This window comes from Bubalus kerabau, chromosome 2 (assembly GCF_029407905.1).
Source record: "Bubalus kerabau isolate K-KA32 ecotype Philippines breed swamp buffalo chromosome 2, PCC_UOA_SB_1v2, whole genome shotgun sequence".
NCBI classification, from domain to species: Eukaryota; Metazoa; Chordata; class Mammalia; order Artiodactyla; family Bovidae; genus Bubalus; species Bubalus kerabau.
Window position 1 is genome coordinate 24,890,709 of NC_073625.1, and position 142,243 is coordinate 25,032,951.

The following is a 142,243-nucleotide window of genomic DNA, read 5'->3' on the forward strand; positions in this document are numbered from 1 at the left end:
CAGGCAATAGGAAATGCTTTACTTTTTGAATCTTTATAAGGAAAAAAAGGTATCTTCACAGTTTCCTCCCCATATTTTATTCTATAATTCCTAACTAGCCTAGAAAACAAAGATGGCTGACTGACTTTCCATTTTAAAAAGGCTTCTATGAGGTAGTGGCTATTTTGCATATGCTATTATTTTATTTAATAACATGTTTGCTGTTATGTTGGAATTCTTCTATTTATAATGATGTTGATATATAACCACTTGCTGCTGCTGCTGCTAAGTCGCTTCAGTCGTGTCCGATTCTGTGTGACCCCAGAGACGGCAGCCCACCAGGCTTCCCCGTCTCTGGGCTTCTCCAGGCAAGAACACTGGAGTGGGGTGCCATTTCCTTCTCCAATGCATGAAAGTGAAAAGTGGAAGTGAAGTCGCTCAGTCGTGTCCGACTCTAGCGACCCCATGGACTGCAGCCCACCAGGCTCCTCCATCCATGGGATTTTCCAGGCAAAAGTACTGGAGTGGGGTGCCATTGCCTTCTCCGATATAACCATTTAGAGAAGTATAATCTATGCTATCCAAAGTAACTTGAAACAAGAGAGTTTCATGTTTGAAAAGCTCTCAGTGTATCTTTGTGTCATAGAACACACTATGCCTGGCAAAGGATGAATCCCAAGAACCAAGAAATCTTTCTTGGCTAACTGAAGAAAAGCTGAAGTTCTACCAGTATTGAGTCAGAAGACAAAAACAACACTTTGAAGTTAAAGAAAATAAAACATACAGCCTCTTGAACTAACACTCATTTTCAAATTTGGCTATTCTCTAGAACTAACATGAATTCACACTTGTACCTCCTGTGTGTGTTCTTGAATTTAAGCCATATAAATGATGCACTGCAACAACATTACTTCACCATTTGGAATGTTAGAATAAGTAAGTAGAGTGGGGGAAAAAAAACCCCACTGGAGGAAGCAGCACAGCAGCTATGTCCATGCCTTGGACCTGTGTTTGTTTAGGAAGCCATACTGTGCATCATACTGGAGTCAGATTCTATTAGCACCAAAGGAACTAAGTAAATTATACAGAGTATGGTGCTGCTGCTGCTAAGTCGCTTCAGTCATGTATGACTCTGTGCGATCCCACAGACGGCAGTCCATCAGGCTCCTCTGTCCCTGGGATTCTCCAGGTAAGAACACTGGAGTGGGTTGCCATTTCCTTCTCCAATGCATGAAAGTGAAAAGTGAAAGTGAAGTCGCTGAGTCATGCCCGACTCTTAGCAACCCCATGGACTGCAGCCTACCAGGCTCTTCCGTCCATGGGATTTTCCAGGCAAGAGTACTGGAGTAGGGTGCCATTGTCTTCTCCGATACAGGGTATAGAGAAGCTTATTATTATAAAGTGTCAGAACTTAATGCTCCTGGAGAGTCATTACATTATAGAAGGACTAACTGAACAGGCATCCTAATTTCTTCACTTTAAAGGTCAAGTTCTCAAGGAAGTTGAAATACTAGTTCAGCATGTTGAACCACTTTTAAACTGGTAGTAGGGTAATTCCAACTATTAATACATGTTTAGCTCTTGTTTTCCAAATTTGAATCAATATCAGATTAACAGGTAGAAACAGGGAATCATTGTTGGGTGGGGAAAAAAATGCAACGTAGGACACTTTGGTGGGGGGTTGAGGGAAAGAGGAGGAAAAAAAGGAACACTTATTCAGCAGACAGCGACAAGGTCCTTGATCTGTCTTTTAAGTCACACTGGACATCCCTGGAGGTCCAGTGGTGAAGACTCCACACTTTCACTGCAGGGACACAGGTTTGATCCCTGGTCAAGGAAGATCCCATAGGCTGTGCAGCATGGCCAAATTTAAATGAAGTCACACTGATCCTAACTTATTTTCAGAACTAACATATTTAGCTGAAGGAGGGCATGGAAAACCTAGAGAAGGCTTCCAATATTGAATAAGATGAGTGATTTTTAATAAAGCAACAATAGCACAGAATTTTGAAGTCATTTCAGAAAAACAAATTCTACACATTGGACTTGGTGTTAAAGATTGTCATTTAGTCCAGAATTTATTTTATGTAGGAATGAAAAATAAGGCTTTTAGCCTTCCTTTTCTAAAAACAACACAAATGATTTCCCAACATAAGCATTCTGCCAGGAAGCTGACAAATAAATGTTGCCTTTGCTTCATTTTTGCAAATTTGGATCAGAATTAGGAGAATTTGGCCTTGAATTACCAACCTCTTTGTTTTGGCGCTATAAATAAATTGTTGAGAAGTGAGAAAGCAATTACAAATACAGCAAAGAAAACCAAGATTTAAACAAATATTGATTGCAAGTAGAGAAAAAAAAAGGTAAACCAACCAACATTATAATTTATCACTCACATAAAAATCCAAATATAGGAAAGGTAAAATTTAAGCTCTCAAATATTACACTCCAGGCAAAATTTCAAAAACTGCACGCAAAATACTCACTCTCCCAAAGTGGCCCCCTTCTCTCTTATTCACATATCCACTCCCACGATTCTTTCCTTTCATATTTTAGGGAAATGATTAAGCTTTAAAATGTCTAATTTTCTTGGGAATAGCCAGTTAAGTTAGCTCTGGTCATCAGTATTTGACTAGGTCTGTGTGACAGCTGACAACTGAAGTGACAGAGACACTTTTAATTTTCAAATTCTCTTAAGTTGTAAGAATAGGAAAATTGTTTCTCTAAAATTCTCAAAGTCCTTGTGGAAATTTACTTCTGATGCATGGAAGAAGCCCACTCTCTATAATCAAAGCCAGTGTCTGTCATCATAAAATTTTCCTGATTTACTGAGTCTTTCCTCCTATTCATAAACACAAATGCAGTTTTTTTAGATGCTTGAATATATTTATGATTATTATATTTTATCTCATTCATATTAGTATATTTTTGTTTTTTTTTTAACAAAGTATAGTTGATTTACAATGTCATGTTATGTTCAGATGTACAGCACAGTAATTCAGTTACATATATATGGGCTTCCCTGGTAGCTCAGACAGTAAAGAATCTCCCTGCAATGCAGGTGACCCAGGCTCGATCCCTCGGTTGGGAAGATCCCCTGGAGAAGGAAACAGCAACCCACTCAAGTACCCCTGCCTGGTAAATCCCATGGACAGGGGAGCCTGGCAAGCTACAGTCCATGGGTCACAAAGAGTCAGACACAACTGAGTGACTAAGCACACACATGCACGCGTGCATACACACACACACATGGCTTCAAACTTCATTTTCAGACTAACTATATATTTTGTACATATTACTCATCAGCCTGATTAGTACAGATAATCAAAATTCTTCACACTTTCTTTCTTTTTTTTTTAATTTTATTTTATTTTTAAACTTTACATAATTGTATTGGTTTTGCCATATATCGAAATGAATCTGCCACAGGTATACATGTGTTCCCCATCCTGAACCCTCCTCCCTCCTCCCTCCCCATTCCATCCCTCCGGGTCGTCCCAGTGCACCAGCCCCAAGCATCCAGTATCGTGCATCGAACCTGGACTGGCAACTCATTTCATATATGATATTATACATATTTCAATGCCATTCTCCCAAATCATCCCACCCTCTCCCTCTCACACAGAGTCCAAAAGACTGTTCTATACATCAGTGTCTCTTTTGCTGTCTCGTATACAGGGTTATTGTTACCATCTTTCTAAATTCCATATATATGCGTTAGTATACTGTATTGGTGTTTTTCTTTCTGGCTTACTTCACTCTGTATAATAGGCTCCACTTTCATCCACCTCATTAGAACTGATTCAAATGTATTCTTTTTAATGGCTGAGTAATACTCCATTGTGTATATGTACCACCGCTTTCTTATCCATTCATCTGCTGATGGACATCTAGGTTGCTTCCATGTCCTGGCTATTATAAACAGTGCTGCGATAAACATTGGGGTACACATGTCTCTTTCCCTTCTGGTTTCCTCAGTGTGTATGCCCAGCAGTGGGATTGCTGGATCATAAGGCAGGTCTATTTCCAGTTTTTTAAGGAATCTCCACACTGTTCTCCATAGTGGCTGTACTAGTTTGCATTCCCACCAACAGTGTAAGAGGGTTCCCTTTTCTCCACACCCTCTCCAGCATTTATTACTTGTAGACTTTTGGATCGCAGCCATTCTGACTGGTGTGAAATGGTACCTCATAGTGGTTTTGATTTGCATTTCTCTGATAATGAGTGATGTTGACCATCTTTTCATGTGTTTGTTAGCCATCTGTATGTCTTCTTTGGAGAAATGTCTGTTTAGTTCTTTGGCCCATTTTTTGACTGGGTCATTTATTTTTCTGGAATTGAGCTGTAGGAGTTGCTTGTATATTTTTGAGATTAGTTGTTTGTCAGTTGCTTCATTTGCTATTATTTTCTCCCATTTTGAAGGCTGTCTTTTCACCTTGCTAATAGTTTCCTTTGATGTGCAGAAGCTTTTAAGTTTAATTAGGTCCCATTTGTTTATTTTTGCTTTTATTTCCAATATTCTGGGAGGTGGGTCATAGAGGATCCTGCTGTGATGTATGTCGGAGAGTGTTTTGCCTATGTTCTCCTCTAGGAGTTTTATAGTTTCTGGTCTTACCTTTAGATCTTTAATCCATTTTGAGTTTATTTTTGTGTATGGTGTTAGAAAGTGGTCTAGTTTCATTCTTTTACAAGTGGTTGACCAGAGTTCCCAGCACCACTTGTTAAAGAGATTGTCTTTAATCCATTGTATATTCTTGCCTCCTTTGTCAAAGATAAGGTGTCCATATGTGCATGGATTAATCTCTGGGCTTTCTATTTTGTTCCATTGATCTATATTTCTGTCCTTGTGCCAGTACCATACTGTCTTGATGACTGGCTTTGTAGTAGAGCCTGAAGTCAGGTAGGTTGATTCCTCCAGTTCCATTCTTCTTTCTTAAGATAGCTTTGGCTATTCGAGGTTTTTTGTATTTCCATACAAATTGTGAAATTATTTGTTCTCGCTCTGTGAAGAATACCATTGGTAGCTTGATAGGGATTGCATTGAATCTATAAATTGCTTTGGGTAGTATACTCATTTTCACTATATTGATTCTTCCAATCCATGAACATGGTATATTTCTCCATCTGTTAGTGTCCTCTTTGATTTCTTTCACCAGTGTTTTATAGTTTTCTATATATAGGTCTTTAGTTTCTTTAGGTAGATATATTCCTAAGTATTTGATTCTTTCCGTTGCAATGGTGAATGGAATTGTTTCCTTAATTTCTCTTTCTGTTTTCTCATTATTAGTGTATAGGAATGCAAGGGATTTCTGTATGTTGATTTTATATCCTGCAACTTTACTATAATCATTTATTAGGTCTAGTAATTTTCTGGTGGAGTCTTTCAGGTTTTCTATGTAGAGGATCATGTCATCTGCAAACAGTGAGAGTTTTACTTCTTCTTTTCCAATTTGGATTCCTTTTATTTCTTTTTCTGCTCTGATTGCTGTGGCCAAAACTTCCAAAACTATGTTGAATAGTAAGGGTGAAAGTGGGCACCCTTGTCTTGTTCCTGACTTTAGAGGAAATGCTTTCAATTTTTCACCATTGAGGATAATGTTTGCTGTGGGTTTGTCATATATAGCTTTTATTATGTTGAGGTATGTTCCTTCTATTCCTGCTTTCTGGAGAGTTTTGATCATAAATGGATGTTGAATTTTGTCAAAGGCTTTCTCTGCATCTATTGAGATAATCATATGGTTTTTATTTTTCAATTTGTTAATGTGGTGTATTACATTGATTGATTTGTGGATATTGAAGAATCCTTGCATCCCTGGGATAAAGCCCACTTGGTCATGGTGTATGATCTTTTTAATGTGCTGTTGGATTCTGATTGCTAGAATTTTGTTAAGGATTTTTGCATCTATGTTCATCAGTGATATTGGCCTGTAGTTTTCTTTTTTTGTGGGATCTTTGTCAGGTTTTGGTATTAGGGTGATGGTGGCCTCATAGAATGAGTTTGGAAGTTTACCTTCCTCTGCAATTTTCTGGAAGAGTTTGAGTAGGTTAGGTGTTAGCTCTTCTCTAAATTTTTGGTAGAATTCAGCTGTGAAGCCGTCTGGACCTGGGCTTTTGTTTGCTGGAAGATTTTTGATTACAGTTTCAATTTCCGTGCTTGTGATGGGTCTGTTAAGATTTTCTATTTCTTCCTGGTCGAGTTTTTGAAAGTTGTACTTTTCTAAGACTTTGTCCATTTCTTCCACGTTGTCCATTTTCTTGGCATATAATTGTTGATAGTAGTCTCTTATGATCTTTTGTATTTCTGTGTTGTCTGTTGTGATCTCTCCATTTTCACTTTGAATTTTATTGATTTGATTTTTCTCCCTTTGTTTCTTGATGAGTCTGGCTAATGGTTTGTCAATTTTATTTATTCTTTCAAAGAACCAGCTTTTGGCTTTGTTGATTTTTGCTATGGTCTCTTTTGTTTCTTTTGCATTTATTTCTGCCCTAATTTTTAAGATTTCTTTCCTTCTACTAACTCTGGGGTTCTTCATTTCTTCATTTTCTAGTTGCTTTAGGTGTAGAGTTAGGTTATTTATTTGACTTTTTTCTTGTTTCTTGAGGTATGCCTGTATTGCTATGAACTTTCCCCTGAAGACTGCTTTTACAGTGTGCCACAGGTTTTGGGTTGTTGTGTTTTCATTTTCATTCATTTCTATGCAAATTTTGATTTCTTTTTTGATTTCTTCTGTGATTTGTTGGTTATTCAGCAGCATGTTGTTCAGCCTCCATATGTTGGAATTTTTAATAGTTTTTCTCCTGTAATTGAGATCTAATCTTACTGCATTGTGGTCAGAAAAGATGCTTGGAATGATTTCAATTTTTTTGAATTTACCAAGGCTAGATTTATGGCCTAGGATGTGATCTATCCTGGAGAAGGTTCCATGTGCACTTGAGAAAAAGGTGAAATTCATTGTTTTGGGATGAAATGTCCTATAGATATCAATTAGGTCTAACTGGTCTAGTGTATCGTTTAAAGTTTGTGTTTCCTTGTTACTTTTCTGTTTAGTTGATCTATCCATAGGTGTGAGTGGGGTATTAAAGTCTCCCACTGTTATTGTGTTATTGTTAATTTCTCCTTTCATACTTGTTAGCATTTGCCTTACATATTGCGGTGCTCCTGTGTTGGGTGCATATATATTTATAATTGTTATATCTTCTTCTTGGATTGATCCTTTGATCATTATGTAGTGACCATCTTTGTCTCTTTTCACAGCCTTTGTTTTAAAGTCTATTTTATCTGATATGAGTATTGCTACTCCTGCTTTCTTTTGGTCCCTATTTGCATGGAAAATCTTTTTCCAGCCCTTCACTTTCAGTCTGTATGTGTCCCCTGTTTTGAGGTGGGTCTCTTGTAGACAACATATGTAGGGGTCTTGTTTTTGTATCCATTCAGCCAGTCTTTGTCTTTTGGTTGGGGCATTCAACCCATTTATGTTTAAGGTAATTACTGATAAGTATGATCCCGTTGCCATTTACTTTATTGTTTTGGGTTCGAATTTATACACCGTTTTTGTGTTTCCTGTCTAGAGAATATCCTTTAGTATTTGTTGGAGAGCTGGTTTGGTGGTGCAGAATTCTCTCAGCTTTTGCTTCTCTGAAAAGCTTTTGATTTCTCCTTCATACTTGAATGAGATCCTTGCTGGGTACAATAATCTGGGCTGTAGGTTATTTTTTTTCATCACTTTAAGTATGTCTTGGCATTCCCTCCTGGCTTGAAGAGTTTCTATTGAAAGATCAGCTGTTATCCTTATGGGAATTCCCTTGTGTGTTATTTGTTGTTTTTCCCTTGCTGGTTTTAATATTTGTTCTTTGTGTTTGATCTTTGTTAATTTGATTAATATGTGTCTTGGGGTGTTTCGCCTTGGGTTTATCCTCTTTGGGACTCTCTGAGTTTCTTGGACTTGAGTGATTATTTCCTTCCCCATTTTAGGGAAGTTTTCAATTATTATCTCCTCAAGTATTTTCTCATGGTCTTTCTTTTTGTCTTCTTCTTCTGGGACCCCTATGATTCGAATGTTGTAGCGTTTAATATTGTCCTGGAGGTCTCTGAGATTGTCCTCATTTCTTTTAATTCGTTTTTCTTTTTTCCTCTCTGATTCATTTATTTCTACCATTCTATCTTCTAATTCACTAATCCTATCTTCTGCCTCTGTTATTCTACTATTTGTTGCCTCCAGAGTGTTTTTGATTTCATTTATTGCATTATTCATTATATATTGACTCTTTTTTATTTCTTCTAGGTCCTTGTTAAACCTTTCTTGCATCTTCTCAATCCTTGTCTCCAGGCTATTAATCTGCGATTCCATTTTGATTTCAAGATTTTGGATCAATTTCACTATCATTATTCAGAATTCTTTATCAGGTAGATTTCCTATCTCTTCCTCTTTTGTTTGGTTTGGTGGGCATTTATCTTGTTCCTTTACCTGCTGGGTATTCCTCTGTCTCTTCATCTTGTTTAAATTGCTGAGTTTGGGGTGTCCTTTCTGTATTCTGGCAGTTTGTGGAGTTCTCTTTATTGTGGTGTTTCCTTGCTGTGTGTGGGTTTGTACAGGTGGCTTGTCAAGGTTTCTTGGTTAGGGAAGCTTGTGTCAGTGTTCTGGTGGGTGGAGCTGTATTTCTTCTCTCTGGAGTGCAATGAAGTGTCCAGTAATGAGTCTATGGTTTTGGGGTGACTTTGGGCAGCCTGTATCTTGGAACTCAGGGCTGTGTTCCTGTGTTGCTGGAGAATTTGTTTGGTATGTCTTGCCCTGGAACTTATTGGCCCTTGTGTGGTGCTTGGTTACGGTGTAGGTATGGAGGCATTTGATGAGCTTCTGTCAATTAATGTTCCCTGGAGTCAGGAGTTCCCTGGAGTTAGGGTTTGCATTTAAGTCTCCTGCTTCCAGTTATCGGTCTTATTTTTACAGTAGTTTCAAAACTTCTCCTTCTATACAGCACCATTGATAAAACATCACAGGGTTTTAATCTATTGCCTGTAGCTTCCAAGGCGGTTCCCTCTGTTATAGCTTCTTCTGTTTGCTGGTCTCTTCAGTGTCTGGTTTCTGCCCTGACACAAAGCGGACGGTGGTGGACACTTTTTTTTTTTTTTTAGGCTCACTTGTTCAGTCGCGTTGTGGGGAGGGAGGGATGCTGCAAACAAATAACACTGGCGTGCGCTCGCAGTGCCTCAGCCACACTGGGCCTGCCCCCGCTCACGGCGCGTGTAGCCTCCCTGCCCACACTGCTCAGGCTCTAGGTTGCTCCGTCAGGAACCATCAGTGGCTGGCCCTGGGCTGCTTGCACCTCCCAGGTCTAAGCCACTCAGTTTCAGGCACTCTGGTAGTCCTCAGAGGCGCAGACTCAGTTGGGCCTGTGTTTTGTGCCCTTCCCAGGTCCGAGCAGCTCAGGTGATGAGGTGTTTGGCAAGCACGATTGCTGCGACTTATCGCCTCCCCACCGCTTGGTTATCTAGGTGTACAACTGGCGCACCTTCTCAGGCGTATGTTGACCATTCAGACCCCCAAGAAGTTTTAGTTAGCAAAGAAGCCTGCTTACAGTTTTGTAGATAATGTCTCTCTGGGGCTGCGATTGCCCCCTTCTGGTTCTGGCTGCCTGTCACCAGAGGGGGATGGTCTGCAGCCGGCTATCTCTGTTCAGTCCTTTGTTCCGTGCACAGGCCTGGCGGTGTCTTAGGTTAGAGCTGGCTTTTCATGTGGTAGATATCCCACAGTCTGGTTTGCTAGCCCAAATTATTTCGCTCAGATAGCACTTGGGGTATTCAGGCCAGATCCTTACCCTAAGCAATGCAGCCTGTGCCGCGCCTCCCTGCCCAGGCCCTGCTTGCTAGTGGCATGTGCAGGCATCTGCGCTGCTTCTCCACTGGGGGAATTACCATAGGGCTCGTAATCTCCTTTTGAAGACATGGGTTGCTTTTCTGGGTGCCTGATGTCCTCTGCCGGCATTCAGGAGTTGTTTTGTGGAATTTACTCAGCGTTTAAATGTTCTTTTGATGAATTTGTGGGGGAGAAAGTGTTCTCCCTGTCCTACTCCTCCACCATCTTAGCTCCTCCCTTCTTCACACTTTCAAATGAAAGAGAAAACTTGGAGCTGATAATTGTGGAAATTACAGCTGTTAATGGCACTTTCTTGAAGAAGGAAACTAAATTTCACAGTAACAAATGAATATTCACATGTGTTCTATTTCATTGGTAGGGAAGTGCCTATTTTTAAACTCACCAAAGAGACCTTCAATTCAGATTTAGTTTCATATTAATTCCCTGTAGTGTTTACTTGGCTCTATTCAATAAGACAAATTTATGCTTAGAGTATATCTTTAAAAATTGAGAACATGCCTAACTTTTAAGTTGCTTCATTAAGTTATTTAAGTATAGGTGTTTTGGACTTTATGGACTGGTTCTAGAAGTGAATATATCATCAGGTGTTGTCAGGAGCCACGTTAGGCATTACTGACAAAATGGAGGCACAGCCCTCCATTTGTTCCGTAGGCATGGACCCGGAATGAAGGAGTTACGCTTTGTGATTCTGACTTGTTTTTTCCTTTCCTCGGCTGAGTTGACTGAAGAGAATATTAAGGTGCTTATTGTCTTCGAGAGGAGCATTAGAAGGCATAAAGCCTTCTGCAGCTGTGCTCAAAGAATAATTCATAAAGTTAATCATTGACATTTGTTCAAGAACTTTTACAAAAGACTGTTCCAGGGTGAGCACGCAGGCCACAGCTTGAGGCCATGGGAGGGATTGCTAAGCCCATTTGTGAGAAAAGTGTTTATGGCAAAGGAGTTTGCTGAATTTAGGGCTTAGGAATAATTAAAATAGTTAGAAGCTAAAGATTTAAGGATTCCTGTAATGTTAACATATTCTACTATAGCTTATAGAAATTAGGGACTTTAGAGATATTATTAGCTAGAAGCCCTTTCTAAGAAATAGTGAGCTTAGGATACTAGGGGCAAACAGGACTTAGAAAGATAAGAATTAAACTGAGGAATGTGGTATGCAGCCCAGACATTAGCATGAGTTACAGTGTATTCACAGGACACATGAGAAAAAATAAATAAGAAAATCGCTGAGGAAGGAACTCCTTTTGAGGGGCAACAATGATTTTTGGAGAAAAATAAATCCGGGTGAATGGGAACTAAAAATATCAAACCTCTGACCTAATGCTTTTGTAAAAGTATAAGAGAATCATAAGCTTGGAATAAACAGGCAGTCCAAGAAAACTGAGAGGCTGCCTCAGTTTCTTGCTGACACCACTCACCCCTTCAGGTTGAATCCCTGGCTGCTGGAGTTGGACTCCGGCAAGGTGTAAAAACCTAAATCATCTTCCAGTGTTCAAACCGCCAACAGTCTTCAAAAATGTCCACCCAGTGTAGTGTGAATGAGTTTTACTTTTTATGCTATGTTTATGTTAGGTGACATAGGGCATCATAATGCAAAGAACTAGAGAGATGGACTCAGGACCTCTAATCTGGATCTTCGATCTGCACTTCCCTGAAGTAAGCAGTGGCTGCCCTGCTGTTGTACTGCTGACTTCCACTTCATCCCAGGACCTTAGATAACCTATGCATTTATGCTTCCAGTTTGCATCTAGTAATCATCTTTAATCAGCTTACTTCCCAGTGGGTGAGGATTTACTTCTGTTGCTGTCTTGCTGTTTTGAAACTTAAATTGTTCTTATCTTTAAGTTTTTTCCAAATTTTCTATTCCTTAACCTTAAAGGTATGCCAATATATAACAATGATTTTAAAAATCGAACCAACATATAACAATGATTTTTAAAAATTGAACCACCTATATGTGGAAAGGTCAAAAAGTTGCTATTTAAAAAAAAAAATCAAATGCTCTTCTGAAATTTTGTGCATATGCTCTGAATAATTTTGTAAATGATAGTATGTATCCATTTCAATAAATATAAGTTAATTTTCCTCTTAAAACTCTGAAAAACACTTAACTTTTAATGTTTGAAAATAGCTCCCAAGAGTCATTTCCCTTAGAATTGATGAGGAAACAGCAACGTAACCAAAATCAACACTAAGCAAAGGAAGCACCAAGGCCTGGACTGTGCTGGAAAGTCAAACTGATGGCCCCTAGCAATGCTCTACAACATGTCCTGCAACTTATCCTCTGTGTGGGCAAAGAGTGTATAGGCGTGTGCATCTTTGCATTATGAAAGTGTCTGACACAGGGTAAGATTTTATATTTATCTTTGAAGCTTCCATTTATGTTGAATTAACTGGTAAGCAACTTTACAGTGATTTTTTTATTTAAACAGTAATTATAAATAAATGTTATTTATTTATAGGAAATATCATTCGTAATACCTGTGACTTCATTGGTATTTTTGAGGATGTTGATGAAATATTATTCAATAATAGTTCTATATGACTGGTTGGTGAAAAATACCATAGATGATAAGAAGTATATCATTTCTTAGAGCTAGCAATTTTCTGTTGCAGATTATAAGTTTATTGTTTTGAAGAAATACTAACAGACATAGGATATTTTGATGCCTTCCATCGTCTTTGTGGGGAAAAAATATTTCATTATGACTTGTAATAAAATTATTATGTCAAATAACTGGAATTGTGGGACATAGGCCAGTTTCTCATGCAATGAACTCAACTTCTAAAAAAATATTTTATAAGGTCAAATGTATATTCAACTATATAGGACACTGAAGTAAGTATCCTCATGTGGGTAGTGTATAACATGACAAAAATATAATCAAATCAATGCTGAATAACAGAAATTATGAAATTAATATTTTTTACATTTGTAAGATGAAAGATGAAATCTCAACAAGTGATTTTTTTTTTCAGAATTACTTAGTCATCAAAATATAGGCAATGTATTAATTATATTACTATCTGTCAGCTTCTGGTTTTCACAGAAATAAATCAACATATGGAAACTTTTAGGCAACATTACTTTCAGCTTCTCTTTGAAAGAGGAATATTGAGAACTCAAAGAAGAGCCAGAGAGATAAAAAGTGATGAAATGATAATAAATTATACTAAATTTCTGAATTATTTAAAGAGGAAATAGGATGATTTTCAAATGAATTAAATATCCTATGTTTGAGTGTATTTATTTTCATTTTAGTAGAACAGCAATAAAAGGTGAAAGAAAGTGAAGTCACTCAGTTGTGTCCAACTCTTTGTGACCCCATGGACTGCAGCCTTCCAGGCTCCTCTGTCCCTGGGATTCTCCAGGCAAGAGGACTGGAGTGGGGTGCCACTGCCTACACTGGCTATGCAGATTTTGGATGGCCACCCTCCAAAATTTCTTGAGCCAGTTTCTTATAATAATTTCATGTGTCCCTCTCTGCTCTCACTCTCTCTCTTTCCTGAATGGATGGATGGATGGATGGATGGATGGATAGATAGATACAGAAGTCTTGCTACTTACATTTCAATCCCAAAAGCCCACATTCATCCTATGCATTTCATCCCCGCAAACAATACTGCCTCACTGGGAATAGCCTCTGGGTGGGAGATAGGAATGGCTGGAGTCAATGTATGAGATAGTTACTGCAAGCTTTCATCAGACATGACTCTAAAAATTATATCTTTAAGATTAGGAGATAAAGTACTCAATAGTCAACATGAACTAAAGCATAGTTCCTAATCCTTTTCTGCATTTCCAAAATTCAAAGATCCCTGAAAATAAGTTTGTTTTCTTTTCCCCCCTAGGCTTGGTGTTGAAAATCATTTGGAAACAAAACTGATCTGAACTGACAGCAGGATATTCCTCTTTTTAATCCCATTTAGTGAGACTGGACATGGAACAACAGACTGGTTCCAAATAGGAAAAGGAGTACGTCAAGCCTGTATATTGTCACCCTGCTTATTTAACTTCTATGCAGAGTACATCATGAGAAACGCTGGGCTGGAAGAAGCACAAGCTGGAATCAAGATTGCTGGGAGAAATATCAATAACCTCAGATATGTGGATGACACCACCCTTATGGCAGAAAGTGAAGAGGAACTAAAAAGCCTCTTGATGAAAGTGAAAGAGGAGAGTGAAAAAGTTGGCTTAAAGCTCAACATTCAGAAAACGAAGATCATGGCATCCGGTCCCATCACTTCATAGGAAATAGATGGGGAAACAGTGTCAGACTCTATTTTTTGGGACTCCAAAATCATCACAGATGGTGATTGCAGCCATGAAATTAAAAGATGCTTACTCCTTGGAAGAAAAATTATGATCAACCTAGATTGCATATTGAAAAGCAGAGACATTACTTTGCCAACAAAGGTCCATCTAGTCAAGGCTATGGTTTTTCCAGTGGTCATGTATGGATGTGAGAGTTGGACTGTGAAGAAAGCTGAGGACCGAAGAATTGATGCTTTTGAACTGTGGTGTTGAAGACTCTTGAGAGTCCCTTGGACTGCAAGGAGATCCAACCAGTCCATTCTAAAGGAGATCAGCCCTGGGTGTTCTTTGGAAGGAATGATGCTAAAGCTGAAACTCCAATACCTTGGCCACCTCATGCGAAGAGTTGACTCATTGGAAAAGACTCTGATGCTGGGAGGGATTGGGGGCAGGAGGAAAAGTGGATGACAGAGGATGAGATGGCTGGATGGCATCACCGACTCGATGGATGTGAGTTTGAGTGAACTCCAGGAGATGGTGATGTCAGGGAGGCCTGGAGTGCTGCAATTCATGGGGTCACAAAGAGTTCGACACGACTCAGCAACTGAACTGAACTGAACTGAGTGAGACTGTTCATTCATATCACTGTAGAAATCTTAATAAGTTTTTCTCTAGAGTGTTACCCTGACATCCTTGGAATTCTACACAACATATCTAAATTCCAAATTGTATCTGTATCTGCACCAAAGATTTAGAATAAAATATTGTGGACCTGTATTGTGGAAGATATGCAATAAGGTGATATTCTTATGTTTTAGGTTATAAAGAATTTAAGTTAAAAAGATGATTCATAGAAGGATACTTCAATTGCACATAGAAATGAAGAAAGATGCAAATTTTCAGTAGTTTCAGTTTAACATGCTTTCAATCAAGAAATTCATGCAGTCAAAGCAAATTGTTGGCTTCCTTCTCTGTGAGTTCTCTGCACGAAGGAAGACTAGGCCTTCTAGAACTGTGAGCTCAGATATTTATATCACAGAAGAAAGAGGCCTTTCTTTGCCTACTCTATACAGAAATACAGAAACTGGATAAAATATTCAATTACTTTGTTGGGTTCACATGTTAATTTTTAGGCCTCTCTTCTTGTTTATGGAAAGGGGAGCAGACCTTTGTCATGGGGCTCAACTGAGCAGTGGGTTAGGTTGTATCAGTAGCTAGCTCTAACATAATGACCTCATGGTTGGACTGGAGGGGAAAAGAAAGTCAAAGAAGGTTGGTTTTTAACTAGTAGATAAAAAACTGGATGTCCTTATAAGTTGACTAACCAACAAAAAGAAAGTCATACCTAGTCTTCATCACTCTGGTAAAAATAGGGGACAGAGACAACTATGTCTTCTTGAGATTTAAGATTCTTAAATGTAAACATAACATGTCATTACATTTCAGGCAAAATCAACATATTGAATCCCATATTTTACTTTGAATACTTCAAACCAGAAAAATTTATGGTATAAGAGACTCATGTTTTACTTTATATTACTGTGCTCTTTCTCCACGTATACTGATAAATCAATAAATATATAATCTACTACGCCCAAAGGGTTTCTTGAAAAACAAATCATTATCTGCCATGTCACCAGTATGGTATTTCATCAATCAATATCTTCAGTGGCTTTGAAGTGTTTCAAGGATATACATACAAAATGGGTTTAATAAAACTAAATATGAACATCAGTTCTCCAATGTGGTAATGAATACATTTTCAATGAAATAAAAATAAAAGGAAGAAATTCAAAAAACAGATGAAGGCACCTGGAATACATTTTAATCATAATTACTTCTGCTCTTTGTGAAATAAAGAAAATCTAACACAAGCATTTCATTTGTTAATAAATAATTCTGTATCAATAGGCTGCAAAAATATTTCTAAAAGTCATTTAGGAATAATGAAACAGTGATAATCATGAAGAAAGTAAAATGACATAAAACTATAGGAAAATCCTAAGATGTCTTTACTTTATGAAATTTTCTTCAATCAAATCACTCCATATTTGGTTCCTAATTATTTGAGCTTTTATGACATCTGCTGCCAGCCATTCAATTTCCCCTTCACTATATATAATCTACATTATCATTGAATCTAATATTTAATGCATATTATACCTTCCATTAACTTTTGAACTTATTAATGTAAACAATATACTTCATTTATATTTTCTCTTCAGTATCTATTATTATATGCACACACTAGTCATTAAACAACACTTGAAAATTGAATTGCTACATTTTTTTAAGAGTAAATGGGGGAATCTTTAGCTGATTAGCTTTAGACCTGGGGTTAATTTCCTCAACAATTTATATATGAGATTTTTGCCAACTATAATGAGCCATCAAATTTCCTAAATTTTCCATTTGTCTATATTCCAATGACATCCCTATTAGATCAAGTGAAGAAGTTATTAACCTAAAGACAACACAAATGTCTTCTCCAGAACTAAGCTGATTGCCTCTCAAACATTATTGCAAGTTTAAAGCATAATTAATAACTCATACATGTGATATAAATATACCGTAAAATTTCTATTTTTTGTTTTTAATGCAACCATTTTTTCCTCCACTATATTCCTTAATGCTTTCAGGGCAGTTGACCTAAAACACATATGTGACTGTGTCTCTTTCTAATTTAAAAACTTCTTAGAAGGGTCCAATGCAAACCAGGAAACTTAAAAAAAGTATAAAAATTCCTCTCCATTCTTACCTTGCTATCTTCTCATCCTTCTATGTAAACTGTGGCAGCAATATCCAATGTATTGTTTTTCTCCAAATATTCTTAATAATTTTCCCACTGTGAACTCCACTTTAAATACTTTTATTCCTTCTTTACCAATCTAAGTTTGAATACTAATTTCAATAATCAGCATTTGGAAGTTTCTTCAAGCTTACCTATAGTAAAAACAAGAAAAAAAATTAAATCATTCAGAAGTTCAACATTTAGAAATAAACACTTTTAGGCAAAAATAACGATCAACTTGAATATCTTTCTAAACAGATGTACCAGCCACTTGGATGTCTTTTCTGTCTTTCTTCTGGACATTCCGCCATCTTTGATCACTGGGTTCTGGCTAGGCTTTGCAGTTGTACAGAACTGACAGGATCCAGAACTGACAGTTGTAAAGAACTGACTGAGTAGCAGAAACAGAGTTGGTTCTCTTTTGTTTCTGCTTTGAGCTGCTTCTCTGGTGAAAGCTCTGTCTCTCCATAGCCTTGGCTCGTTCTGGACAGCCCCTTTGTCTGTGGTTCTGGGTCCTGTCATGCAGCTTTCACATACAGTCAGCCATCCCATTCCAATCTTGAAACCCTGGCTTTGGGACTGAGGTACCCTCGCATCCATCATCTCCAGCCATAATGTGATACTGACTTCTTGGTGTTGCTAATCTATAGATTACCTGAATGGTCCCTACTTGTCTTTCAGCTCTTTAAACAGTTTGCAATTAGTCTCCAATAATCAAGCCCTTCTATTGGGCTACCTGGCATAAACTCTGTTTTTTGGACTAGTTCCTGATTCAGACACAATATATGAAAGTAGAACTGATCAATCAGGAGATAAGGCAACTTCTAAAATGTGATCATACAGTTTATGCTAATTTAGTACCCAACATTAAATTGGGTTAGTTCAAATTTAGTAAAAGAACATCTCAAGTAAGACTGAAAACCTCAGTCAAACCCTGCTAAAAAAACAAATATAAATTTCTTTATCCTGAGAGAGACTGTTCTCTTAAAGATACTTCTGGGATTAGGAATAAAGCATAATTAAAGCAAAGAACTTCAGTCAGTATTATTTAACTGCATGTTTTAATTTTAGATATTACTAAATCCATAGACTCAAACTTGAAACTCACATAGTTCTCACTTTCACTCTGACCACTTCCTTATTTCTGTTAACAAAATGTATACTATTTCTCTCTTCTGCAACCCATTTCACACATTTTCTTACAGAAATTCTAGGTTTAGAAAAGTCATTGATAATCACTACTGGATCAAGTTTTGTTTTTGTTTTGTATTTTTTGGCCATTCCTAAGTTCTCTATAAGGATGAAGTACATAACTTGATGAATTATTTTGTCGATTATATCCCCCAAACAATACACAATATACTGGTGAAGTACTGCAAAACTTCTTTCATATGTGAGAAGCCTTGACTGTCACTTCTATACATGAAAGAATACTTGGTTAGAGACTAGGATGGGAAATACTGGGGGAAGCTTTCCATTACTATCTTAACCAGAAATTCTCACTTATATACTTTTAATGTGGATATTTTCCCATTTTGTTACAAGTTTAGCAAGACTCAAACTATTTATAATTCAGCACCATAGGTCCTTAACCCCTGGAGTATAATAGGTTATCAATACTTGCCTGATGCACAAAGATAAACACATGAATAAATACATAAATATATAGCCTCTAGAAAATTAGAAAGTTTCAGTTCATCCAAACAATCCTTATGCATAAATGACACAAGAACTCAGTCTGAAACTTGAAATATCTTTCCATGTAGTTGGATGAAATGAGTACCTACTTGCTCTTTGACAGACAGATGAGAAGAAACTTTGTACATCACTTACATTTTTTATACTGATTTTATGATGGTTACAATGAAAAAAATAAGATTTTTCTTCTCCAAAATAAAATGTAATTTCCCTTGGGAGAGATAAAATTTTAGCTTAATTTTGAGTGAGATCATAGCATCATTTTCTAAGATTCAGTTTTAATGATAAAAGAAAGATAATAAGCAAATAAGTATGTGTGATAAGGGCAAAATGTTGCTACTATACAATGAAAAAGATTACAGTATAAAAAGATGCTCCTTTGCTTCATAATATTACCACTATGACTGTTACTATTAATATTATCCATTCACAGGCTTTAGCCATTATTATTAAAATCTGTTCATATCACAAGTTCCCAGGACAACCTCCACATAGTGAATGAATATATGTGTATTTATTTCTTAAAATCCCCAAAACTTACTCCATGGGTTTATTTTGAAGATTAAAAACAATCTGTATAGCTTATAGAAAAGGGCTAAGTGGTAATAATTCAAGAAGTAGTATATATTTATACAACCATCATGACCATCAAATTATCTCCATTATTCCCAGAATAAAATTCAAAATTTTAAGTTTTCTGTGAATGCCTTCCAAGATTTTATGAATCTCCAGGACTATTCAGATAACATACTCCCTCAAGCCCAGTGAGAGTGAGTTACTTTGAGTTTTCCTAATAAGACAAGTGTTCTCTTACTTCTGGACTTTTGAATATACTATTATTTCACCCTGAATATATTATTTTCCTTTTTCACTCAAAAGGAAGACCAAAAAGAAGAAAAGTGCTTCCATATGGGATAGTTTCTTAACCGTCCAAAGCAGAGATCTCCATATAAAGTAAGCCTAAGAACAGGTATTAAATGGATGAGAAAGAACTTTCATTTCTGAAAGTATATAGACTAAACACTCTGACAGATGCTCATTTATAAAATAATCTTAAAATGCCATATAAAATATAGAAACAGTAATTTAAAATAAAACTCTATAAAAGTGAGAATTTGATTAAATAAATAGGCATCTAAAATTTAATCCTAAATGTAAAATATAATCAACATACTTCTACAGGGGAGTTTTATCAAACATTAAAGGCACAAATTTTAATTTTAAATAAATATTTCTGAGTAAAGGGAGAAACATTCCCCATGTAATTTTACAGGACTAGTAAATTTGATTTAATACTCACATCTGATATAGTACAAAAAATGGAAAACGCCATGTCAATCTCCCTCATAAACAGAAATTCAAACATCCTAAGCCAAATATGGAGCAAAGAGACTCAATCATTCATAAAACACTAATAACCCTATTCCAGAAATGAAAGGATGATTTTAACTTTATAAAGAATGAAGTTTACCACAATGAAAAAAGTTAAAGATCCTCGGTCACTTCAAAGATGAAAAAAATCTAAACTATGAACTGAATTAAACTTCCATAAATTAATAAACCTATAGCAAACAGAATACTTAGTAGAGAAAAAGCTGACAATCACTCAAATATCAGGGATAAGACAACGGGGCTACTATAACCAGCTTTTTTTTTGGACACTGTACTAAATGTCCTGGCCAGCTCAGTAAAAGCAAGAAAAATAAGTTCAGATTTGCAACAGTTGGGAAGGAATATAGTTCTCATTATTTGGTCATTCTCAGCTGATTACAATTGTTATAAATGTCCTTCTAGAGTTTGAAGAATCACTTTTTGTATAAAAATTACCGTATCAGTGACATAGTATTTCTGCCTTCTTTACTTTCAATGCCTTGCTTATGATTGATGCAGTGATTGAAATTCACTGGCGTTGTCCTCTACAGAATCCCTTTTAAAAACTTCTATTCACACTACTATATATAAAATAGCTAACTAATAAGGACCTACTATAGAGCACAGGAAACTCTACCCAGTACTCTGTAATGACCTATATGGGAAAAGAATTTAAAAAAGAGTGGATATATGTATATGTATAACCAATTCACTTTGCTACAGACCAGAAACTAACACAATATTGTAAATTAACTATACTCCAAAAATAATTTTAAACTTTTTTAAATAATTATTTAAAATTTCTGTTCAAAGCAGCTATCCCAATATTGGTTTTTTTCTGCCTCAAATACTGTCTTGTTTTTACTTATTAACTAGATATTTACTTTTGAAATAAAATATTTTTCAAAACACCTTTGTTTTAAAGGCTGGGGGAAAAAAACGACCTCAGTGTATTTTATTATTGAAATAGAATCTACAAATTCCCATTAATTTAAACTTGTTAGCAAGGCTACAGTTCTGTACAGGTGTACTGCAAGCAATTCATGCTGTGTGATTTCAGTACTAGTTTTTTCAAATCGTCAATATTTGCTGATAAAATGTTAGTTTTTCATCACACAGCTTCTGATATTATTTTAATAGGATGAATATGTTTCCCAAAGTGGCATTCTGCTTCTTCATCATTGAGCAGGAAACCTCAAAATGTATTTTAATATTTATCACAAAGTTTAGGGGAATTTTGTAGAGTACTGATCGAGTATTGAGTGACTTTAATTATCACTTTAAAATTACAGAAGTTTACCTTCATTTTGTGAATTCTGAGTCAAATGTCATTCTAATAATTGTAACTTCATACTTCACTGTTAATACTTCAAGGCATCATATAAGCTGATGTTCACTGTGGCTCAGATGGTAAAAGCCTCTGCCTACAAAGCGGGAGACCCGGGGTCGATCCCTGGGTATGGAAGATCCCCTGGAGAAGGAAATGGCAACCCACTCCAGTACTTTTGCCTGGAAAATCCCATGGATGGAGAAGCCCCGTAGGCTACAATCCATGGGGTTGCAAAGAGTTGGATATGACTAAGCGACTTCATTTCACTATGAATTATGTAGCTGCAAATAAATATTTTAAATAGTCTTCATTTGATATTTTATAAATTCCTCAATGTTTTCAAGTTTTGTGTTTTGGTTACTTCACAGGTCACTATTATGCTTGCCTCATATTTTGACTGATGCAGAACTCACATTTCATGGAAGTGAAATTAGAGCTCTGCCATTTTATTTTTATCCTTAACTTGTTTTCAAAAGATAAGTATTATCTTCAATCTGTCCACTGTTTGGAGCAGGGAACCTTTATAAAGCTTTTGTTCATTTTGTGTGAGTTAGTTGTCTTCCAACTAGACAGTATGATCTGTAAGTCTGCTTAACCAGGTATATGAAAACCGTAAAATGTCTCAATCCCCTGAAAACAAATGAATACATGAGGTTACCTTTCTTGAAGTTCCATTTTTCCCTCAGGATATGGGGGCACCATATGTGAAGTGCAACTAATATGAGATCATCAGATGGGAAGAGTGAGTGACAAAGCCAATCCACTCACTATAGAATGAGAAACACATAATTATTAATATATTAAAATAGTTACATACATGCTAATATTTTCCTCCCTTATCTTAAAGTCATATCTTGCAAACCTGACTTGAGATGCCAGCATTCTAAAATATTTTCAGAGTTAGAGGCAAAATCGAACAATTAAAGAAAGCATATCTTTCTATATATTAGACCACAAGTTATATTCCATCTCAAGTAAAACCATTCTCCCCTTAAAAAAAAAAAATAAGAGAGAGGGAGAGACTAGATCTCTTTTGGAGGAAGGTAGAGGATCTTAAATTTATGAAGAATTATTTAAGATATACTAATACATTTCAAATCCTGAAAGATGATGCTGTGAAAGTGCTGCACTCAATAGGCCAGCAAATTTGGAAAACTCAGCAGTGGCCACAGGACTGGAAAAGGTCAGTTTTGGTTCCAATCCCAAAGAAAGGCAATGCCAAAGAATGCTCAAACTACCACACAATTGCACTCATCTCACACGCTAGTAAAGTAATGCTCAAAATTCTCCAAGCCAGGCTTCAGCAATATGTGAACCATGAACTTCCTGATGTTCAAGCTGTTTTTAGAAAAGGCAGAGGAACCAGAGATCAAATTGCCAACATCCACTGGATTATGGAAAAAGCAAGAGAGTTCCAGAAAAACATCTATTTCTGCTTTATTGACTATGCCAAAGCCTTTGACGGTGTGGATCACAATAAACTGTGGTAAATTCTTCAAGAGATGGGAATACCAGACCACCTGATCTGCCTCTTGAGAAAGCTACATGCAGTTCTGGAAGCAAAAGTTAGAACTGTACATGGAACAACAGACTGGTTCCAAATAGGAAAAGGAGTTCGTCAAGGCTGTATATTGTCACCCTGTTTATTTAACTTATATGTAGAGTACATCATGAGAAACGCTGGGCTGGAAGAAACATAAGCTGGAATCAAGATTGCCGGGAGAAATATCAATAACCTCAGATATGCAGATGACACCACCCTTATGGCAGAACGTGAAGAGGACCTCAAAAGCCTCTTGATGAAAGTGAAAGAGGAGAGTGAAAAAGTTGGCTTAAAGCTCAACATTCAGAAAACGAAGATCATGGCATCCGGTCCCATCACTTCATGGGAAATAGATGGGGAAACAGTGGAAACAGTGTCAGACTTTATCTTTTGGGGCTCCAAAATCACTGCAGATGGTGACTGCAGCCATGAAATTAAAAGACGCTTACTCCTTGGAAGGAAAGTTATGACCAACCTAGATAGCATATTGAAAAGCAGAGACATTACTTTGCCAACAAAAGTCCGTCTAGTCAAGGCTATGGTTTTTCCTGTGGTCATGTATGGATGTGAGAGTTGGACTGTGAAGAAAGTTGAGTGCCAAAGAATTGATGCTTTGAACTGTGGTGTTGGAGAAGACTCTTGAGAGTCCCTTGGACTGCAAGGAGATCCAACCAGTCCATTCTGAAGGAGATCAGCCCTGGGATTTCTGTGGAAGGAATGATGCTAAAGCTGAAACTCCAGTACTTCGGCCACCTCATGCGAAGAGTTGACTCATTGGAAAAGACTCTGATGCTGGGAGGGATTGGGGGCAGGAGGAGAAGGGGACAACAGAGGATGAGATGGCTGGATGGCATCACTGACTCAATGGACGTGAGTCTGGGTGAACTCTGGGAGTTGGTGATGGACAGGGAGGCCTGGGGTGCTGCGGTTCATGGGGTCACAAAGAGTCGGACACGACTGAGTGACTGAACTGAAGTGAACTGAATACATTACTAAGATGTAAATATATTCAATATATTAATTTGGACTATTTGAAATTTCTAATTTGTAGGTTAAGGATGATTGAATATTAGAAAAATCATGGTGCAACCTAATATGTAATGATTTGGTGATATGAATCTTCCCTGGAAAATGAAGTTAAAATTATGTGTGAAAAGGATGAAAACATCTCCAATCTGCCCACTGTTTCAGATGAATGTTTTCAGATGAAAACATTCTGAAAAGGATGTTTCAACCATAATTCCTTCTCCTCAAAATACAGGTTATATTCTATAATTTGATATTTCATAATAATGAGTTGTATGTCCTTATTCAGATATGTTGTCAAAAATATTTTATGCTCCTTATCAAACTCTTGTTTATTTAAAACATTTTTTATCTTCTAAATATACATAATTTATCTTCTAAACATGTAATTTGCCTTCTAAAATCAAACAACATTGTAAATCAACTATACCTCAATAAAAAAAAAAAAAAAAAAAAACAGAACCAAAAATACAGAAAGTGTATATCCAGATTCTGATTACTTCTCATTCCCTCCAACCTACCACTCTGATCCCAAATGCTACTTTTTCTCCTCTAAATGATTGCAATAACTTTCTAATGATTTCTCAGTATGAAGAATACTATAAAAATTCAGTATCAATTCACTGGAGTTCAAACCCTTTCAAAAACTTCCGTACCTTTTAGAATAAAAGTCAAAATTTTCATGTGACTGTCAAGACTCTTTATGATCAGAACCTCCCTTTATGATCTTTATGATCAGAACCTCTGCTCTCACATCTTGACCTTGACCTTGATCTCTGGTATCTTCTGTTCCAGCCAGAAAAGTAGACCACCTCAGCTCCTTGAAATGTGAAACAACCCTCGCAGGACCTTGAACTTGCTGTTCCATTACCTGGAATGCTTTTCCCCCAGGTACATTCATTGCTCCTTCCAGAGCTTCTTCAGAAGCAACTTTTCAGTGAGGCATTTCCTGGCTGCCCTGTGAACAACTGCAGATCCTCACCACTGACCACCACCACCACTTCCTCACTTTATTTGAACTCCCTAGCTTTTACCCTTGTGCTGTAAAGGTTCATACATTTAGCAGATTGAGTGTCCTACCTCCCTCAAAATAAAACTCTGTGAAAGCACAGATTTTTATCTGTTGATCTCTAATATAAACATTATCTAACACATAGTGAGTGTTCAGTTCCTATTTTTTAGTTAATAATTGAACAGAAGTGTCTTTAGGAATATATTGCAATAGGGTTAGCAGTATTTAATGAGACCATGACAATTAATCATTAAATTTAGCAAAAATTGCTCACCCTTATAAGAAATAGTGTTTGGTTCCTATTTTTTATTGCTTCCCTGGTGGCTCAGATGGTAAAGAATCTGCCTGCAATGCAGGAGACCTGGATTTGATCCCTGGGTTGGGAAGATCCCCTGGAGAAGGGAACGGCTACCCACTCTAGTATTCTGGCCTGGAGAATTCCACGGACAGGGAAGCTTGGCTGGTTAGGGTCCATGGGGTCACAAAGACTTGGACATGACTGAGTGACTTTCGCTTTCACTTATAAGAAAACCATAATTTTAATTAAATATAAGTGCTGGTTTTTTAAATTCTGCTCTAAGTCACATCAAACATATCTGAATGCCATTCATTAATTTATTCTGTACTTGACAATCTTGCTGCTATAGCAGAGTCAGCAGATGAGAGCTGATTATAGATTTGGTTGAAGTTCATTTCCAATTTCTTGCTAACTTGCTTTTACTGGACTAGATTGTAACATGGCCAAAACCAATTAAAAATTAGCCCTTAAGAAGCTCATACAAAATATAAACTGTACAGACTCAAAGTTTGTACATTAAGATTAACATTAGATAAAAAATTATTCTTGCACAGTTTTAATTGAGGATTAATTTAATACAGCTCTAAGATACATTATGGTGGAGGTTTATGTAAGAAAACTATTTTTAATTAAGAGTATAATTGGCCAGAAAGTAAACAGCATGTGTCTGGACTTTTTGAATTAGAAGAAGGTTTTTAAATCTCACTCCCTCCTAGATAAAGAATGACCCACATTTTCAGCTTTTTAAATTATGGCACACATTTCTAATTATGGTCTTAGAAATCCAAATTACATAAGCATGACAGATGGCTGTGTCTTTGTCTGCTGTAAGTTTTGTTTATAATGTGCAAAGAATCCTACTCTGAATAACATAAACAGTACACAGTCATCTCATATAACTTTGGGACAGAGAAACGGACTGACTGAAATGCACAAATAATCAGAAATCTCATTTGCACTATATTTGTAAACTACTATTTCATGAAACCCTACATTGAACTAGACAATATAAAAAACCTAATATATTGCCTTCCTTCTGGGGGTACAGTGGTCATATAAAAACTGAAGGAAAGACTAACAGTGAGCCCAGATCATCTACAAACAAGTAATTGAGAGTCCAGGCTGGTGATGTGCTCTGTCTGAGGGTGTGTGTTTTTGATTCCCTGCCGCATTTCAGCGACCACACTTCAACAGTGGGGATATAAATGTGTCACAGTGTTCCCAATAAAGCTAGTTATTAGCCTTCAGAGCAGCATGACAAGTACAATAGATTTTATTTTTCAGTGAAACCATAGCTAAAGGGTTTTGACTTTAAAAAATTCATTGCACATGTTCTTCAGTTAATATATTAAAAGCTGTAGATATAATTATTCATTCAATGTTCGTTTACACTCATCCAAATGTAATTTTCTTTTCTCAGCAATTTAGTAGTGCCTTATAAAATTGGCAGTGTGGTGTGTTCCACATGAGGATTTGACACTCTGTTACATAATCCATATTCTGGAGTTTTCAGAAAACGTAAACATTTACTTGCAGTTAAGGGACTGAAGCAGAAAAGGCAGAAAGACAGACAGCAAATGGAGATCTTTCTATATCAATGATTTGAGCAATTTACAATTTGCACACAAAGCAAACTGTAACCAAAAAAAAAAAATCTATTTTTCAGTCTCTTTTTTTCCTCTTTTTCGGGGTCAGCACTTTTTGTCAATATTTTGTTTAACAGAAGCTTTCTTCTTTTCCTTGCTCCATTTGAGGCTTTATTTTTGTCAGAGTTCAAAAGCTAAACAAAGCTGACCGTCATACGTGCTCAAAGACTGAGAAAGTTATAAAAAATTGTCTTGGTTGCAGAATTCCTGTGCTTGGAGCAGCTTTAACAAATGTTTAAGAAAACTGACATTGTTTTTATTACAGCAATATTCTACTTAAAATTTATATAATATTTTGTCAACTTTATAGTAAAGCTTAAAATATACAACCCAGCATAAAGACTGCTATAGGATTCCCCTAAATCTTGGATGGCAAATAGGGATCATCTCTTGAATCAGCTATAATCCACTGATAGATAATGACATTTTGGTGTGCTAATTCCTGAGTCTTTCAAGCCCAGTCTAAATTCAGGAAGAGAGAAGGTCCTGATCCATTGCTCCTGTCTGCTGAGAACAGAAGATAATGACAGCCATCAAGTTCTAATACTGAAATTTCAGCAAAGCTCATCATTAAGTTCATCTACTGGGGAATGAATTAATTTCTAAGCTACCTTATTGGGTAGATAAAAGTTAAAATGCTTTCAAATCTTTGATTTAAAAAAGTCATTCTAATATACCTCTAATTTTTTGAAGGTCTACATTTGCTCCCCATGCTAACTCTTTTATTTGCCCTCAAAATGCGTAGAATGTGTTGAGTTTTCATGTAACCTCTCAAGGAAACTGCTCTCAGAATGTGGACAGAACATAAAACCCCCTTCCCTATTTGGAAAACTTGAGGTAGTATCTGAAATGTGAAGCAAGACCTCTTGCCCAAAAGACAGATGAAAGGTAATATTATAATTATTGAAGCAAGATAGCATAGTCATTAACAAGAGCATCTAATGGGCCCAGACTTCCAGGATTCAGTTTCTTCATCAATAAAATGAAGATGATATTATCACACCTTATAGGACTGATATGTGGGTTCAGTTACATAATCTTTATATAGCAATTTACACATGCCTGGGACAAAGTGAATTCTCCTTCAATATCATGTATTATCATTGACGAGTAGATGAGCTGACTGTGTTTGCAACACTGGCCTTCCTCAGGACTCATCACATAGCCTGACTCATTTAAGCTGCCAGCATTCTCCTGCCACCTGGCCTCTCTCCACTCTTCTCTCCACTACCTTCCTAGCTAATTTAATGTGTTTTCAAACACTTGCGTGCCTTGTGGAAATCAAAAAAACTACAGTCTAAGTAGTCAGGACTTCTTTAGTCTACTTTCTACCCAAGACACAAGGATGCGAAGATCTTCTCAACAAGGTGGAGGGAACGTTTATTATTTTTGCTGGCTTTCACTCTGTTTGTCTCTTTCCCCTTTATATTTCCTCTTTGACTTGGCTACAGCCTTGTTTCTCCACCTCATATGCATCTGTGCTATAGCCACATCCCTAGATTCACCCATGACTCAATTAAATTCTTTTATAATGTGGTTGTTTGCTCCTTCCCTCCATCCCCATATCTACCCACCAGATTTAAATTTTAAAAATGTGATGGTTGCTGGGGGGAAGGGTGTGAGGAAGGGATATTTTGGGAGTTTGGGATGGACATGTACTGCTTTATTTAAAATGGATAACCACCAAGGACCTAATGGAACTCTACTCAATATTATGTGGCAGCCTGGATGGGAAGAGCATCTGGGGGAGAATGGACACATGTATACATGTATGTATATGTACACATGTACATATGTATGGCTGAGTCCCTTCACTGTTCACCTGAAACCATCACAACACTGTTAAATGGCTATACCCCAATACAAAAGAAAGAGTTTTCAAAAAATTAAATAAAATTTAGGGATACTGGGGCTCATGATTAGTACCTTATGGACAGGGAGGAGTAATTTTTCTGGAGATACCACCTATACAATTATTTTTGTTTTCATCTTAAAGCTGAATTTTGTTTAATAAGTATCTGTATTTTCACCACTCACTAACCCCAAATAAGATTAGAATAGATTTAGTTTGTTCCTTAGGGTACTTCATAAAATATTTGTGATAAAAGATCTGGCCTTTTCCCCCAATCTATTTTATACCAATCTTTTGTTAAAAGAAAAAGATTAATAGCTGGAACAGTGAAATAGAAGCAGGCATACAAAGTAAAAGCCTCAAAATTTTTAAAAGTATAAGGACAGAAAAATAAAAGAATTATAAAATCTATACATGTTGTAACTCTTTATACAAAAAAAGTGGAAATTACAGTCTTGTAAGCTTATGGAATTGGATTATATAGATATGCTACTTATACGGTAGGACATAATGTATATCCAAACTATTTTAATAATAGTCATAAAATATGGAGCAGTCTTGATAGGAGACAAGAACAGAAGAGATTTTAAAGCAGTTTGGGCAAGCTCAGTATATTCCTCATTAATGATTAACCAAAATGAAGGGACTGATGCTGCACTACAAAATTCATTTGCAATCCTTCATCAGTAGCTAGTTACATCTTGTAAAGTTACAGTTAAATTTCAATTGTCTTTTGTTGGAAAAAAAATCAGCTCTGGATTTTATGTACTTACTGAAATGGAAAGGGACCCTACAAGGCCTTCCCAGGACAGACATCACCCCCAATATGTCCTCTGCCTGCCTTCCATCTGTAGAAAAACTTTAGTCACAGGTGAGTTTAATCAGAGAAGGGAAGAAATGTAGAGGCAAAGGAAAGCAGTCAAACAAAACAAAACAGTAATACTTCAGTCAAATCCAAAGACCTTTAGTTCCTTCTCAAGGCCTATAGATTTATTCTGAGCCACATCCTTTGAGCTGTTTTGTAAACACTGAAAATCCTACCAGGTGGAAGAAGTTAACTACCTGATGACAAGACTGCACCCATGACATAAGCTGTACTTAAAATAATCAAGATGATGCTGGTCAGACCACTGCATGACCAGTTTCAAGATGTCTGTCAGAGCCGACTGTGCTGTTTCTGAATGTAGTCCCTTTCCTCTGACCATACACCCTGAAACTCCCCTTTAAAAGCTCTGGCCCACTTGTCAGCAGGGGGAGTCAGTTTCCAGACATGAGTCTACCTTCTCTCCAGGTTGTCACCATCCAGAATAAAACAAACTTTCCTTTCTACCAACACTCGCCTCTTTAGAATAGGCTTCTGAGCAGCAAGCAGCTGCCCTGAATTCAGTACTGTTATCCTTTACAGTTGACAAACTAGCTTTACAACACTACGTCCCACAGCAGACAGCATGCAGCTCTCTCCACCACCCATCAATTGGCCTTGTGAGGTCTACAACATACAAATTGCCCTATACCCTATGCAATGGAAGGAGTAAAGTGAAGTGAAGTTGCTCAGTCGTGTCCGACTCTTTGCGACCCCATGGACTGTAGCCTACCAGGCTCCTCCGTTCATGGGATTTTCCAGGCAAGTGGGTTGACATTTCCTTCTCCAGGGGATCTTCTCAACCCAGGGATCGAACCCAGGTCTCCCGCGTTGTAGGCAGACGCTTTACCGACTGAGCCACCAGGGAAGTCTGAAAGGAGTAAACCAAAGCTTATTCTGTGTCTGGACTAACCTCATCACATGACAGTAACAAACTTTACATAGCACAGCACCATCTGCAGGCCAGTGTCTTAGTCTGGGCTGTTATAACAAAACACTGCAGACAGGGTGGCTTACGTGGCAAACACTTATTCCTAAACCTCGTGAATCTTCTTTAATCCTAAATACCTACAAAGACCCTACCCCAAATCCTATTGCATTGGGAATTAGGACTCTAGGATGTGAATTTGGAGGGATACAAACATTCAATCCATAGCACACAGTCTATAAGGAAAGCTCTTTTTCTCTTTTCTTCTATAAATTAAGGTAAGACCAAATCTTATGGCCTGGTCTTCATTTGCTAAGTGTAGGAAGGGAATCAGGACTTCAAGTTGCTTCAAATGTTAGCATTATCAAACAGGGCAAATTTAACTCTAAAGTGCCAATAATCTCTCCCCCAAAGAAAGTACTAAAGAAATAGAGGAAAGATTTGTCACTGAATTATGTGGAATTTCAGAATTATATCAAAAAGGGTGTATTAAATCATGTTATATTATAGCATATTTTAACCATAACAATAACTCTTTCTAAATCATAAACAATGAATAAAATAATCCAAGAAATTTGGTAAAACTGTTCACATTTACTTCTTCAAATATTGTTAAGAAGTGATTGTTTTAATATTAAAAATGTAAAAGCAGCTTTTACTTTTCCAGATTAAAGGAAAATATAAAGAAATTATCAACATGGATGTTTAGAGAAGCAATTATCAGTAAAAATACAAAGCAGGGAGGTATGAGATCCTTGGAGACTTTATCAGACAAAAATGGAAGGCAATTATACCTGAAAGAAATTTGCTTATAAGGCCCCAAATAAGAAAGTAAAACATAAGCATTAGGAATTATAACGTGTTATTTTTTAAAAGGCCAAGCTTTTATTAGGGTATCACTTCTAAAAAGTTCAACTTCAGTTCAGTTCAGTCACTCAATCATGTCTGACTGTTTGCAGCCCCATGGACTGCAGCACACCAGGCTTCCCTGTCCATCGCCAACTCCCAGAGCTTGTTCAAACGCATGTCCATTGAGTAAGTGATGCCATCCGACCATCTCAGCCTCTGTCAACCCCTTCTCCTCCCACCTTCAATCTTTCCCTGCATCAGGGTCTTTTAACAATGAGTCAGTTCTTCGCATGAGGTGGCCAAAGTATTGGAGCTTCAGCTTCAGCATCAGTCCTTCCAATGAATATTCAAGACTGATTTCCTTTAGGATGGACTGGTTGGATCTCCTTGCAGTCCAAGGGACTCTCAAGAGTCTTCTCCAACACCACGGTTCAAAAGCATCAATTCCTCAGTGCTCGGCTTTCTTTATGGTCCAACTCTCACATCCATGCATAACTACTGGAAAAATCATAGCTTTGACTAGATGGACCTTTGTCGGCAAAGTAATGTCTCTGTTTTTTAATATGCTGTCTAGGTTGATTGGAGAAGGCAATGGCAACCCACTCCAGTACTCTTGCCTGGAAAATCCCATGGATGGAGGAGCCTCGTAGGCTGCAGTCCATGGGGTCCCGAAGAGTTGGACACGACTGAGCAACTTCACTTTCACTTTTCACTTTCATGCATTGGAGAAGGAAATGGCAGCCCACTCTAGTGTTCTTGCCTGGAGAATCCCAGGGATGGTGGAGCCTGGTGGGCTGCCATCTACGGAGTCACACAGAGTCGAACACGACTGAAGCAACTTAGCAGCAGCAACAGCAGGTTGATCATAGCTTTTCTTCTAAGGAGCAAGCGTCTTTTAATTTCATGGCTGCAGTCACCATCTGCAGTGGTTCTGGAGCCCAGGAAAATAAAATCTGTCCCTGTTTCCATTGTTTCCCCATCTATTTGCCATGATGATGGGACTGGATGTCATGATCTTTGTTTTTTGAATGTTGAGTTCAACTTAAGACAGTTAAAGGGCTTCCCTGGTGACTCAGTGGTAAAGAATCTGCCTGCCAATGCAGGAGACATGGGTTCAATCCCTGATCTGGAAAGAACCCCCATGCTGCAGAGCAACTAAGCCCACACACCACAACTATTTAGTCTGTGCTCTAGAGCCCGGGAGCCACAACTCCCGAAGCTGAGCCCATGCTCTGCAACAAGAGAAGCCGCTGCAATGAGAAGCCCACGCACCACAACTAGAGAAAAGACCATGCAACAGTGAAGATCCAGCTTAGCCAAAAAATAAATAAAATTATTTTTTTTAATACTTTAAAATTTATGTTCTGCCTCCACAAATGACATTCTATAATGATCAACACAATTCTCTTTTCAACAACCATTTATGCCAAATGAAATCTCATTTCTCTTTACTGTGAATGGTTTCAGTTCAGTTCAGTTCAGTCGCTCAGTCGTGTCTGACTCCTTGCGACCCCATGAATCGCAGCACCCCAGGCCTCCCTGTCCATCACCATCTCCTGGAGTTCATTCAAACTCACGTCCATCGAGTCGGTGATGCCATCAGCCATCTCATCCTCTGTCATCCCCTTTTCCTCCTGCCCCCAATCCCTTCCAGCATCAGAGTCTTTTCCAATCAGTCAACTCTTCGCATGAGGTGGCCAAAGTACTGGAGTTTCAGCCTTAGCATCATTCCTTCCAAAGAACACCCAGGGCTGATCTCCTTTAGGATGGACTGGTTAGAGAAGATCAAATAACTCAGACCTGGATAACAAGGACTAAGGAAAGTTTGCTACAAAAGAGCTTTGCAGAAACATTTCTTGCCTCTATAGAAAAGATGAAGATAGTTGATTCCTATTGTTTTCAGGACAAGAGATGTTTGAAACTGCTGAAACTGAATTTATTTCCAACAACCTGGCCTTGAAGCTAAACAGTGGAAGTAGGTGAAACTAAAAGAATCTTAACAACCAAGAGAGCCTTGACATATGAATCTAGACTCTGTCCTATGTGTAGACTTATTGTAGTAGGAGAGAATTGAAATGCCTGTCGGAATCAAGCATTCCAATTGCTTGAAGCAGAAGGCATCCAACTTGATACCTCTGCTTCTGGCTGATGAGGCACTATGAGCCCTTGAAGTTTATACACCTACTCATCACATGAAGTCCTGCTATGCACAGGTCCTCTTCCTTCTCTGTCTGTAAGTATGTGGCTGAGTAAAGATCTACTACTGGATCAATTAAAGTCTGTTTGAAGCTCTAGAGTCTGTGGAATTGTTGTAAGTGTTTTCTGCTTACAAGGCTGCCAACAAAATATCAGTTCATCAGTTTCTGTAGGAGATTGGACTATCAGAAAAAAATGGTAAGCCAATGATAGCTCTGATTTGTACTCACAAATCAATTGTCTTATTTGGTCAGAATCAAGAGTATAGTTTCAGGTTGCTGCTGTTGCTGCCAAGTCACTTCAGTAGTGTCCGACTCGGTGCAACCCCATAGACGGCCTCCTACCAGGCTCCTCTGTCCCTGGGATTCTCCAGGCAAGAACACTGGAGTGGGTTGCCATTTCCTTCTCCAATGCATGAAAGTGAAAAGTGAAAGTGAAGTCACTCAGTCGTGTCCAACTCTGTGCGAATCCATAGATGGCCTCCCACCAGGCTCCCCCGACCTAGACTAGGGTAAAAACGGGGCAGAGAGAGAGGCAGACCTCGCTTTTAGATAATAAGCATTCTTTGCAGTTTTGCCCAGTCCTGATCTTTGTCAAAGTTATACTTAGTTCATAAAAAGCAAAACCAAGAGTAGACACACAGATTGTAGAATTCCCTGTGAACTTGCTCTGAATAAACTAGAGAAGTTACTAAATTTCTCAACTAAAATGGATACCAAATCCCACTGAGACTAAATCTGAACATTAGCAGCAACAATGAAGCAGATCAAGATTACCTGGAATTCTCTGAAACACAAATGACTTTGTTCCTGGGGCAGATAGTTGTTTTGTTAATCCAACTTTAACTGGATTCACTTAGTGTTAATATGATACTGCAGATATCAAGGTCACACCTTTTAGTTAATACTCCTGCACGTTAGTCATGTTTTAGCAAGATTTTAATCTCCACACAGACATTAGTCAGGGTTTTATAGGTGAAAATAAATTTTAATCAAAGTTTGTTCAAACTTTATAGTCTATTTTCTCCCTTCATTTATCTAACAGGGAGGGTTAACTTTTGAAACTGTACAAATGGAATTCTCTGTGAGACTGTAAGTCTGGTGAGCAGAGATAGCATCTCCTTTTCTGTTCCAAACAGAGAATGATTCTTAGTGCTCAATAAATGTTAAATTATGAATAATAATAAATGCACATAAAGCCTGAGAGAAAAATGTTGCTGAATGTACATTTATTTATTGATTCAATTTCCACAGTACTTTCTTGTTGAATGCTTTATAAATTTGACCTCAGATTATACCAGTAAGATAAGTAAAATGATAGAAAACTTGAAGGATCATACAAAGGAAAGGAAATCTTGTCCATAGAAGTCCAAACCAGAAAACTTCTTTTGGTAACACTGTATATGTTTCCTAAAACTACATGGTGAATTTGTCGAAGTTTTGAAAAGGCTCCCTAGTGAGTTTAAACTCATTTATTATAGAAAACTGATGGACGATGGCTGGCTCAGTTCAAAAGAAGTCATTTAGACAAAACAAAGGAAATGATTAAGACTAAGACCCTGAAGAAAGGAGAAGGTTCCCAGGAGCTTTTTTTTTATTTTCCCTGGAGATGATTGTCAACTCAGAACTAGGGTTTCTTCCAATGTGGACTGAGCCCCCGAATTTTGTGAGGGCATCGAAAAGTAGAGTAGAGGTTAGAATGTTTAACTTCTTGCTGACGTTCTTATTAAAATACAGGAAAGATGAAAAGCTGTATCTTTGTGTCTCTGATTGTGGTAAGAATCCTGAGACAGAGGATTAGGAAGGTGAAGAATTAGGAAGGTGTGACCTTTTTATTTCTTCTTCCCTTCAGAGCCAGGTCCAGCACTGACCACAGGGGAACCACGGCAGTAAGTCTGCAATTTCAGAATGTGTTTTTCTTTATTAAAATATACGTGTATAAAGTTATTCAATTATACACTTAACTAGGGGAAATTATGGAATATAAATTATACTTTAAGAAAGTTAATTATTTGTAATTACTAAAAAAGAAAAAAAAGGTGGGGGGCTTCCCAGGTGGTGCTAGTAAAAAAGAATACACCTACCAGAGTAGGTGTATTCAAAAATGACAAACTCAAAAACGACAGAATGATCTCTGTTCATTTCCAAGGCAAACCATTCAATATCACAGTAATCCAAGTCTATGCCCCAACCAGTAATGCTGAAGAAGCTGAAGTTGAACGGTTCTATGAAGACCTACAAGACCTTTTAGAACTAACACCCAGAAAAGATGTCCTTTTCATTATAGGGGACTGGAATGCAAAAGTAGGAAGTCAAGAAACACCTGGAGTAACAGGCAAATTTGGCCTTGGAATATGGAATGAAGCAGGGCAAAGACTAATACAGTTTTGCAAAGAAAATGCACTGGTCATAACAAACACCCTTTTCCAACAACACAAGAGAAGACTCTATACATGGACATCACCAGATGGTCAACACCGAAACCAGACTGATTATATTCTTTGCAGCCAAAGATGGAGAAGCTCTATACAGTCAGCAAAAACAAGACCAGGAGCTGACTATGACTCAGACCATGAACACCTTATTGCCAAATTCAGACTTAAATTGAAGAAAGTAGGGAAAACCACTAGACCATTCAGGTATGACCTAAATCAAATCCCTTATGATTATACAGTGGAAGTGAGAAATAGATTTAAGGGCCTAGATCTGATAGATAGAGTGCATGATGAACTATGGAATGAGGTTCGTGACATTGTACAGGAGACAGGGATCAAGACCATCCCCATGGAAAAGAAATGCAAAAAAGCAAAACTCAGTCTGGGGAGGCCTTACAAATAGCTGTGAAAAGAAGAGAAGCAAAAAGCAAAGGAGAAAAGGAAAGATATAAACATCTGAATGCAGAGTTCCAAAGAATAGCAAGAAGAGATAAGAAAGCCTTCTTCAGCAATCAATGCAAAGAAATAGAGGAAAACAACAGAATGGGAAAGACTAGGGATCTCTTCAAGAAAATCAGATAACAAGGGAACATTTCATGCAAAGATGGGCTCGAAAAAGGACAGAAATGGTATAGACCTAACAGAAGCACAAGATATTAAGAAGAGATGGCAAGAATACACAGAAGAACTGTACAAAAAAGATCTTCATGACCCAGATAATCACGATGGCGTGATCACTGACCTAGAGCCAGACATCCTGGAATGTGAAGTCAAGTGGGCCTTAGAAAGCATTACTATGAACAAAGCTAGTGGAGGTGATGGAATTCCAGTTGAGCTATTCCAAATCCTGAAAGATGATGCTGTGAAAGTGCTGCACTCAATATGCCAGCACATTTGGAAAAGTCAGCAGTGGCCACAGGACTGGAAAAGGTCAGTTTTCATTCCAATCCCAAAGAAAGGCAATGCCAAAGAATGCTCAAACTACCGCACAATTGCACTCATCTCACACGCTAGTAAAGTAATGCTCAAAATTCTCCAAGCCAGGCTTCAGCAATATGTGAACCATGAACTTCCTGATGTTCAAGCTGGTTTTAGAAAGGGCAGAGGAACCAGAGATCAAATTGCCAACATCCGCTGGATCATGGAAAAAGCAAGAGAATTCCAGAAAAACATCTATTTCTGCTTTATTGACTATGCCAAAGCCTTTGACTGTGGATCACAATAAACTGTGGAAAATTCTTCAAGAGATGGGAATACCAGACCACCTGACCTGCCTCTTGAGAAATTTGTATGCAGGTCAGGAAGCAACAGTTAGAACTGGACATGGAACAACAGACTGGTTCCAAATAGGAAAAGGAGTTCGTCAAGGCTGTATATTGTCACCCTGTTTATTTAACTTATATGCAGAGTACATCATGAGAAATGCTGGACTGGAAGAAACACAAGCTGGAATCAAGATTGTCGGGAGAAATATCAATAACCTCAGCTATGCAGATGACACCACCCTTATGGCAGAAAGTGAAGAGGAACTCAAAAGCCTCTTGATGAAAGTCAAAGTGGACAGTGAAAAAGTTGGCCTAAAGCTCAACATTCAGAAAACGAAGATCATGGTATCCGGTCCCATCACTTCATGGGAAATAGATGGGGAAACAGTGGAAACAGTGTCAGACTTTATGTTTCTGGGCTCCAAAATCACTACAGATGGTGACTGCAGCCATGAAATTAAAAGACGCTTACTCGTTGGAAGGAAAGTTATGACCAACCTAGATAGCATATTGAAAAGCAGAGACATTACTTTGCCAACAAAGGTCCGTCTAGTCAAGGCTATGGTTTTTCCTGTGGTCATGTATGGATGTGAGAGTTGGACTGTGAAGAAGGCTGAGCGCCGAAGAACTGATGCTTTTGAACTGTGGTGTTGGACTTCTCCAGAGTTGGACACTCTTGAGAGTCCCTTGGACTGCAAGGAGATCCAACCAGTCCATTCTGAAGGAGATCAGCCCTGGGATTTCTTTGGAAGGAATGATGCTAAAGCTGAAATTCCAGTACTTTGGCCACCTCATGCAAAGAGTTGACTCATTGGAAAAGACTCTGATGCTGGGAGGGATTGGGGGCAAGATGAGAAGGGGATGACAGAGGATGAGATGGCTGGATGGCATCACTGACTCGATGGATGTGAGTCTCAGTGAACTCTGGGAGTTGGTGATGGACAGGGAGGCCTGGCGAGCTGCAATTCATGGGGTAGCAAAGAGTCAGACACACTGAGCGACTGATCTGATCTGATCACAGTAGGAGACACAGGTTAGATCCCTGGGTGTGGAAGGGAAGCGCCCCTAGAATAGAAAATGGCAACTCACTACAGTATTCTTGCCTGGAAAATTCCATGGACAGAGGAACTGGGTCATGCGGTCACAATGGGTCAGTAATGACTGATGCACTAAAAAAATGTGTAAATCCTATGCTCTAACAATTTCAATTTTGAGAATTCTTCCTGTATAATAAATCTCAATCCAAAAATTATAGAGCACTTGTCAAGGGCTAGACATCATTTTACATGCTTTATAAATAACTTATTTATCCTTTATTTCTTTATATATAAAAGGTTCAATCATTTACTCCTGCAACAAATACTTACGGCAAGCCTACTAGAAACCAGTAGGCAGTATGGAAACATGAGATGGTCTACAGCTCAATCTAATAGTCACTATTCAAAGTACATAAAATTTTGAATACTGGAAGGAAAAGCTGATTTGGATACAGACCAATAAAAGGAAGCCTAATTTAGATAAGAAGCTAATGAGGAATGACTTCTTTGAGGAAATTCCATTTGAGAATTAGAAAACAGGATAAATAAGGTTTAACCAGGCCAACTGTTAATAGTGGCGGGGGCGGGGGGGGGGTGTTCAATTCTTCTAAATATCATTGCCAATTTTATACACACACACACACACACATATCAGTTAGTCAGTTCAATCACTCAGTCATATCTGACTCTTTGTGTCCCAATGGACTGAAGCATGCCAGGCTTCCTTGTCCATCACCAACTCCCAGAGCTTACTCAAACTCATATCCATTGAGTCAGTGATGCCATCCAACCATCTCATCCTCTGTTGTCCCCTTCTCCTCCCACCTTCAATCTTTTCCAGCATCAAGAACTTTTGCAATGAGTCAGTTCTTTGCATCAGGTAGCCAAAGTATTGGAGTTTCAGCTTCAGCATCAGTCCTTCCAATGGATATTCAGGACTGATTTCCCTTAGGATGGACGGGTTGGATCTCCTTGCAGTTCAAGGGACTCTCAAGAGTCTTATCCAACACAACAGCTCAAAAGCATCCATCCTTTGGTGCTCAGCTTTCTTTACAGTCCAACTCTCACATCGATGCATGACTACTGGAAAAATCATAGCTTTGACTAGACACACCTTTGTATACAAAGTAATGTCTCTGCTTTTTAGTATGCTGTTCTAGGTTGGTCATGGAGAAGGCAGTGGCACCCCACTCCAGTACTCTTGCCTGGAAAATCCCATGGATGGAGGAGCCTGGTAGGCTGCAGTCCATGGGGTTGCTAAGGGTCGGCACGACTGAGCAACTTCACTTTCCCTTTTCACTTTCACGCATTGGAGAAGGAAATGGCAACCCACTCCAGTGTTCTTGCCTGGAGAATCCCAGGGACGGGGGAGCCTGGTGGGCTGCTGTCTATGGGGTCGCACAGAGTCGGACACAACTGAAGTGACTTAGCAGCAGCAGCTAGGTCGGTCATAGCTTTTCTTCCAAGGAACAAGTGTCTTTTATGTTCAAGGCTGCAGTCACCATCTGGAGTGATTTTGGAGCCCCCCAAAATAAAGTCTGTCACTGCTTCCACTGTTTCCCCATCTATTTGCCATGAAGTGATGAGTCTATCCTAAAGGAGATCAGTCCGGGGTGTTCTTTGGAAGGACTGATGTTGAAGCCGAAACTCCAATACTTTGGCCACCTCATGCGAAGAGTTGACTCATTGGAAAAAACCCTGATGCTCGGAAAGATTGAGGTCAGGAGAAGAAGGGGACAAAAGAAGATGAGATGGTTGGATGGCATCACCAACTCAATGGACATGGGTTTGGGTGGACTCCAGGAGTTGGTCATGGATAGGGAGGCCTGGTGTGCTGCAGTTCACGGGGTCACAAATAGTCAGACATGACTGAGCGACTGAACTGAACTGAACTGAACTGATGGGACCACATGCTATGATCATAGTTTTCTGAATGTTGAGTTTAAAGCCAGCTTTTTCACTCCTTTCTTTCACTTTCATCAAGAGGCTCTTTAGTTTTTGCTCACTTTCTGCAATAAGGGTGGTGTTAACTGCATATCTGAGGTTATTGATATTTCTCCCAGCAATCTTGATTCCAGCTTGTGTTTCATCCAGCCTGGCATTTCACATGATGTACTCTGCATATAAATTAAATAAGCAGGGTGACAATATACAGCCTTGACGTACTCCTTTTCCTATTTGGAACCAGTCTGTTGTTCCATATCCCCTTTGCTTCTTGACCTGCATATAGGTTTCTCAGGAGGCAGGTAAGGTGGCCTGGTATTCCCATCTCTTGAAGAATTTTCCACAGTTTGCTGTGATCCACACAGTCAAAGGCTTTGGTGTAGTCAATAAAGCAGAAGTAGATGTTTTCCTGGAACTCTCTTGCTTTTTTGATGATCCAATGGATGTTGGCAATTTGATCTCTGGTTCCTCTGCCTTTTCTAAATCCAGTTGAACATATGGAAGTTCACAGTTCATGTACTGTTGAAGCCTGGCTTGGACAATTTTGAGCATTACTTTGCTAGCACATGAGATGAGTGCAATTGTGCAGTAGTTTGAATATTCTTTGGTATTGCCTTTCTTTGGGATTGGAATGAAAACACCTTTTCCAGTCCTGTGGCTGCTGCTGAGTTTTCCAAATTTGCTGGCATATTCAGTGCAGCTCTTTAACATTATATATATATCAGATCAGATCAGTCGCTCAGTCGTGTCTGACTCTTTGCAACCCCATGAATCGCAGCACGCCAGGCCTCCCTGTCCATCACCAACTCCCGGAGTTCACTCAGACTCACATCCATCGAGTCAGTGATGCCATCCAGCCATCTCATCCTCTGTCGTCCCCTTCTCCTCCTGCCCCCAATCCCTCCCAGCATCAGAGTCTTTTCCAATGAGTCAACTCTTTGCATGAGGTGGCCAAAGTACTGGAATTTCAGCTTTAGCATCATTCCTTCCAAAGAAATCCCAGGGCTGATCTCCTTCAGAATGGACTGGTTGGATCTCCTTGCAGTCCAAGGGACTCTCAAGAGTGTCCAACTCTGGAGAAGTCCAACACCACAGTTCAAAAGCATCAGTTCTTCGGCGCTCAGCCTTCTTCACAGTCCAACTCTCACATCCATACATGACCACAGGAAAAACCATAGCCTTGACTAGACGGACCTTTGTTGGCAAAGTAATGTCTCTGCTTTTCAATATGCTATCTAGGTTGGTCATAACTTTCCTTCCAACGAGTAAGCGTCTTTTAATTTCATGGCTGCAGTCACCATCTGTAGTGATTTTGGAGCCCAGAAACATAAAGTCTGACACTGTTTCCACTGTTTCCCCATCTATTTCCCATGAAGTGATGGGACCGGATACCATGATCTTCGTTTTCTGAATGTTGAGCTTTAGGCCAACTTTTTCACTGTCCACTTTGACTTTCATCAAGAGGCTTTTGAGTTCCTCTTCACTTTCTGCCATAAGGGTGGTGTCATCTGCATAGCTGAGGTTATTGATATTTCTCCCGACAATCTTGATTCCAGCTTGTGTTTCTTCCAGTCCAGCATTTCTCATGATGTACTCTGCATATAAGTTAAATAAACAGGGTGACAATATACAGCCTTGACGAACTCCTTTTCCTATTTGGAACCAGTCTGTTGTTCCATGTCCAGTTCTAACTGTTGCTTCCTGACCTGCATACAAATTTCTCAAGAGGCAGATCAGGTGGTCTGGTATTCCCATCTCTTGAAGAATTTTCCACAGTTTATTGTGATCCACACAGTCAAAGGCTTTGGCATAGTCAATAAAGCAGAAATAGATGTTTTTCTGGAACTCTCTTGCTTTTTCCATGATCCAGCGGATGTTGGCAATTTGATCTCTGGTTCCTCTGCCTTTTCTAAAACCAGTTTGAACATCAGGAAGTTCACGGTTCACGTATTGCTGAAGCCTGGCTTGGAGAATTTTGAGCATTACTTTACTAGTGTGTGAGATGAGTGCAATTGTGCGGTAGTTTGAGCATTCTTCGGCATTGCCTTTCTTTGGGATTGGAATGAAAACTGACCTTTTCCAGTCCTGTGGCCACTGCTGAGTTTTCCATATTTGCTGGCACATTAAGTGCAGCACTTTCACAGCATATATATATATACACACATACATACATACACATACACATGCTGATATCAAATTGGAGTTTATTGCATGCAATGAGAGAAAAGAGTCCAAAATAATGGTATTAGTTCATTAAAAAGTAGTGAACACAGATGACATGTAAGGTATCACTGAGATGACTGACCATGATATGAAAAGCACCATTCTCAAAACAATTGTTTATTTGAAAACTGTGTGTATTATGGAAAGTTAGAATAATCTCTCCTGAAAAGAGAATGTAATACAGACCATTAGAAAAAGAGTTCACAATCCAAAAAAAAAAAAGAGTACATTTTTGGTCTGGATCTCAGTAGGATAATCTTTTCTATATTTGTTAGTATTCACTCTGGACATCTCATTATAAACAAAGATGATGGATCCACTCCCCACTTGTCATCCCTTTGGTATTTCCCAAGGGTTCAGGCTTTTGTAGTTTGTAATGATGTATCCTACAAAAATGAAATCATCACAATAGCTTTGGTACTTCAATAATTTTAGAAACAGAAGTTCTTAAAAGATTCAGAGTAAACTACCAAAAGAGTACGTTAGTGCCATTTTCTACTTCATGGATATCAAATCTACAAGCAAAGTCTTGATCAAGTAATCTGTACTGCATGTAAATAGGATGTTCATATATTCATTTTTGTATTATATCCTTTTCTCCAAAATAAATAATAAAGAAGTTTAGTGAACAGTCTCTATTTGTTAATACTGAAGCACATTTGAAGTACACAGTGTATTATCATAAATGTTTTCTTGGGTTTCTCTGCAGTTTGAACTGAATTATACATATAAATTTAAAGTGTAAACACCACAAAGACTTGTTTAAATTTGATGTGATAAATGTCAGTGTCGTTTTACATTTGAAGTTTCATTTGCTTTAACTTCCCTGATATTATGTAATCATCTAATTTATTGAGATTTAACAGCCATCTGCATAACTAGATGTACGATTATAACACATAAAGCTGCAGAATTTATTCATGATGATCCTGTGCGAGTTATCATTTTTTAGAGCTGTTTGATAACAATAAAACAGCCATTAAAAAGTCATAAGTGAGGTGAGTGAAGTGTTGTTCAAGGTTTTCAAAAGTCCCTGCTTTACTTTAAACAGTTTTTCCTCCTTTCAGTATCAGATATGCAAATAGACCATTAGGGCATATTGCTGTGTCAGAAATTTATACATCACTGTCTCCTAATAATCCCTGCAGTCCGTTCTCTATATAAACTGGGAAGATTGATTTTTTTTTTTTTTAAGAAATCTTATGTAAGTGTCTTTCACATACAGCAGACACAGTGCTGGCTACTGAACCACTTGACTGCAACTTCAGACTCAGCCTTGATCTCTTTCTAAGCAAATTTTCACACATAACAATAAGGATGTGAGATGTTCTTGCCCAAGACAGTGCAGCTAAGCAGTAGACCAGAAACTTTATGTGAGAAGTCATCTGTGATCCCAGTGTGACTCAGTTCTACTTCTAAAACTTTCCTATAATTCAATTTCCTGTAAGACTAAATTCTGCTTTCCTCCTCTAATTGGCTCTATGACACTGTCTCTGTTCCTCCTCTACTTTAATTTCCATCAACCTCTTAAGACTTTTAATCACCTGACATTTCCTCTTCTTTATGAGATTTCAGTATCAAATGGCCTCATTTTTATTTACATTAGGCTTCATGTACTATCTCTCGCCTTATCTTTTGCCAATATACTCTGCAGGTGATCTTATTATCTCTCCATTCTGTCTCTGATCATCTTTATCAAGAAAAATTATTCCCTTAGTTCTAAAGAGAAATGTTTATGCTTTCAATACTAGGTAATAATAGAGCTCTTTCTTTGCATATGATTGCACATGAGATATGTATCAAATCTTATGATATGTGCTCATAACAATATTCAGATGAGAATTTACAGAATTAATAGGAACAAAGAGATTAATTATAAAGAAACTAAGCCCTTGTTCATTAAAGGTTGAATCCCCACAAAAGGATATGATAGGAGTCCTTACTCCAGCACACAAGAATGTAATCTTATTTGGAAATAAAGTCACTGCAACTGTAATTAGTTAAGATGAGATTATACTAGAGTAGAAGCCTCTAAAGTGAGTGAGTGAGTGACAGCCGCTCGGTCATGCCCGACTGTGACCCCATGGACTGTAGCCCACCAGGCTCCTCTGTCCAAGGCATTTTCCAGGAAAGAATACTGGAGAGGGTGGCCATTTCCTTCTCCAAATCCAATATGACTGGCATCTTATAAGATGACGACCATGTGAAAAAACATGGACATACATGGAGAACACCATGTATGTGATAACACATGTGATAACAAAGGCAAAGATTGGAGTTTTGTGCTTCCAAACCAAGGAATGCCAAACCAATAAACCACCACAAGTTGGAGACAGACAAAGAAGGATTCCCCTACAAGTTTCAGAGGGGGCGAGACTCTGCTAATAATTTGATTTCAGACCTTCTAGTCTCTGGAACTATCAGACGATATATTTCCGTTGTCTTAAGCCACTCAGTTCATTGTATTTTGTTATGCCAATACTAGGACGTTAATACACTCATGTTTCAGCTAGAAAAATTAGGAAAAAAGTCCAAAGAAAATAGACATAAGTAATTTTTAAAATGAAGGTAGTTCACTTTAAAATAAAAATGCAAATCAACAAAGAACCTTATTTTCAAAATAATATAACTTAGTTGTCAAAAGGCCAACATAGCTTTCCTAGGTGGGAGTGTACTAGAAAGAAAAAGAAGGAAAAAATTAAAAACAATAGAAAAAGAAAACAATAAATATCCACCAGAAAAGACAGGATTTTATTTTTAAAATACTGTATATAACTTGACAGTTAATAAAATAAAAAGATCAAGATGTAACATTTAATGTCCATTCTAAATTTTTAAAATTTCATTTTGTAAGGATTCCCAAACTTGATTTAAGTATCTTAGGGTTTCCTACGTGACACAGTTGTAAAGAATCCACCTGCCAATGCAGGAGAAACAAGAGACATGGATTTGATCCCTAGGTTGGGAAGATCCCCTGGAGTAGGAAATGACAATTCTTGCCTGGGAAATTCCATAGACACAGGAGCCTGATGTACTACATTCTGTGGGGTTGCAAAGAGTTGGACACAACTGAATACAACATGTTTGAGAAACAAGAAGTTTTACTTTCTTGTGAACAGTCAGTATTCCCAACAAGTCAATTTAACTGATACAAAAAGAAATAAGGAAGAAAATTGTAAAGAAAAGACACGGCTGAAGAAACATTGTAAAGAAAAGACACCGCTGTTTTTATTTGCAGTGATTACAATATTCTATAAAAATCAAGACAAGTAACTGCAAACTAGCACAAGTAGAAAATTCAGTAAGATAACTCAATGTATCACTACCAACAACAAAATAAATGCATTTCTAGAAACCATTCATAGTGTTAGTCATTTAGTCATGTCTCACTCTTTGCAACCCCATGGACTGTAGCCCAAGAGGCTCCTCGGTCCATGGAATTCTCCAGGCAAGAATACTGGAGTGGGGTGCCATTTAAAAATGTAATAGAATACATCTCATTCACAAAGCAATACAATATTTACAAAATACAAATTACTAATCAAGCCTATACTTACATAAGATATTTTTTGGCTACTAAATCTATTAAATATAAATAAAAAATATAAAATTTAACCACAATGGAGCCACCTATCAATATAATGAATGGAGAAATGTGATTCTAAAAAAATGTTAGAAAATGCTATATAACACAAGGAACCTAGCCTGGCACTGTGATGACCTACAGGGGTGGGGTGGTGGAGGGGAGGGAGGCTCAACAGGGAGAGGATACATATTAATATAGAACTATGACTGATTCATATTGTTGTACAGCAGAAGCCAACACAACACTGTAAAGCAATTTTCCTCCAATTAATAAAAATAAAAAATGCTATTTTTCTCCTCATAAATGTTAAAATTTAGTGCAATCCAAACAAAACTTTTCATGTAATTTGACAATCAATTTTATGCTACGGGAAAGATAAAGAAGTGGCAAGTAGAAATTGTCTAGTAAGTGACAAGTAGGATATAAAACTAGAGTCACTAAAATATTTTTAGTGCAGCAGAATTAAAGAAAATAATACTATACAACTGAGTATTCAGAAACACTATAAAGGTAAATATGTATCAACAATTATCACAAAGTACTTCAAGCTATTGGTAAACATATGGAGTAGTCAAAATTTAACCCTAACTCTGATGGGGCAACTGAATATCTAATGCAATTATATATCTATTAGAAAAATATCCAATACTGACACCAAAAAATAAATTCCTGATAGATGTAAGAGGTAAATAAAGAAAAAAAATGAAATGTTTTCATTGTATTTTATATAGGAAGACTTCCATAAACAACATACACAAAAAATGAAGAACTTATAAAGGTACAGTTTTATATATTTAAATATATACAAATACAAATGTTTCTATGTCAAAAGGATGATTATGCAAATTTAAAAGACTAACATACGACTAGGAAAATGTAAATAATATAGAAAATATAAGTCTGCAGAATCTACAAAGATATACTGCATATTTATAAGAAAAAAACATGCCTATGAAAATGGTCAAAGAATATGGATAGGTGCTAGATTATAGAAAAAGCAAGACAGTTCCAGAAAAACATCTGTTTCTGCTTTATGGACTGTGCCAATGCCTTTGACTTTGTGGATCACAATAAACTGTGGAAAATTCTTCAAGAGATGGGAATACCAGACCACCTGACCTGCCTTTTGAGAAACCTATATGCAGGTCAGGAAGCAACAGTTAGAACTGGACATGGAACAACAGACTGGTTCCAAATAGGAAAAGGAGTACGTCAAGGCTGTATATTGTCACCCTGTTTATTTAACTTATATGCAGAATACACCATGAGAAACGCTGAGCTGGAAGACACACAAGCTGGAATCAAGATTGCCAGGAGAAATATCAATAACCTCAGATATGCAGATGACACCACCCTTGTGGCAGAAAGTGAAGAGGAACTCAAAAGCCTCTTGATGAAAGTGAAAGTGGAGAGTTAAAAAGTTGGCTTAAAGCTCAACATTCAGAAAACGAAGATCATGGCATCTGGTCCCATCACTTCATGGGAAATAGATGGGGAACAGTGGAAACGGTGTCAGACTTTATTTTTCTGGGCTCCAAAATCATCACAGATGGTGACTGCAGCCATGAAATTAAAAGACGCTTACTCGTTGGAAGGAAAGTTATAACCAACCTAGACAGCATATTCAAAAGCAGAGACATTACTTTGCCAACAAAGGTGCATCTAGTCAAGACTATGGTTTTTCCTGTGGTCATGTATGGATGTGAGTGTTGGACTGTGAAGAAAGCTGAGTGCCGAAGAATTGATGCTTTTGAACTGTGGTGTTGGAGAAGACTCTTGAGAGTCCCTTGGACTGCAAGGAGATCCAACCAGTCCATTCTGAAGGAGATCAGCCCTGGATGTTCTTTGGAAGGAATGATGCTAAAGCTGAAACTCCAGAACTTTGGCCACCTCATGTGAAGAGTTGACTCATTGGAAAAGACTCTGATGCTGGGAGGGATTAGGAGCAGGAGGAGAAGGGGACAACAGAGGATGGGATGGCTGGATGGCATCACTGACTCAATGGACGTGAGTGTGAGTGAACTCCAGGAGTTAGTGATGGACAGGGAGGCCTGGGGTGCTGCGATTCATGGGGTCGCAAAGAGTCGGACATGACTGAGCGACTGAACTGAACTGATTCAAGAAAAAATAATGAAATCTATTAATAAACATTAAAAGATGTGCAGCTTTACCATAGAAAATTAAGATAGGATTTAGAAATGAGCTTAGAAAATTTGGAGATATATACTTTGAACTAAGAATTAATATAAAAATAACTAAAAAGAAATTTCTTCCTTTGTGGCTTCCCCTGTGGCTCAGATGGTTAAGAATCTGCCTGTAATGCAGGAGATCTGGGTTCTATCCCTGGCTTGGGAAGATCGCCTGGAGAAGGGAAAGGCTACCCACTCCAGTATTCTGGCCTGGAGAATTGCATGGACTATACATAGTCCATGGGATTGCAAAGATTCAGACATGACTGAGCAACTTGCACTTTCACTTCACTTTCTAAAAGAAATTGCCTTATCAGTGTGTGAACTTCTCTCATTCTTGATGATGGAAATTATTCCCTCCATAAATGTACAAAAGACTGAGTTTGAGAATCTTCAATCAACTTCTTTACTTAATGCCAGCTCTCAGCACTGAGCATGCGTAAGTAAAGGTATAAAGTAATAAAAAATAACCCCTGCATTAAAGGCCTTAAAAATGGCAGATTTAGGATATTCCTTTATCACAGCATTGTGCGTCCAACAGAACTGGTGACTTTTCAGTTTCTGAAATACAACAAGCTTACTTGGATTTCAGTTCAGTTATATATGCTTAGAATCCTTTCTTTTCCCCATTGCAGAAATTCACTGCTCTAATGAGCAACAGCGATGCACATGAAATTAAAGAAGTCATTACTTCGAGTTAGATAAATAGTGGAACTAATGAAAATAATGAAAAAAGATTCTTTTTAATCTGCTGGTGAATTACTTGATATGTCATACTCAGTTTTAGAGTTTAGGGAAAGTGAATTTGAAGAGCTGATCAAAATCAATCTGTGATTGTTTAGCATATAAATAACTCAAAGGAGAATGTTCTACATAGGAATATTCTTAAAATATGTTGGAAATTGCCAAGAAATAGTCTGCAAGGAGAAACTCAGAGCTTTTCCAGTTATAGGCACAGGGGATCCTACAGGCTGGGAAGAAGAACTCCTAGTTTTTCCAAACTGCCTTTGTTCTATCGAATGGGTGAAATGAGAATTCTAATCACCCACACTTTCCTGTCTCTTATCTCCCAGCCCAACTAGTTCTATTTTCTTAAGTCCACCACACCTGATTGTATGCTCTTCCTTCCTTTTTATGTTATTGTATGGATTGATATGTGTCCTCCTGCAAAGATATGATAAAAAACCCCTAGTGCCTCAGAATGTGACTTCACATAGCAATGTTGTCTCTACATTGATATTCAAGTTAAAATGAGGTCACTAAAGTGGGCCTCCACCCAGTGTGACTGGTGCTCTATTGAAAAGGGGAAACTGGGACACAGAGACACACACAGAGGAAAGATGCTGTGAAGACACAGTGAGGAGGTGACAAGGGGATCTAAGTGATGTATCTGGAAGTGAAGGAATGCTTAGGATTGCCAGTATACACCAAAAGCTACAAGAGCTATTTTATATTTACTCTTCAAAATTTTCTACTTTCACATTTGTTGTGTGTCATGTATGGATGTGAGAGTCGGACCATAAAGAAAGTTGAACACCAAAGAATTGCTGCTTTTGAACTATGGTGTTGGAGAAGACTCGAGAGTTCCTTGGATTGCAAGGAGATCAAACCAGTCAGTCCTAAAGGAAATCAGTCCTGAATATGCGTTGAAAGGACTGAAACTGAAGCTCCAATAGTTTGGCCACTAAATCAGTCCTGAATATGCGTTGAAAGGACTGAAACTGAAGCTCCAATAGTTTGGCCACTTGATGTAAAGACAGACTCACTGGAAAAGACCCTGATGCTGGGAAAGATTGAAAGCAGGAGAAGGGGACAACAGAGGATGAGATGGTTGGATGGCATCACCAACTAGATGGACCTGAGTTTGAACTAGCTCCAGGAGTTGGTGATGAACAGGGAAGCACGGCGCGCTGCAGTCCATGGGATTGCAGAGTTGGACACTACTGAGCGACTGAACTGAACTGAGCTGAACTGATGTACCTTCAATCTCAAATACACAGTGAGAAATAGTTCCCAGTGGGAACACATTTGCTGTAGTCACTTAGTTGTGTCCGACTCTTTGGACTGTAGCCCAACAGGTGCCTTTCTCCATAGGATTTCCCTGGCAAGAATACTGGAGTAGGTTGCCATTTCCCTCTCCAGGGGATCTTCCCAACCCAGGGATCGAAACCCTGTCTCCTGCACTGCAAGCATTTGTTTATCACCTGAGCCACCAGGGAAGCCTGGGAATACCTTTCAGTTCAGTTCAGTTCAGTTCAGTCCCTCAGTCATGTCCGACTCTTTGCGACCCCATGAATCGCAGCAGGCCAGGCCTCCCTGTCCATCACCAACTCCCAGAGTTCACTCAGACTCACGTCCATCGAGTCAGTGATGCCATCCAGCCATCTCATTCTCTGTCATCCCCTTCTCCTCTTGCCCCCAATCCCTCCCAGCATCAGTCTTTTCCAATGAGTCAACTCTTCGCATGAGGTGGCCAAAGTACTGGAGTTTCAGCGTCAGCATCATTCCCTCCAAAGAAATCCCAGGGCTGATCTCCTTCAGAATGGACTGGTTGGATCTCCTTGCAGTCCAAGGGACTCTCAAGAGTCTTCTCCAACACCACAGTTCAAAAGCATCAATTCTTCAGTGCTCAGGCTTCTTCACAGTCCAACTCTCACATCCATACATGACCACTGGAAAAACCATAGCCTTGACTTGACTAGACTTAGGGTAGCTCCTCTCTGGCCGCACTTAGCGCGGCGGCAGCTGTGACTGGCGCGGCGCACTAAGCCCGGAATACCTTTAGACAGTGTTATATCAATTAACACAATATTTGATTTATTCCTGGGTATGATAACACTATATTTCATTTTAGAAAGTAATGTGTTATATACTCAGGATGAGTTAAATGTTCTCCTTAAAGAACAGGAAGCAAATTTATTTACAATTTGATAAATTAAAGAATGCCTATGCATTGAAAAAGCCTTCAAGAGCTTAATCACTTCAAGGTTATACTTTAACCAAAATTATAGTTAGCTAAATTATTAAATTAACATATGTTTTCCATGACTGTTAACAGATTTTACTATCCACTGTTTGATCTGCCAAACTTACTCTGAGTTCTCTGCACCCTATGAGATGCAAAAGCACACCATACAGGAACTGTTCCCTATTCCCTAGAGCCTGCTGGGTACCGCCTACACTGCCATTTATAGTGATGCAAGGATAAAGGGACTTGTGTAGAGATATTCTTGCAGTCCCTTAAATACTTAGGTGAATAGAGTAAAAGTTATATCACACACTTCCAAAGTATACAGCAATTTTTCAAGAAAAAGAAATGATACCATAATACTTGCTTTAAAGTTTCTCCATATCATTCTATAAATAATGACAAAAGTGATGGAATAAACAATAATATCAATAACCGTAACTGATATATTAGTATGTGCCTGTCTTAGTGATAACAGACATACAGAAATGAAGTCATGTAACTGTCACAATAACTTTAAGAGGAAAGTTCTATCATTTTTCTCAGAACTAAAAAGAAACCTGAGAATTTTTTCTAATAGTAAAATACAGAATTGCACACACTTAAACAGTAAAATATTTATTTTAGCTAGCAATTGCATTCCCATAAAGTTTCATATTTGCAGCCTAGAAAAGAAGATTGGTACTTTATTTCTTTAGTTAATTTTATTTAAACTCAGTTTGGGGAATGAGAATGATTTTATTTTGGGGTTTAGATTCACAAAAGGACTGAAATTGATATGAGCTTTTTGAGAACTAGGTATTAAGAGACGGGACAAAGATCATTTTATTTTCTTACTATAAAATCCTCTCTAGTTCCTTGTGCAATCAAAATAATATAATTATCAAAAGAATAATCTTATAGACACAATGATTATATAATAATTATTTGGATATTGTATGGTTTCATAAAAGTTCATGTTAAATTATAAAATTCAAGCTCATATATAATGTTATAAGTTAACTTTTCACATATTTAAAAACTGAATATCCAAAAATGTAAAGTCATTCATTATTATTATTCTGCACCTCATCAGTGGATTTAAAATTAAATAATTACTGTCCTTTCAAGTTGTTTATAATTTTCTTCAACTAAATCAGATGTATTTTGATAAGAATATATCAGCTATATACTGAAATATTTCTGTGACATTCATACTATACGCAAAATTCAAAGGGAAAAATAAAGACATTCTATATTTTAGAGAACTCTAAATAGAGAACTCTAAAGGAGTAATGAACTTCTGTTTTATGTACATTTCAGTTCTTTGCTGATATGCTACACATAAATCCAAATTTATTGTAAACATAAATAACTACTAGTGAGAATAATTATATAAATGTAATCAACTTACCATATCATTAAACCTAGGATAGTTGATAATATACCTAGTATAGTTGATAAACAAGCCTCTGATAGTCACAAAATTATTCCTAGAAAATAAAGAAACTAAAAGATGTATTCGGAATAGTCACAAACTTGAAAAAACACCCAAAGAGAGACAGTTTTTTAAAAGTTAATGGGAGTTCTAGAAAATGTCACAAATTGTCAAAATAAAGTTATTAAACATTCAAATCCCCCGACCCATAGATACACACTTTTCATTTTGGTGAAATGAAACATTACACAATAGAGACCATACATATTTAGAACTTGTTTCTGTACTTAACATTACATCACGAGCATTCCCTCAAAGAAACAGATTTGCCTTAATGTTTCATTATTAGGTTTGGAAATTTAGCTGTCTAAATGTTTGTAATTAAAAACAGTCTTCAAATTTCAGATTGTTTTCATTGCTCTATGTGTTTTATTAATTCATGCTATCTGTAAATGTATAGTCATTAGCTTAACTTACTACCCCAATAGAAATAATTTATTAAAACCATGAAACATTACATACACATAGTTTATTCAAATATACATCAGTTCAGTTCAGTCGCTCAGTCGTGTCCGACTCTGCGACCCCATGAATCACAGCACGCCAGGCCTCCCTGCCCGTCACCAACTCCCAGAGTTCACTCAGACTCACGCCCATGGATTGAGTCGGTGATGCCATCCAGCCATCTCATCCTCTGTCGTCCCCTTCTCCTCCTGTCCCCAATCCCTCCCAGCATCAGAGTCTTTTCCAATGAGTCAACTCTTCGCATGAGGTGCCAAAGTACTGGAGTTTCAGCTTTAGCATCATTCCTTCCAAAGAAATCCCAGGGCTGATCTCCTTCAGAATATGTTTAAAACTTTTAGAGTATATCTTGGGAATGACTTTTTAACTTAACAAAATACATTTGGTATAAACTTCATATGCTAATGCAATAAATATACATATTAATACCACTTGGTAGGGCCTTTGCTATCATTTATAGTGAGACAAAGAAAAAGGTACTTGTGTAGATATTCTTGGAATTCTCTATAATTCTGTAATTTGTAATCCAATTTCCCTGTTCATTCTGCTTTTATGTTTAGTTACATTAAAAAGTTTTGTGATAGCAGTTTATACCTAAACTTTAAGGGACTCAGAAGATAATTCTGTTATCCTCTAATTCTTAAAAAATTACCTCTAAAGTAGTCAAACACAATAGTTATTATTCTCTTAAAAGAACAAAATATCAGTACTTAAGATTATATCAAGATAATAAAATAAGTAATCTGAAAATGTTCCAAATATAAATATCTGAATATGCAAATAGTACACACACACACACACACACACACACACACACGTCATATAACAAGCACTCTTTTAAATGTACAATTGAATTCTCTAGAAAATAAGGGAATTCATCTAGCCCTCAAAGCAAGAGTAGGTTGAAAAACAGAGAGAGAAGCCGTGGACTGGGGTCCCTAGGAAATTAAGAGTCATAACTGAGATTATGGTTTAAAGCTAAGACTCTTGGAAAGGCTATGTCACCTATCAGAGGACAGTCTCAGAAAAAATTCCAGCTTAAGTAGAAGGAAGTTTGCTAAGGAATAGAAAAAAATGAATCCCCTGAAAATACCACTTGTACTTTCTAAGAACTCGAAGAAAGAAATTAATACAAAAATTGGTTCTTTTCAACAGAAGTAAGATTATCTGCTACAGTGGGAAACATTCTCAAACAGATACTCCTGCATTTCTGTTAAGAACTTTCATTTGTAAGGCTCTGGAAAAAGGATTACAACACGAAAATGAAATGAATACACAATAAATGCACCAAATAAGGTAATCTGCAGAAGAAACACAAGATTGAACATCTGAAAAGTTCAATTAATGGAATTCTAAGAAATGCAACCCACTCCAGTGTTCTCGCCTGAAAAATCCAATTAACAGAGGAGCCTGCTGCAACCCGAGGGCTGCAAAGAGTTGGACGTGACTGAGCACAATAGCCATTTTAATATGAAAGGATAAAATAGGTAAAGATATAAAACGAAAAAGAAATCACATTAGAAAATCAGGTCACTTTTGAAAGAAACATTTAATTTTGAAAATAAGATAGCCAATAAAGCATCATAAAAGTGTTTTATAGACAAGGAAAAAGGAATTTATGTATTTAAATGTCAACCCGAGGACATTACAAATAAGGCAGCAAAAAAAGAGACAAACAAGAAATGTCAAAACCAGTGAGAAGGTCAGGAGAGAAAGTATGAAAACCTCTAACTCTATGTACTTGGAGTTCCAAAATGAAAGAAAGAGGAGAACAAAGAGGCAATATTTGAGAAATTAATGACAAAGAACTTTTCAGATTTGATAAAAGACATGAGTCTTCATATTCAAAAAGCACAATATTCCCTGAACATGTTAATTAGAAATAACCTCATCTTGATGCATTGTAGTAAAATGGCAGAACGTCAAAACCAAGAGAATCTATTCACAGCAAACAGGAAGGAAAACATTGCCAATATAGAAACTAATGTGGACAGTAAATGTCTCTGCAGCTGCAGAAGAAGCTGAAAGGTATTAGAAAAATGTCTTCAGATATCGTGCATGCTTAGTCACTCAGTCGTGGCTGACTCTGTGACCCTATGGGCTATAGCCCGCCAGGTTCCTCTCTCCATGGGATTTTCCAGACAAGAATAGTGGAGTGGGTCACCATATCCTTCTCTAGGGGATCCTCCCAACCCAGGGATGGAACCCATGTCTCCTGTGTCTCTTGCACTGTGCTACTGCTGCTAAGTCGCTTCAGTCATGTCCGACTCTGTGCGACCCCATAGACAGCAGCCCACCAGGCTCCCCCGTCCCTGGGATTCTCCAGGCAAGAACACTGGAGTGGGTTGCCATTTCCTTCTCCTCTTGCACTGTAGGCAGATTCTTTACCCATCAGGGAAGCCATGTCTTCAGACATAAAAAGGAAACCACTCACCATTTGAGATTCTGAAGCTAGCTAAGTAACTACTTCAGAGTGAGAAAAAACATCGGTGTTCTAATAAAAAAATTTAAAAGATATTACGACTAAAAATATTTCCATGAAATAACATTCTTCAGAAACAAAATAAGTGAACCCTAAAGGAATGATAGAGATACAACAGGAAAGAAAGATGAACAAGAATGTTGTAAACTGTGATTATATCTAAATAAGCACTGGTTTTATAAAACATAAACAAATATTGACTAAAGAGTTGTTAAAAGAAGTTAAAACTATAATAACAGACAAAAAGTAGTAAGAATAAAGGAAAAGTGAATAGATTTTTAAGAGCTCTAAGGTCTTGGGTTAGAGATAGTTAAAAGTTTCAGATAGAGTTTTTCCAGTTGTGGACATTATAATCTTACAAATTCAAATGATAAAGGAAAATAAGATTGTTGTGGTCCGGTGCAGGTTGGAAAAGAATTTCCAGGCATGAGACATAACGAGAGAGAAATAAAGTTTATTAGACTGGGAAACACTGTTAGAACAGCAGGCTAGCTCAAGGGAGAACCAACACTGAATGGGGGTCCTTAGTCCATTTTTATACCCAGAGTACACGAGTGGGATAGGGGTCTTGCGGGTCATTGGCTGATTGGATGAGACATGTATACTGGATGGGGGAAGAGTAAGGCAAATACCCCCTCCCTATGGGGTAGGAGGGGAGACAGTTTATACTGTTCCATTAATAGTTACAACATGCGGGAGGGAAGGAAGACAAGGGTCTGGTTTTCCATTCCTGCATTCCAAGACCCTCCTTGGTTATCTGCTCTTTCTTCCTTGGGTCACAACAAAGATGAAACAGAAAACTCTTTAAAATATTATTGAATAAAACAGAGAAAACATTGTTAAAATATTTGGAATAAAATGCACTAATTATCGATTGTTCATGCCTTGGATAGATTTATAAAGTTACATAGTAATGAAAATAATAACTAAGACATGTATGACCATTAGTAAATGGCAAAACTTTTTCAAGCACTGTATCACTCAGTTCAGTTGCTCAGTTGTGTCTGACTCTTTGTGACCCCATGGACTGCAGCACTCCAGGCGTCCCTGTACATCAGCAACTTTCAGAGTTTGCTCAAACTCATGTCCATCGAGTCGGTGATTCCATCCAACCATCTCATCCTCTGTCGCCCCTTCTCCTCATGCCTTCAATCTTTCCCAGCATCAGGGTCTTTTCCAATGAGTCAGTTATTCACATCAGGTGGTCAAAGTACTGGAGTTTCAGCATCAGTCCTTCCAATGAATATTCAGGACTGATTTCCTTAGGATGGACTGGTTGGATCTCCTTGCATTGCAAGGGACTCTCAACAGTCTTCTTCAACACCACAGTTCAAAAAGCACCAACTCTTTGGCACTCAGCATTCTTTATAGTCCAACTCTCACATCTATACATGACCACTGGAAAAACCATAGCTTTGACGAGCTGAACCTTTGTTGGCAAAGTAATGTCTCTGCTTTTTAATATGCTGTCTAGGTTGGTCATAGCTTTTCTTCCAAGGAGCAGGTGTCTTTTAATTATAGGGCTGCAGTCACCATCTGCAGTGATTTTGGAGCCCCCCAAAAAATATAGTCTGTCACTGTTTCCATTTTTTCCCCATCTATTTGCCAAGAAGTGGTCAGACCAGATGCCATGATCTTAGTTTTCTGAATGCTGAGTTTTAAGCCAACTTTATCTCTCCTCTTTCCCTTTCATCAAGAGGCTTTTCATTCATCACTTTCTGCCATGAGGGTGGTATCATCTGCATATCTGAGGTTATTGGTATTTCTCCTGGCAATCTTAATTCCAGCTTGTGAGTCATGGTCCAGCATTTTGCATGATGTATTCTGCATATAAGTTTAATAAGCAGGGTGACAATATACAGCCCTGACGTACTCCTTTACCAACCAGTTTCCAACTGATTCCAAAGGAACCAGTTGTTTAATGTCCAGTTCTAACTGTTGCTTCTTGACCTGCATATAGATTTCTCAAGAGGCATGTCAGGTGGTCTGGTATTCCCATCTCTTTGAGAATTTTCCACAGTTTATTGTGATCTACATAGTCAAAGGCTTTGGCATAGTCAATAAAGCAGACGTAGATGTTTTTCTGGAACTCTCTTGCTTTTTTGATGATCCAACGGATGTTGGCAATTTGGTCTCTGGCTCCTCTGCCTTTTCTAAATCCAGCTTGAATATCTGGAAGTTCATAGTTCACATAGTGCTGAAGCCTTGCTTGAAGAATTTTGAACATTACCTTGCTAGCGTGTGAGATGAGTGCAATTGTGCGGTAGTTTGAACATTCTTTGGCACTGTCTTTCTTTGGGATTGGAATGAAACCTGACCTTTTCCAGTCCTGTGGCCACTGCTGAGTTTTCCAAATTTGCTGGCATATTGAGTGCAGCACTTTCACAGCATCATGTTTCAGGATTTGAAACAGCCCCACTGGAATTCCATCACCTCCATTAGCTTTGTTCATAGTGATGCTTCCTAAGGCCCACTTGGCTTCTCATTCCAGGATGTCTGGGTCTAGGCGAGTGATCACACCAACGTGGTTATCTGAGTTAAGATCTTTTTTGTATAGTTCTTCTATGTATTCTTGCCACCTCTTCTTAATATCTTCTGCTTGTGTTATGTCCATACCATTTCTGACCTTTATTGTGCCCATCTTTGCATGAAGTATTCCCTTGGTAATTTTCTTGAAGAGATCTCTAGTCTTTCCCATTCTATTGCTTTCCTCTATTTCTTTGCGTTGATCACCAAGGAATGACTGCATGTATACTGCCATATCTAATAGCCAATAATTGAAGATATCAATTATGTAAAACCATCATTGAATATGAGTTAATCAAACTATCAGAAAGTTTTGAATCCACTATTTTTCTAGAAATATCCAAGTTAAATAAATATCAAGAAAAAAGTGAAAAATATGAATGAATCCATAAATATTTAATAAATCCCATTTTAGGGGGTTTATGAGTAGGTGAAGTACATATCATTGTAGTATGGAAGCCTGCATATGGACAGAAATAAAGCAATTCTGCTTTAGACTCCTAATGAATTCCTGCTCAATAAATTGGGTACACATGTGCCAGGCATGACTGGATATATACCTCCAAATATATACAGAATGATAACTAATTCTGGGAGGAGGGGGAGTAAGGGCTGCCATAGACCAGAAGATTGTGCTCTGCATGGCCCAGGGGCCACCATCTCACCCAGCCTTTCATGTGACCACTGCATGCTAGGGCTGTACAGTCCACAAACAGAAATTGTACAGGAGACCCTGTGGGCAGCAATGTGATGCTTTCCTCAAAAATTATTTACATGGTGAAATAAATGGAGAGATAGTTTAACTTGAGTACACAAATGTTCAGCTTAAAATTGTCTATTTTATTCCAAATGCTATGTATACAAAATGCTAAATATAAAGAAACAACACAGATGTATAGTTTCTGTGACAGAAAGAAGGATCGGCTACCAGTGTTGGAGATGTTCCTTTCATTTCTAAAAGGTTAGACACTCTAAATCAATAACTTTTTTAAAGTGTAAATACCATTGCAATACTTCCATTAATAAAGCAAATAAAAGAATGATGGTTCTTAAAAGTTTTATTTAAGCCATCAATTTTATCATCCAACTTGTCAACCATCAGTTGCAAATTTCCCTTATTCAAATTCAAGAGTTTTGACTAGTTGATCTCTTATATTCCATTTAAATAAAGCCTTCTACAGTTCTACAATTTGCAATTCAAAAGTTACTACTTTACTTTGGCTATACAAATAGAGGATTCATTTCTTAAGTAAAAGGGTCTTGAATTATATTAACATTACATTTTACTAAGCAATTTAAGCAGGTGTATACACTTCTTTTGTAAATACCTTACCAATAAAAAAAAACGTTATTACTTATTTGTGAATACAATAAGACATTTTTAGAGGATATTTGAATCAATGTTCATGTCATATTCTGAAAATTCACTATGACATCTTTGATTACAAGTCTTGTGGTTCTGAATGATATATTTTCTACTAGGTCATTTTGTTTAACCTCAAACATCATAAGATCCTTTGTACAGACAGAACAAAAGCAATTTTCTTTTAGGGTGAACTGAAACCTGATTGAAAAAAAAATTGCTATTTTGTCCAACTATAATCTATTGTTTCAGTTAGAGAGAAATCACACAGAAAAGAGTATAAAGGGACCCCATGAAATTATCATGACAAGAAGAAACGCCAAAACAACAAGATTAAAAGTGTTCTTACTTCTTCAAGAGTGATGTGAACAAACTCCAACTTGACAGTTTCATGTCTGAACTATGAAGCATTTTAAGTGTAATATACTTCAGTATCCTATATTCACAGCAATCTTCCTACTTAAATAACCTAATGAACACTGGAGTTGTATTCATATTAATGTGCTTTTTTGCTGACTTTCAACTGTTCATTCTTTTCACTTTTCTACAACACGGTTACTATAAGTCATGAATAGAAAAAAATTATTTATTTTCATCATAACCATGGTATAGTACAAAAAAAAAAGTTATTATAGAGGTGTATTAGATGTCTTTGGGCTTCCCAGGTGGCAAAAGATCCCTGTTCTTATGCTGCTAACATCACTGGCGGTACCTTAGCAGCACCCCCAGGGGTTAGAAGGGCCAACAGGATTGCCGTGGACATGCCTGCCTAAGGAAGACCCAAGGATGGGCCCGACACGGCTTCCGCATGTGATAGGAACAGACAGGCATATGTGACAAAGTTATGAATTAAATTATTAAGAGATTAACTGGGGCTTTTCTAGAAAAGACTATGAACTTCCCCTCTTGTAGCTGAATTCCAGTGAAGGAAACAGTTGTTATAAATTAAGCCCCTCCCCTACTTGCTGAAAACAACTAACACTGCTGAATTACAAATGGATACTTTCTAGGAACATCCAAAATGTGCAAAGGTAGTAAAGACATATCAAAATAAAGGGAAAGGTGGCCCCATGGAAGCCAGTGGAGCAGAGGAGCACCAAAGTTGATTTGGGGCAGGAAGCCTGACCCACTCAGGGGAAGTGAAGTGAAGTGAAGTCACTCAGTCATATCTGACTCTTTGCAACCCCGTGGACTGTAGCCCACCATGCTCCTCTGTCCATGGGATTTTCAGGGGAAGCTGGCCTCAATTGTGGAGTCTGCTCAGAGGAAGAAGATGTCTGAGGCCAAGACCTGATCAACTTATGCAGCCTAAGAAGTAACAAGTGACTTCACACAGTAAGTGGAAATACTCATAGTGCCAGGCTGAAACAGAAGGAAACCAGCAACCCCACACACTCTGAACGTCTCACAGCTCCAGTTGTGCACCCCCGCGGTTTATTAAGAACACATTAGGATACAAGACAAAACTAACAGTAAACAAGAGGAAGGCAGTAAAGGCGAAATGTTTTGTAATCCTTACTGTTGAGGGTAGGGGGGAGTGTTAACTTTAGACTTTGGTTCGTTTTGTACAGAGGTTTTCATTCTTATGTATCAACTGTTTTTACTCATAATACTTCTGACAGCGAATGTGTGGGTTTTTTTCCCACACCAACAACCAAATCTCCAACTCTCTGAATACCAACGCGGGGTGTCCTACAATTTAATCCAATTCCAACACTAACTACTGGAGTTAAGGCAGACTACACAGCTTAGGGGCTCAGATCCACAAGACTGTGCCCCACTTCAGCTGTCGACTCCAAGTCCTAGGCCCTTGGTACTTCTGACAGGTCAGCTATAATAGGGGGTTCCCACAGCACCCTCCTCAGGTTCAATGATCTTCTGTAACAGCTAACAGAACTCAGAAAGACTCTTTACTTACTATCACTGGCTTATTATAAATGATACAACTTGGGAACAGCCAAATGCAACAGAGATGCATAAGGTGAAGTGTGGGCACGGGATCCTCTTGGCTTCTCCAGGTGTGCGCCTCCGTGTGTTCTAACCTATTAACTCTCCAAATCCCATTTTCAGGACTTTTATGGAGATTTCAATAATGTAGGGATGGCTAATTAAATCACTTACGGTTGATGATTAACTAACTCCGGCCCCTCCCTGTACTCAGGGATCAGGCCTGGTTGGTTCCTCTGACAGTCACCATCCTGATGCTCAACAGAGGCTGGGGGGAGTCATCCTATTAGCATAAACTCAGATACGGTTGAAAGGCACATACTGTGAACAACAAAAAACACTCATATCACTCAGAAAATTCTAAGAGTTTCAGGAGGTCCTGTGTCAGGAACCAGATACTAAAGACTAAAATTCAAATACAGATTTCTTATTATATTACAGTATCATACTACAACAACAACTAAATGAATTGAAACAGTGAGATTTAAAAAAAAATAAGCAAAAAAAAAGCAATCCCAAAGGCTACATAACAGGGAAAAAATTAAAATAGAGCAGGTGGGACAAAAAAAAATTAAATTGGGGAATATACAATTAATATAATATTAAATGGAATAACTACACTAATTAGAACAAAAATAGTGCAAGACTGGATTAAAAGTCAAACTATATGTTGTTTACAAGATACAAACATAAAATATGAGAATACACTGAAAGCAGATGTATGAATAAAGAGCATGTAAATATTTAGCAAAAGAAAGCTAATGTAGCTATATTGTTACTGAAGAAAATAGACTTTAAGGTAAAACAACTTTAGTAGAAAGTGACAAGATCATTTCACAGTGATGCTGTTGCTTCTTTTCTTGTTTTATATTTCTGTCAATACTGAATGAGATAAAGATTTTGTGCTATGTTTTTTGAGATTTCTGTCTTGAAGTTATGAAAATATTTATTTTATATATTTCTAGGCTATATTTTTAAGCACAGACAGTTTTAAATTATTAGTTCATGGTAATTTAAAACTTTCATATGCTCAACACTGCTATTTATTAGAGAAATGCAAATAAAAAAACTACCTCACACGATCAGAATGGCCATTATTTTTAAAATCTACAAATTATGAATTCTAGAAAGGGTGTTGAGAAAAAGAAACTCTCCTTCACTGCTAGTGGGATGTAAATTTGTGCAACCACTATGGATAAGAGAATGGAGGTTTCTTAAAAAACTAACAAGAGCTACAATACGAGCCTGTAATCCCATTCCAGGAAAAGCCAAAAGCTCTAATTCAAAAAGATACACGCACTCCAATGTTAATAGTGGCACTGCTTACAACAGCCAAGACATGAAAGCAACTTACAAGTCCATGGACAGATGAATGGGTAAAGAAGATAATGGTGTGTGTGTATATATATATGTATATATGTGTCATGTCCGACTCTTGGCAACCATATGGACTAAAGCCTGCCAGGATCCTTTGTCTATGGGATTCTCCAGGTAAGAGTAGATCGCCATGCCCTCCTCCAGGGGTATGTAGGTACATATATATATATAGTGGAATATTACTCAGCCGTGAAAAAGAATGAAATAATGCCATTTGCAGCATAAATGGAACTAGAGATTATGGTATTAAATGAAGTTAGACAAAGAAGGACAAATATCATATACAATTTATATGTAGAATCTAAAAAATGATGTAAATGAACTTATTTACAAAACATAAAATGATATGCAAACATAGAAAACAAACTTATAGTTACCAAAGCAGATAACAGGGGTTGGGGATAAATTAGGAGTTTAGGATTAACATACACATACTACTCCATATTAAACAGATAAACAACAAGGACCTACTGTATAGCATAGGGAACTATGTCTTATAATAATCTATAATAGAAAATAATCTTAAAAAGAATATATACACACATATATATATAAACTGAATCACTTCACAGTATACCTGAAATTAACACAATACTTTAACTCTACTTCAATAAAAATGGTTAATAAAATATATATATAATATTACAAAGCAAAGATTTTCTAAATTACTTTCAAAAATGTTATGCAATGTCTACAATTCTCTTACTGTTGATATTTGGGGGGTTTGGGGGTTAATTTTGGAGTTTTTAAAATTAGCAATGGTAAAAAATGAAGATGGAAAGAGAAATTTAGGATTATCTTATTTGTAATTGAAAAGTGGGAAATCAGGAATGAGAGAAGGAAAAAACGTGAATAGAGTTTTAGGAAAGATGAGGGAACAGATAGAACAAAGGTTCATTATTTTCCGATAGCACCACGATAAAGGCAAATTGGTTGGTGGAATCAGATATTAAGTGTCCTGCTCTGCATTTCTGTGTTCAGATGTGAGGTTTGTTTAATGGGGCTAAAGTTACATCATCCTGTGCATTGATGTCTGTCTTGAAGGAATCGCCTCAACCAAGCAACAGATGCAATTACCTTTCTTAGCCAAAAGAAGAGCTTATAAAACTTATCTAAGCATTTTCCTGTCTAAAGTATTTAAATTTCTCCTTATCTCTCAAGCACAAGGGAGAATGAATGTTAACCCAAGGGGTACTGATAAAATCCATCAAATCTCCCCCATTCCCTCATCCTCCAGCACCCACCCACCACCACCCCACTTAGATTTCTAAATCTTAGTGCTTTTTAGGATCCACTCTATAAATTTCATAAGATTTAAGAGGTGTTCTCAATAGAGGTTCTCCTTCTGTCTTCAGTAAAGAGATACTCCAATCTAAATCACTTTAGTATTTGAGTGATTTCACATTTATAATAAACTCAAAGGAATTATCTTATTTTGGTATTCATTTATATTAAGTTTGTTTCATGATTTTATAATACTATAATATTAATGGATGATTAAACTCCTGTAGCAATGCTCACTACCTCTCTTAGCTGAAAAGTCCAGGTTCGATGCACGATGCTGGGTGCTTGGGGCTGGTGCACTGGGACGACCCAGGGGGATGGTGCGGGGAGGGAGGAGGGAGGAGGGTTCAGGATGGGGAACATGTGTATACCTGTGGCGGATTCATGTTGATCTATGGCAAAACCAATACAATATTGTAAAGTTAAAAAATAAAATAAATAAATAAATAAAAAGAATAATATCATAAATGTTTAAAATTCCTCTAAAACACCAATCTTGCTTCCACATGCAGGCCTTTAAACTTAATTGTCTATCCTGCCTGGAATGCTCATTCCCTATATCTTTGTATGACTGGCTTCTTCTCAACCTTCAGATCTATGAATAATGTTTCATTCCTGAGAAACCTCTGATTATCCCATCAAACAGAACACACAACAGTCAGCCTCTATCTCAGGACTTTATGTCCTTCAATGCACTTAGCACTTTCTTAAATCATGTTTATTTATTTATTTGGCCACCTGTTGTTTATTTGTCTCTTCCAACCAGAACAGTGAACTAAGAGCAGGAACCTTGTCTGTCATTTTCACTTAGCACTTGAATCCCCAGAAGCAATGCTTGAAAAATCGCATGTACTTGGTCAATAACTTTAAATGTCTTTGGATGAACTGAGGCAGTTAAGGATAAAGTCAGTATATATTTATCATTGCATTATTTGGGAAACATTAGAGGTTAAGATTCTCAGAGTGCTAAAGTCATACTACCTGACTCAGAATTTGGATCCTAACCTAGTATCTATCATCTGTGTGGCCTTCAGTTTGCTGATATTCTAATAGGATAAAAAGAAACATTGTTGTATAGGATTATAGTGAATTCAAGTAAACTATTTATTGTGTTTGGCACAAAGTAATTCAATAATGTTATTTATCTTTGCTATTAATAGTTTTTAAATTTTATGATTTTATATATTAGTTTATGAAGAACTTCTGAGATTATCAGAAAAATTAGAAGCAAAAGAATTGAGATTACTGCATGATTCTATCATTAACTAAAGACATTAGAAATTATACATTCTAAATTAACTAAAAAAGGCAGAGCACATATTAAAAAAATGAATGAATCTATAATGCCCTTGAATTTCAGACAACAATAGAAGAAAAAAAAGAAAAACTGGGAATTCAGCCAACCATCTAAATACAGCATTTTTCATCTACTTGTGAAATTACACTGTAAAAGCTCAATAAAGAAAGCAAGATTATGCATATTCATATAATGCTTCAGCAAAGATGATAAATGAAACATAGTCACAAAATCACTCATTGAACATGACATGATTACATTTCTTTCTATCATTACCTGACAACAAAGATTACTATGTAAAATTCTTGTATACTTTTTAGTAGAAAAAAGTCTAAATTTCTGAATGAGGGTAAAAACAGAATACACATTTTTTAAAACTGTCAAATATATGATTTCGATATGTTCTTCCATTTTTTAGTTAAGAAAAACAGAATGAAACACAAAGACTTATAAGAAGATAAGTGGTCATCTTGACTTCCCAAGATTTTAGGAACCTGACTTTGGCAATGTTCAGGAGTAAAAAAACAAATTACCATTTTTATATTCTAATGTGTTTTCCAAGTAAAAATTGGATAGTTTTTTAAGAGTAGTTTATTTACCTTTTTGAGTGGTTCTTAAGCATAGAATAGCATTACTTTAATTCCTGCCCATACTTCTGTTGTTCAGAAAACATATTGTTAGCATACTCTAGCAAAGTGATGGGGCTCAGATGGTACACTCTAGTAATAACTCATCAAAAAGACAGTCCTTTCATTAGGCCAGATATTAACTACATCACCAAAATTCTTATCTTTTTGGTAACTATGTAAAACAACTCCTACCAGAAACTCTTTCTGTGGTTAAATTAGTTCTCTTTAATACTGCAAATTCATTTTGCCTTTTCTAATGACGATTTTATTAGATAAGATTTTATTGTATAATTATGCATTCTTTTCTTTTTTAACACCTGAAGCATAACTTTCTCTTTTTAAAACTGAGGTAAAATCGACATATAACATTATACTAGTTGCAGGTGTACAACATGATTCAACAATTGTATACACTGTGAAATGATCATGCAGTAAGTCTAGTTATCATCTACCACCATGCAAAGGTACAATTTTTTTCTTATGGTAAGAAATTGTTGAGTATGATGTTACCTATGGGATTCTCATAAATGGCCTTTATTACGTTGAGGTATGGTCCCTCATAGCCTACTTTGTTGAGAGTTTTAGTCATCAATGGATGTTGAATTTTGTTAAAGGCTTTTTTTACATTTATTGAGATGATCCTATGATCTTCATCCTGTATTTTGTTAATGTGGTATAGCCCTCTGAAAGTAACATCTGACTCTTTGTGACCCCATGGGCTATACAGTCCATGGAATTCTCCAGGCTAAAAATAATGGAGTGGGTAACCTTTCCCTTCTCCGGGGGATCTTCCCAACCCAGGGATCGAACCCAGGTCTCCCGCATTGCAGGCGGATTCTTTACTAGCTGAGCCACAAGGGAAGCCCAATGAGATGAGCTGGTTGGATGGCATCACGGACTCAATGGACATGAGTTTGAGCAAGCTCTGGGAGTTGGTGATGGGCACGGAAGCCCTTGCAGTCCATGGGGTCACAAAGAGTCAAACACGACTGAGCGACTGAACTGAACTGAACTGAACTGAACTCTTAGCACTCTGATTTGTGGATGTTGTATATTATTTTCTGACACCATATGACTATCTCTGTCTTTAATAACAAATTTTAACTAACATTAACTGTCATGATAAATATGTTTGAGCTTCATTCTCTTATATAATTTTATAACATTATAAGAATTTCATCTTCAAATAAATTGATTACTTTTGCTATATGAATTCTGTTGTGTCCTCAGTTATGTCCGACTCTTTGCAACCTAATGAACTGTAGCCCAACAGACTCCTCTGTCCATGGAATTTCCCAGGCAAGAATACTAGAGTGGGTTGCCAGTTCCTTCTCCAGTGAATTGTTATTTTTGCTTTTTTAAAGGTATATAGACACTTGATTCTATTTTAAATTATAGATGTTATATTCAACATAAATCAACATACTTGGACCTCCATTTTTCTAATTATTTGCATGAATATCTAAATAATCCTTATTGACTTTTAACCCTATACAAAAAGCAGTAATTAGTTATCATTAGTTGATTGCTTATCATAAGCCAGCCATGCTGCTAAGTATTTTATAAGTAGCTCTCTTTATAAGCTGCTTAAGAAGCTTATGAAATATGTACTATTTTTATTTGTATTCATCTTCAGAGTGATTAAGTAACTTGTCAAGGTCACACATGTGTGAAGTGATAAAATAGGGACTCAAATTAAATTTGCCAAACTCCTAACTACAAGTTCTTAACCACATAGTGATACTACTGCTATAAATTATATTTGTCCTTCACCAACCCCACTTCATTTGCCCACTTGGAGAAAACCATACCATATATCCTGATTAAGGTCAGATCACTCTCTCTGACTCCCTACCACCACACTCATACACATGCAATGGGACTTTCGCTCTGATTTCATAGACATAATTTAGTTAATAGCTCCTCTTCTGTGCTTCCACAACACTTGCTGTACAAATCTATGAACATCTGTCATGATCCTTTGTAACTAGTGGTTGTCCTGCCTGCGTCTCTAACTACATTCCTGAGTTGTAATTACTCTGCATTCTCAATGTCTGCCATCATCATTTACCCATAATATGTCATTGAGGGCTAAGGTACTTCAGTCACGTCTGACTTTTTGTGACCCCATGGACTGCAGCCCACCAGGCTCCTCTGTCCATGGGATTCTCTAGGCAAGAATACTGGAGAGGGTTGCCATTTCCCTCCCCAGGGGATCTTCCTTTGATGGAGGGATCACACCTACATCTCTTATGTCTCCTGCATTGGAAGGCTGGTTCTTTACCACTGGTGCCACCTTGGAAGCCCATAATAGTCATGAGTGAATCTTACTGAACAACTAAATTAAATGAACACAACAACTAAAATGAATACTTGAATATTATTTTCTGTAACATCCAAAAGAGGTCTTGAATATGTCTGTGTTATACAGTAAAAGTATTTTATCTGTGTTTAATGTATTTAATTAAAGGGATTCCAGATTGAACCAAATTTATATCACTAATTAGTTAGCACATGCAGTACAGAAACATCATAACTTTTCTGTGCTTGGGAAGATTGTTCTGGGTGATGGAATTATGGGAATTATATTAGAAGTTATTGAAGGAAAATGAAACGTACTACCAAAATTTTCTGATCAGCATGCTATCAGGACCTCAGTGAACAGGGTTCTGAGGAAAGCAATAAACACAGACATCAGTAAAGAAAAACCAGTGAGGTATCTAACTCCAAAACTTCAGTGGAATTCTGATTTTCATTTCAGTTCCACTCAGCATTAACTGCAGAAAGGCTGACTTTTTCTAAAGCTGTAAAGAGTACAGTCCCTCAAGACAGGTGGGTCTGTAGGCTCTGGAGACTCTCAGCAGTCCTTCTGTCAAAGCCCCACTGCCAAAAAGCATTTCCAGTTAACACTACAGGCTTTGCTGTATCAGACTGTAATGCTTTAAATTATATTTCCAGTGCTTATAATTATAATGTTTACAGCTGAGAGAACAAATGACTCAAAATGATTTTCACTGAAATTACTATCTATTAAAGCAGAATGCCTTATTAAAGAAATTAACCTTTGAAAAGAAATATGAACGAAGAGTAATTCAGGAACTGCTCATTATTCCATTGAACTTCAGATAGTACCCCTTTCAAAAGCAAGCCAACTTTCACACACACTATGCTCATTGGTAATGAACTGAATCAAGTGTGTTTTAGTTCATCAGATAGAATTCTACTGTCTATATATTTTATTTTGCTGAAATTTGTGTCCCATAGACATAAGCAGAGTGGATCCTCTAACAGTTCATAATGATTAAAAAAATACATTTAGCATATAGTCAATAAACCAACTCAAAGTTTCATATTTTTATCTTCCTGCAATAAATACTTTACATCTATATATATATATATATATATATATATATATATATATATATATATAAAAACACTTAGCCTAATTGGCAAATGAGAAGTGGCCTTCTTTTAAACACTTTCAAAGTAATTAAGAATTAAGAATTAATAATGAAGAAAAGTCAACAGTAATAACCTATGGATAAAGTCTTTCATTTCTCATACATGCTGCACTTTGAGATTTTGGTCAATCATCATGGCCTTTTCCTTACAAAACACAGTGCAGCTTTGAAAAGCTTGAGTAGTAAAACTTAGGCGCTCAAATGTTGTCTCTTTAAAGAGCAATGTGATACAAAGTAGTGTTTTGCAAACCTTTTAAAGTTTATTAAATTATAATTTGGCATACATATTTTTGCAGTTTATTTTTCATTAAATTTTAAACAAATAATTATATATCAGAAAATTATAATGAATGAAAAGCAGTATCACCTGTAGTCAGCACACAAAAAAATACTATTTTATTATATTCTTCTATTTAAGATATACATAAATTAAGAATGTTTTCACAAGAATGTTAAGGACATTAGTTTGAAATAACCACACATTTTTAAAGTTTGCACAGTTTACAGTTTAATTTATATATGATTCTAGATTAAAGCAAATTGCACCCATCTCACACACTAGTAAAGTAATGCTCAAAATTCTCCAAGCCAGGCTTCAGCAGTACGTGAACCGTGAACTTCCAGATGTTCAAGCTGCTTTTAGAAAATGCAGAGGAACCAGAGATCAAATTGCCAACATCCACTGGATCATGGAAAAAGCAAGAGAGTTCCAGAAAAACATCTATTTCTGCTTTATTGACTATGCCAAAGCCTTTGACTGTGTGGATCACAAACAACTGTGGAAAATTCTGAAAGAGATGGGAATACCAGACCACCTGACCTGCCTCTTGAGAAACCTATATGCAGGTCAGGAAGCAACAGTTAGAACTGGACATGAACAACAGACTGGTTCTATGTCAAGGCTGTATATTTTCACCCTGCTTATTTAACTTACATGCAGAGTACATCATGAGAAACACTGGGCTGGAAGAAGCACAAGCTGGAATCAAGATTGCAGGGAGAGCAGATGACACCACCCTTACGGCAGAAAGTGAAAAGGAACTCAAAAGCCTCTTGATTAAAGTGAAAGAGGAGAGTGAAAAAGTTGGCTTAAAGCTCAACATTCAGAAAACAAAGATCATGGCATCCGATCCCACCACTTCATGGGAAATAGATGGGGAAACAGTGGAAACAGTGTCAGACGTTATTTTTCGGGCTCCAAAATTACTGCAGATGGTGACTGCAGCCATGAAATTAAAAGACGCTTACTCCTTGTAAGGAAAGTATGACCAACCTAGACAGCATATTCAAAAACAGACATTACTTTGCCAACAAAGGTCCGTCTAGTCAAAGCTATGGTTTTTCCAGTGGTCATGTATGGATGTGCAAGTTGGACTGTGAAGAAGGCTGAGCGCTGAAGAATTGATGCTTTTGAACTGTGGTGTTGGAGAAGACTCTTGAGAGTCCCTTGGACTGCAAGGAGATCCAAGCAGCCCATTCTGAAGGAGATCAGCCCTGGGATTTCTTTGGAGGGAATGATGCTGAAGCTGAAACTCCAGTACTTTGGCCACCTCATGTGAAGAGTTGACTCATTGGAAAAGATCCTGATGCTGGGAGGGATTGGGGGCAGGAGGAGAAGGGGACAACAGAGGATGAGAGGGCTGGATGGCATCACTGACTTGATGGATGTGAGTCTGAGTGAACTCCGGGAGTTGGTGACGGACAGGGAGGCCTGGCCTGCTGCGATTCATGGGGTTGCAAAGAGTTGGACACAACTGAGCGACTGATCAGATCTGATCTGATTCCACTACTTAATTCTTCTGTGGATAAGACATCTGGCTTTTCTTCTTGCAAGGTAAAATTCTGCACTCATCAATTCAGGTTGTTGTTATTCAGTTGGTCAATCATGTCCACTTTGCAACCCCAAGGACTGTAGCACCCCAAGCTTCACTGTCCTTCACCATCTCCCAGAGCTTGCTCAAACTCATGTCCACTGAGTCAACAATGCCATCCAACCATCTTGTCCTCTGTCGTCACCTTCTTCTCCAGCCTTCTATCTTTTCCAGTATCAGGGTCTTTTCCAATGAGCCAGCTCTTCACATCAGGTGACCAAAGTATTGGAGCTTCAGCATCAGTTCTTCCAGTGAATATTCAGGGTTGGTTTCTTTAAGGACTGACTGGTTTGATCTCTTTGTAGTCCAAGGGACTCTCAACAGTTTTCTCCAACACCACAGTTCAAAAGCATCAATTCCTCAGCGCTCAGCCTTCATTATGGTCCAACTCTCACATCCATACATGACTACTGGAAAAACCATAGCTTTGACTAGACAAACCTTTGTCAGCAAAATAATCTCTCTGCTTTTTAATATGCTATCTAGGTTTGTCCTAGCTTCTCTTCCAAGGAGCAAGTGTCTTTTAATTTCATGGCTGCAGTCACTGTCTGCAGTGATTTGGGAGCCAAAGAAAATAAAGTCTCTCACTGTTTCCATTGTTTCCTTATCTATTCGCCATGAAGTGATAGGACTGGAAGCCATGATCTTAGTTTGTTGAATGATGAGTTTTAAGCCAGCTTTTTCACTCTCCTCTTTCATTTTCATCAAGAGGCTCTTTAGTTATTCTTTGCTATCTGGTATAAGGATGGTGTCATCTGCATATTTGAGGTTACTGATATTTGTCCTGGCAATCTTGATTCCAGCTTGTGAATCATCCAGCCTGGCATTTCACATGATATACTCTGCATATAAGTTAAATAAGCAGGGTGACAATATACAGTCTTGAGGTACTCCTTTCCCAATTTGGAACCATTCCATTGTTCCATGTCCAGTTCTAACTGTTGCTTCTTGACGTGAATACAGGTTTCTCAGGAGGCAGATAAGGTCGTCTGATATAGGGAGGTGGGAGGGGGGTTCAGGATGGGAACACGTGTATACCTGTGGCGGATGCATGTTGATGTATGGCAAAACCAATACAATATTGTAAAGTAAAAAAAAAAAAAAAGAAATTTTCCGCAGTTTGTTGTGATTCACACAGTCAAGGGCTTTAGTGTAGTCAATGAAGCAGAAGTAGATATATTTCTGGAATTCTTTTGCTTTCTATGATCCAACAGATGTTGGCAATTTGATCTCTGGCTCCTCTGCCTTTTCTAAATTCAGCTTCTACATCTGGAAGTTCTCAGTTCATGGTATTTTCCTCTTATTTATTTCCCAAGAATATAGGTCTTTTACATATTGATGTGGGTTAGATACAGATGAAACCATAAATGAAGCAAATTTTGTCTTTAATCTTTTCCTTCCTCATCTTTGACTCACCCTTTTTTCTTCAAATCCCAGACATCCCTGAACTTATCCCTCATAGCCCCATCCACTAATGATAAAAGATATATATCAGTCTCAGTGTTTCGAGGTCCTTCTAACTCCTGTGCTTTACACACATCTCAAGTGAACTGCAAAATAACATTTTAAATGATGTATCAGCTGCAATATACAAAAACTTTTAAAATGCAGCTCAAAATATTTTAACTGCCCAAGGTCATACAGATAAATAGTGGTGAAGGTCATATTTGAACCCTGGTCTCTGTAATTCCAAAATGTCTACCATGTCGATTTTATTAAAGTATACTCCATGATATGGGTTTCCCAGGTGGTGTTAGTGGTAAAGAATCTGCCTGCCAATGCAGGAGGCGTAAGAGACAAGGGTTTGATCCCTGGGTTGGGAAGATTCCCTGGAGAAAGGAATGGCAACCTACTCCAGTATTCTTGCCTACAGAATCCCATGGACAGAGGAGCCTGGCTGGCTACAGTGCATAAAGACACAATGAATCAGACATGAATAAAGCAACTTAGCACACACTCTATGATAAGCATTATCTCCACTCCTATCTCTCTCCTTTTCAGAGGATTCTGAGTTACACATTCTTATGCCTTCCTTTGCTAATAAATTAATGAGTGGCTCTTTCTAATACAGAATTAGTGAATGTTAAAAACCAAGGAAATGTTGTTTCAAGGAGTGAGTTTAATAACAAAAAAAATTAGGCGCAATGACTATTTAGAAAGGAATAATTTGAACACACTTCAAATTGTAACACAGAGGCCACCATTTAGCCTGGTTCCACGTAGGTCTAAGTAACAACAATGTTTCCTGCAAAGATGTGTTTCCTCAAATTATTTTGTAAGCCCCATGCCTGAGCCACAGTATTCAAGAGAGTGTCCAAGGCACCAAGAAGGAAGAGAGAAGGGCCAGATTGCAGCAGACCAGAAAGAGTTTAAAATACCCCTGTGGATTCAAGTTCAGAAGCCCAGTGGACATGTAAAGGACTTAACAACAGGGAGGGTCATGACAATATAATTGGGAAAAGCAGTTTTAACTAATTAACCCACAGATATAGAAAGCACGCTCCCAAAAATGCCAAAGAAAAGTAATGTTTTCAATTCAGAGTATAGCCGATTACCAAAAGCAAATAAGACATTAACTTTAGCTAAGAAGTCAGGATTGGGGACTTCAATCACAATGAAAGCAAAGGAATTAAGGGTTTTGAACTTTATACCCGAGTTTAAGTCTTGAGTAAATGAAAATAACTGAGAGTCATAGCACAAGCACCTCCTCTAGAATGGGCCCAATTTATATGCGCTTTTCTGAATTAATGTCCAAAATATACATTCTAATATTTTTTAAAAATCTGAAAGTAATCATACTACTAAAGACTACTGTGGGATATTATTAAAGTAGCAGTCACTCAGTTATTTTACTAAATATATTATACAAAGTGATGATAATATCTGTAGACATCTGACATTGCTCTTCTTGCTTTTAGGATAATTTGTTGAATGTTGTGTCATTTGATGACTCATCAATGCCTTGCATATAATCAACTGCAACCTCAGCTACCATATCATCTCCATTACTGGTCTGGCCGAGTACATGTCACAGTTGAGCACTTGTTTGAAATTTATATGCAGAAGGTTCTGCACTAAAGCCTTCGAGTGTTCTATAAGAAAATTCAATTTGAATAACAATCGCTTACAAATGCAATTTTTTGCATCACTAAAAAGTAAATAACATCATTTGATTTCAATTAAATAAAGTGACACTAAAATCTTTGTAAGCAAAAATATAACAATAGAAATACATTAGGGTGGAAATTTATAGGCACACCATAACTTTGCTTTAGAATGTATTGTAATGACTGCCAGCTACTGCAATGCCATTCCTTAAAATGCAGAACAAACTTTACTCAGTAAATTCATGACAGAAAGGAATCATGAAAAATTACACTTCTTTATGATGTGTAACTCCAATATGCTTTCAATTAGGTAAGAATTTGATTCAGAAAATATATAACACCTGAAAAAGAGACCTGAAAGCCAGAGGATATTGTTCTATGAGAATAAAATGATTAGACTCTAAATTACTCCCACTGTTTAATTCAGTTCAATTTAGTACAGTCTCTAAACACCTCTGGTACTTTTAGTAATTTTCCTTAGTTATTGCAAAAAACGGAAAGTCAAGAAAGACTTATGATACTAGATTGGCTAAATCCTCTTTCATTCAGTTTTGTAGGAAGTATTTCTACCCCTTCCTCAGAATCTGTACCCTATCTTAAGCCCTAAGCAGTGCCAAGCCAGGTGCCACATGGTCCCTGACAGGAACTGTTCTTCCTCACGTCAGCATGACTCTGAGGACCGAGACACCCTGGATGAGTCCAAGCTCTACCTGGGGCTCTGAGGTCTTCCTCTGAGGTGGTGCCAGTGGTCCCATTTGTCTACATGGCTCTTGAGGCCATTTAGCCTCTGGAAATATTGCTGGGCCTCTGCCTTCTCCACTGGAAACTCAGGCATGTCCCCTATGGACTGTGACTCCAAAACCACTCTATTCTCACCATCTCCCCTCATACTAGGCAGCAAAAGCTTTCTAGGTCCCACACTTTTCACATCTCTGTAATTTAAGAAGATTCAAAGCAGTCTTCTGTATTTACTCTGGTCCCCAAAATTCACTAAAACAACAAACACAAGTCTGACCATCTGCTTATATAGAATGTGTCAGGGCTAGAGTAGTCAGAAGAAAACACGGGGGGAAAAAAAAAAACACATGAAAACATCTCAAAACACTATATGACAAGGATTGTAGTAAGATTTAGAAATGACACATGTAAAAATTTCTGGCATATTCTAGACTTGCTCTGGCTGTTGCTGCTGTCATTATTATATATATAATATATAAGAAAATGTAAGGAGTAATCCTTAGATTTCTGATATTCCTGAAACCATGGAACAATTATTTAAACGAAGATTAATAACATTAACACTGAAATACGTGTGTGTGTGTGTGTGTGTGTGTCTGTGTGTGTGTGTATACATATACACCAGGCAGAAGACACTGAAGCCCCAAGAGTCAGAGAAATTGATTCAGCAGAGGCAAGCTACTGATACTTCGAAGATACAATAAAGATTAAATCCCAAAGACTACAAATCAAACTTAAATCTAAACAATGATCAACTTTGCTGACACATTTATCCAATAAGCAATCTTCTCACATTTGTATTGATGTGTTCTTAAAAGTTTCAAATCTCTCTGGGCTATTGACTTACTGGGTGCATAATAATATTACTATATCTTCTTCTGACTAACCCCTAATGGGGATATGCTGGTGTTATTCTAACTGCAATATAAATTGACCTTGCCTTTCCCTAGCTGCACTTTTTTCATAAAAGTTTATGTCATCTGTAGGTCATAACTCTAGAACGTATGCCCAATTATGCCCACTTTCTGAGACAAAAGGCAAGGAAGGTCAAGATTCCACGGCCTCCAGACAACTTGCAAATGTATTTGAAGACCATTCTGCTGCTGCTAAGTCGCTTCAGTCATGTCTGACTCTGTGCGACCCCATAGGCGGCAGCCCAGCAGGCTCCCCGTCCCTGGGATTCTCCAGGTAAGAACACTGGAATGGGTTGCCATTTCCTTCTCCAATGCATGAAAGTGAAAAGTGAAAGTGAAGTCACTCAGTCATGTCCAACTCCTAGCGACCCCATGGACTGCAGCCCACCAGGCTCCTCCGTCCATGGGATTTTCCAGGCAAGAGTACTGGAGTGGGGTGCCATTGCCTTCTCCAATGCATGAAAGTGAAAAGTGAAAGTGAAGTCACTCAGTCGTGTCCGACTCCTAGTGACCCCATGGACTGTGGCCCACCAGGCTCCTCCGTCCGTGGGATTTTCCAGGCAAGAGTACTGGAGTGGGGTGCCATTGCCTTCTCTCTTGAAGACCATGAGGCACTATGAAATAGTGCAAGGAACAGATTCTCCAATAAAGGATTTTATATATTTTAACAATAAGACCAAAAGGCCCTGACACTAAGGCCTTATTATTTGAAGTGAGATCATGGTGTGTGTTTTACCACCTAAGTGAGGAGAAAGAGGCTGAGTCACAGGGTATGAACTTCATGGGTTGTGGCAGCCACGCCTAGAGATGCAACCAGGTGCAGAACGCGTTGTTGAAGAGGCCAACCTTACGCGCCCAGTGTCACTGTCAACAGGACAGGCCTCTAGAAGTCAGCGTCACCGAGCCTTCAACTTCTCCTGAGTCACAGTTCTCTCCAGGCCAGAACAGGAAGGTACACAGGGACAAGAAAGTAGAAGAGGATCTTGGCCATCCTACCAATCCATGAGTCAGGAGGCCAATAAAAAATGAATGAAGCCTTTTGCTTGTCTTAAATCATAGCAAACTATCAACTAATAATGAGATCCCACAATAGTCAGATTCTAAACCTAAACACATTAGGAATTAATTATCCAGTGGAGTAGGTTAGAAGTTAAGCATCGATGAAACTGTTTATTCTAGCAATTTTCTCTACCTTCTTATACAGGATGGAATGATATATAGTCACAGTGAGATTTTAAGGTTTATCCCTAAAATGTTGGAAATTGGGCAAATATAGGCTAGACATGTCCCGTTATCTTGTAAAGGATCCATTAGGTTTGAGAGTGGTAACTCCGAGACTGATTAGAGAGGGAAGAGCCAGTGTGAATTGGATCAAGATGGTTACAGTGAGCAGAGAAAGAATTTGATCAATCGTGAATATCTGGGGGTAGATGACTTTATGATTGATTTGCTAAGGTCCTGTGTTAGATAACAGAGGCTGAGGAGTAAACGATCAGCCATAGTTTTCAGAATGAGGAGCTAAGTAGATAGAGGAGTATTTTGCCCAGATGGGAAATGACAGAAGATCAGAAGGCTGTAGATAACTGCTTGTGGTTTGATTAAAGATGTGCCTCCCTGGTGGCTCAGATAGTACAGAATCTGCCTGCAATGCAGGAGACCCGAGTTTGATCCCTGGGTCGGGAAGAGCCCCTGGAGAAGAGAATGGCAACCCACTCCAGTATTCTTGCCTGGAGAATCCCATGGACAGAAGAGCTTGGTGGGCTGCAGTCCATGGGGTCACACGGTCAGACACAACTGAGTGACTAACACTCTCTATACCTATTTCTATTTAGATGTCCCAAAGACATTTCAAATTCAATGTGCCTTTAATTCACATCCCCTCAAAATTCATATGTTGAAGCCCTAACCTCAGTGTGATGGTAGCAGGGGATGGAAGCAGTGGGAAATGATCAGGTTTAAATGAGGGCCATGAAGGTCGGCGGATATGATGGAATTTGTGCCCTTGTAAATAGAAGAAGAAACACCAGAGCTACCACTCTCTGCCACTTGAAGACAAAACAAGAACACAATGGTCTGCAAGTCAGGAAGAGAGCCTTTACCAGAAGCCAACCAGGCTGGCACCATAATCTCAGCCTTTCCAGCCTCCAGAACTGTAAGAAATTAAAGTTTGTTGTTTAACTCACCAGCCTATGGTATTTTGTTATAGCCACTCAAGGTGATGAAAATAATTACTTTCTATCCACTGTCTTTCTACTAACAAACCCCTATTGTGTATAAAAACCTAGACTCTCCTGAGATTTAGCTTTATTTTTAAGCTTGATATATACACTTGGGAATTTCTAGCAGATAGACAGTTTTTTAAAAATTTATACAAGTGGGTAAAATCACCCTAAGGGTCAGCAGAGTGAATAAGCAGAGGAAGAAAGAAATTTGAGAATGAACCCGAAACCTCGAAAACAATACTTATAAGATGGCAACAAGATGTACCTGGATAGCTGACATGTATTCACCACTTTCCTTTCCCCAGAACTGTACTAAGATCATTTTATACATTGTTTTGTTTAATCCCTAGTAGCAATGCCTGTAATAATGACTGCGGACACAGAGTATACTCCAACACTTAGTGGGAAATGATGACTGAAATCAACCAAAAAATTCAAGTAATCACCTCTGCATTATTTTTCTTTAGATTTGAGTAGAAGCACAAAAAAAGAGAAGCTGGTAAACACTTGCATTCTCTATAAAAGTGTTTCATGCATTCTGGAAGTTAGAAATTTTTATATCTATAAAACCTCTGAGGGGCAGGCTAAGCAGATATTCAGGTTATTACAGGGCTTTTCAGGTTTTAAATGTCAGTGCTTTTAAGCCACTCTTAATTTCTCCTGAAACAAACAAATGAATAATAAATATCTGCAAGCTTTCTTCATGTATACCCTTACTAAGCCCATGCATTCATTTAACAGAACTGTGTAAGTCTAACTTTATTGACCAGAGGGAATATTACAGCCATTCTCCTTTCTCTGTGTTCTATCATATTTTTATAAAGTACCTAACATTTTAAATAATCCCTCTGCACATCTATCTTTCCCATTAGACTATGAGATCTTTTATGACTGAGAACATACATTACTTGCCTTGCATAGCTTAGAAATGAACATAGATATATTAGAAACTTAATTAGTGATGTTTTAAGTGATTTTGATATTTATAAGCATACATTCTATTTTTTGAGGGGTTAAAATACAATAATTGCCAGTAGATCATGGTTTATGGTCAAAAAAAGCATAGGCCTTAGAGGCAAATTCAAGTTCATTTTCTTACTATATATCATCTTTCTCATTTTCATTTTCCTCCTTTTAAATCTCCAATTCCATGTTCCATGGTATGTAACAACTTGACTGCAAAGAACCCCCACTTCCTAAACCCTTGCATCTGTCCATGGAACTGATAAAAGGCCAGCCTAGATAAACCTAACCACCACCCTCCTCCATGCCTGCATCTCTGAAATATACAGGATAGAAATCACCCAGTCAGTCTGAGTTTTTTTAACTCTAAATTAATAATTAAAAGCTCCAAATATACACCCAAGATTATCAGGAATTGTTTATCAAGTAAACTTGCTGTCTCATTCACTATGTTTTATAACATCTTCTCTTCATCTGAAACAATCAGATGAATTTAATGCCATCAAATCTATAGTGAAGTAGTACCAAAAAAGTGCAGTTCTGATTAACTCAACCACCTCTCTGCACAAATGATCTTCAGAAGGATATGATAGAAGAAGAATTTTGTCAGTTTCTCCACCCACAATCCCTTCAAAATTCCAGGCCTGTCCATACTTTCAAGCCTCTTGGATGAAATCTTACTACAAATCAATTAGATTAGGCAATTTAATGTAGTGTTAAAATTGCAAGCCTCAAAGCACAGCCTTACCTTGTACCTGATGTGATCTACCAGCTTTGTTTCCTGTTTGATTTATCTACATTCTCCTTGAGGACTTCAAAAGGCTTCCATCCTCCATCCCTAAAAATGCTGACTGGGTGCCAACTGGGTACCAGGTATTGTTACAGAACATGGAGGAACAACCATGTACAGAAATATAAAGTTCCACACTTGTGAAGATTATATTCTAGTGGGGAGAGCTATACTGATAAATAATCAAACATGAATAGACCACAGATAGTAAGTGCTAGAGACAAAAGCAAAGAAAATATGGGAAATAGAGAGGGATATGTCGTTGGGATTCTTTTCTACAGGCTGGATAGGAAGGCCTCATAAAAAAAAAAAAAATATTTAAGCAAAGTCTTAAAGAAGGTGATAGTGCAATCCATGTGACTTAGAAGAGAAAGTCAGAGAGAGGTCGGGATCGGGGTTGGGGGGGAGGCGGGCTGGAAGAATAGTAACACATGGTGTTCATGAATCCAAGACTACCAAGACTTTTACTCCACTGATACTAGAATCGTTTTGTGGTCCCTCCTCTCCATAATGCCCCACTTACTCTCCTTAAATACACATGGTTAAATATGACAGAGAATCCATTGAATGTTACTCCAACCCCCTTGGACTCTATCACTTTGATACAGTCCTTTGGTTAAACCATAACTCTAGTTAAACTCAGTTCCTCAAATACTGTCTGTCTGCTCTCCTATAGTGAATGTGACTGAAAAAAGCACAAAACCAAGAAAACTAGTCTCTCTAAATCCTGTCACTAACTTGAGATAGCTCCATAGTGGTGACATGAAGTCATACTATGCTTCTGAAATCCATCTATTCCTCCACTTTCTTTTCTTATCAAATATACAACACTACAACCCACTCTCTGTGAGCTGGTGTTATTTCTTATCTCACTGAGCCATCAGAAGAAAACCTTTACAAGATATCACCACCACTTTCAATATCTATCTACATATATTTTGCTTTCTTTATTGTAACTATAGATGTACTGCATGTTCCACTAGCCAAAGCTAAGCTGTATACTTGACTCTAGATCCCAACCTCTTCCCATATATACTCATGGATGGTCTTCCTTTTTGCCCATCTTAGTTTTCACAGTGATTCAGTTCAGTCACTCAGTCCTGTCCGACTCTTTGCAACCCAATGGACTGCAGCACACCAGGCTTCTCTGTCCATCATCAACTCCTGGAGTTTTCTCAAATTCGGTGATGCCATCCAACCATCTCATCCTCTGTCGACCCCTTCTCCTCCTGCCTTCATTCTTTCCCAGCATCAGGGCCTTTTCCAATGGGTCAGCTCTTCACATCAGGCAGCCACAGTATTAGAGCTTCAGGTTCAGTGTCAGTCCTTCCAATGAACGTTCAGGACTGATTTCCTTTAGGACTGACTGGTTTGATGTCCTTGCAGTCCAAGGGACTCTCACGAGTATTCTCCAATACCACAGTTCAAAAACATCAACTGTTTGGTGTTCAGCTTTCTTTATGGTCCAACTCGCACATCCATACATGACTACTAGAAAAACCACAGCTTTGATCATATGGACCTTTGTCGATAAAGTCACCCCTATGATAGTAAATTATTTCCCTTATCTTAGAAATACTGCAGTTTGCCTTTTTCCTCCTATAGGTGCTGTTCAATATTTCTTTCAGAATAAAATATATACAAGCACTGGGACAACCCAGAGGGATGGTATGGGGAGGCAGGAGGGAGGAGGGTTCAGGATGGGGAACACATGTATACCTGTGGTGGATTCATTTTGATATTTGGCAAAACTAATACAATTATGTAAAGTTTAAAAATAAAATAAAAATATATATATACAAGTAATTCACTTTATTTGTTGTTTCTAATTTTAAACCCTTGATTTTTCTACCTCCCACTGTAACTGTTTTTATCAACAAAATCCCTGAGATCACTAAGCCCCATGATCTTTCTCAGCTGTCCACTCTCTGGACATAAAACAACATCACACAGCAGTTCTCTTTCTCCTGGAACCACTTTCTGCTTCAGGTTATGAGGACTTGACACTAACCTATTTCTTCTCTGTTTTTTGTACCTCAGTGTTTTCATTTCTTTCTTCCTTCCCTTGATCTCTGTTTGGAGTGTCTCAGTGTTTAATTTCTGAATCTCTTCTATTATCTAAACTCATAACTGAATACCTCAATCAATGCCATGGCTTTGGAAATCATACATAATCTGTCGTTTATGAATATTTATATCCTCCCTGAACTCTAGGCTCATATGTTTGACCCTCTACTAGTCATCCTTAATTTGAATATCCAACAACCAGCCTAGACTTTACATATACCAAACTAACACTGAATATTACTTCCCTCCAACAACAAAAACAAAAACACAGATATCCTCATAATCTTACTCATCTCTATAAAAGGCAACTGAGTTTTTCCAAGTATTAAAGCCAGCAGCACCTTGGAACCTTCCCTAACTACTTTTTCTTCCACTCAAGTTGCAAACCTCCAACAAATCCTGCTGGCTCTGCTTCTGACACAGAGCCAGAACCCAGCTATGTCGCTCTCCTCGCTGTGCCAAGCCACCGTTATCTTCTACAGAAATTCTTGCAGTAACCTGCGGACTGTTCTCCTCCTGTTGTCAGCTACAAAGCTACGAAACTTGTGGCAATTTGTTACAGCAGCAATAGAAAGCTAATACATTCATGTAAAAGTTCAACCCTACTCCTAACCCCACTCCTAACACTCCTTAACCATTCCGCCCTTTGATTTTCTCCAGGGCATTAATTACTTGCTATCTTGTTATTGATGTGTCCTCACTGGAATGCAAGTTCCTTGAGGGCAGTATGAACAGATTTTAGGCCTTTCTTGTTCATTGCTTTATTGCTAGCTCCTAAAAGAATGTCTGGGATATGAGAGCTACTGGCAAAAGCACTGAATGAGTATATAAATTATATGTAAATATATTTGTATATATATGTACATACATGGTTATGAATTATGTATTGATTCAATGAATGCTGTGTTTTCATGCACATATACACATATATGCATACATATATAAACATAAACACAAATATATAGAGATTGATATATATCCTGATACATATGTATATCATATATATACATATATATTGTACTGATTAATTGCACTCAATTTAGAGTTTCTCCATTGCTTTATTCTGTGCTCTTAAATGGCCTTTTTTCTATTAACTAACCTAGTTATTGAATATTACAACTTCTGCCCTCAAACAAATAATTTTACAGCTGAGTCATCCCTTTACTATCATCAATTCACTTGATCCTTGTCACTTATAATTTCAGATAACATTTGAAGCAAAAAGGGGTATCTAAGGAAGTCACTGACAAACTTGGGCAGTATTACTAACAATCAAGGCATTTAGTTACTGCTGATATGTACTTGTTTGACACTGCTGAGCAGTAAACACAGTCCTTATAATGGATTACACTGTAAAACATTTTATTCTTAATTTTAATTGATAAATATCAACAAAGCATATTTATTTCTAATTATCAACAAATAGTAAACATAAATTTGTATATAAATAAATGATTTATTCTATAGTGACTATTTGCAGAGGAAAGGCCATATACAGATGTCTTTACCACCTTTCACTCTAACCATCCATCTTCCTTTCTGCCTAGACATTTTTTTTTTTTGCATTTGATCATTTTTCATACCTCAATTTGTATTTCAATACTGTGTTCCATCTCCAATATTATACTTCTTTAAAGCAATAGCTTCTAAGAAAAATAAAATTGAATTTACCCTTGAAATCATTTTTCATATGTATAATGTGATATCTATTTTATTCATATTATGTTAGATAGCAGGCAATATCTTTGAGTGGGTGATTGCCCTGCTCGCTCTATTCCAAGCAATCTGAAGACAAATGCACTGAGCAAACTGAGTTAAACTTTATCTCCTGAAATTTGCCGCTCATTTAATGGCTTATTAGAAAAAAAAAAAAAAAGATTGAATAGAAAGGCCTTTTTTTCCATCTAAAAATCCTTATATATTTTGATTGTGATTACACGCCAGTTAGTTTTCAAAATGTCAAATACTACCTTATCAGAATAAGAATGACGTAAGATGCACTCTGACTTATGTGACTCTGACTCTTAAAATAAGTCACTAAAGTAAATTAAAGAGAGATTTGGAGCTGGTTAGGCCTCTTGCTGAATTTTCCCTTGTATTATGTCATGATACACTGAGCTATCAAGAGCACAGTGTACAAAATATGCACACAATTAATATTTCCTCTATGACCTGTTACTGTAAAATCAGGACCTGACATCATGTATGAACTTGTCAACCCAATGCTTAAGGGAAAATGCTGGATGGTCAGATTTAACAGCAGTCCATCCCTATTGTTGAACATAAATAATTACAGCATTCAGAACTCAGGCTGAGTACTATGGTCACTTCTGTTCACAATAACATCTGGGTTGTGGGTATAAAGACACAAGATCAAGGAAGGAAACAGATCAAAGAAAATGGTAGAAGAATCATTATGCAGAAATAAAGATAATAATAAATGTCCACATGCTTTAAGGTATATCTGTTTGGAAGACATACATAATCTACAGAAAAACTGTCTTTATATATTATTTGAATATACTATTAAAACATTGTGATTATCAGTCCCTTTAAATTTTTGACTGCCTAAAATTCAAGGTCATAGAGAGATCTGTAATTATTTTAAGTCACTTTAAGTGTGCCTGTATTAACAAAATGCTCCTGCTAAAATGACCTAATATCTTCTGACTTTACCTGGTAGCCAATTATTGTGTAATGGTAATAGTGACAGGCAAACTTAGACCAAAAAAAAAAAAAAATTATTTGAAAAATGGATGTAGAAATATACATTAAAAGCAATCAATAATCTGTCCCTTAATACACTGGAAAAATAACTTATCCTTCATGATTAGAAAGGGAATATATTTCACACACTGCTCTTTTCTTTATGCTTAAAACATCAGGATCTTAAGAAGCCATTTTTATTCATTCTCTAGTTGAAGTCTATTTGTACTTTTGTTAAAAGCAATTAAGCAATATCCTGAAAAGAAATTTAACAACATCCAAGGGTCATTAATTCAAGAAAATAATTATATCTAATCAAAGAATCATGGATAAGCAGTGTTTAATATTCAGTATATGAGCTTCCCACCCACTGCATGCTCCCTGGCTCACACTTAAGCTACAGAGAAAGAGCTTTTCAAAGAGTGATATATTTTTGAAGTAAAGATGATACACTTTGGCATGACTCATTGGGATAGATCATTTAAATGCATGCCCTGTTTAGAACTTTACTGCAACTCAGGTAAGTGGATGGTAAGCTAGTCAACCTATTTGTATCAGGTCATATAAAAGACCTAGAATGAGATGGCAGAGGAGTAGGTGGTCATTGAGTACATCTCTCTCCATGGATACATCAGGAATACACCAACACAGGAAGTGCATGCAGAACACCAGCGGAGAGCAGACAGAAGTACCTGACCAGTGGAAAAGAATATATAGAACCACGCAAAACTTGATAGGATGAAGGAACTAGGGGAAAAAACAGTGGTGTCTGTAGGACTGGACCTGCCCTCAGCAGGTGGGGAAACTGAAGCAGGGGTCCGATCCCCACACTGCGGCAGTTGTCCAAGTCAGAGGAGAAACATTAAGGCTGAGAGTGAAACAGCTATCTGTGGCAGCTTAAATGGAATGAGAATCATACGGTCCTTGCCCCAGCCATATATACCCCAGACAGAAACGCTGGTCTCCTGGAAGGGGCAGTGGCTGGGAGCTGGAGTTTAGGAAATGTGGAGGAATCCCAGGGCGACGGCTGCTGTTGACTGTGGAGAGACGGATTGAGGGGATGTGAGGGAGGAGATTCTGGTGGGAAATGCTGGTGGAGGAAAAGCCAGGCAGCCACGGAAGCAAGGCGATACTGCTGAGTCGTGCGTAGCGGGTGGAGCCATCACCATAGCCTCTCTCCCCACACACCAACATCAGCAACTGAACAATAGAGAGGCTGGCCCAGCAAAGGCCTGAAACACTGAACTACAGAGTAGGACCCCGCACAGGGTGCCCCTTTAAGTGACTGACAGGCCAATCTACAGAATAGGACCCCAGCCTGGGGTGCCCGTCTATGTGCCTGAGGCGCCAAACAACAGAGAAGGACCCCAGGCGAGGGAGCCCTCTAAGTTCCTGGATGGGCGGAGCTACGGATAAAGACTGGCCAAAGAGGCCTTCTGATTGCCAGCTACAAGAGGCTGGAATAAAGACTCTGATAGGGCCATAACTCTGTGGTGAAGGCAGTCCGTGTCCCTGCATACTTGGTGCCGCCAGGGTCTCAGCAAGCCAAGCAGCTGCTGGGACCTTCACACTCGACTCTCACTGGGGCAGAGCTGCCACAGGCAAAAAAGTCTTGCATCTATGCGTGCATGGTCACTTTGGTCATGTCCGACTCTTTGCGACCCTGTAGACTGTGGCCTCCCAGGCTTCTGTCAGGGAGCGGGGTTCTCCAAGCAGGAATACTGGAGTGTATTGGCCAATACTGTTTGCCATACCCTTTTAAAGTACTATATTTCCTGCTGCCCTAGCTGCCAACTGCCCTGAGTACCTGGTGCTGCCAGAATCCCTCTGACCCAAGCAGCTGCACCACCTCCACACCTGGCCCTCACAGGGGCAAACCCAAGTCCTCCAGGACAGCCTCAGGAGCAAACCCCAGTGGACGACCCACATGCAGAGGTGGAAATAAAACAATTGTAACCCAGGGGCAGTGTGGCTAAGGAAGAAGACCCAAAACCTTCCCACCAGCTGTACAAGCTGCATTAAATCCACACAATCAACTAGGCAGACTCTGTGTCTATGGAATATATAAAAGGCCATTGAGAGCTTCCACAAAAGAAAATGCACCAGCTCTGATAGCAGCGGACATTGGAGGCAAGAACACACAGGAGTAGGACAAGAATAGACTCTGAGATGCCTCCACAGCACGTCCAGAGATCAGCAGAGTGCTGGAGGGCATCCTAAGGAGGTGAAGTGGACGGTGACTCCCAACAAGGGAAAAGACTCTGACCGCAGTGACTCAAGAAAAATATTTATTATTCTTATTTTTTAACTTAATCTGTAGATTCTTTTGGATTTTTTTCCCCTTTTCTTCTTCTTTTTTTCCACTTCTGTTGTAGTTGTCAATTTTATTGGCACTAAGAAATCCAATTAAGTTTTTGAGCTTTTTTTTCTCAGTCACATTTTTTATTGTTGTCATAAAGCTCTGCCTCTACATTGGGCTTTTGCAATTCTGTGCAGTTTTCCTCTTTTTTTTTTTTTTTTTTTTTCTTTTCTCTTTCTTTAATTTTAATTTTTATAACCTATTATTATTTCTACATTTATTCCTTTGCTCGCTTTTCCTACTGTTCTTTTCCCCTTGCAGTTAATCTTTAACGTATATAAATCTTCTTTATCTACCTCTATTTAACTTTGCCTGTCTATTCTTTCTTTTCTTTCTCTCCTTTCCTCTCAACATATTTGTTAGTTTTATTTTCACTGCTTTATTCCTGAATTGGCACCTTGCTTTAGCTTTGTTTTCCAGTTTGTGCTTTAATTAGTTTTGTTCCAGTAGATATAATTTTTGGTTTCCTCTGTTCACTGGGTCAATCCATTGTACTTTATTTTTGTTAAGACTGTTTTGATTTTGCTTATGGGTGTATATGTATATGTGTATATTCAGTCACACTTTCTATTGTTGTTATAAACCTCTGCCTCTATATTGGGCATTTGCAATTCTGTGGAATTTTCTTTTTCTTTTTTGTTTCTTCTTCCTTTTTTTTTCTTTTCTCTTTTCTATAATTTTAATTTTTTAAACCTATTATATTTTTTATACATTTATTCTTTTGTCTCTCCTACTATTCTTTTTCCCTTGCAGTTAATTTTAATGTATATAAATCTTCTTCATCTACCTCTATTTAAATTTGCATATCTATTCTTTGTTTCTTTTCTTTCTTTCCTTTCCTTTAAATATATTTATTAGTTTTGTTTGCATTGCTTTATTCCCCACTTGGCACCTTACTTTAGTTTTGCTTTCTAGTTTCTGCTTAAGCTAGTTTTTTCTTTTTTTTCTTTTACTGGTAAATGCAATTTTTTATTTCTTTTGTTCACTGTGTCAATCTACTGTACTTTATTTTGTTGGACTGTTTTGACTTTGCTCATGAATGTATATCTATATGTGTATATTCCATTATTTTACTTATTATTTGCCTGATTCTGTAACTGCCGTTTGTCTGGGGTTCATCTTTGGTTTCTCATTTTTGGATATTTGTTTTAATCTCATTTAATACCATAACACACCACTTGTGGAATCTTCATTCCTGACCAGAGATCAAGCTCTGAGCCTTTGGAGTGGGAGCCCTGACTCCAAGGCTGTAGACTACCAGAGAACTAACCCTAGGGAGTATCAAATAGTGAGAACTCACACAAAGGAAACCACTTGAATACAAGACCTGGCATCACCCAACCACCAGTAGCACCCTGTGCAGGACACCTCATCTAAACAACAAACAAAACAAAAATACAAACCCAATCATCAGCAGACAAGATTACCACCTCACTCAGCCTTGCCCATCAGAGGAAAAACAAACAAACAAAAACTCAGCACAAATCTCACCTTGCATGAAACTCATACAAACCACTGGACCAACCTTAGGAGGGCAGAAACCAAAAGGAAGAAAGAGTTCAACCTTCTTCTAGGAAATAATTCAACTTTCCTTGACCTGGGAAAAGGAGACCTCAAATACAATAACTTAAAAAAAAAGAAAAGGCAGAGAAATACTGCACAAATGAAGGAACAAACTAGAAATATATAAGTCCAAATAAATTAAGAGGAAATAGGCAAATTTCTTCACCTGAAAAAGAATTCAGAATAATGGTAGTAAAGATGATCAAAAACTTTGAAAACAAAATGGAGAAAATGCAGGAATCAATTAGAAAAGACCATAAACAAACAGAGACAAGCAATACAATTACTGAAATTAAAAATACTCTGGAAGGAATCAATAGCAGAATATCTGAAGCAGATGAACTAATCAGTGAGCTGGAAGATAAAATGGTGGAAATAACTTCTGAAGAGCAGAATAATGCAAAAAGAATGAAAAGAGGTGAGGACAGTCTCAGAGACATCTGCTGCTAAGCTGCTAAGTCACTTCAGTTGTGTCCAACTCTGTGCAACTCCATAGATGGCAGCCCACTAGGCTCCTCTGTCCCTGGGATTCTCCAGGCAAGAATACTGGAGTGGGTTGCCATTTCCTTCTCCATTGCATGAAAGTAAAAGTGAAGTCACTCAGTCGTGCCCAACTCTTAGCAACCCCATGGACTGCAAGCCTACCAGGCTCCTCCGTCCATGGGATTTTCCAGGCAAGAGTACTGGAGTGGGTTGCCATTGCCTGGGACCATATCAAATGCACCAATATTCGAATATTAGGGGTCCTAGAATAAGGAGAGAAAAAAATTAAGGGTATGAGAAAATTTTTGAAGAGATTATAGTTGAAAATTCCCCCAACATGGAAAAGGAAATAGTCAATCAAGTCCAAGAGGCACAAAGAGTCCCATACAGGATAAACCCAAAGAGAAACACTCCAAGATACATACTAATCGAAATAACAAAGAATAAATACAAAGAAAGAATATTAAAAGCAGCAAGGGGGAAGCAACAAGTAACATACAAGGGAAATCCCATACACTTAACAGCTGATCTTTCAGCAGAAACTGCAGGCCAGAAGGGAATGGCAAGATATATTTAAAGTACTTAAAGGGAAAAATCTACAACCAAGATTACTATACCCAGCAAGGATCTCATTCAAAATTGATGGAGAAATAAAAAACTTTTCAGACAAGCAACAATTCAGTATCACCAAACCAGCTTTACAACAAATGTTAAAGGGACTTATATAGTCAAGAAATACAACAGAAGAATAAAGATCTACAAAATCAATCCTAAACAATTAAGAAAATGGCAATAGGATCATATATATCAATTACTTTAAATGTAAATGGATTAAATGCTCCAACCAAAAGACACAGACTGGATGAATGGATACAAAAACAAGACCCATATATATGCTGTCTACAAGAAACCCACTTCAGACCTCAAGACACATACAGACTGAAAATGAGGATGGAAAAATATATTCCATGTAAATGGGAGGCAAAAGAAAGCTGGAGTAGCAATCCTCATATCAGACAAAATAGACCTTAAAATAAAGAAGATTGCAGGAGAAAAGGAAGGACGCTACATCATGATCAAGGGATCAATCCCAGAGGAAGACATAACAATTGTAAATATCTATGTACCCAAAAAAGATCTTCATGACCCAGATAATCACGATGGTGTGATCACTGACCTAGAGCCAGACATCCTGGAATGTGAAGTCAAGTGGGCCTTAGAAAGCATCACTATGAACAAAGCTAGTGGAGGTGATAGAATTCCAGTTTGAGCTATTCCAAATCCTGAAAGATGATGCTGTGAAAGTGCTGCACTCAATATGCCAGCAAATTTGGAAAACTCAGTAGTGGCCACAGGACTGGAAAAGGTCAGTTTTAATTCCAATCCCAAAGAAAGGCAATGCCAAAAGAATGCTCAAACTACCACACAATTGCACTCATCTCACACACTAGTAAAGTAATGCTCAAAATTCTCCAAGCCAGGCTTCAGCAATATGTGAACCGTGAACTTCCTGATGTTCAAGCTGGTTTTAGAAAAGGCATAGGAACCAGAGATCAAATTGCCAACATCCGCTGGATCATGGAAAAGGCAAGAGAGTTCCAGAAAAACATGTATTTCTGCTTTATTGACTATGCCAAAGCCTTTGACTATGTGGATCACATTAAACTGTGGAAAATTCTGAAAGAGATGGGAATACCAGATCACCTGATCTGCCTCTTGAGAAATTTGTATGCAGGTCAGGAAGCAACAGTTAGAACTGGACATGGAACAACAGACTGGTTCCCAATAGGAAAAGGAGTATGTCAAGGCTGTATATTGTCACCCTGTTTATTTAACTTCTATGCAGAGTACATCATGAGAAATGCTGGGCTGCAGGAAGCACAAGCTGGAATCAAGATTGCTGGGAGAAATATCAATAACCTCAGATATGCAGATGACACCACCCTTATGGCAGAAAGTGAAGAGGAACCCAAAAGCCTCTTGATGAAAGTGAAAAGTGGAAAGTGAAAAAGTTGGCTTAAAGCTCAACATTCAGAAAATGAAGATCATGGCATCTGGTCCCATCACTTCATGGGAAATAGATGGGGAAACAGTGCAAACAGTATTAGACTTTATTTTTCTGGGCTCCAAAATCACTGCAGATGGTGACTGCAGCCATGAAATTAAAAGATGCTTACTCGTTGGAAGGAAAGTTATGACCAACCTAGATAGCATATTGAAAAGCAGAGACATTACTTTGCCAACAAAGGTTCGTCTAGTCAAGGCTATGGTTTTTCCAGTGGTCATGTATGGATGTGAGAGTTGGACTGTGAAGAAGGCTGAGTGCCAAAGAATTGATGCTTTTGAACTGTGGTGTTGGAGAAGACTCTTGAGAGTCCCTTGGACTGCAAGGAGATCCAACCAGTCCATTCTGAAGGAGATCAGCCCTGGGATTTCTTTGGAAGGAATGATGATAAAGCTGAAACTCCAGTACTTTGGCCACCTCATGCGAAGAGTTGACTCATTGGAAAAGACTCTGATGCTGGGAGGGATTGGGGGCAAGAGGAGAAGGGGACGACAGAGGATGAGATGGCTGGATGGCATTACTGACTCGATGGATGTGAGTCTGAGTGAACTCCAGGAGTAGGTGATGGACAGGGAGGCCTGGCGTGCTGCGAATCATGGGGTCGCAAAGAGTCGGACACGACTGAGTGACTGATCTGATCTGATGTACCCAACATAGGAGCACATCAATACATAAGACAAACACTAACAGACATAAAAGGAGAAATTGACAGTAACATAAATAATAGTAGGGGATTTTAACACCCCACTCACCCCAATAGACAGATCATCAAAATAGAAAATTAATAAGGAAACACAGGTCTTAAATGATACATTAGATGAGAAGGATCTCATTCATATCTTCAGGACATTCCACCCAAATGCAGAAGAATATAAATTCTTAAGTGAATATGGAACATTCTCCAGGATAGACCACATCTTGGGTCACAAACTTTTAAAACATCCTAATATTTATATCAGGTAACACATAAGAATGAAAAGTCTAAAGATTTTGTAATAGAATATACATATTTACATGGTTCATCCTATAGGTAAATGTGTCCTCTCTGGTTTGGGGGGTTGGGGGCAAAGCAAGACAGAATCTGGTACAGAGTATGGATGGCATTCTACATTCAAATCAGACTCATATTTGTAGTGGTAGCAGCCAAGGAAAGAGTCTCAACAACATATTAAAATATATATATAATCTTCAGGATTAACTATAGGGATATGATATTAATTAATTATAGGGCTGGGATATGCAAAACACTTTTTTTGAAAGGGAATGCAGATGGAAGTTTTATTTCATCTCAATTCTACTTTTTTTTTTTTTTTGGAAATTTACATTCTTTCTGGTAGCCAACTTAATTTTTCAAAAACCAAAAGTCAATAGCAAAAATGAAAACTGAGAAAATTGATTATACAAGGTTTTATAGAACTTTTCTTCACAGAGACCAGCACAATAACAGAAATGAGACATCTGTTGTTTTGCCAAATAGCTATTTAGAAAAAGAATATTTACCAGTATTGATCAAATCCAGTGGCCTTAAAATCATGGGTACTACTTACAGGTTTATCATTTCCAGTTTCAGCAATCTATTGCACACAGCTGACTCCCTGCCCCATTTTATTCACAAAGAGTTTTTCAGAAAGTTGAGCCTCTCCTTGTATTGCAAGTGGAATCCACTTAACTCAGTTTTTCCTAAATTCCCACAATACATATAGTCTTATGTCCATGCCAACTCAGATACACAAGTGCATATATACATAGTCATACACATCAAAAAATATTTCAGAAATTAAGATTACTATTTTTACTAGCATTCCTTTAGCCATAAATTTCTAATATTGTGGAAAATGGAAATAATATTAGTGGACATCACATATTTTGTAGGAAAGGAGAACAAATCTGTGAATCTCAAGAAGACAGGCTAGAAATTCATTGCTGGTACTAAGAGAATTTGCTTAAGAACATGAACATTGTCACGATGATTCTTTACACTTATATTTATAGGATTACTTCAATACCAATCCAAATTGCTAATAGAATTTATTTTTAATTAACAGTTAGGTCACAGTTTATTTATAACAGTGCTTTTCAACCAGGTACAAATTTACTTTCAGAAAATATTTCATAATGTCTAGAGACACATTTTATTACTATCTTCATGGGGGAGATCCTGCAATGCCTAAACAGCAACCACAACAAAGAATTACCCAGCCCAAAATACCAACAGTACTAAGGCTGAGAAATCTTGATTTAAATATGAAGGTTTGAAGAATAGATAATTTTTAAATAGAGATTAATAAAAGGAAGCACAGGAGAGGAGATGAGGAGATCAAGACGGCAAAATAAGAAGATGCTGAGCTCCCCTCCCCTCCCAAACACATCAAAACTACATCTCCCACCAGAGCCACTGGGCACACAGAGACTGTATAAGGATGCTCCCACAAAAATCACCCTACAAGACCAGGATAGGAAACTGTCTCATAATTCCATAGAGACAGAGAAAGTTAAGCAAAATGAGAAGTTGGAGGAATGTGTTTCAAATGAAAGAATAAGGAAAAAACCCTGAAAAAACAACTGATGAAACAGAGATAAATAATTTACTATATAAAGAATTCAAAGCATTAAATAAGAATGCTAACTGAACTATGGAAAAGAACAGATGACTGCCAAAGCAATCTTAAGGAAAAAAGAACAAAATGGGAGATATCATGCTCCCTGACTTCAGACTATACTACAAAGTTATAGTAATCGAAGTATTTTGGTACTGACACTAAAACAGATGCATAGATTCATGAAACAGAACAAAGTCAAGAAACAAAGCCACACAATTATGGTGAATTAACCTACTGCAAAGGAAGGAAGTATATAAAATGTAAAAAGACAGTCTCTTCAACAAGTGGTGCTGGAAAAACTGGACAGCTACATGTAAAAGAATGAAATTAGAACATTTTTTCACACTGTATACAAAAATAAACTAAAAATGGAATAAAGATCTAAATGTAACACTGGAAACCACAAAACCTGTTGAAGAAAGTATAGGAAGATCATTCTTTGACATGATTCATAGCAATATTTTTTTGGATCTGTCTCCTTAAGGTGAGGAAATAAAAGCAAAACTAAACAAATGGGACCTAATTAAACTTAAACTCTTTTGCACAACAACAACAAAAAAAAACATCAACTAGACAAAAAGACAACCTACTGAATGGAAGAAAGTATTTGCAAATGATATGACTGATAAGGGATTAATATCCAACATTTATAAATAGCTCATAAAGCTCAATGTCAAAAAAAAAAATCAGACTTCTTAAAAACTGGGAGATCTGAATAGAAATATTTTCCACAAAAGACATATAGGCACATGAAAAATGCTCAACATCACTAATCATCAGAGAAATGCAAATCAAAAACACAATGAGGTATCACCTCACACTTATCAGAATGGCCACCATCAAAAACATCACAAATAAATGTTAGCATGGATATGAAGAAAAGGCAACCTAGTAAATACTATTACTGCTGGTGGGAATGTAAATTGGTGCAGGCCTTTTGGAAAACAGTATGGAGGTTCCTCAAAAAAGTAAAAATGAAACTATGATATGATTGAGCAATTCCACTCCTTGGTATATATCTGGAAAGAAAAAAAGGAACTAATTTTAAAAGATTCATGTATGCTTTATAGCAGCATTATTTACCATAGCCAAGACATGAGAGCAACCTAAATGTCCATCAACAGATGAATGGATAAAGAAGATGTGGTGTATAAACAGAATGGAATATTAGTCATACAAAAGAATGAAATCTGCAATAACATGGGTGGACCTGGAGAGTATTTAGTGAAATAAGGCAGATAGAGAAAGATGAATACTGTATATTATCACTTATATATGAAATCCAAAAAATAAACAAATGAATATACCAAAACAGAAACACAGATACAGAGAACAAACTAGTGATTACAAATTGGGTGAGGGGAGTGGGGGAGGCATGATAGGAGTCACAGATTAAGAGGTACAAACTACTACACAAAAACTAAGTCAGAAGGATATATCCTATAGCACAGGGAATATAGCCAACATATTATCATAACTTTATTTTGTAACTTTTGGCCATGGCATTCAAGATCTTAGTTCCCCAACCAGATATCAAACCCGTGCCCCCTGCAGTGGAAGCATGGAGTCCTAACCACTGAACTGCCTGTGAATTTCTGGATGGCCTGTGAATTTCTTTGTTGTAACTTGAAATGACATAATCTACGAAAATATTGAATCACTATGTTGTATACCAGTAAATCAATGATACTTCAATAAAAATGATTTAAAATAAATTCAAAAGTGCTTTACAAATAAAAATATATCGTAGTATTCTAATAAGAATGTGGAACTAGTGTTAACAACTGATGGAAGAATTATTATAGTACTAAAACTAAAACAAAAAAATGTTGTAAATCAGGGTAACTTGATAATAATATTTCCAGTTAGGCATAAAATGCCAGAACCTTTTAAAATATTATGCATCCTAAAAAAATCATCAGAAGTGTGAATGAGGATTTATGTACAACACTGTTAACAGCATTATTAGAAACACAAAAATGGTGGCAGTTGTCTCTAAATGTATATAAATACAAGATAATTTTCAAAGTTTAAAGAATAAACTCAATGCATTTTGCATCTTTTACTTCCCTTTTCAGTAATCCCTGACCCACTTCACTTCTTGTCCTCACACCACATGCTAAACGTGATGATGGACCAGGTACTACGTTTGCCCAGGCTCTTCCCCAGACAGTCACATCTAGGCTTCCTTCCTCTTCCTATTTAAATGCTATCTGCTAATACTTGACCATTTACTTAAATGAATCCTAACCCCTTATTCTCTGTGACCTTCTGGACTAGTTCTTTAAACCTGATGAAGCAATTCTATGATAATTCAAGTTTTCAACTATTCAAGACTCTCTGTGGCCTTCTAGTCTCAGAACTGTCTCCTTATTTCAAATAAGGGTTCAAAGAGTGAGATAGAGACCTCAGAGATTTCATGTATTGATTTATACATTAATGTTTCCTTTTCTGCAACTTGTTTTCCCCTAATGACTGCTAAGGAGGAGTTTGGGATTAATATATACACATTACTATATATAAAATAGATAAATAAAATGGACATGCTGTATAGCACAGGGAACTACATTCAATATTTTGTAATAATCTATAATGGAAAAGAATCTGAAAATATGCATATATACACACACACCCGTGTGTGTGTGTGTGTCTGTGTGTGTGTAGCTGACTCGCTATGCTGTATACCTGAAACTAACACAATGCTGTAAATCAACTATATGTTGATTTAAAAAATGGCTTTTACCAAGTTAAGGGGAAAAATACAGAAAATAAGAGACAGAAGATTCTTCTAGTATACTGACATAGTGTTACAAGTTAGAATTATTATTAAATAAAGTAAACAATCCTATAAAAATTTGGTGTATATCTGAATCAAACAAACTAGAGATTCTGATAAAAGCAATTTGGGGGTAAGTACTGGGGGATATTTTTTAACAAGCTGCTCAAGTTATTTTAAGGCTCTCTACAGTATAGGAACCAGTGGTATGGAGCCTGGAAAGATGATTAGGAAATCCTAAAGGAGTTAGTGGAGATAGCAACATCTGCCATGATAAGAGTTGATTACTGGGTTAGGACAACTATATTTTAATTTGGGACTGAGAAAGAATTGAGACTGAGTGAAAGGGATGATAAAATAATTAAAACAAGGCTATCTGAAGCCAGAGTATCTATAAAACCTTTAACTATGAGTCTTGGCAGATAAAAATAATGATGTCCACATTTTGTTCCTCAAAGATCCAGCTTTTAATTATTCAAAAGTAGTTTCAGCTGTGCTCGACTGTGATCTACTAACTGAAAAAAGTTACCAAGTATTCTATTTTTTTTCTACTCCAAAAATTAACCAGATGTTATACCAGAGTGGTCAATCTGAGGAAATCAACAGAGAATAATGAGTGCAACCACTCTAAATGAATATGATTCCAACTGGAAGGAAATCTAATTGAAGCTTATTTATCTATTGCCCTCAAGACTTGTAATTGACAGATTAAATGGAAAATTTTGTTAAATATGAAGTCATAAAAGGTTTTTTATATTATATGTATGTATTATATATAATCTTACATATATACGTGTACATACCTATGCATACACACTGTGAGTATTTTACTCTAAATGAAAATTTGGACAAACATAACATTTTACATGAAGTAGCAAGTTTTTCCCTCTGAGTTCTATGTTATTTTTTAAAAATACACCATGAAAATCAATCTATAGTCTTCAGAATCGGTTCAGAAAAAATGACAGACTTTTACAGAGCTACTGTACGAGCAAAACTTTCTAGGTTTTTGTACTGTTGCATAAATCCAATTTTGAAACATTTTTTCAGTTATTAGCATTTCTTTCCACAGTCATATTTCAATGGTTTTCATAATGATTTGCTAAACTGCAAAATGATACCTAAAAGTACCCTTAGAAGGAACACAATTGAGACCAAACAAAAGTCACTCTTGGGAAGAAAACACTTATTTTGTGAGAGCAGAAGAATATAGGTATACCAAAAAGGAATCAACTAACCTTAAGTTTTTAGGGTGAACTGGACAAAAGTCAGCATGTTTCCACAGAGAAAACTAAGAACATTCACAGTGAGTTATCATGTAGAGGTTGGTTAAAAGAGTTGTCTAACAGAAGTAACAGCAAACCTCTGCTAAGGTTTTACTATCCCTGCAATGAGCTCTTTACATATTTTATCTTTTAATCCTCAAAGCAAACCTGTGAGATGCAGATGGTATTATAATCCCCATTTTACAGATGAATAAATAGGGGGCACAGAGAGGTTAGGGAACTTACCAAAGTTAAGTGTAGAGTCATGGAATTGAGAGTGGGCTGGTCTTACTCAAGAGACTGCAAGATTTTACTGTAAGCTGACTTACCTGGAAGTTAACCTACAAGGCTTAATTGTTGCTAGGCAAATATTCTTCAAAAAAAAAAAAAGTCACTACTTTTTCAGTATCTTTTGTTTTCAAAATTTAACTAGTACTCCTGCTCCCCCTAGCCCCATTCTGGTTTTTAAAGTAATATTTCTCATCACTAAAAAAAATAAGGCAATACAGACAAACCTGAAAGAGATAATAATTATCACCTGACATGCTACGATCTATGGTGTGAGTGTCTTCAGTATTACAGCTCAGTTTCATCACCTGAAAGAGACAGACCTTTCCAGCTTCAAGTAGTAATTACAAGGAAAGGTAACAACTGGTCTTTTCTCAGTCAGATGCTAACACCCGAACCTGTTAACTAGAGTGCAGGGTAGACGGTACTGTAATTTTCCTCATAAGATGCCAACTCAAAATCTAATCAGCATTTAAAAAGGGTTATAAAATAAAGAAACTCATATTTAAATCACTGAAGCAGGTAGGAGGTGGATCTCCCAGAAGCGGATAGGATGTTGATTTTACACACTTAATACACACACACATGCACACACACACGCACACACACACAAGTCCATCATAACAAGAATAGTTTGTAGAAATGATTAGAACGTTCCTTGGCAGAGGCTGTAACTGAACTGGACCTAGAGAGGTTAAAAGTTCTATAGAGACAAGGTTTTGCGGGAGAAGCATGCCAGGTAAAGGATTCACATTTGCTAAGTCATGGAATGGATTTGACAAATAACTAGTGGAGGAATTTGGAGTGAAGTGAGCTGTATTTGTGATGTAGGATAAAAGGAAATAAAATGGAAATGATAAACTAAAATAAGATCACTGTGAAGGATCCAGTGTAAGTATGTTCTCCTTTCATTTAAAGCTGTCTCTAAAAAAATTTAAACTTTGAAAAAACATGTGAACTTTGGGACAATTTAAAATTTGTAAGATTGACATGAAACATACAAATTGGTTTGTTACTCAAAACTGTTATAATTCCAATAGCTGAATTTGTCAGAAGAAGAGATAAAAGAATTGGTATAAGTTGCTTTTGGTTTGATTTATTGCCATGTTTAAAGTAATTTTTCAAGACAGAGCTGCTTTTGCTTCATCAGAGTGATTGAATCAGTGGGGTGGAAAATAAAAATCTCTGAGTTCCATTTTTACTGTGAGCCAGCTACGAAGCTAAACAAGAAACTTGTTGAATCCCTTTTATACATATACAAATCAAAATTTTTAAGTCTAACTTCTCTGATGATTAATGTTTCATTAACTGATCAAATCTACTCGTTAAACACAGAACTTCTGTCACGGGAAACTTCACAAGAGATTACAAGCTCACAACTGTATTTCAGCAATGCATCATTTATTTTCACCTTTTTTAAGAATTACAAGAACATGGTACATGAAGTAACATTTCAATGTGCTTTACCTTATCAAGAAGTACATCATCCATCCACAACTGGGTGTTGTTTTTGCTTTGGCTCCATCTCTTCATTCTTTCTGGAGTTACTTCTCCACTGATCTCCAGTAGCATACTGGGCACCTACCAACCTGGGGAGTTCATCTTTCAGTGTCCTATCTTTTTGCCTTTTCATACTGATCATGGGGTTCTCAAGGCAAGAATATTGAAGTGATTTGCCATTCCCTTCTCCAGTGGACCATGTTTTGTAAGAACTTGCCACCATTATCCATCCATCCAGTTGTGGATGTGACTGGTGATGGAAGTAAACTCCAATGCTGTAAAGAGCAATACTGCACAGGAACCTGGAATGTTAGGTCCATGAATCAAGGCAAATTGAAAGTGGTCAAACAAGAAATGGCAAGAGTGAACATCGACATTTTAGGAATCAGTGAACTAAAATGGACTGGAATGGGTGAATTTAACTCAAATGACCATTATATCTACTACTGTGGGCAAGAATCCCTTAGAAGAATTGGAGTAGCCATCATAGGCCACAAAAGAGTCCAAAATGCAGGACTTGGATGCAATCTTAAAAATAACAGGATGATCTCTGTTCGTGTCCAAGACAAACCACTCAACAACACAGTAATCCAAGTCTATGCCCCAAAGAGTAATGCTGAAGAAGCTCAGGTTGAAAGGTTCTCTGAAGACTTACAAGACCTTCTAAAACTAACACACAAAAAAGATGTCCTTTTCATTATAGGGGACTGGAATGCAAAAGTAGGAAGTTACGAGATACCTGGAGTAACAGGCAAATTTGACTTGGAGTACAGAATGAAGCAGGGCAAAGGCTAATAGCTTTGCCAAGAGAATGCACTGGTCATGGCAAACACCCTCTTCCAACACAAGAGAAGACTCTACACATGGACATCACCAGATGGTCAATACCAAAATCAAATTGATTATATTCTTTGCAGCCAAAGATGGAGAAGCTCTATATAGTCAGCAAAAACAAGACCAGGAGCTGACTGTGGCTCAGATCATGAACTACTTATTGCCAAATTACAGCTTCAATTGAAGAAAGTAGGGAAAACCACTAGACCATTCAGGTATGACCTAAATCAAATCCCTTACATTGTACAGTGGAAGTGAGAAGTAGATTCAAGGGATTAGATCTGACAGATAGAGTGTCTGAAGAGCTGTGGACAGAGGTTTGTGACACTGTACAGCAGGCAAGGATCAAGACCATTCCCAGAAAAAGAAATGCAAAAAGGCAAAATGGCTGTCTGAGGAGGCCTTAAAAATAGCTGTGAAAAGAAGAGAAGGGAAAGGCAAGGAGAAAGGGAAAAGGAAAGAAATACCCATTTGAATGCAGAGTTCCAACGAATAGCAAGGAGAGATAAGAAAGCCTTCCTCAGTGATCAATGCAAAGAAATAGAGGGAAACAACAGAATGGGAAAGACTAGAGATCTCTTCAAGAAAATTAGAGATACCAAGGGAACATTTCATGCAAAGATGGGCACAATAAAGGACAGAAATGGTATGGACCTAACAGAAGGAGAAGACATTAAGAAGAGGTGGCAAGAATACACGGAAGAAATATACAAAAAAAGATCTTCATGACCCAGATAACCACGATGGTGTATGATCACTCACCTAGAGCCAGACATCCTGGAATGCAAAGTCAAGTGGGCCTTAGAAAGCATCACTACAAACAAAGCTAGTGGAATTGATGGATTTCCAGTTGAGCTATTTCAAATCCTAAAAGATGATGCTGTGAAAGTGCTGCACTCAATATGCCAGCAAATTTGGAAAACTCAGCAGTGGCCACAGGACCGGAAAGTGTCAGTTTTCATTCCAGTCCCAAAGAAAGGCAATGTCAAAGAATATTCAAATTACCACACAATTGCACTTATCTCACATGCTTGCAAGGTAATGCTCAAAATTCTCCAAGCCGGGCTTCAATAGTACGTGTATCATGAACTTCCAGATGTTCAAGCTGGATTTAGAAAAGGCAGAGGAACCAGAGATCAAAGTGCCAGCATCCACTGGATCATCGAAAAAGCAAGAGTTTCAGAAAAACATCAACTTCTGCTTTATTGACTATGCCAAAGCCTTTGACTATGCGAATCACAACAAACTGTGGAAAATTCTGAAAGATGGGAATACCAGACCATCTGACCTGCCTCCTGAGAAACCTGTATGTAGGTCAAGAAGCAACAGTTAGAGCTGGATATGGAACAACAGACTGGTTCCAAATTGGGAAAGGAGAACGTCAAGGCTGTATATTGTCACCCTGATTATTTAACTTATATGCAGAGTATATCATGAGAAATGCTGGGCTTGATGAAGCATAAGCTGGAATCAAGATTGCCGGGAGAAATATCAATCACCTCAGTATGCAAATAACACCACCCTTATGGCAGAAAGTGAAGAGGAACTAAAGAACCTCTAGGTGATAGTGAAAAAGGAGTGAAAAAGCTGGCTTAAAATTCAACATTCAGAAAATAAGGTCATAGCATTAGGTCCTATCACTTCATTGCAAATAGATGGAGAAACAGCGGAAACAGTGGCTGACTTTATTTTGGGGCTCCAAAATCACTGCAGATGCTGACTGCAGCCATGAAATTAAAAGACACTTGCTTCTTGGAAGGAAAGTTATGACCAACCTAGACAGCATATTAAAAAGCAGAGACATTATTTTGCCAACAAAGGCCCATCTAGTCAAAGCTATGGTGTTTCCAGTAGTCAGGTATGGATGTAGGAGTTGGACTATAAAGAAAGCTGAGCACCGAAGAATTGATGCTTTTGAACTGTGGTGTTCGAGAAGACTCTTGAGAGTCCCTTGGACTGCAAGGAGATCCAACCAGTCCATCCTAAGGGAAATCAGTCCTGCATATTCATTGGAAGGACTGATGCTGAAGCTGAAACTCCAATACTTTGGCTACCTGATTCGAAGAACTGACTCATTGGAAAAGACCCTGATGCTGGGAAAGATTGAAGGAGGGAGGAGAAGGGGACAACAGAAGATGAGATGGTTGGATGGCATCACCAACTCAATGGACATGAGTTTGAGTAAACTCCAGGAGTTAGTGATGGACAGGGAGGCCTGGTGTGCTGCAGTCCATGGAGTTGCAAAGAATCGGACATGACTGAACAACTGAACTGAACTGAACTGACATCATCCATGGTCTCACTGAAGTCTCAGAGAACACCTCTGAGTCTTCAGGCATCTCTTTTAAATGTTTTAATAAATTCACACTCTTACCTTCTGAGAGATGAAAGGTCCTCTCCAAACTCCAAACTACTAAGTGAATTGATGACTTCATTTTTACCTAATATTAAATGAGGACTTTACCAGATGGCTGAGTCCTTAACCCCTCATGAATCAATCTGCATTCCACAGATCCCCTGTCCCATTTGCCCATGACTTCTCAGAGAATCACTAACCACGCAGGATCCCTTTTTGCTCTCCAGCATCCATCTACGTGTCTTTAGTGGCTATTTCTCATTACTATTCACATCTGTTCTTTCATCGTTAAAAATTAGTTTTTTCCACCCTACTGCCTCATCAAACTCACACTTATCTGAAGATCTACCCTAACTCATGCCACTCCTTTTAAGTCCAACTGGTAAGAGGTGAAAGATTCCAAGCACAATAGTAGCATGGACCCAAGCATTCAAATCTTGGTATCGGTACACAAACTGGATGGTGGAATACTACCACGTTAGTTTTCACATATTTAATTATGAAATGCAAAATGAATCTACATGAAGAGCTTTCAGGATTTTCACACCATTCTCTCTTCTATTTATGAGTAATATCCCTTAATACAAACCATCACCCTTTAAAAATGCATAAATACATATATATGTATGTAATTAAAAGAAATGATAGAAAGAGAAACTAAGTTTTCAGGAAAAAAGAAAGATTATACCCTGGATCCTAGTCCCTAAACATCATGTTTTTAACAACCTGCTCATTCCCATTCAAGAAAAATGCTGAAAAGAACAATAATAATATTACCATACTATGAAAAGCTGTCATGTGAATAAATTATAAAAATGCTACTACATAACTATATTCTTATTACAGAAAGTATTATAGATAAACCCATACAGCTATAATATTATAAGCAAACATTGTTATAGAAACGTTACATATAATGCTATTCTAGATACACACTAGAGTATAACTGCATTTTAATACTGTAGCATTTATTAAGAATTATAGAAACACAGTATAAGACATACTGCTTTAATATACCACTTAAAACTTTAATAGTATTTCACTTTAAATGGTGGAATCATTACTTATGAGCATAATAATCAGAATTATCTCCAGGAATGTCTTTTAGATACGTTGTAATGATGCTTTTTAAAAAATGTACTGAATAGAGAATAACTTTGCTCTCAGACTTTCAATCATTCACTAATGATGTCATTTTTCAAGTTAGTTTACTCCTAATCAATTCAAACACATATGTAAGAAAATGCATTTATATGAAATCATGTAATTGAAAAGACCCTGATGCTGGGAAAGATTGAGGGCAGGAGGAGAAGGGGACGACAGAGGATGAGATGGTTGGATGGCATCACCGATTCAATGGACATGGGTTTGAGTAAACTCAGGGAGTTCATGATGGACAGGGAGGCCTGGTGTGCTGTGGTCCATGGGGTCGCAAAGAGTCGGACATGACTGAGCGACTCAACTGAACTGAACTGAACCTATCACATGACAAAATCACTGCAGTTTTAAAATACAGGTCATAGTGTTATGGTGTAGGAGATGACCATGAAACATAGTGGGATTTTTTTTCCTGTATTCTATAGTTTCTGATACTTAAAATGTTTGTAATATCTTTGTCTCTGAGATTATTTTTCTTTGTTGATAAATGGCATCAGAACAATGGGATTTGCTTGTCATCAAATTGGAACATTTATCGGAGAACGCAATGGCACCCCCACTCCAGTACTCTTGCCTGGGAAATCCCATGGATGGAGGAGGCTGGTAGGCTGCAGTTCATGGGGTCGCTAAGAGTCGGACACAACTGAGCGACTTCACTTGCACTTTCACGCATTGGAGAAGGAAATGGCAACCCAGTCCAGTGTTCTTGCCTGGAGAATCCCAGGGACAGGGGAGCCCGGTGGGCTGCAGTCTGTGGGGTCGCACAGAGTCGGACACGACTGAAGCGACTTAGCAGCAGCAGCAGCAGGGACTTCCCTGGTAGTTCAGTGGTTAAGAACCTGCCTTGCAATTCAGAGGATGCAGGTTCAATCCCTGGTTGGGAAACTAAGATCCCACATGCCCTGGAGCAACTAAGCTCACGCACCAGAACTACTGAGTCCACACACCACAACTAGAGAGGCTGTGCACTGCGACCATCCTGCATGCCACAATGAAGACCCAATGCAGCCAAACACATAAATAAAATATTATAAAAACGCTGGCACATTTAACTTGCTTTCAGTACATTTATTGAGTTCACTTATGCTAACATATTTTCATCAGTTCTATTGATGTATAATTTATATACAAATAAATTATTTTAACTGATAGTTCAATGAATTTTAACAGTTGGTTTGCCCATGAAATCAATGCCTCAATCAAGTTATAGAATATTTTCTTCATATTCAAAAGTTTTTCCCTCTCCTTGCGGTCCTTCTATACCATGCCTATTACTTATCAGCTTCCTGTCAATACAGATTAATTTGCATTGTTTAGAATTGTGTATAAAGGAAATTATATAGCATATACTCTTTATGTTTGGCTTCATTATTTTGAGATGGACTGTTCTATGATTCAATATTTTATGTCTTATCAATAATATTCCATTGTATGAATCTACAAAAATTTTTTTGCTCATTCTTCTGTTGATAAACTTATTACCAAATTTTCACTATTATGAATAAAAGTACCATGGATATTTTTGTAGAATCTCAGATCTTCTGAGACCTGCCAGGAACCAGGTGAATCATGTTGAAAGCAATCCTCTACCAGTTGGATTTTGAGATGACTTTAGCCCAGGCCACCAACTTCATTTCAGTCTGTGCCAGACCCTGAACCAGAGGCAAACACAACTAAGCCACTTGCAGATTTCTAACCCACAGATTATGAAGTAATAAATGCTTGGGTTTTTCAAGCTGTCAAATTTGGGGGTAATTTGTTACACAGCAAGATACCTCAGTTCTCACAGGAAGACAAACCACACACAAGATGCACAGTTCCTGGGTGATGGTATCACAGACCAAAATCTCTTTCAGTACTAAGAGACTAAAGCTTCAGCAGTTTTATCCCCTTGTTTTGGATAACATGTTATTTAAAGCCAATTACTTTTTCTTTTTTTTTTTTTTTGAGTCTCAGCTCATTTGCTTAAAACATGAGTTTAGCTAATGTCAACAATTTTAGAGTAATCTTAATTGTTTTTGTATTCTATTAATAATGCTGGTTAATTTTATTATAAATATGCAGAGAAAGGCTAAATATTTTTGAGGATTAGTGTGATTTCTCATAACTGGATAAATTAGACATTTGAAAGATAATAAATTCTGTTTTCTAACTTTATTTTCCTAATCACTTGATCAAAACTGATGATGTGTAAGGGCGAAAATAGAAAAAGATAAGTAAATGCCCATTCCCATAATGGGTGACTAGATATTCTAATCTATAAAGAATGATTCAGACAAATAATACAAGTACTCTGGGAGCTTATGCCTTTCAAAGGTACCCTCTATTCCCTTGAGTGTACTTGTGGTAAACAGTGTTGGCTTTGTGAATCATCAAAGCTGCAACGCCCTGCAGCCTCTTACCACCATATCTTCATTATTTTTAATAGTAAGGCTTTAAATGACCAACATGCACATTTAATTCCACTTGAGACACGGTGAAGAGGGCTGACAGAATGTGCTCCTCTGGAAAAGGAATGGCAAACCACTTCAGTATTCTTGCCTTGAGAACCGCATGAACAGTATGAAAAGGCAAACTGATAGGATACTGAAAGAGGAACTCCCCAGGTCAATAACTGCCCAATATGCTACTGGAGATCAGTGGAGAAATAACTCCAGAAAGAATGAAGGGATTGAGCCAAAGCAAAAACAATACCCAGTTGTGGATGTGACTGGTGATAGAAGCAAGGTCCGATGCTGTAAAGAGCAATATGGCATAGGAACCTGGAATGTTAGGTCCATGAATAAAGGCAAATTGGAAGTGGTTAAACAAGAGATGGCAAGAGTAAACATCGACATTCTAGGAATCAGCGAACTAAAATGGACTGGAATGGGTGAATTTAACTCAGATGACCATTATATCTACTACTATAGGCAGGAATCCCTTAGAAGAAATGGAGTAGCCATCATGGTCAACAAAGAGTCCGAAATGCAGTACTTGGATGCAATCTCAAAAACGACAGAATGATCTCTGTGCATTTCCAAGGCAAAACATTCAATATCACAGTAATCCAAGTCTATGCCCCAACCAGTAACACTGAAGAAGCTGAAGTTGAACAGTTCTATGAACACCTACAAGACCTTTTAGAACTAACACCCCCAAAAGATGTCCTTTTCATTATAGGGGACTGGAATGCAAAAGTAGGAAGTCAAGAAACACCTAGAGTAACAGGCAAATTTGGCCTTGGAGTACGGAATGAAGCAGGGCAAAGGCTAATAGAGTTTTGCCAAGAGAACGCACTGGTCATAGCAAAACACCCTCTTCCAACAACACAAGAGAAGACTCTACACATGGACATCACCAGATGGTCAACACCGAAATCAGATTGATTGTATTCTTTGCCGCCAAAGATGGAGAAGCTCTATACAGTCAGCAAAAACAAGACCGGGAGCTGACTGTGGCTCAGATCATGAACTCCTTATTGCCAAATTAGGACTGAAATTGAAGAAAATGGGGGAAACCACTAGACCGTTCAGGTATGACCTAATGACCTATAATCAAATCCCTTATGATTATACAGCGGAAGTGAGAAATAGATTTAAGGGACTAGATCTGATAGAGTGCCTGATGAACTATAGACAGAGGTTTGGGACACTGTACAGGAGACAGGGCTCAAGACCATCCCCAAGGAAAATAAATGCAAAAAAAGCAAAATGGCTGTCTGGGGAGTCCTTACAAATAGCTGTGAAAAGAAGAGAAGCAAAAAGCAAAGGAGAAAAGGAAAGATATAAGCATCTGAATGCAGAGTTCCAAAGAATAGCAAGGAGACATAAGAAAGCCTTCCTCAGCGATCAATACAAAGAAATAGAGGAAAACAACAGAATGGGAAAGACTAGAGATCTCTTCAAGAAAATTAGAGATACCAAGGGAACATGTCATGCAAAGATGGGCCCGATAAGGACAGAACTGGTATGGACCTAACAGAAGCAGAAGATATTAAGAAGAGGTGGCAAGATACACAGAACTGTACAAAAAAGAGCTTCATGACCCAGACAATCACAATGGTGTGATCACTCACCTAAAGCCAGACATCCTGGAATGTGAAGTCAAGTGGGCCTTAGGAAGCATCACTACAAACAAAGCTAGTGGAGGTGATGGATTTCCAGTTGAGCTATTTGAAATCCTGAAAGATGATGCTGTGAAAGTGCTGCACTCAATATGCCAGCAAATTTGGAAAACTCAGCAGTGGTCACAGGAATGGAAAAGGTCAATTTCATTCCAATCCCTAAGAAAGGCAATGCCACAAATGTTCAAACTACTGCACAATTGCACTCATCTCACACGCTAGTAAAGTAATGCTCAAAATTCTCCAAGCCAGGCTTCAGCAATACATGAACCGTGAACTTCCAGATGTTCAAGCTGGTTTTAGAAAAGGCAGAGGAACCAGAGATCAATTGCCAACATCAGCTGGATCATGGAAAAAGCAAGAGAGTTCCAGAAAAACATCTATTTCTGCTTTATTGACTATGCCAAAGCCTTTGACTGTGTGGATCACAATAAACTGTGGAAAATTCCAAAAGAGATGGGAATACCAGACCACCTGACCTGCCTCCTGAGAAACCTATATACAGGTCAGGAAGAAACAGCTAGAACTGGACATGGAACAACAGACTGGTTCAAAATAGGAAAAGGAGTATGTCAAGGCTGCATATTGTCACCCTTCTTATTTAACTTCTATGCAGAGTACATCATGAGAAACGCTGGGCTGGAAGAAGCACAAGCTGGAATCAAGATTGCTGGGAGAAATATCAATAACCTCAGATATGCAGATGACACCACCCGTATGGCAGAAAGTGAAGAGGAACTCAAAAGCCTCTTGATGAAAGTGAAAGAGTGAAAAGGTTGGCTTAAAGTTCAACATTCAGAAAACTAAGATCATGGCATCTGGTCCCATCACTTCATGTTAAATAGATGGGGAAACAGCGGAAACAGTGTCAGACTTTATTTTTGGGGACTCCAAAATCACTGCAGATGGTACATGCAGCCATGAAAATAAAAGACACTTACTCCTTGGAAGGAAAGTTATGACCAACCTAGATAGCATATTCAAAAGCAGAGATATTACTTTGCCAACAAAGGTCCATCTAGTCAAGGCCATGATTTTTCCAGTGGTCATGTATGGATATGAGAGTTGGACTGTGAAGAAAGCTGAGTGCTGAAGAATTGATGCTTTTGAACTGTGATGTTGGAGAAGACTCTTGAGTGTCCCTTGGACTGCAAGGAGATCCAACCAGTCCATCCTAAAGGACATCAGTCCTGGGTGTTCTTTGGAAGGACTGATGCTAAAGCTGAAACTCCTATTCTTTGGCCACCTCATGTGAAGAGTTGACTCATTGGAAAAGACCCTGATGCTGAGAGGGATTGGGGGCAGGAGGAGAAGGGGACGACAGAGGATGTGATGCCTGCATGGCATCACCGATTCGATGGACATCAGTTTAAGTAGACTCCAGGAGTGGTGAGGTACAGGGAGGCCTGGAGTGCTGTGATTCATGGGGTTGCAAAGACTGGGACATAACTGAGTGACTGAACTGAACTGCGACTCTACAAGCATTAGACCTGACCTTAGCAAAGGCAGTTTTTGAATCCTGTTCATTGCCTACAAAAAATGACTTTGAGTCATTTTCCTATCTTTTCTCCTCTGATAAGCTCATGCAACCAGTCTCTAGTTCATCATTTCTTATTTTATGCTGACAAAGCTCTGTCTGGTGAAAGCTATGGTTTTTCCAGTAGTCATGTATGGATGTGAGAGTTGGACTATAAAGAAAGCTGAGGGCCAAAGACTTGATGCTTTTGAACTGTGGTGTTGGAGAAGACTCTTGAGACTCCCTTGAACTGCAAGGAGATCCAACCAGTCCATCCTAAAGGAAATCAGTCCTGAACATTCATTGAAAGGACTGATGCTGAAGATGAAGCTCTAATACTTTGCTCACCTGATACGAAGAACTAACCCCTTGGAAAAGACCCTGATGCTGGGAAAGATTGAAGGCAGGAGGAAAAAGGGACAACACACGATGAGATGGATGGATGGCATTACCGACTTGATGGACATGAGTTTGAGCAAGCTCCAGGAGTTGGTGATGGACAGGGAGGCCTGGTGTGTTGCAGTCCATGGGGTCACAAAGAGTCGGATATAAGTGGGCAACTGAACTGAACTGAACATTTTCTCTCTCCAAACCCTCCTCAATTTTCAAAATGTAGTGCAATAGTGACATGCTTTATACAACTATTTTTTTATATCCCTACACACAAAAAGAAGTTACTCATTTCTCAGTACCCAGACATGTTCTAAACTTCATCATTGCAGTTACAACATTCTTCCTATTTTGTGGATACTGGTATGAACTGAAGTTTTCTGCTCCCAAAATCCACATGGTGAAACCATAATCTCCAGTGAGATGCATGAGGTATGTGTGGAGGGGCCGCTGGGAGGTGACTGGGTCATGAGAGCAGAGCACTCATTATGAGATCAGGGCTCTTATAAGAAGGGATGTCTTCTTCCTCTGTTATTACTGGCTCAAGGCTATGCTGAGAAATACTGCCCTTATCTGCTTAGCAACTTCCACTACCTGCTTTGTAGTGACTGTGATTCCTGGTGTCCATTAGGCACTGAACGTGCTCATTTTCCCAAAATCACCTTGCCCAACACTGTGTGCCTCCTCCCACTTCCCGGATTATCTTTCAAAGCAGCAATGGGTTAGGCACAAAAGGTTAAGTCCTGTAAGTATATACATTTTTATTAAGAGTAATTGATGTGACACAAAAACATGTTCTAGTTATTTTTAAAATTGGCACATTACAAATGCCAAGTGCCTTCCAATTCAGCAATTAGGTTATAAAAATTAACTCAGGAACCTTGTATTTTACACAATTTCATTCTCAACAGGTAATATGAAAATTGACATTAAGACAAATAGGAACGAGTACACGGGGCATGGGACAGCACTGTGAAACCATTTATTAACAAGCACCTAAGAGCTGGACACAACTGAGCAACTTCACTTTCACTTTTCACTTTCATGCATTGGAGAAGGAAATGGCAACCCACTCTAGTGTTCTTGCCTGGAAAATCCCAGGGACGGGGCAGCCTGGTGGGCTGCCGTCTACGGGGTCGCACAGAGTCGGACACGACTGAAGCGACTTAGCTGCAGCATGGAACTCTCCTCTAATGTTATCTGAAACATAATTTACAAAGATGTAGGAAGTGAGGGATCTTAGATCCTAGAATAAGTTTGTAGAGAAAAAAGATTCTAGAATCAGAGACAGGGGATGGTTAGAGAGGTAATTACAGTAAGAAAGATACACATCTGTCCCTGTTCTCCAAAGTGGTTTGAAAACGAATGTGTTAAGTTCCATAAACCTGAAGTAAAGAAAATGTGCCTCCTGAATTCTTGAGATTTGTTCCTGAACAACTTCCCTGGAGGTGAAATTTCTCCAAATACCAAGTTCTACCTTCCAGGGCAGGGCAGGGAGAGCTCAAGTGCATGGCATAAGGATGAACAACAGGTCGAGAGTCGGGTGACAGAAAGGACAAACACCTTCTGCTCAGACCCCCATCTCCAAAGGAAATTCCTGATCCCCACGTGACGGACACGCTGGCTCACCTGGATTGGTTTAGGAGCGTGGGGTCCATCACGCATTTTAGGCTAAACGGGGCATAGTGTCTGTGTGGTAGGTAGGACTGGCCTGGGGATTCTCAACATTAAGACTCTGCAACCTTCTCTGGCAATGGCCAAGCAACAGAGAAAACATGCCATTTTCTGCCCTTCACTGGGTTCAGTGGATTCAGCATTTGGGCTGTTGACATCACACAAGAGGAGTAACATTTGTTTCCTCCCACAAACCATTCTTGCAATAGTATCGCTTTAACAGTGCACATTTTGAATGTTTCTTCTTTGTATGTTTAGTATTTTAATCAAAACTCTACTGTAACACCAGATTTTTACTGTAATTATTTGTGTATACGTCTACCTCAGGTGGGAGACTGCAAACTCTCAGCATAGACTACATCTCATTTATTTTTCTATTCCTGACACATAGTCTCTTCCACACCTACAGTAGGGACACAACATTTCTGTTAAATAAATGTATAAATGAATGGCTATAGAGTACAGGCAGAAAATGCCTGTGTAGGTATTAATGTATACACTTATATACTTCATACACGTATTAATGTTTCTGCAATTGATAATATTCATATATTTGGTGATGTTTATTTTTGATAAGTTGTTTTAAAATAGGTGACAGTTTATATCTAATGTGATCATTGTAAATAAGTCAATAATAAGTCAAGTCGCTCAGTCATGTCCGGCTCTTTGCGACCCCATGGACTGTAGCCTACCAGGCTCCTCCATCCATGTAATTTTCTAGGCAAGAGTACTGGAGTGGGTTGCCATTCCCTTCTCCAGGGAAACTTCCCAACCTAGGGTTCGAACCCGGGTATCATTATAAATACATACATATATATATATATATATAAAATTGGAAGAGAGAAATTATATAGCTATTAAACATTTTCACTTTGAGATTCTATAAATATAAGTGATAAATTTTTGCCCATTTGATTAATTGCAAATGACAATACATTCTATGGCATCAAATAACTGACAAAAAGTAGAATTAGAAAGCTTTACAAATTATTTACTATCAAAGTTAAACATAATATAAATCTGATCAATTTGAGAGGGACTGTTTTCAGGCCAAAGGAAAAAAGTGAACACAGATAATCGAAGATAGGCTGCAAGTCTCAGCAGTCTTAAATTTACAGGTGCATATGCATATGTTTAGTTTCAGGTAAAGTGTTACAAATTAGCTAGAAATTTTCAATGGACTCTTTTTCAGTGTTTAACATGCATTGCATATGAATTATTCAAATATAAACTTTTATAATTTGTTATATTTTTAACATTATTGAAATTCTTTACTGGTGTGAACAAATAGTTCTTTCTCCTTTTTATACTATATTTCTTTGCTCAAGACATAATTTCTTCTAATAATTTGTTCCCAGGGTAGTTATTAATGAGTTTCATTATAATGTCATTAAGAAATATGAAACTTTTAATTTTGCATCTATGAGTCTAACATACATATATATAGACCAGAAATATGCATTATGCAATTATTTCTAAACAATAAACATGGAAATCACATTAGAAGGAAAATAAAACTTAGGAAACTTTCTAAAGTACAAAGTAAAATGCAGATTAAATGCATAATTAATATATTTTGAAAGCAATAAATACTACTGCTAGACAGAATATTAAGAAAAATTTTCCACTTAGATTGCACTGTGTCAATAAAAAGCAAATTTTTCATACTTAATTACTTTTATGGCATTCTAATTTATTTGATGATTTTGAATTATGGGAAATAAATAGTATTAATTACAGAGTAATAATGTATTTTCATGTTTTTTGTGCATTATGTACATCAAAATTCTAATTTCTTTCTGCTTAGAATATTAAAATATACTCCAACTCAGAGATACGCTTGTTACCTAAGACAATGTCATAAACCCATGGAATCTTATTAAGACTTTTGATTTTATTTCAGAAATAATAATAAAATAATAAAAGTAATCAAAGAAGATGAAAAATTATGTTTTCTTCTCCCAGCCTGGATAGCCCTGCATTCTCATATCTGCATTTGGAACTTTTCTTTCTAGATTCAGCTCACATGCCCCCTCTTTCCTGAAGCCTTCTCTTCTTCCTCCTTCATTTTTTTCTGATCTTGGTGGTTCCTTCCTCTGCATGCTTATATCATCTGATGTGACTTCTATTTAGCATGTTGATTTCTTCTTTGTAGTTTGGTTTATATATCTTTTTACCATTAGATTATAAATGTCAGGGTCAACTCTTTTCTGTGTTCTCCCACACTTACCACACTGTGTAGCACATAATTTATACAGTGAAGATCTGCTGGATTCTCATTTCTTCTTCCAGAAGAAATAATACAGAAGAAAATAAGAATAATACAGCATAAAATCAAAACAAAGACCCATTTGAGAAGTTACATGCTGTTTTTCTTGAGTGAAAGACAGGGAAGACAGAGTTGGCAATATCATTACAAGGTTCATTTTAAAACCAAAACAGTATTCTGCTGCTAATTATGTGTTGATTGAAAAGGCCAGCATACTAAACTAGATCCATGCTATGATTAAAACTATGAAGTACTTATATGCATTTAAAAGGTTTTTAATATAAAATTGAAAGCCCATGAGTCACTATAATAGTTATTGACTTTTCCCTCACTGTTCAAATGTGTTTACAAGATAATTATATAAAATATTCACACAGTTCATTAAGTAAGTATCCAGAGGAGATCAGGAATCCACAGAAGTCTGTCTCTGCAGAGCATTCTCTCTAGACTTAACAATTTGGGAGTTTAAGGTTCTATTAAGGTTCTAAAAGTTTAAACTTTTAGAGTAAAAGATTACACAGGAACAACCTGGGTTTCTCCTGGCATTCTTAGGACTTCACATGTTGCAATTTATTTAACAGGATTTTATCTTTCCTGACTTCAAAATTACTTTTAATGTAGCCAAATTCTTATAAAACACAGCTAGCATATGATGGATGAAAAACAACTGTGCCATTTTCCCTATCAATTAGACCCTAAATTTGATTTTTCCTGTTTGGGTAGGTCCTCTAAATATAAATTATCTGGCTTCTAATATAAAATACATAGTATGTGACCAGGGCTTTATATGAACATCTCTATATTAGATAATTGTGTTTCAGTATAATGATTCTAATATAATGATCTCAAAATCATAATCTGACCTCTGGCAGTAAAAGAATTAAACCCAATCTCTCAACTAGTATCCCAAGATAACAATGAAATGCAAGTCTCAAAAAGCACATACAGCCTGCTGGTATTCAGCTATTAATATTAGAGATATTTAAAAGAAAAAGAAAAGTAAATTCTGGATGCAAACCACAAGTAACATTGCCAAGTATGAAATATGCAAAAGGCCCTATAAGTATAACATACGAGATTAACATTATTTACAGATACCAAGATTAACTAAAGTTGGAAGTGCTAAGTCTTAATCTATAATATAGATTTCTTTATTTGGAAAGAAAAGCAGCATAATGGATCAAAACAAACAGTAATCAAAAACTTTGGCTGCCTATACAGTAATAAATTAAGACTCCTGTGTTTTAGCATATGATTATCTCCAAATGACTTGGCATTTTAATTTTCCAAAACCGCTCTCACAAAACACTGATGTACCAAGATTTCTTCAGCAGCAGTAGTAGATATACTGCTATTTTTCTTCACCACCAGAGTAAAGGTCAAATAATTTAGTGAAACTGATTTAGGGCTCTGTCATAACTGGTTAATTCATAGGTAAAAGAGGAACAATAAAACATAAATTTATGGGGATATAGTGTCAATTAAGTTGTCACATGGCTGAGTGGGTGACATTCTTTTTTTTATAAAGTACCAAGTTTCAAAATATGCATCTATATTTTGGAAAACATGCTAGCAAAAGAAGTGATTTTTCTCACCTATAAAATGGGAATTATAAAGCTTATCATATAGGGGTGCTGAGAAAAAAAATGAGCCATCAGACTCCGTAAGATTACTTCTTGGTTTTTGTTGTTGTTGTTGTTGTTCGAAATACATAATGTGGAAACCAGCAGGAACTCGTTTTTGAAAACACATTTATCTTGGTAACAGTGTCACAAGGTTGGCTTTAAGCCAAGTCAGAGACCTTTCCATTCAAGACAGACCATTCTATCAAAGACAGAACACTCTGATTACTTAAGGCCTTTGAACTCAAGTTCTATTACTAAGGCTTGCTTCTCCTCCCTAGTAAACTTTTATATACCTGCCTGATAGCAAAAGTAATAACCTCCTCATATTTCCATCAGGCACCCTAATGTTCATCTCTCTCTTTTCCAGTTATGCCAGGATTCTGATAAATTAGAGCATAAAGAATTAAGAAATTCTTTCCATCTACAAGTATTTATTGATTGTTACTTTGTAACAACCGCAGTGCAAATGAAGCCAACTCATGAAGCTTAGAGTCCAATGTGGAGACAGATTTAAACAAATAATAACAAAAACTGCTAGGAGAGCAATCAAATAGTAATAAAGGAAGCCATATTTTAGGATCGGCTACATGGCTGCCTTAAACATTGGTGTTTTCTGAGGGAACCCACTTAGCTTTCCTTGAGCATAATGTAGTGGTTAGCAACAGAGAGAATACTTTCTTCAAAGTGAACTAAGAAATATGTGAGACAACTTTTACTTGTGATAATGAATAAAATCTCTCTAGCTTGTCACCTGGCTGGAAAATCCAGTAATAAAATTTTCATTCCCTAACAGCCTCTTCAATTTCCTAAACATATGCCCAACTGGTTTTCAAAGACAGACCTTTCAGGCTTATCTCTCCAGTGCAGGTGCCAAGGGTTACAGTCCATGATACGAGATACAAACTCCCTGAAGCTTCAGCATGTAGGGCAGGCATCAGGTTCGGACATATTGAGAGGCTGTGGAGGAACACAGTGGGGTGGACACCATCTGTACATTCTCCCTTGACCTCACTGCACCTCTCAGAGAGGAAACGAAATACGCACTAAGAGTTCTGACTTCTACAATTAACAACAAGGGGATACCCGCAAATTGATGGGTTTGGAGGTCAGCAGGGTTATGAGTCCTACTGTGGCCAGGAACCCCTTAGAAGAAATGCAGTAGCCATCATACTCAACAAAAGAGTCTGAAAAGCAGTACTTGGATGCAATCTCAAAAATGACAGAATGATCTCTGTGCGTTTCCAAGGCAAACCATTCAATATCATGGTAATCCAAGTCTATGCCCCAATAAGTAATGCTGAAGAAGCTGAAATTGAACGGTTCTATGAAGACCTATAAGACCTCCTAGAACTAACACCCAAAAAAGATGTCCTTTTCATTATAGGGGACTGGAATGCAAAAGTAGGAAGTCAAGAAACACCTGGAGTAACAGGAAAATTTGGCCTTGGAGTACAGAATGAAGCAGGGCAAAGGCTAACAGAGTTTTGCCAAGAGAACGCACTGGTCACAGCAAACACCCTCTTCCAACAACACAAGAGAAGACTCTACACATGGACATCACTAGATGGCCAACACCGAAATCAGGCTTATTATATTCTTTGCCGCCAAAGATGGAGAAGCTCTATACAGTCAGCAAAAACAAGACTGGGAGCTGACTGTGGCTCAGATCATGAACTCCTTATTGCCAAATTCAGACTTAAATTGAAGAAAGTAGAGAAAATCACTAGACCATTCAGGTATGACCTACATCAAATCCCTTATGATTATACAGTGGAAGTGAAAAATAGATTAAGGGACTAGATCTGATAGACAGAGTGCCTGATGAACTATGGACAGAGGTTCAAATATTGTACAAGAGACAAGGATCAAGACCATCCCCATGGAAAAGAAATGCAAAAAAGCAAAATGGCTGTCTCAGGAGGTCTTACAAATAGTGGTGAAAAGAAGGGAAGGGAAAAGCAAAGGAGAAAAGGAAAGATATACCCATTTGAATGCAGAGTTCCAAAGAATAGCAAGGAGAGATAAGAAAGCCTTCCTCAGAGATCAATGCAAAGAAATAGAGGAAAACAACAGAATGGGAAAGACTAGAGATCTCTTCAAGAAGATTAGAGATACAAAGGGAACATTACATGCAATGATGGGTTCAATAAAGGACAGAACTGGTATGGACCTAACAGAAGCAGAAGATATTAAGAAGAGGGGCAAGAATACACAGAAGAACTGTACAAAAAAGATCTTCATGACCCAGACTATCACGATGGTGTATGATCACTCACCTAGAGCCAGACATCCTGGACTGTAAAGTCAAGTGGGCCTTAGGAAGCATCACTACGAACGAAGCTAGTGGAGGTGATGGAATTCCCATTGAGCTATTTCAAATCCTAAAAAATGATGCTATGAAAGTGCTGCACTCAACATGCCAGTAAATTTGGAAAACTCAGCAGTGGTCACAGGACTGGAAAAGGTCAGTTTTCATTCCAATCCCTAAGAAAGGCAGTGTCAACGAATGTTCAAACTACCACACAATTGCACTCATCTCACACGCTAGCAAAGTAATGCTAAAAATTCTCCAAGCCAGGCTTCAGCAATATGTGAACTTCCAGATGGTCAAGCTGGTTTTAGAAAAGGCAGAGGAACCAGAGATCAAATTGCCAACATCCGCTGGATCATGAAAAAAGCTAGAGAGTTCCAGAAAAACATCTATTTCTGCTTTATTGACTATGCCAAAGCCTTTGACTGTGTGGATCACAATAAACTGTGGAAAATTCCGGAAGAGATGGAAATACCAGACCACCTGACCTGCCTCTTGAGAAATCTGTAGGCAGGTCAGGAAACAAGTTAGAACTGGACATGGAACAACAGACTGGTTCAAAATAGGAAAAGGAGTATGTCAAGGCTGTATATTGTCACCCTGCTTATTTAACTTCTATGCAGAGTACATCATGAGAAACTCTGGGCTGGAGGAAGCACAAGCTAGAATCAAGATTGCAGGAGAAATATCAATAACCTCAGATACGCAGATGACACCACCCTATAGCAGACAGTGAAGAAGAACTAAAGAGCCTCTTGATGAAAGTGAAAGAGGAGAGTGAAAAAGTTGGCTTAAAACTCAACATTCAGAAAACTAAGATCATGGCATCCAGTCCCACCACATGGGAAACAGATGGGGAAACAGTGGAAACAGTGTCAGACTTTTTATTTTTCTGGGCTCCAAAATCACTGCAGATGGTGATTGCTGCCATGAAATTTTTAAAAGACACTTACTCCTTGGAAGGAAAGTTATGACCAACCTAGATAGCATATTAAAAAGCAGAGACATCACTTTGTCAACAAAGGTCTGTCCTTTCAAGGCTATGGTTTTTCCAGTAGTCATGTATGGATGTGAGAGTTGGACTATAAAGAAAGCTGATCACCCAAGAATTGATGCTTTGTTTGGTGGTTTGAAGAAGACTCTTGAGGGTCCCTTAGACTAGAAGGAGATCCAACCAGTCCATCCTAAATGAGATCAGACCTGGGTGTTCATTGGAAGGACTGATGTTGAAGCTGAAACTCCAATACTTTGGCCACCTGATGCAAAGAGCTGACTCATTTGAAAAGACCCTGATGCTGGGAAAGATCGAGGGCAGGAGGAGAAGGGCCCAATAGAGAATGAAATGGTTGGATGGCATCACTGACTCAAAGGACATGAGTTTGGATTAAACTCCAGGAGTTGGTGATGGACAGTGAGGCCTGGCATGCTGGGGTTCATGGGGTCACAAAGAGTTGAACACAACTGAGCAACTGAACTGAGGGTGATGATGGTGACTCCAAAGAACTATATATATTTTTATACTTATACAGCTGCTGCCTGTGGGTCTGGTTTCCGATCAGCCTGACTGAGACCCCTCCCTTTGGAAAACTGACAGCACCTGACAAAATCTCATTTGGGGACCTATGAAGAATCCACCAGGCTGCTTAGACAATCACAAAGGTTTGAAAGACAAACAAGAGCTAGGGCAAGGTTAAACAGTAAGATTCATTGACTACATAAGGCCATGACTTAAGACTAGGAAAGGAGGTATTTCACCTAATACACAAAAATCCAGTGAATCAAGTAAAATAAGAAAACAGAAGAATGCATTCCAAACAAAGAACAACAGCAACAACAAAAAGAGAAAATCTTAATAAAAAGAAAGTAAGAAATTTAACTGATAAAGGATTCAAAGTGGTGGTCATAAGATGCTCATTGAACTCAAAAGAATGCATAACCACAGTGTGATCTTCAATAAAGAGAAAACATGAGAAAGTACCAAACAGAAGTCACAGAATTGAAGAATACAACAACCAAACTAAAAAATACACTAGAAGTGTTCAACAGCAGACAAGATGAAGCAGCAGAATAGATTACTGACCTCGACAAGGTAGTTAGAACTCACACAAACAGAACAGCAAAAAAAAAAAAGAATGCTAAAAACAGAAGATATCCCTAAGGGAGCATCAAGACAACATCAGTAAGAGCAGAGTTCCCATTATAGGGGGTCCCAAAAGGAAAAGAGAGAGAATAAGGTGCACAAGTCTTATTTTTTTAAAAAAATAATGGTTAAAAATTTCCTCAATCCAGAGAAGGAAGCAGATATCCAGGTCCAAAAAACACAGACTCTCAAACAAGATGAATCCAAAGAGATTCATATAAACACATTTTAATTACAATGTCAAAAGCTAAAGATTAAAAGAGAATCTTAAAAGCAGCAAGAGAAAAACAACTTTTGACAAATAAGGGAACCCCTATAAGACTGAAAGCTGATTTTTTTAAGCAGAAAGTTTGAAGGTAAAAAGGCAAAGGCATGATATCGTCAATGAGCTGAAAGGAAAAATCTTCCAATCAAAAATATTCTACCCAGTTAAGACTGTCATTCAAAACTGAAGGTGAGATTAAGATGTTTCCAGACAAGCAAAAGAGTTCACCATTAAACTGGTTTTAAGAGAAATGTTAAAGGGACTTCTTTAAGCTAAAAAAGAAAGGGCAGTAATTAGTAACAAGAAAACATAAGAAGGTAAAAATCTTACTGATTAAAGGTAAATATGTAGTAAAAGTAGTGGATTACCAGTTATAAAGCTAGTAATAAAGTTAAAACACAAGTAGTAAAATTAACTATAACTACAATAATTAGTTTAAAAAAATACAAAATAAAAAGATGCAAAATATAACATCCAAAAACAAAACATGTAAAAAAGGAATAAACACAAAAAGCTAACCAGCATTTCTGGAGAAAATACACAGAAAAGGGTCACATTAAAGACTTGAAATATCCCACGGCTATCATTCCAGTGTATTTTTGTTAATTTCAACATTTTAGCCCATGCTAAGGGGTCCATGGGTTTAGGAAATTAGCAGTGAGTTATAATTTGAATCACATGGTAACTTTAAGTACAAATGTTATTTAGAGGTTTTGTGCTTCTTGCAGGATATTAACACAGTCCTTGTAACTGATAAATGTAGCTGTTAATTTGGCAAATGCATTTTTGTCCTTTTCAACAAACACAGACCATGAGAAGCAGTTGACTTTAACTGGTAGAAACATCTATACATCATTAACATCTGACTTCAAGGTGTCATCAACAATTAGTTTCTGTATTATAAACTGCAAGGACTTTAAATTTATCTTCATGCCACAAGGCATGATGTTGATTCAGTCTACTGATAGCATAATCCTTACAAAATCTGAAAAGAAGGAAGTAGGAACCACCCTGAAGGCCATGATAAGACATATACATGCCAATGGTGGGAAATATATTCTCTGAAAATAGAAGAATCTGCTTAATCAATCAAGTTAACACTGAGAATCAACATCCTCGGGATATTTACTTCAAAATGAGGAAATATTTTTTGGACCTTATACTCTAAGGGAGAAGTAACATATTCTAGTAAATTCTTTAAACTTTGAAAGCAACTTAATACCAATTTGGTTTGGCTGCTTCTGGAAAGACAGCAAGATGGTGAGAAAAGAGTTTTAGTGTGATCTAGACATAAAGCAATAGCATAGCATCCCATGTGTTGTTTCTCCTGTAGTCTAGAATCAAATGAAACAGCAGTTAGTGACTCAGTAGCAAAAGATGTGCTTATGGTCCCCATGACCCTGGATCATATTGTTTAGATATTTCAGTATTCAAGGGGACAATTTTCAGGAAGGGACACAATGTGTTTCCACTAGATTGGAAACTGAGATTGCAACCAGGTAAATAATCAGAAAAAGATGCTTTGGTGTTAGAGGTGATTTCTTCTTATAGGGAAAATAAGGTTGCTGCTCTATCTTTGGGTTTAAGAAGTATAATGAAAGACCCTAGATGTTACCCATTTGTCCCAGAACACCCAGAAGAGGAGACTTTTTTTTTTTTTTAATGAATTTGCAACTCTTTCAAGGCAGACTGATATGGGAATACCAGACCACCTTACCTGTCTCCTGAAAACCCTGTATGCAGGTCAAGAAGCAACAGTTAGAACCATGTATAGTACAACTGATTGGTTCAATATTGAGAAAGGAGTATGACAGGGTTGTCTGCTGTCAACCTGCTTGTTTAATTTATACACTGAGCAAGCACATCATGAGAAATGCTGAGCTGGAAGAATTACACGCTGGACTCAAGATAGGTGGGAGAAACAACATCAGATGTGCAGATGATACCACTCTAATGGCAGAAAGTGAAGAGGAACTAAAGAGCCTCTAGATGAGGGTGAAGAAGGAGAGTTTAAAGAGCTGGCTTAAAACTAAAAACTTAAAACTATTAAAAAAAAACTAATATCATGGCATCCAGCCCCATTACTTCATGGCAAATAGAGGGGGAAAAGGTGGAAGTAGTGACAGATTTTCTCTTCTTGGACTCTACAATCACTGTGGATGGTGACTGCAACCAAGAAATCAGAAGACATTTGCTTCTTGGCAGGAAAGCTATGACAAACCTAAAAAGTGTGTTGAAAAGCAGAGACATTACTCTGCTGACAAAGGTCCATATACTCAAGGCTATGGCCAGATACAGTTGTGAGAGCTGGACCGTAAAGAAGGCAGAACACTTAAGAATTGATGCCTTCAAACCATGGTGCTGGAGAAGATGCCTGAAAGTTCCTTGGACAGCAAGGAGATCAAACCAGTAAATATTAAGGGAAATCAACCCTGATTACTTTAAAAGTCTGATGCTGTAGCTGAAACACCAGTATTGTGGTCATCTGATGAGAACAGCTGACTCATTGGAAAAGATTGAGGGCAGAAGGAGAAGAGAGTCATAGGATAAGATGGCTGGATGATATCACCAATGCAATTGACAAGAACTTGGGCAAACTTCAGGAGAGGTGAAGAACAGAGAGGCCTGGTGTGCTCAGCCTATGGGGTTGCAAAGAGTTGGACATGACTGGGCGACTGAAGACAACAAAGGCAGGACTATCTAAAGCTCAGGACACTTTATAGGGAAAAGAACTACATTCATCTGAACACTCTGCCAGAGTAAATGGGTAATGTGAATTAATTCAGCATCTAATCATATCCCCTGAAAAGAGATTTAACTTTTTGTAATGTGATTTCTTTGTAACCAGTGGTATGGTTGCATAGGCCTAGGTAATCTCAGGCACAGGAAAATGGAATTTGGTATTCCAAGATAAAGTAAACTGAAAATTCTGATTCTGTCATTCACAAAAATTAGGGTTACATATCTCTACAAGTCAAGTAATTGTATGGAAAAAATACTTCCAATTCTATCATAATAGAGTTTGTATGATATAGCCCATAGGTTCTTGTATTATTTAACCACAGTATCTCTATTATCCATTAACCCTTAGATAGTTATTGGATGGAAGAGAATAATATCTAATTTCAAAGAAAACACTTTTAAATATTTTAGTATTATTCCTCTGAGATATTATGTATACAGCATCATCTTTATTTTTCATAATGTCTGGGTACTTTTTAAAATTTAAATCTACAAATTATTTTAATTTAATTTATTCTATTTTCTTATTAAAATTAATATGGTCTTTTACAAATACTTTGTATTGATTTATAAGTTAATGTTGCATTCTCATTTATTTTCCAAGAGTACTTCACCTGGGTCACATGTATGTCCCTGGGGCACACCTTGGAGATGCTCAAAATCATTGGAAGACTATGGATTGAATGGTTAAGTTTTCATTTCATAAAGTTGTTAAGTCAGTAAAATTGAGAATATTATTGTTAATATTATACCATTTATACTCACTGGCTAGTAAATACTGATGAAATTCAAATTATGCATGTATCAGAAGACTGAATTGTCAAACTTCACCCAGCTGTAGTAATTTTAACAATCATGAGGAGCTGCAGCAACAACCCATCTCTGCAGAAAAGCAATGCCTGTCACCCCTTGCCCCCAATTCCCCTGTGTAAATATGAATCTATGTTCCCTTTGTGCCAGCTGGCATAAAATATGAAAATAGCCCAAGTGGCCTTTGATACATTTCAAGTTGGAAAAGAGGACATGTTGCTTTGGTAAAGAAGAGATGGAAAGAAGTTAATACAAACAGATTTTTTAACTAGCATATTCACACGATGCTTTTTCCTTTTTAAAATTGATTCTTATAGTTTCACTATAAAAAAAAAATGAATGCGTAATAGAACAAAAAGGTAAAATACAACAACCAAAAGCCACCATCTGCACAGGATGTGCTTTATAATCTTTTACATTTATGCTAAAGTTAAATGACATTGCAGGATGAATTCTGTATCTTATTTTTAACCTAATATTATATTAAAGAATTTTCCATGTTGTCATCTCTCTTTTTTAATTTATAAATGATATTATACCTATGTATGATTTAATATTTTCAAACTTATACTCTTTACTAAACAAAAATACCACATTATTATTTTATTTTGTGTAATGAGATTCTCAGGGAAACTGAATTTGACATATGCATAAAAGGAAGAGCTTTTTTCCTGTGGTCTTGTATGGATGTGAGAGTTGGACTGTGAAGAAGGCTGAGCGCCGAAGAATTGATGCTTTGGAACTGTGGTGTTGGAGAAGACTCTTGAGAGTCCCTTGGACTGCAAGGAGATCCAACCAGTCCATTCTGAAGGAGATCAGCCCTGGGATTTCTTTGGAAGGAATGACGCTAAAGCTGAAACTCCAGTACTTTGGCCACCTCATGTGAAGAGTTGACTCATTAGAAAAGACTCTGATGCTGGGAGGGATTGGGGGCAGGAGGAGAAGGGGATGACAGAGGATGAGATGGCTGGATGGCATCACTGACTCGATGGACATGAATCTGAGTGAACTCCTGGAGTTGGTGATGGACAGGAAGGCCTGGCGTGCTGCAATTCATGGGGTCGCAAAGAGTCGGACACGACTGAGTGACTGATCTGATCTGATGGCTTCACCATTATTACCAAGCTGAAGATTTGGGCAAAAGAATCTCCCTTAGTTTCAGCCTCCTTATTAATTAGATGGAAATTAGATGGAAATGTATTCCTAGTTCAGATGGTTTAGGTGAAGCTTAAATTAGACTATCATTGCAGCCATGAAATTAAAAGATGCTTACTCCTTAGAAGGAAAGTTATGACCAACCTAGAGAGCATATTCAAAAGCAGAGGCATTACTTTGCCAACAAAGGTCCGTCTAGTCAAGACTATGGTTTTTCCAGTGGTCATGTTTGGATGTGAGAGTTGGACTGTGAAGAAAGCTGAGCACTGAAGAATTGATGCTTTTGAACTGTGGTGTGGAGAAGGCTCTTGAGAGTCCCTTGGACTGCAAGGAGATCCAACCAGTCCATTCTAAAGGAGATCAGCCCTGGGTGTTCATTGGAAGGACTGATGCTAAAGCTGAACCTCCAGTACTTTGGCCACCTCATGCAAAGAGTTGACTCATTGGAAAAGACTCTTGCGGGGAGCTGCCCATGAAAACGGGGTCCTTTATCTAAAGGACACAGCCCTGGGAGCTGCCTCAGTCCTTGAGGGTTTGCTTGCAAACATAGCTGTCTGTCCCGCCACCCCAGAGATTAGGCAACTATTAACTGCAGACACCTGGAGTTCTGGACAAACTTCTCACGCACAAGGAAATGTTATCTGGTGTAAGAAATAACAACAGGGTGCCATTCCCATGCTCTCAAGATTTTTTGTGACTTTTAGTAAGATGTATAGGTCAGCCAAGAAGAATGTTAACTGTCTTGTCTTTCTCACGCTCTCCTGTATAAATATAAGATGCTGAATAAAGTCGTGGTCAGACCGCTTCCCTTTGTGGAGACGTGTCTGACCCTCTCGACCCCATCTTTGCTGTAGTATTCTTTCTCAGCCGCGTCGTGCACATTCTCGGGACCTGATCGACTTTGCTGGCTGGCTCCGGCAGGTGGCGCCTGAACAGGGACTCGAGACTCTGAGCGCAACGATGGCCGCTGCCTGTCAGGATTGAGGTAAGTAATGAGGAATTCCTAATTATTTGAAGTAAAGGGCAGGGAGTGTTATTGTCAAGAGTAATAAATTATGGGACAAGGCAATAGCCTCCAGTTATTTGTACATATGTTGAAAACTATGTTAAAAGGCAGGGGAATTCATGTAAATAAGTTACAGTTAGAGAAGTTTTTACTTTTTGTAGAAGAAGTTTGTCCTTGGTTCCCAGAGGAAGGAACAGTTAGTCTGGAAACTTGGAAGAAAGTAGGAAAACAATTGCTGACATATTATTCTTTGCATGGTCCCAATCGTGTCCCTGTGGATGCCTTTTCTTTGTGGACCCACATAAGAGACTGTCTGGATCCTGAACATGAGGGACATAAGATTCAAACGGCCCTCCGGGATTCCACAGAGCCCGAAGTTGTAGAGCCTTCTACCCCTCTGCCTGAGCCACTTTATGCCGTGCCCGAGGGAGCAGCTTGTAAGGCTGGAAGGAATGATGATGTGTTAAGCTCTGATGAACGGGAAGAATTAGATGAACAAGCAGCTCAGTACCATAGAGAGGATATGCCTTGGGAGATGATGGTTAGCATGCAACCCCCCCTCGGGAAAAGGGGAATTAAAGTATTCAGGGCTTTCTGAAGAACAGCTGGAGAATTTAATTCAGAAAATTGTTATAGCAGTAAAAAAGGATGCACAGGGAGACTCCCACTCCAGCCAGCCTGTGCCTCCAGCATATGCTTCCTCGGTTTTTGCTGGGCTTGACCCACTTCCGCCTTTCATAGGACTGTGAGAGCTTATATCTATCCCTGCTTCTTTGCCCAGAGAAAACATAAAAACTAGAAGTGAGATATTATTATCTCCTCTTCAACAAGCGATTAAGCGAGCTAATGATGAAGGAGAACATATTCCCGGGTTTTCAGGAATCTATCCAGTATTTGAAAATGCTCAACAGCAGAGGTATTATGAACCGCTACCCTTTAAGCAGCTAAAAGAGTTAAAAATGGCTTGTGCACAATACGGCCCGACTGCGCCGTTTACTCAGGCTATTATAGAGGCTTTAGGAAATCAAAATCTGCCACCTAATGATTGGAAACAGGTTGCTCGGGCTTGTCTATCTGGAGGAGATTATTTACTATGGAAATCTGAGTTTGCTGAGCAGTGTGGGATCACGGCCGACATTAATCGGCGACAGGGACTGAACACCACTTATGAAATGATGGTGGGAGAGGGGGATTATCGAGACACTAATAATCAACTCAATTATTTGCCTGGAGCCCTACCCTCAGATTAGTGCTGGGGCTCTACAAGCATGGAAAAAACTTCCAAATTCTGATAAAAAGACCGAAGATTTATCTAAAATTCGCCAGGGGCCAGATGAACCATATCAGGATTTTGTTGCCCGCCTGCTCGAGGCAATTAGTAAAATGATAGGGGATGAGCAGGGGGGAATTGTGTTGGCTAAACAGCTTGCTTATGAGAATGCCAATTCGGCTTGTCAAGCTGCCCTGAGACCTTACAGGAAAAGGGGAGGCTTATCCGATTATGTACAGATTTGTGCCGATATCAGCCCTTCATACGTTCAAGGCATAACTTTGGCCATGGCATTACAAGGAAAGACAGTCAAAGAAGTACTGTATCAGCAACAAAAGTGGGATAAAACTAGTGGCCGGCCTCGAGTCCCTGGCCTGCTGGGGAGCTGCTTCTCTTGTGGCCAAATGGGCCATCAGGCCAACCACTGCCCGCAGAAGCAGGCCCGGAGTTCTGCTCAAACCCCTAACATTTGTCCTAGGTGTAAGAAAGGCAAACACTGGGCGAAGGATTGCCATTCTAAAACTGATTTACAGGGAAAGCCACTTCCTCCGGTTTTGGGAAACTGGGTGAGGGGCCAGCCCCAGGCCCCGAAACAATGTTATGGGGCGATGCAAAATCCGATCACATTGGAGACGCTTCAGAGCCAAAACGCAGAACTGTCACCGAGTTTTTCAGAGCAACTGCAGGGAGTGAAGGATTGGACCTCAGTTCCTCCACCTACACAGTATTAACTCCAGAAATGGGCATGCAGGCTTTACCAACTGGAATTTTTTGGCCCTCTTCCGAAGAACACTATGGGCCTCTTATTGGGGAGAAGCAGTACTACAATGAAAGGTTTATTAGTAGCCCCTGGAGTCATAGACTCTGATTATATGGGTGAAATAAAAATAATGGCCCATTCACCGCAGGGCATAATGGTAATACAATCTGGTCAACGCATTGCCCAATTAATTCTACTTCCTATAATTCCAGTTGGTAAAGCCGTTAAGCGAGAACGAGGATCCCGAGGTTTCAGGTCCTCAGACGCTTATTGGATTCAGGCCATTAATAAGCAGTGCCCTGAGCTCCTACTGTATATTCAAGAAAAGCCCTTTAAAGGTATTTTGGATACTGGTGCAGATGTTTCTGTCATATCTCAAAAACATTGGCCTGATGAATGGCCTATATCTCAAAAACATTGACCTGATGAATGGCCTAAGCAGGTTGCAATTTCTACTTTGCAAGGCATTGGGCAATCACATAACCCAGAACAGAGTTCAACCTTTTTAAAATGGAGGGACAAAGAAGGACATGAAGGACATTTTCAACCTTATGTTTTGCCAGGACTGCCGATTAATCTATGGGGGAGAGATGTTATGATGAATATGGGGGTATATCTTTATAGTCCAGATAAAAAGATTAGTAATCAATTGTTAGACCAAGGCCTTTTACCCCATCAGGGGTTGGGGATAAATTCACAAGGGCCTTTACAACCCCTGATCCCTGCAGTTAAGAATGATGGAAAGGGTATAGGATGTTTTTAGAAGGGTCATTGATCGTCCTGCAATCCATGCTGATCCGATAAAATCGAAGTCTGATGATCCAGTATGGGTTGATCAGTGGCCCCTATCAGCAGAAAAGATCACGGCCGCCAATCAGCTTGTGCAGGAACAGCTTGCTCTCGGCCATATTGCCCCCTCAAATTCACCTTGGAATTCACCTATTTTTGTCATTAAAAAGAAAACAGGTAAATGGAGGCTATTACAGGATCTACGAAAGGTTAATGAAACAATGGAATTGATGGGCCCCCTTCAGCCGGGGTTGCCTACCCCCATGGCTATTACAAAAAACACTTACAAGATTATTATTGACTTAAAAGATTGCTTTTATACTATTCCCCTTGCCACTAATGACTGTCAAAGATTTGCTTTTAGTGTCCCTTCTACAAATTATAAGGAACCTATGAAAAGATATCAGTGTCAGGTTTTACCTCAGGGAATGGTTAATAGTCCTACTCTCTGTCAGAAATTTGTTGCTCAAGCTTTAAAAACCACTAGGTCTTTGTACTCCCAAGTATATATTATTCATTATATGGATGATATTCTTTTGGCATACCAAGATGAGGAGTTGCTATTAACAACATTCGCTTATATGCAAACTGCATTACAGGATTATGGTTTGATTATAGCAACAGAAAAGGTGCAGCGCTTCCCCCCCCCCCATTCTTATTTGGGTTTTTTTCTGGAAAATGAATGGTTTCGAGCTCAGAAGATAGAGATTCGTAAAGATAACCTGGTTACCTTGAATGATTTCCAAAAACTGTTAGGAGATATTAATTGGATAAGACCTTACTTGAAGTTAACTACTGGGGAAATGAAGCCTCTTTTTGATATCCTGAAGGGTGACCCTGATCTGACTTCCCCCCGAACTCTGACTCTGGAGGGAAGACAAGCCTTGAATAGGGTCGAACAGGCCCTGTCTAAACAACAAGCTACTTATTGTGACTATACTCAAGAATGGGGTTTATATATTCTTCCTACTAAACATACTCCTACAGCAGTCTTATTCCAAGGATTGCCTTTAAGATGGCTTCACTTGCCTGCCTCTCCCTCTCGGGTACTAACCCCCATTATGATTTGGTTGCTGCCCTAATAGCTCTTGGGCGGTCGGAATCCACTGTATATCTAGGAAGAGACCCACATTTTATATGTGTTCCATTTTCTAAAACTCAGCAGGACTGGTTGTTTCAGTTTAGCGGCAATTGGGTTATTGCCTTAGCTGGTTTTAGTGGACAGCTTGATAATCATTATCCCTCGGATAAAATTTTGCAATTTGCTCACTATCACCAATTTCTCTTCCCAAAAATCGTTGTTTCTCAGCCCTTTGCCGATGCCCTAACTGTATTTACTGATGGCTCTTCTAATGGAATAGCTAGTTTGATTACACAGGACAATACTGCCGCCTGGCATACTAATTGTGTCAGCTCAAGAAGTAGAACTATTTGCTGTTTTTCAGGCTCTATTACAAATCTCTGCTCCATTTAATTTATATTCAGACAGTCAATATATCATAAGAGCCTTAAACACTATTGAGACTGTTCCATTTATTGGTACCCTGAATTCTACTATCCAAACTCTTTTTCGTGATATACAACATTTAATTTGCTCCAGAGTTAATAAGTGCTATTTCAGTCATATTCATGCTCACTCGGGACTTCCTGGACCTTTAGCACGAGGCAATGCTTTGGCTGACGAATCTACACATATGATATTTCCTTCATTGGAACAAATGGCAAAAACTTCCCACAGCTTACACCATCAAAACAGCAATAGCTTAAGACTTCAATTTGGCATTACTTGAGAAGCTGCCAGACAGATTGTTAAGCAATGTCAAACATGTCCTCAATTTTTTAGCGTCCCCCATTATGGAGTTAATCCCCGAGGATTGTTGCCAAACGACATATGGCAAATGGATGTTACTCATATTCCTGAATTTGGTAAACAAAAATTTGTTCATGTTACTATTGACACCTTCTCCGGTTTTTTACATGCCTCTCTACAATCCGGAGAAGCTAGCAAATATTGTATAGCTCATTGTATTAAATGTTTTGCTGTTATGGGAACCCCTAAAACCATAAAAACAGACAATGGTCCAGGATACACTGGAAAAAATTTTCAACTATTTTGTACACAATTGTCTATCTCACATAAAACGGGTATTCCTTATAATCCTCAAGGTCAAGTAATCATTGAACAGGCACATCAAACTCTCAAACATCAATTGCAAAAACTAAAGAAGGGGGAATTGTATCTCAATACCCCCTCCAACTCTCTAAACCATGCTTTATTTGTTCTAAATTTTTTACAATTGGATATACATGGCCGTTCAGCAGTACAGTGATTTTGGAACGTTGATGCACAAACAATAAGACCTAAAGTCTTTTGGAAAGACCCACTTGTGGGAAAATGGTATGGACCAGATCCTGTAATAATTTGGGGACGAGGGCATGTTTGTGTTTTCCCACAGGATGCCAAAGTGCCGCGCTGGCTGCCAGAAAGGTTGGTACGCACGGTGGAGACAATCTCTAGTAAACCAGATGAGAAGACTGACGATTCAAGAGCATGATGAATTACCATCTCGGCAACAATTCCAGGCATTGATGCGAGAGGCACAGAATCGTATTGCTGTGCAGGGCAATCCGATATCGCCTTTAAGCTTCCTGATAACCTTATTAATTATCTTAAATCAGATTAATACTGCACATTCTGAAGAATATTCAAATGCTTACTGGGCTTATTTTCCCGACCCTCCCCTTCTCAAACCGGTGGGCTGGGAGGGTCAATCCATTCCCATATACACTAATGATACTGTGGCTTTGGGGGGGGGGGTTTCAGATAAACATATTATTCCTAATCAAGTTAATTTCTCTTATCATGGAGTGTTTGATCGTTTACCTGTCTGTCTAGATATTTTAATTCAACAGGATGCCTTTTTGTTGGGGAGGCAAGATATGCCAATTCTGACAGTAGTTGGAACCTGGACATTCCTGGAGTAACGAAAGAATCTGGAACTCCTCAATGTCGTAATGGAACTGGTCCTTTAGATATCCCTTTCTGTGACCCTGAAGCAAGGGGAACAGCCACTGCTGCACCATGGAAACTGTGTCGAGATGGAACTGCTACGGTTTGTAACATATTTGGGACAAATGAGTCATTGTGGGATTGGTCTCCGGATTCAGACAAAAACCCTGGAAAACTGGGCAATAGAGACTTTGTTTTCCATATTTGGAACTTGGGCGGCTCTAAAGTATTTCAAACAGAAATTTGGAAATTAGCTGCCGCCCTTGGGTGTGAAGGATCCTATCTTCAGGTGGGATCAAGAGTGAAATATGGTCTTTTATGGAATCTTACCATGAGGTACCCTCTTGCATGTGTGCCTCACCCTTATGCTTTACTAGTAGGATCTGTAAATATACAACCTGGGTTATGAAATTATAATATAACTTGTAACAACTGTACCTTAACTAACTGCGTCAGGGGAATTGCTAATCACACTAGGGTTCTAGTCATAAGACAGCCTGCTTTCGTTATGATTCCTGTAAAGATCAATGGGTCTTGGTATGATGAAAAAGGACTTGAGCTTTGGAGAGAAGTAGAGGGTGCTTTAATGCGTTATCGCAGGGGAATAGGGTTAATAATTCTGGGATTTGTAGCTTTGGTAACACTTATTGCCTCCTCGATTACTGCAGCCCTGTCCCTGGCACAATCAGTGCAAACTGCAACTTTTGTTGATAATCTGACACAAAATGTATCCGTTACCCTGGGGACTCAAGAAGATATTGACAAAAAGCTAGAGGATCGATTGAATGCCCTTTATGATGTTGTAAAATTTTTAGGCGAAGAGGTTCAAGGTATAAAGATGAGATCACGGGTACAATGTCATGCTGATTTTCGATGGATCTGTGTTACCCCAAAAAAATATAATGGTAGTATAACTGCTTGGGATAAGGTGAAAGCTCATTTAGAAGGTATTTGGCATAATGAAAATATTTCCTTAGATTTACTGCATCTACATCAAGAAATAATGAACATTGAAAATGCACCTAGACCTGATCTGGATGTTGCAAAAAGAGCTGAGTCTTTTGTTAAAGAACTTTTTCGACATGTACCTACCGTCAATAGTATTTGGTACTTGGGAGCAGCCATAGGAGGACTATTCTTAATAATTTTAACTGTTTTATTTCTTGCACCTTGTTTAATTAAAAAACTGATTGATGATCTATGGATGATAAAGGCTTCCATTTATGGAAATTGTCTGCAATTAAAGGAACATAAACATGCGCCTATATAAAAAGAAAGGGGGAGATGCGGGGAGCTGCCCGTGAGAACGGGGTCCTTTATCTAAAGGACACAGCCCTGGGAGCTGCCTCAGTCCTTGAGGGTTTGCTTGCAAACATAGCTCTCTGTCCCGCCACCCCAGAGATTAGGCAACTATTAACTGTAGACACCTGGAGTTCTGGACAAACTTCTCACGCACAGAGAAATGTTATCTGGTGTAAGAAATAATAACAGGGTGCCATTCCCATGCTCTCAAGATTTTTTGTGACTTTTAGTAAGATGTATAGGTCAGCCAAGAAGAATGTTAACTGTCTTGTCTTTCTCACGCTCTCCTATATAAATATAAGATGCTGAATAAAGTTGTGGTCAGACCGCTTCCCTTTGTGGAGACGTGTCTGACCCTCTCGACCCCATCTTTGCTGTAGTATTCTTTCTCAGCCGCGTCGTGCACATTCTCGGGACCTGATCGACTTTGCCGGCTGGCTCCGGCAACTCTGATGCTAGGAGGGATTGGGGGCAGGAGAAGGGGACGACAGAGGATGAGATGGCTGGATGGCATCACTGACTCGATGGACCGTGAGTTTGAGTGAAATCCGGGAGTTGGTGATGGACAGGGAGGCCTGGTGTGCTGCGATTCATGGGGTTGCAAACAGTCGGACTCGACTGAGCGACTGAACTGAACTGAACTGATAGACTCTGATGCCAAAGAGCTGATCCACTTCCTATTTTTCTTTCCTCTCTTTAGAATGCGGCCTCTGAGAATTGGCTGATCATAAAAAAATGTTTTGTTTTTTTCTATGAAATTTTACATATAATAATAACATTAAGTACATGTCACACTTGAAAATTGTCTTTCAATGTAATTTTTGATGTTTCTCAATGCAGACTGTTTCAAATATAGATTTTTAATTTTTTATCATATCAGATGTTAGAAAATAGTCATTTGAAAGTTTTGATAAAAATTCACTTTAATTTTCTTTTTAGTTTTCGCAGAGACTTAAAAATAAAACTCATTGACATTTATGAAATTTTAATAAATGTATAATGTTGAGGTAAGAATTTAAATTACTTTAAGCAGTTCTTTTGTCACTTGGTAAACCAGTACCCTAGGGTACTTACTGAACAAGGATTCTCTTCTCTATTGACTTATAACACTTTCTGGACTGTCTTTGGATCATCTCTTTCATTTGACGCCAGTAGAATCTGTCTTTACCATGGCATTATATTAGTTTGGTGCAAACATAATTGTGGTTTCAGACTGTGAATTTTAGATCATTATAACTAGCCTTAAGCACATCTTTAGTAATCAAAACAGGAACCTTTACAATAAACACATTTTTGCCAATGAGAAATAAGTGTGTTTATTCCTGTAGGATAAAAATCCGTGCTTCAGGATTTGATGAACTCTTGGAAAGCATCTTCTGCATCCTGCTGGTTGTGGAAGCATTTTCCCTGCAAAAAAAGAGGTCAAGATGCTTGAAGAAGTGGTAGTTGGTTGGCAGGAGGTCAGGTGTTTATGGTAGATGAGGCAAACCTTCATAGCCCAATTTGTTGAACTTTTGAAGCATTGGTTGTGTGGCATGCAGTCAGGCATTGTCGTGGAGAAGAACTGGGCTCATTCTATTGACCAATGCTGACTGCAGGCACTGAAGTTTTTGGTGCATCTCATGAACTTGCTGAGTGTATTTCTCAGATGTGTAATGGTGTCCTCAGAATTCAGAAAGCTGTAGTGGATCAGATGGGCAACAGACCACCAACAGTGACCATGACCTTTTTTTGGTGCAAGTTTGACTTTGGGAAGTGCTTTTGAGCTTCTCAGACCAACCACTGATCTGGTCATTGCTGGTTGTCATAAAATTCACTTTTCTTCAAACATCACACAATCCAATCAAGAAATGGTTCATTGTTATTTCACAGAATAAGAGAAGATGACACTTAAAAACGATGATTTTTTTTATTTTCTGTCAGCTCATGAGGCACCCACTTATCAAGCTTTTTCATCTTTCCAATATGCTTCAAATGCTGAATGACCTTAGAATAATCAACACTGAGTTCTTCAGCAACTTCTTGTATAGTTATAAGAGGATCAACTTCAATGATTGCTCTTAATTGATCATTGTCAACTTCCAATGGCTGGCCACTACACTCTTCATCTTCAGGGCTCTAGTCTTCTTTGCAGAACTTCTTGAACCACCACTATACTGTATGTTTGTTAGCAGTTCCTTGACCAAATGCATTGTTGAGGTTGCGAGCTGTCTCTGCTGCTTTACAATCCGTTTTGAACTCAAATGAGAAAATCACTCGAATTTGCTTTTTGTCTAACATCAGTTCTATAGTCTACTATAAATATAAAATAAACAGCAAGTAATGTCATTAGCTAAAATTATAAAGCAAGAAATGTGTATTAAAATGATGTATGCTGCTGCTGCTAAGTCGCTTCAGTCATGTCTGACTCTGTGCGACCCCATAGATGGCAGCCCACCAGGCTCCACCGCCCTTGGGATTCTCCAGGCAAGAACACCGGAGTGGGTTGCCATTTCCTTCTCCAGGGCAGGAAAGTGAAAAGTAAAAGTGAAGTCGTTCAGTCGTGTCAGACTCCTAGCGACCCCATAGACTGCAGCCTACCAGGCCCCACTTCACTTTCTGCCATAAGGGTGGTGTCCTCTGCATATCAGAGGTTATTGATATTTCTCCTGGAAATCTGGATTCCAGCTTGTGCTTCTTCCAGTCCAGCATTTCTCATGATGTACTCTGCGTATAAGTTAAATAAACAGGGTGACAATATACAGCCTTGACGTACTCCTTTTCCTATTTGGAACCAGTCTGTTGTTCCACGTCTAGTTCTAACTGTTGCTTCCAGACCTGCATATAGGTTTCTCAAGAGGCAGGTCAGGTGGTCTGGAATTCCCATCTCTTGAAGAATTTTCCACAGTTTATTGTGATCCACACAGTCAAAGGCTTTGGCATAGTCAATAAAGCAGAAATAGATGTTTTTCTGGAACTCTCTTTTTTTTTTCCATGATCCAGCAGATGTTGGCAATTTGATCTCTGGTTCCTCTGCCTTTTCTAAAACCAGCTTGAACATCAGGAAGTTCACAGTTCACATACTGCTGAAGCCTGGCTTGGACAATTTTGAGCATTACTTTACTAGCGAGTGAGATGAGTGCAATTGTGCGGTAGTTTGAGCATTCTTTGGCATTGCCTTTCTTTGGGATTGGAATGAAAACTGACCTTTTCCAGTCCTGTGGCCACTGCTGAGTTTTTCAAATTTGCTGGCATATTGAGTGCAACACTTTCACAGCATCATCTTTCAGGATTTGGAATAGCTCAACTGGAATTCCATCACCTCCACTAGCTTTGTTTAGTGATGCTTTCTAAGGCCCACTTGACTTCACATTCCAGGATGTCTGGCTCTGGGTCAGTGATCACACCATCATGATTATTTGGGTCATGAAGATCTTTTTTGTACAGTTCTTCTGTGTATTCTTGCCACCTTTTCTTGATATCTTCTGCTTCTGTTAGGTCCATACCAGTTCTGTCCTTTATCAAGCCCATCTTTGCATGAAATGTTCCCTTGGTATCTCTAATTTTCTTGAAGAGATCTCTAGTCTTTCCCATTCCGTTGTTTTCCTCTATTTCTTTGCATTGATCACTGAGGAAGGCTTCCTTATCTCTCCTTGGTATTCTTTGGAACTTTGCATTCAGATGCTTTTATCTTTCCTTTTCTCCTTTGCTTTTTGCTTCTCTTCTTTTCATAGCTATTTGTAAGGCCTCCCAGACAGCCATTTTGCTTTGTTGCATTTCTTTTCCATAGGGATGGTTGATCCCTGTCTCCAGTACAATGTCATGAACCTCCATCCATAGCTCATCAGGCACTCTATCAGATCTACTTCCTTAAATCTATTTCTCACTTCCACTGTATAATCATAAGGGATTTGATTTAGGTCATACCTGAATGGTCTAGTGGTTTTCCCTACTTTCCTCAATTTAAGTCTGAATTTGGCAATAAGGAGTTCATGGTCTGAGTCATAGTCAGCTCCTGGTCTTCTTTTTGCTGACTGTATAGAGCTTCTCCATCTTTGGTTGCAAAGAATATAATCAATCTGATTTTGGTGTTGACCATCTGGTGATGTTCATGTGTAGAGTCTTCTCTTGTGTTGTTGAAAAAGGGTGTTTGCTATGACCAGTGGATTCTCTTGGCAAACTCTTGTTAGCCTTTGCCCTGCTTCATTCTGTACTCCAAGGACAAATTTTCCTGTTACTGCAGGTGTTTCTTGACTTCCTACTTTTGCATTCCAGTGCCCTATAATGAAAAGGACATCATTTTTAGGTGTTGGTTCTAAAAGGTCCTGCAGCTCTTCAAAAAACCTTCAACTTCAGCTTCTTCAGCGTTACTGGTTGGGGCATAGGCTTGGATTACTGTGATATTGTATGGTTTGCCTTGGAAACGCACAGAGATCATTCTGTCATTTTGAGATTGCATCCAAGTACTGCATTTCAGACTCTTTTGTTGACCATGATGGCTACTCCATTTCTTCTAAGGGATTCCTGTCCACAATAGTAGATATAATGGTCATCTGAGTTAAATTCACCCATTCCAGTCCATTTTAGTTCCCTGATTCCTAGAATGTCGATGTTTACTCTTGCCATCTCTGTTTGACCACTTCCAATTTGCCTTGATTCATGGACATGACATTCCAGGTTCCTATGGCAATACTGATCTTACAGCATCAGACCTTGCTCTATCACCAGTCACATCCACAACTGGGTATTGTTTTTGTTGGCTCCATCCCTTCATTCTTTTTGGAGTTATTTCTCCACTGATCTCCAGTAGCATATTGGACACTTAATGACCTGTGGAGTTCCTCTTTCAGAATCTTATCATTTTGCCTGTTCATACGCTTCATGGTGTTCTCCAGGCAACAATACTGAAGTATTTTATACTGAAGTATAAAACCAGCATATGACCCAGCAATCCCACTCCTAGGCATATACCCTGAGGAAACCCAAACTGGAAGAGACACATGTATCCCATTGTTCATTGCAGCACTATTTACAATAACTAGAATATGGAAGCAACCTAGATGTCCATCAACAGATGAATGGATAGAGAAGTCTTAGCACATATACACAATGGAATATTACTCGGCCAGAAAAAGAACACATTTGTGTCAGTTCTAATGAGGTGGATGAACCTAGAACCTATTACACAGAGTGAAGTGAGTCAGAAAGAGAAAGATAAATACCATATTCTAACACATATATACGGAATATAGAAAAATGGTACTGAAGAATTTATTTACAGGGCAACAATGGAGAAACAGACATAGAGAAAAGACTTATGGACATGGGGAGAGGGGAGGAGAGGGTGAGATGTATGGAAAGAGTAACATGGAAACTTACATTACCATATGTAAAATCGATAGCCAACAGGAATTTGCTGTATGGTTCAGGAAACTCAAACAGGGGCTCCTTATTAACCTAGAGGGGTGGGATGGGTAAGGAGATGGAAGGGAGGTTCAAAAGGGAGGGGATATATGTATACCTATGGCCGATTCATGTTGACGTTTGACAGAAAACACCAAAATTCTGTAAAGCAATTATCCTTCAATAAAAAATAAATAAATTTTTAAAAATTCTCCAAAAAAAAATATTTGTTAAAGTAATTCCACATATTCAGTCTATGACAACAGAAAGTTAGCTCCTAACTGGTAACAAGAAATTTACTCGTGTGATATCAGAGCTCCTCATCCTTCAGGCAGAGCACAGACTCCAAACAAAATAAAGGTTTTCCACTAACTTAAATACTTATTCTTCTTACATCCTACTTGATCGTGTATAATTTTTGGAAAACAACTTCAACATCTTAAGATTATTTCTCCTATATTCAAAATGAAGATATAATTATCTAATTTTAGCAATATTACATTCAGTTCAGTTCAGTTCAGTTCAGTCACTCAGTCATGTCCAACTCTTTGCGACCCCATGAACCACAGCACACCAGGCCTCCCTGTCCATCACCAGCTCCCGGAGTTCACTCAGACTCACATCCATCGAGTCAGTGATGCCATTCAGCCATCTCATCCTCTGTCATCCCCTTCTCCTCCTGCCCCCAATCCCTCCCAGCATCAGAGTTAGGTAAGTGTTAATACGACTAACCTGCAGATCATTTGAATATATGATGAACCAGATTGAGTTCAACCATATTGTACATTTTGGTAACTCACTGATTTTTTTATATGATTGTAAGTCTTAAATTTTAAAGGAATGATGCTATTTTATATTTTTATCTTAAGGGATTTAAAATAACAATATCTCATTCTTTTTTTGCAGGTTATTTTGGTGAAGTACTCATGGAAAAATCAGACAAAACTCTTTTTTACATCTTGTTCATTTAATTATCTTCTTGGCAGACGCGGTTAACAAGATGGTGAAATACAATAGATTTTTAATAGCTAAATAAAATGTCGCAATCAAGACCCTTTGTAAAAAAGCATTTTAATTAATATGCTATATTTTTTCTAATTGTAGCACTGAATATGAATTTGTAATGGGGATCTTAATTTCTATCACTATCATGAGGAAATAAAGAGATATGGGTTACTGTATATTTGTTTTCTTTATAAATCTTTTATAATAATGAGGAATATTTTATGAAATAATAATGTACAAAACAAAAATTATGACTTACTGTGATGAAAGAATTTATCAAAGCTTTTAGGGGGTGATTAAGTTGAAAAAGATACAAAAGAAGCCAAGCAAAATTGCTTTACTTATAAAGGATTATATCCAACTTTGAGAATTTTTGGTAAGTTCTCAACAAATTTTTAATTAATTTGGAAAAATAGTATGCAGATATTATATACAAATGGAAATTTGTATAAGAGCATCAGGAATCATCTTCATAGCCTGAGTCATAAAGCAAGTCTCAAAAAATTTCAACTGTTTGAGTTCACATAGAGTATATTCTATGACAAAGAAGGAATAAGCTGAAAATTAACAAAAGATACCTAGAATATGCTTAAATATTTGGAACATAAATGATGAAAATAATCCATGGGTCAAAGAAAAAAATTTCAAAGACAACTAGAAAGTATTTTGTACTAAATGATGACAGAACTTCCCAGGTGGTGCTAATGGTAAAGAAACTGCCTGCCAATACAGGAGACTGAGATATAAGAGACGTGGGTTCAGTCCCTGGGTCAGGAAGATCCCCTGGAGGAGGACATGGCAACCCATTCTTGCCTGGAGAGTCCTATGGACAGAGGAGCCTGGCGGGCTACAGTCCATAGGGTTGCAAAGAGTCAGACACAATTGAAGCGACTTAGCACACAGGCATGACAATATAACATCAAAATCTGTGTAATACAGATAAAATTGATCATTTGAAAATAAATCATAAAAAGCTAAAAAAAAAAGCTTTTAAATGAAAGAAGAAAAATGTGCTAAAAGAGCAGAAATTATGAGGGGAAAAAAACAAAGTAGATAAAATATCTGAAGTCAGAGTTGATATTATGAGAAGAGCAATAAAAACAATATAACTCAATGTACAAAAAATAGTAGCATTTCCACACACTAACAATGAGCAATTTAATAAGGCAATTAAGAAAATAATTTATTTTACAGTAGCACCAAAAAGAAGAAAATACTTAAGAATAAACTAAGGAAATGAAAGACTTGTACACTGAAAACTACAGAATAATGCTGAAACATGGACACAAATAAGTGGAAAAATATTTTGTATTCATGGATTGGAAAACTTAGCATTGTTAAAATGCCATTACTATCCAAAATAATCTACAGAGTCAATGCAATACCTAGCAAAACATAATGATACTGTTTGTAGAAATAAAAAAAAGAATTCTAAAATTTGTCAGGAATCAAAAGAACCCCAAATAGCCAAAACAATTTTAAGAAAGAATAAAAAGGTGGTTGCATCACACTTCCTGATTTCAAAATATATTTCACAGCTAAGTAAACAAAAAGTATGGTATTGGCATAAAAACAGACATATATATCAATGGAATAGAAAAAGAGAGCCTGGAAAGAAACTGGCAAATGATCTTTGCTGAGAGAGTCAAGTTCACACAATAGGAAATGGACAATCTTTTTAACAGATGGTGCTGGGAAAACTGTATATACACATGCCAAGAAATTATTTTGGACTCTTATACTATATACAAAAATTAACTCAAAATGAATTAAAGATGTAAACATGAGACCTGAAACTATGAACTCCTAGAAGAAATTGTAGAGGAAAATCTGTGTGACATTGGATGGCAATATCTTGTATAAACTAAAGGCACAGGCAACAAAAGTAAAATAGGTAAATGGGACTGCATCAAACTTAAAACTGTGTGAGCATGCTAAGGCACTTTAGTCGTGTCCATCTCTTTGAGACCCCATGAACTGTAACCTGCCAGGTTTCTCTGTCCATGGGACTCCCCAGGCAAGAATACCAGAAGGGGTGCCATGCCCTCCTCCAGGAGATCTTCCTGACCCAGGGATCGAACCCACATCACTTATTTCTCCTGCATTGGCAGGCGGGTTCTTTACCACTAGTGCCACCTAGCAAGCCCTAAAAACTGTACATGTTAGAGGAAATAATCAACAGGGCAGAAAAAGCAACCTATGGAATGGGAGAAAATATTTGCAAACCATATATCTGATAAGCAGTTTTATATCTAGAATGTGTTGTTTTTTTTTTTTAAAAAAAAAAAAAAAGAACTCCTATTACTGAACAATAACATTCCAGAAACTCAAATAATCCAATTAAAAAATAGGCAAAGAACTTGAACACATGTTACTTCAAAGAAGAGATAGATATAAATGGTCATCAAGCATATGAAAAGATGCTCAGTGTTACTATCAGAGAAATGTAAATCAAAACAACAATCAGATATCACCTCATACCTTTTAGGATGCCTACTGTCAAAAAAAAGAAAAAACAGAAAATAACAAGCATTGGTAAAGCAGTAAAGAATTTGAACTACAGTTGAGAAAATATAAAATGATACAACTGCTATAGAAAGCACTATGGAGAATCCTCAAAAAATTAAACA

General features: G+C 37.9%; 2 long non-coding RNA genes across 2 annotated transcripts; both read right to left on the bottom strand.

The window, feature by feature from the left end:
• Positions 1-7,987: 7,987 nt before the first annotated feature.
• Positions 7,988-98,508, bottom strand: LOC129643117 (uncharacterized). The gene is made up of 3 exons (XR_008710096.1): positions 98,198-98,508; positions 16,868-17,052; positions 7,988-10,107 (listed from the first exon to the last, which is right to left on the bottom strand). It is a non-coding gene; the product is annotated as an uncharacterized LOC129643117 (long non-coding RNA).
• On the bottom strand, positions 42,398-98,179 carry LOC129643118 (uncharacterized). Its single transcript, XR_008710097.1, has 3 exons — positions 97,925-98,179; positions 52,551-52,629; positions 42,398-42,800 (listed from the first exon to the last, which is right to left on the bottom strand). It is a non-coding gene; the product is annotated as an uncharacterized LOC129643118 (long non-coding RNA).
• Positions 98,509-142,243: the final 43,735 nt, after the last annotated feature.